The sequence below is a fragment of the Loxodonta africana genome, chromosome 18 (assembly GCF_030014295.1).
Source record: "Loxodonta africana isolate mLoxAfr1 chromosome 18, mLoxAfr1.hap2, whole genome shotgun sequence".
Taxonomy (NCBI): Eukaryota; Metazoa; Chordata; class Mammalia; order Proboscidea; family Elephantidae; genus Loxodonta; species Loxodonta africana.
This window is the reverse complement of record NC_087359.1, coordinates 59083131-59227309: the sequence shown is the minus strand read 5'-3', so window position 1 is coordinate 59227309 and position 144179 is coordinate 59083131. Positions and strand designations below refer to the sequence as shown.

The following is a 144179-nucleotide window of genomic DNA, read 5'->3' as shown; positions in this document are numbered from 1 at the left end:
TGAAGAAAGACCAATTGTTGTGTGTTGGATGGATGCTCATAAGGTTTTTTTTTCATTCTTAGAATATTTATTGACATATAAAAACTGAAAACCAAACCTGTTGTTGCTGATTCTGACTCACAGTGAAATTATGTGTTACAAAGCAGAAATGCTCCATAGGGTTTTCTTGGTTGTAATTTTTTTTTAATAATTTTTATTGTGCTTTAAGTGAAAGTTTACAAATCAAGTCAGTCTCTCACACAAAAACACATATACACCTTGCTACACAGTCCCAATTACTCTCCCCCTAATGAGACAGCCCGCTCTCTCCCTCCACTCTCTCTTTTCATGTCCATTTCGCCAGCTTCTAACCCCCTCTACCCTCTCATCTCTCCTCCAGGCGGGAGATGCCAACATAGTCTCAAGTGTCCATCTGATCCAAGAAGCTCACCCCTCACCAACATCCCTCTCCATCCCATTGTCCAGTCCAATCCATGTCTGAAGAGTTGGCTTCGGGAATGGTTCCTGTCCTGGGGCAACAGACGGTCTGGGGGCCATGACCACCAGGGTCCTTCTAGTCTCAGTCAGACCATTAAGTCTGGTCTTATGAGAATTTGGGGTCTGCATCCCACTGCTCTCCTGCTCCCTCAGGGGTTCTGTGTTGTGTTCCCTGTCAGGGCAGTCATTGGTTGTAGCCGGGCACCATCTAGTTCTTCTGGTCTCAGGATAATGTAGTCTCTGGTTCATGTGGCCCTTTCTGTCTTTTGGGCTCATAATTACCTTGTGTCCTTGGTGTTCTGCATTCTCCTTTGATCTAGGTGGGTTGAGAACAATTGATGCATCTTCGATGGCTGCTTGCTAGCGTTTAAGAGCCCAGACGCCACTCTTCAAAGTGGGATGCAGAAAGTTTTCTTAATAGATTTTATTATGCCAATTGACTTAGATGTCCCCTGAAACCATGGTCCCCAGACCCCTGCCCCTGTTATGCTGGCCTTCGAAGCATTCAGTTTATTTAGGAAGCTTCTGTTTTTGGTTTAGTCCAACTGTGCTGACCTCCCCTGTATCGTATGCTGTCTTTCCCTTCACCTAAAGTAGCTCTATCTACCATCCAATTAGTGAATACCCCCTCCCACCTCCCTCCCTCCACCATCTCGTAACCACAAAAGAATGTTTTCTTCTCAGTTAAAACTATTTCTCAAGTTCTTATAATGGTGGCCTTATATAATATTTGTCCTTTTGCAACTGACTAATTTCACTCAGCATAATGCCTTCCAGGTTCCTCCATGTTATGAAATGTTTCACAGATTCCTCACTGCTGTTTATCGATGCGTAGTATTCCGTTGTGTGAATATACCATAATTTATTTATCCATTCATCCATTGATGGGCACCTTGGTTGCTTCCATGTTTTTGCTATTGTAAACAGTGCTACAATAAACATGGGTGTGCATATATCTGTTCCTGTAAAGGCTCTTATTTCTCTAGGATATATTTCAAGGAGTGAGATTGCAGGATCGTATGGTAGTTTCATTCCTAACTTTTTAAGAAAGTGCCAAATTGATCTCCAAAGTGGTTCTACCATTTGACATTCCCACCAGCAGTGTAGAAGTGTTCCACTCTCCACAGCCTCTCCAACATTTATTATTTTGTGTTTTTTGGATTAATGCCAGCCTTGTTGGAACGAGATGAAATCTCATTGTAGTTTTGATCTGCATTTCTCTAATGGCTAACAATCATGAACATTTCCACATATATCTGTTAGCTACCTGAATGTCTTCTTTAGTGAAGTGTCTATTCATATCTTTTGCCCATTTTTAATTGGTTATTTGTCTTTTTGCAGTATCATGTAGATTTTAGAGATCAGGCGCTGATCAGAAATGTCATAGCTAAAAACTTTTTCCCAGTCTGTAGGTAGTCTTTTTACTCTTGGTGAAGTCTTTGGATGAGCATAAGTGTTTGATTTTTAGGAGCTCCCAGTTATCTAGTTTTTCTTCTAAGTTCTTTATAATGTTTTCTACACTGTTTATGCCATGTATTAGGGCTCCTAATGTTTTCCCTATTTTTTCTTCCATGATCTTTATCGTTTTAGATTTTATATTTAGGTCTTTGATCCATTTTGAGTTAGTTTTTGTGCATGGAATGAGGTATGGGTCTTGTTTCATTTTTTTGCAGATGGTTATCCAGTTATGCCAGCACCATTTGTTAAAAAGACTGTCTTTTCCCCACGTAACTGTTTTGGGGCCTTTGTCAAATATCAGCTGCTCATATGTGGATGGATTTATGTCTGGATTCTCAATTCTGTTTCATTGGTCCATGTATCTGTTGTTGTACCAGTACCAGGCTGTTTTGACTACTGTGGCGGTATAATAGGTTCTAAAATCAGGTAAAGTAAGGCCTCCCACTTTGTTCTTCTTTTCCAGTAATGCCTTATTTATCCAGGGCCTCTTTCCCTTCCATATGAAGTTGGTGATTTGTTTCTCCATCTCATTAAAGAATGTCCTTGGGATTTGGATCGGAATTGCATTAAACATATGGATCGCTTTTGGTAGAATAGACATTTTTATAATGTTAAGTCTTCCTATCCATGAGCAAGGTATGTTCTTCCACTTATGTAAGTCTCTTTTGGTTTCTTGCAGAAGTGTACTGTAGTTTTCTTTGTATAAGTCTTTTACATCTCTGGTAAGATTTATTCCTAAGTATTTGATCTTCTTGGGAGCTACTGTAAATGGCATTGATTTGGTGATTTCCTCTTCGATGTTCTTTTTGTTGGTGTAGAGGAATCCAATTGATTTTTGTATGTTTATCTTGTATCCTGATACTCTGCTGAACTCTTCTATTAGTTTCAGTAGTTTTCTGGAGGATTCCTTAGGGTTTTCTGTGTATAAGATCATGTCATCTGCAAATAGAGATACTTTTACGCCTTCCTTGCCAATCTGGATGCCGTTTATTTCTTTATCTAGCCTAATTGCTCTGGCTAGGACTTCCAGCACAATGTTGAATAAGAGTGGTGATAAAGGGCATCCTTGTCTAGTTCCCGATCTCAAAGGGAATGTTTTCAGGCTCTCTCCATGTAGGGTGATGTTAGCTGTTGGCTTTGTATAAAAAAAAAAAAAAAAAAAATGCCCTTTATTATGTTGAGAAATTTTCCTTCTGTTCCTATTTTGCTGATAGTTTTTATCATGAATGAGTGTTGAACTTCGTCAAATGCCTTTTCTGCATCAATTGATAAAATCATGTGATTCTCGTCTTTTGTTTTATTTATGTGGTGGATTACATTAATTGTTTTTCTAATGTTGAACCATCCCTGCATACCTGGTATGAATCCCACTTGGTCATGGTGAATTATTTTTTTGATATGTTGTTGAATTCTATTGGCTAGAATTTTGCTGAGGATTTTTGCATCTACATTCATGAGGGATATAGGTCTATGATTTTCTTTTCTTGTGGTGTCTTTACCTGGTTTTGATGTCAGGGTTATGCTGGCTTCATAGAATGAGTTTGGTAGTATTCCATCCTTTTCTATGCTCTGAAATACCTTTAGTAGTAGTGGTGTTAACTCTTCTCTGAGAGTTTGGTAGAGCTCTGCAGTGAAGCCGTCCGGATCAGGGCTTTTTTTTTGTTGGGAGTTTTTTGATTACCTTTTCAATCTCTTCTTTTGTTATGGGTCTATTTAGTTGTTCTACCTCTGTTTGTGTTAGTTTAGGTAGGTAGTGTGTTTCTAGGAATTCATCCATTTCTTCTAGGTTTTCAAATTTGTTTGAATATAGTTTTTCATAGTAATCTGATATGATTCTTTTAATTTCAGTTGGGTCTGTTGTAATATCGCCCATCTCATTTCTTATTTGGGTTATTTGCTTCCTCTCCCGTTTTTCTTTTGTCAGTTTGGCCAATGGTTTATCAATTTTGTTGAGGTTTCAAAAAAACCAGCTTTTGGCCTTGTTAATTCTTTCAATTGTTTTTCTGTTTTCTATTTCATTTAGTTCAGCTCTAATTTTTATTATTTGTTTTCTTCTGGTGCCCGTGGGTTTCTTTTGTTGCTCTCTTTCTATTTGTTCAAGTTGTAGGGATAGTTCTTTGATTTTGGCCCTTTCTTCCTTTTGGATGTGTGCATTTATTGATATAAATTGGCTTCTGAGCACTGCTTTTGCTGTGTCCCAAAGGTTCTGATAGGACGTGTTTTCGTTCGCATTGGCTTCTATGAATTTCTTTATTCCATCCTTAATGTCTTCTATAATCCAGTCTTTTCTGAGCAGGGTATTGTTCAGTTTCCAAGTGTTTGATTTCTTTTCCCTGCTTTTGCCGTTATTGATTTCCACATTTATGGCCTTATGGTCAGAGAAGATGTTTTGTAATATTTCAATGTTTTGGATTCTGCAGAGGCTTGCTTTATGACCTAATATGTGGCCTATTCTAGAGAATGTTCCATGTGTACTAGAAAAGAAAGTATAGTTGGTTGCTGTTGGGTTGAGTGTCCTGTATATGTCTACAAGGTCAAGTAGGTTGATTGTGGGATTTAGATCTTCCGTGTCTTTATTGAGCTTCTTTCTGGATGTCTTGTCCTTCACCGAAAGAAGTATGTTGAAGTATCCTTCTATTATTGTGGAGCTGTCTAGCTCACTTTTCAATGCTGATAGAGTTTGTCTTGTGTATCTTGCAGCCCTGTCATTGGGTGCATAAATATTTAATATGGTTGTGGCTTCTTGGTGTATTGTCCCTTTGATCATTATGTAGTGTCCTTCCTTATCCTTTCTGATGGATTTAACTTCAAAGTCTATGTTGTCAGAAATTAATATTGCCACTCCTGCTCTTTGATTGTTGTTTGCTTGATATCTTTTTTTCCATCCTTTGAGTTTTAGTTTGTTTGTGTCTCTAAGTCTGAGATGTGTCTCTTGTAGGCAGCATAGAGACAGATCTTTTTTTTTAATCCATTCTGCCACTCTCTGTCTCTTTATTGGTGCATTTAGTCCATTTACATTCAGGGTAATTATGGACAGGTATGAATTTAGTGCTATCATTTTGATGTCTTTTTTTGTGTGTTGACAGCTTCTTTTTCCCACTTGATTTTATGTGCTGAGTAGATTTTCTTTATATATTGTCCTTTCCTCATATTTGGTGTTGTTGATTTTGTTTCTGCTGAGTCTGTATTTTTCCCTTGTATTTTATTTTGATGAGTAGGATAGTTTGTCTCCTTTGTGGTCACCTTATTATTTACCCCTATTTTTCTAAATTTATAACTAACTTTTATTTCTTTGTATCGCCGTATCTTCCTCTCCATATGGAAGGTGTATGATTACATTTCTTAGTCCCTCTTTATTATTTTAATGCTGTCTTCTTTTATATAATAACATTGCCGTTACCCTGTGTTGGGCTTTTTTTTTTCTTTTAATCTTGCTTTGTTTTGTTTTTTGGATTTCCCTGTCTGGGTTGACTTCTGGTTGCTCTGCCCAGTGTTCTAGTCTTGGGTCGATACCTGATATTATTGATTTTCTAACCAAAGAACTCCCTTTAGTATTTCTTGTAGTTTTCGTTTGGTTTTTACGAATTTCCTCAACTTGTGTTTATCTGGAAATGTCTTAATTTCACCTTCATATTTAAGAGACAGTTTTGATGGATATATGATTCTTGGCAGGCAATTTTTTTCCTTCAATTTTTTTAAAATATGTCATCCCATTGCCTTCTTGCCTGCACGGTTTCTGCTGAGTAGTCCAAGCTTATTCTTATTGGCTCTCCCTTGTAGGTGACTTTTCTTTTATCCCTTGCTGCTCTTATAATTGTCTCTTTATCTTTGGTTTTGGCAAGCTTGATTATAATATGTCTTGGTGACTTTCTTTTAAGATCTCCCTTATGTGGAGTTCGATGAGCATCTTGGATAGATATCTTCTCATCTTTCGCAATATCAGGGAAGTTTTCTGCCAACAAATCCTCAACAATTTTCTCTGTATTTTCTGTTATCCCTCCCTGTTCTGGTACTCCAATCACTCATAGGTTATTTCTCTTGATAGAGTCCCACATGATTCTTAAGGTTTCTGATTTTTCTTCAAATATATTAGTGCCAAGTGATTTATCTTCGAGTTCAGAAATTCTAGCTTCTGCTTGCTCAATTCTGCTCCTCTGACTTTCTATTGAGTTGTCTAATTCTATAATTTTATTGTTAATCGTCTGAATTTCTGAATGCTGTCTGTCTATGGATTTTTCCAGCTTATTAAACTTTTTATTATGTTCCTGAATAGTCTTTCTGATTTCTTCAATTGCTTTATCTGTGTGTTCCTTGGCTTGTTCTGCGTATTGCCCCATTTCCTTCCTGATGCCTTGAAGGGTTTGGTATATTAAACTTTTGTGTTCTGCATCTGGTAATTCCAGGAATGCACTTTCATCTAAAAGATCCCTGGATTCTTTGTTTTGAGAGCCTCTTGAGGTGATCATGGCCCGTTTCTTTATGTGACTTGATATTGACTGTTGTCTCTGAGCCATCTATAAGTTATTGTATTAGTTTATGCTTGCTTACTGTGTCGTAGCTGCTTGCTTTGTTTTGTTTTGGTATACCCCTATGGGTTGCTTGAGTGAGCTAGCTTGATTATTTTCACCTTTGGAGCTCTGGTGTCCTGTCCCCAGATGGCTAGAGCTGTTATCAGGTATATCAGTCTAGGAGTCCATTCAGTTTTCTTGTATGAATTCAGCTCAGGTAGCTGATATCAAATGTGTGGTACAGGCTCAGTCCTATAGTCTTAGAGGCGCAGGCGTGATTGGCGTATATACCTGTATCTGATTGCAGCAGGGGGTCACACTCTGAACAAGGCAGGGGCCTGAGAACCGACCCCCAAGTGTCTCTGAGGAAAATGTGTCTCTGTTCCCTAGAGTGTGCTGGTGGGTGCGCTCTGCAGAGGGACCATGGGCACCCAAAGTTTTTGTTGTAAGGACTGGGAGGTACCCGTTATCCCTGGACCCCTGTCGTGGGTGGCTGGGCGACGCAGGTAGAGCCACCAGTCCTTAGGTACCTATTGTGGGTAGGTGAGGACCTTGTTTAATAGGCAAAGCAATGTCAAATGTCAAACACCCACCTCTCCAAGGCACTGCTGAATTGGTTGGAGTTTGCCAACAAGGGCCTATTCTCCCAAAGTAGGCCCACACAGGTCCATGCAGAAAGGAAAGGTGCTTAATGCCCACGGACGGTTTATGCCTGGACAGGAGCCGCTTCTGTCCTAAGCTTTCCCAGTTAATGGAGCTAGCAAATTATCTTTTCCCCCGGCTGCAAATTTTTTCCTTCCCCAAGGTCAGGAGGACGGCTCCAGGTGCTCACCAGGGTCTATCTCAGTCCTAGGGATTCAGCCGCTGAAGCTGGCTTGAGGGTGGGGGTGGGGGTGCGTTAAAATGTACTCAAGTACTTAGCTTTTGCCAAGAGCGCCGTTCTTCTCAGGTTCCAGAGGTGTGAGTGGGCTGTGTGGCTGCTGCTTCTCCCTGAGGAAACTGCAGCTGAGTGCTAGGACCAGCCCACCGCCACCGCCGAAGCTGCTCCGGGAATGGTGCCTGAGGGCTCCCCGCAATTCAGGTCCAGCAACTCCTCTCCACTTCTGAATGGTCTCTTCCTTCCCCTGCCCCTCAGTTCATTGTCTAAGCTTGCCTTTGATGCTCAGGGCTCCCAACTTGTCACAAATATACTCATTTCACTTGCTTTTTTGGGTCTTTGTTGTAAAGAGGGCTCGACAGAAGCGTCTGTCTCTTCCTCCATCTTGGCTCCACCTCTCATAAGGTTTTAAGACCGCAGACACTATACAATGAACTAGGAGGTAGAACAGAACCACTAAACATGTAATTAGGCCACTTGACTGGGATGTCCCATGAGGTCATGACCCTAAACTTCCAAACGAAGGAACCAAATCCCGTGCAGTGTTTGGTTGTACATAGCAGCCCCAGCAACTGTTTTTTTTTTTTTTTTGTAATAGATATATCTATCACACAACCTTTGCCAGTTCAACTACAGGTATACAACTTATTGACAGCAATTACCCTCAATCAACGTGATTTTTCCATCACTGTTAATTTCCCTTTCCTTCTGCTCCTGATAAGCACTAATAAACTTTTCTTGTCTTTTTACGTAAGTGAGGTCATACAATATTTGTCCTTTTGTGATTGGCTTATTTTGCTTAGCATATTTTCTTCAAGCTCTATCCACACTGTAGCATGTATCAAGACTTCATTTCTCCCACTGACTAGGTAGTGTTCCATTGTGTGTATGTATCCCATTTTGTTTATCCATTCATCTGTTGATGGGCATTTATGTTGTTTGCACCTTTTGGCTATTGTGAATAGTGCTGCAGTGAACACTGGTATATAAGTTTCTGCTTTCAAGTCTTTTGGATATATACGTACGAGTAGAATTTCTGGGTCATACGGTAGTTCTGTAGGAGCCCTAGTGGTGTAGTAGTTAAAATCTATGGCTACTAACCAAAAAGCTGAAAGTTTAAATCCACCATCTGCTGCTTGGAAACCCTATGGGGCAAATTCTACTCTGTCCTTATAAGCTGGAATTGATCCAACGGCAACTGGTTTATGGTAGTTCTATTTTCAGTTTTTTGAGGAACTGCCACACTGTTTTCCTCAATGGCTGTAACATTTTGCATTCCCACCAGCAGTGGGTAAGAGTTCCAACTTCCCACATCCTTGCCAACATTTGTTATTATTATTATTTTTTAATCTTAACCATCTAGTGGGAGTGAAACGGTATCTCATTGTGGTTTTGATTTGCATCTCTCTGATGGCTAGTGACGCTGAGTATATTTTCATGTGTCTGGTGACCATTTGAATATCCTCTTTGGTGAAATGTCTATTCAAGTCCTTTGCCCATTTAATGATTGGGTTCTTTGTCTTTTTGTTATTAAGTTGTTGAAGTTTTATCTATATTTTGGTTATTAGATTCTTGTTGGATATATGGTTTCCAAAAAGGTTCTCCCAGTCAGTAACTTTCCTTTTCAATTTTTTGGTACAGTTTTTTAAAAATTCTGCTTTAAGTGAGAGTTTACCGTTCAAGTTTGTTTCTCGTACAAAGTTGTATATACACACATGACCCTGGTTGCTCTCCCTATAATGTGACAACACACTCCTCCTTTCTACCCCGGATTTTCTGTGTCCATTCAACCAGCTCCTGTCCCTTTTTGCTTTCTCATCTCCCCTTTGGATAGGACCTGCCCATTTAGTTTCACGTAACTATTGAGCTAAGAAGCACTCTCTTCGTGAGTATCATTTTATGTCTTATAATCCAGTCTAACCTTTGTCTGAAGAGTTGCGTTCAGGAATGGTTTCAGTTCTGGGCTAACAGAGAGTCCCTCCAGTCTCAGTCAGACCACTAAGACTGGTCTTTTTACTAGAATTTGAGTTCTGCACCCTACTTTTCTCCTGCTCCATCAGGGGCTCTCTACTGTGTACCCTGCCAGGGCTATCATTTGTGGTAGCCAGGTACCATCTAGTTCTACTGGTCTCGGGCTGATGGAGTCCCCAATTTATGTGGCTCATTCTGTCTCTTGGGCTAATATTTTCCTTGTGTCTTTGGTGTTCTTCATTCTCTGTTGCCCCAGGTGGGTTGGGACCAATTGATGCATCTTAGATGGCCTTTCGCTAGCTTTTAAGATTCCAGATGCCACTCTTGATAAAGTCTTTTGATGCACAAAAATTTTTAATTTTTATGAGGTTCCATTTATTTATTTTGTCTTTTGCTGTTTTTACTTTTGTTATTATATTAGATAATCCACTGTTGAGAGCTATGCCTGACAGCATTGCCCCTGCTTGCTTTTTTAAAGAATTTTATGGTTTTAGTTTTCACACTTAGGTTGTTAATCCATTTTGAATTTGTTTTTGTATATGGTCTGAGACATGGATTCTGTTTCATTTTTCTACATGTGGAAATCCAGTTTTCCCAGCACCATTTATGGAAGAGACCCTTCTAGCCCAGTCGAATGGACTTAGCACTCTTGTCAAAAATCAGTTGACTGTAGATGTGTGGGTTTATTTCTGGACTCTCAACTCTATTCCATTGGCCTATGTGTCTATTGTTATACCAGTAACAGGCTATTTTGATGACTGTATCTGTATAGTATGTTTTAAAATCAGGAAGTGTGAGTTCTCCTACTTTTTTCTTCTCTTTCAACATTGTTTTAGTTATCTGAGGTCCCTTGCCGTTCCATACAAAGTTGAAGACTGGTTTTTCTGTTTCTGCAGAGTCACCTACTTTTTACATCATGATAAATTTGTAAGAAAAGAGAGCTGGACTGTGAACTACTGGGAAGTTGGGCATGGCCCTGCTTCAGAAAGTTTTGCCACTTTAAGGAGATCCTCCTGCCTAGGGAAGTGTATCCAGCTGTACAAAGGAGGACCAAAGAGCCAGTCTCCCCACTCAAGGACAATTACAATAAGTGTACTATTGTTACAGGCAGCGCAATCAGAAAGAAATAAGCCTGGTGAGGCAGAATTCTGCAAGAGAGCTTCTTATCGAGTTTTGGTTACTGTGGGCAACAGAATCTTAACCCTAATAATCAGGTAGGGCCCACCTCATTCAGGATATAAAGATGACTAAAAGACAGTGCTGACAAGTGTTGAAAAAACTGGCTCTCCAGAAAAAATATTCATGTTTATTATAAATTTTATGTAACTTTATTTAATTTATATGTAAGTCTTCTATAAAATTTTATAATTTATATACATAAAGGGGTGTGTAGCAGCCAGTTCACAACTAATAATATACAGTAGCTTATTGTAAATTTCATATAGGCGGTAGAGTCTCACAATGCTTTTATTGAGTTTTGCTGAATTCTTGTGTCTGTAGCCAAACTATGGTTGCAATTCAACCATGATTTGACAAAATCAGACTATGAATAAATGCTTGATTACTATCCAGTTTGGCAAAGAAGGCACTTATGTCATTAACGCACAAGTATAGTTCCAACAGGAATGTTGGTTGATACCTTCATTTACACGAAGGAGTAAGACAAAAAAGAAACAACAAAGATTTATGTTGGAACATCATGTGTTTGGCCATGACATAGTGGCCTCCTTGCTGAATCAGATGGTAGCTTTGGATACTGGATGAATATTTCCTCAAGCTTTAGTGCTAGTCATAATGTAATAGTTACAGGCAGAACATGCGCTCAAGTTTAATCTGCATTAGTAACATTTTCTGTATCATTTTCTTAAGTCAATACAGTCAATGAAACGGTATATCAAGCCCTAATTTGTAGTAGCTGCTGATTTCCATGGTGTAAATACTCCCACCGTGGCTGATTTTAAGCAAGCAACGTCGATGTCACTGAATGCGGAGTTGAAAGAGATGTACGTCATTATATAGTATGTCTGCCATACAGTTACAATAGACAGAAAAAACCTCGAGAGCACAGATGATAATAAATGCAGTAAAATAATTAGGAAGGGATGAGTTTTGAGTATTTATTACCTTTGTTTTTTAAATGTAATTTATTTCATTGTAAGTATATGTAAATTGGAGCCCTGGTGGCACAGGTGTTAAGTGCTATGGCTGCTAACCAAAAGGTTGGCAGTTCAGATCCACCAGCTGCTCCATGGAAACTCTGTGTGGCAGGTCTACTCTGTCCTATAGGGTTGCTACGAGTTGGAATTGACTCGACGGCAATGGGTTTGATTTTTTGGTTTTATATGTAATTTGGAGTCCTTGAGTGGTATAAATGGTTAATGCACTTGGCTGCTAACAGGAAGGTTGAAGGTTCAAGTCCACCAAGCAATGCCTTGGAAGAAAGGCCTGGTAGTCTACTTCCAAAAAATAGCCATTGAGAATCCTATGGACCACTGCTCTGGCAGGGACCACAACAGAGGGTCCAGGACAAAGCGGAAGAAAAACGTAGAACAAAATACAAATTCACACACACACACACAAAGACTAGGCTTGCTGATCTGACAGAGACTGCAGAAACTCTGAGTGTATGTCCCCTAAAGCACAAAACAAAAACAAAAAACTATGGAGCACACTTTTACTCTGACACGCATGGGGTCCTCCATGAGTTGGAATAGACCAGATGGCAACTGTTTTCCATATTTCATATATATATATATATATATATATACACGTATGTATGTACATGTATAACTTAATTTTTAATAAAGACTGTGTTTAATAACAGCTTGCAAATTTCTGAAAATTTAACAATTGGCTCTTGTGAGCCAGTACGAGCTGGGTTTAGCACTCCAGTGCCAAGGATTAGGTGTGTCTGGCTCAAACCAATCTTTGAAAAGAGGACTAGATCAAGTCCTCAACTTACTAGTACCTAGTGAACTTTTAAGGCCAGTTCCTCTTCCCTAAGTGATATCTTTAGTTATTGTGACTGAGGGACTAATCCTGGGCAACTGTGGATTCTCTGGACCAGTGCTTCTCAAAGTGTGGTCCCTGTACCAGCAGCATCAGCATAACCCTGACCTTGGCTGGAAACGCATATTTTAGGGCCCATTGCCAACCCACTGAATCAAAACCTCTGAGGATGGGTCCCAGCAGTCAGTTTCTGATGCATGCTCGAGTTTGATGTTCCTTTCTGAGAACTATAGTTTGAATAGTACTGTTCTGGTGTGTCCCACATTGTTCTAGTCCCCGGCTGTGAGTGGTGGGTGAAAGCTTTTTAATTCAGGACTCTTGTTACTGCACCCAGATGTGCTCAAAGTACAGTGGTTAGGAAAAGTGTCTTTATGAATGGGTCTGGATGCAAGTCTTCACTCTCATCCGATATACTTTGCAAAACAGTGCTATGGTAGGGCTGTGTCTCTCAGTCTTTCTGACCCCAGAGATCAGTGCTTATGTTCTCTCTGTGGGATTGATCGGCTTTCTCCTGTACTGTCAATATTGCAGGGGTGGTTTAAATCACTTTTAGTCAGGAGAGGGGCTTTGTCTTATCATAGAAATACCACAAATGGATGGCTTTAAAAACAGAAAGTTTATTCTCTCACAGTTTAGGAGGCTAGAAGTCTGAATTCAGGGTGCCAGCTCCAGGGGAAGACTTTCTCTCTCTGTTGGGTCCAGGGGAAGGTCCTCATCATCAATCTTCCCCTGGGTCTAGGAGCTTCTCAGCTCAGGGACCCCAGGTCCAAAGAAAGTGCTATTCTCCTGGCTCTTGTTGCTTGGTGGTACGAAATCCCTCTCCTCTCTGCTCGATTCTCTCTTTTATATCTCAAAAGATATTGACTCAAGATACAACCAAATTCCATAGATTGAGTCCTTCCTCATTAACATAACTGCCTCTAATCCTGCCTTATTAACATCATACAGGTAGGATTTACAACACGTAGAATAATCACATCAGATCACAAAATGGTGGACAACCACGTAATACTGGGAATCATGGCCTAGCCAAGTTGGCACACATTTTTGGGGGTACAATTCAACCTGTAACAGGGTTTCTGCTTGGATTGGAAGTTCAGTGTAGATGACTCATTTGTTCAATCTGGCAACATGCTTATGATGCAAAGTTAAACATCCTCTTTCCCCTGAAAACTAGTTGAAGTATCGGAAATCCTGGGTCAAATGGGCTTAAACAATAAAGAATTTTGTTATTTTCCATAACCAAAGTCCATGGGTTTTGGAGTTGGTTGGTTTAGAGGCTTGGAAATAGCATCAAGGGCCCAGATTCTTCTCATCTCCCTGCTCTACCAACCTCCATACTGGTTCATCCTCAGGCTGTTAGCAAGAAGGCTGCTATGGTTCTAGTCATCATGGCCAGAGAGTACAAAGTGCAGGGCAGTGGTTCTTACTTGGAGTCCGTGGATGAAATTGTGGGGTCCACGAACCTGAATGGGAAAAAGGATTGTATCACTAACCTCTAGCTAAAATTTGTCATTTCCTTCAATGATGAATGTAGGCAACAAACCGCAGTTAGTGTTAGTGTATTGTGGCTTTGACACCAATAGAAATCACATGGATTTTCATATAACATTACAGTTGTGAAGATATGGTAAAATATCATTTATGCCCAACCCTACTTTAAAATTACAGTAGTTATTAGACCCAACTCTACATCGTGATATTGAACGTGTTGACAAAGAATCACATATATTATTATATCATAAACTTGTTTTTAATATTTTAATAACTATGTTACATTATTTGAAAGCAATTTATTTTATGAATTTAAAAATATTATTATGAGAAGAGGCCTATAGAACTCACCTGCCTGCTGAAAGAACCCTGGCACACACACACAAAAAAGTTAAGAACCCCTGATGTAGAGGAAGAAGAGAGGCCATCTCTTCCCGTGGCTCTTTCTTTTTTTTAAATGGTACTTTAGATGAAAGTGTAAGGAGCAAATTAGTTTCTCATTAAACAATTAATACTCATATTGTTTTGTGATATTGGTTGCCAACCCTACAACATGTCAACTCTCTCCCCCTCTTGATCTTGGGTTCCCTGTTACCAGCTTTCCTGTCCCCTCCTGCCTTCTCATCCCTGCCCCTGAGCTGGTGTGCCCATTTAGTCTTGTTTTGTTTTGTGGGCCTGTCTAATCTTTGGCTGAAGCCTGAACCTCAGGAGTGACTTCAATACTGAGTTACAAGGGTGTCCAGGGGCTCTCGGGGTTTCTCCAGTCTCTATAAGAACAGTAAGTCTGGTCTTTTTTTGTGAGTTAGAATTTTGTTCTACATTTTTCTTCACCTCTGTCCAGGACCCTTTATTGTGATCCCTGTCAGAGCAGTCAGTGGTGGTAGCCAGGCACCATCTAGTTGTACTAGACTCAGTCTGGTGGAGGCTCTGGTAGTTGTGATCCATTAGTCCTTTGGACTATTGTTTCCCTTTGTGTCTTTGGTTTTCTTCATTCTCCCTTGCTCCAGATGAGTTGGGGCCAGTGGAGTATCTTAGATGGCTGCTTACAAGCTTTTAAGACCCCAGCTGTGGCTCTTTCTTAAGAGACAAAAAATCTCATACCTCGTTGGCCAGAATTAGACCACATGACATTCTTGAGCCAACCACTGTAGAGGGAAATGGAATTTCCCTTGGACCAGTTGGGCCCACCCCAGGAGTAGGAGGGTGTGGTCAGCTTTCCCTGAGACTTGGTGCTGTGTGGGGAGGTTGGTATTAAAACAAACTGGAATTCTGCTAGAAAAGATGAAAGGGAGAATGGATAGATACTGGGTAGGTAGTCCCTCAGGTGCTATGGCTCAGCAATCTGCATCGATTTCTGCCACATATTAGAAGGATAAGACTAGGATAGAAGGAACGACACGTTTTTGTGTGAGCACATCATGGAGATTAGGGGAGCAGAGAGAACTTCTTACCTCCCCAGGAAGTTTTCCAGAAGAGGCTACACATGAGTTGAGACACGGAAAATGAAGAGGCCTTATGGGCAGAAAGAAGATGCAAATCATTCCAGAATGTGGAAATAGCATGTGCAAAGGTCAGAGGCATGAAAGAACATGGTGTGTTATGGAAGCATAAGGAATTTGGTACGGGGTAAGAGAGAGAGAAGGTCAAGAAAAGATAGAAAGTGCTTGGGTGCCAACATGAGGAGCCTTGGGTACCAAGGTTGGGGTTAGAATTTTATCCTTGTGAACATAATTTCTGAAGGATATAAGCAGAGCAGTGACATGATCCTGTTTGCTTTTTGGGAAGATCATTCTGGATGCAGTGTGAAGAACAGATTGAAGAGAACAAGACCAAAAGCAAGCACACCACTTCGGAGCTTGTTGTAAATCAGGGAAGAGAAGACAGTGGTCTGAACCACAGTAGTAGCTATGGGGCTGTAGAAGAAAAGACAATACTGACAGAGCTTAGGTGGCTGATCATGGGAGTGGTGGTGAGGGAAATGGATAAGTCTCAGATGGCCCCAGTGTGTGACTTGAGCCTATGGTGAATGGTGGAACCATTCACTGAATAGGACATAGGAGGAGATGCAGTTGGGGGAGGGAAGGTCAGAGCAAATGATGAGGTCATAGATTTAGAACTGTACAGATTGTGATATAATTTTGGCTTCTTTCAGTCTTGGAATTTCCATTTCTTCTATTTTCTCTGAAAGCTCAGTCTTTCCACAACTTTTCCACAAGAACCATGAGGCTAGGTCTGAGATTTCTGTGGAAATAGGAAGGTGCAGTGGAGAAGTGATGGCAACCAGTGATATAATTTTTGGTTCACTGCTCCAAGGACTCAGTCTAAAACAATAAAAATGTTCATTCTGTCTCCTAGTACACCAGGAAATGGAAGCTTTGCAGAAGAACCAAGTTGTATTATAATTATAGGCTTTTAAATGAGTATCATGGTGACATTTAGCACCAAATAATGAGGTGTTGAAGACCTTTTTTGTTTTTTGTCTTGTTCATAGAATGAAATGAGACTTAACAGAATTTAGGGACTTTTAAATAGATTTGGAAAGTAACTTGGAGCCAAGGTGCCTACCACTTTACAGAGTAAATTATCAAGACAGTAAGTGGCTGGAACTTTAGCCTGGGGAAATGGTTAATTGCTTTGCCCTCTAGTTAATGTTTTGGTCCTATGCTTACTGTGAAGTGTACCATTCCAAGTGAGGAGCTATAAATTTCATGGTGGGTGGACCTATTCGGAGGTGGGGTGGAGGTAGGAAAGGCAAGCAATTATCAATGCCAAGGTTAACTATCGATCATGGGAAATATGTATTTTTTCCAGGCAGTGCTGTCTAACAGAACACTTTGAATGTGGCTTCTTCCTGTGTTCTCAACTCCCCCCACCCCACCACACATATGCATACATGTGTGTGCCCATCCATACATGTACATGTACATGTAAACTCGTTCAGTAAAGCCTTGGGCCAACCATTGTTTTAGGTGCGTGTATGTACACAGGAGTCCCTGGGTGGTGCAAATGGTTAAGTGTTCAACTACAAACCACCGTTAAGGTTGGCGGTTCGAACCCACCCAGAGGCACCTTGGAAATAAGGCCCTGCGGTCTGCTTCTGCAAGGTCACAACATTGAAAACCCCATAGTCACCATGAGTTGGAATCAACTCGACAGCAGTAGGCTTGGTTTTGGTTTATGTACCAAAAAGAAAAAAAAAATCACCCATTAACTGTCAAGTTGATTCCAACTCATAGCGACCCTATAGGACAGAGTAGAACTGCCACCATAGGATTTCCAAGGCTCTAAATCTTTACAGGAAACCCTGGTGGCATAGTGGTTAAGTGCTATGGCTGCTAACCAAAGGGTTGGCAGTTTGAATCTGCCAGGCAGTCCTTGGAAACTCTATGCGGCAGTTCTACTCTGTCCTATAGGGTCGCTATGAGTCGGAATTGACTCGACGGCAGTGGGCTTGGTTTTTTGGTTTTAAATCTTTACAGAAGCGGACTGCCACATCTTTCTCCTGTGGAGTGCCTGGTGGGTTGGAACCACTAACCTTTTGGTTCGCATCTGAGTACTTTAGCCATTGCACCACCAGGGCTCTGGTTTACAGATACAGGGTCCTTAGTCATAGACGCAATTTATCCAGGTCCATTAAAGAGAGGATGCTTGGCTTGAGAAAACAGATTTCCTGAGGAAGCAGAAGGTCGTATTGATTTCACTTGCCATGTACCCCACCGGGCTCTGTCCTGGGCCCCTTGCAGTCCTTTACTATTCCTTGATCTCCTGTCCTAGGCAAAACATACCAGTTATGCTGGCCTTGTCCTTAGGAGCTGACAGGCAAAGGCTGGTAGCATTCACATGACTTTGGCTGTTGGGGGCGGAGGTGATGGTGGCTGCTGCTGCTGCTGCTTTGGGTGTTACCAGGGTGGGTGGGGTGGTAGAGAGACAGGTGGGTTCTTTCACACACTGTACATTTGTGAAGGCGTTTTGTGCTTGGGAGCTGTTTGTTTCTTCGCCTTGCAAGCTGTTGGACGCCTCTGCTCAAACAGAGGCCGATCCCCCCAGCACACGGCCCTACTCAAGTGCTGCCTTAGGAATCCTGTCCTCTTCTCTCTCAAGCACACCCTTTCTCTGGCAGCAGCATGCATCTAGTTTGCCCAGATGGTTCTGACAGGGCTGACACCAGGAGTCCGTGAGGCAGAAAGGGCCTGAAGGCAAGGGGTCAAGTCAAGGGAGATCAACTCTGGGCTGGGTTGGCAGCTGGCTCAAGAGTCAGAGAACCCCTCCAGCAAGAGTGTGAGCTCTGATTCACAGCCCCAGGCCACGTGGTGCTGGCCTTGTTGGCACTACCTGTGGAGTGGGTAGGTATAGCTGGCAGGCTGGTAATTTACAGATGAACCTGGTCCAATTCAGGCATTGATAGAGACATGAGAACAGAGTTTCCCAAAGTCTATTCTGCAGAATATTGATTCCATGGAACCTAAAAAGGAAAAAAGGGTTCTGGGATTAAATAACTAGAGAAACACGGGGTTAAATAATTGGAAAAGATCTCTTCGCTGAAAAACTTCTCACACTTGCAATTTGCTAAAGAATTTTGTAAATCTTTAGGTAGGGATTTTGGAGTATATAATGTTACTCAGACATTTTGACTATGGAACTCTTTTTTGGTGTAGCATCTGTTGAGGGAATGGTTCCACAGAACACACTTTGAGAAACAGTATCTTATGTTTTTTTTTACCCCTTGCATACTGAGTTTATGTGACCAAGCTGAGTGCTTAGACCCTGGTGCCAAGATGTCACGTTTTGGATTCAGTCACTAGTAGAGCTACTCTACGCCTTTAACTTTGGTGTTTCTGGCAACACTAGTCAATGACTATTTCAGAGAGTCCTCTAAGGGGCCCAGGCATCTTCATATTAAAGCAAGACCTCAGATCATAACCTGCCTTGGTCAGGATTGCACAAGTGACTTCAGATAATGAAGTAGGAGAAGCTAAGGCGTGCCTACCTGGAGTGGTGGTAGATGCCAGTGGTGAATAACCTCAACATGGAACAATAGAGAGGGCAGAACTTGTGTGAAGATGACTCTGCAGAGGGAATAAGGCAGCATTGCAGGGCTGAATGACAGGTAGCAATATGGTGCAGTAGTAAAGAATTGGGCTCTGGAGTTGGACAGACTTCATTCAAATCCTGGTTCGATTATTCATCAAATGTGGAATTCAGGCCATTTCCTAACCATTCTAAGCTGCCATTTCCACATCTATAAAATGAGGTTAATAATAGCATTTACCTCCCAGGGTTTTTGTGAGGATTTAACGAGGCCATACATGCCAACCACTTCGCACATGATCTACTACATCATAGGAACTCAATGAATGCCTTTTTTTTTTTTAAGTTCTAATACAAGAGCAATGATCTGTCAGTTGAGAGAAGGGAACAGGGACTGAGTATGCACCAAGAGGAATGGACAGAGAAAGGGTGGATGTGGATGACAGAGCTACCTTGGTGCACCCAGGATGGGTGAGTTGAAGAAAGGAAAGAGGCAGTGATATAGAACCAGTTTTCTGCTTCTGCAACTTGGGCCAATTTGGCCTTGCTATCAATGGTCAGTGTGCTGATGAGAGAGAACCACAGATACATGTAGTAAACTCTAACCGGTGCCATTTAAAATTTAGAATCCTTGGACGTGCCAGAATGGTTCTGTAACTGGCCTGGGGGTTAGGGGGAGGGATCCCTGCCAGTGGAAGTCTGGCATCAACACATCAGAGGGAAAGAAAAGGTCATTGACATTTTGGGATGCCTGGAACCTAGTGAACCAAACAATGAGGTCACCAATTCACCCGCTGGCTGTAGAGTCCCATCTCAAGAAGTGATTCACATCCTGACAGAGAGGAGGTGGCAAGATAATGAGCAGCTGCTTCTCCTCACTGTCCTTGTATGGGGCTGCTTTCAGGCCAGACATACGCAACTGGAGGAAATAATCTAAGGGTTCAAGGTGAGGCCTAATGTGTGAAGCAGTTTGTGCCACATGAAGGGAAACAGGAAAGACAGTTGGCTCATGAGTTATTAGGGCCACATCTGGCCAGTTGTCAAAGACCATCCTCCTTGACGTAGAGGGACTTCCAGAACAATCCTACCTGGTTCTCTCAGGGATGATGTGTGAGGGGAGTGGGCTGGGAGGGCTGGTGAATACGCTTGCCAGGAGGGGTCACCACAGCCCTGAGAGGGGTTCTTTGTGGATGTGTAGGATGTGGCTCAGGCAGTGTTTAGATATACAAACCAGAAACGGCATCAGTAGCCAACTACTGTATCAGGCAAATTATGAACCTTTCCACATGCTAACTCACTGAGTCCTCACAGCATCCCTAAGTGGTGGGTTCTCTCATTAGCTCCATTTTGCAAATGTGGAAACTGAGCCAAGGAGAGATTGAGTAACTTGCTAGAGGTTACATAAGTAAGAAGTAGAAGAACCGGGAGTGGAATGAACCCAGGCAATATAGCTCCAGAGCTGGGGTGCTGAACTACATTGTGGTATCATGGGACTCAGCAGACATGGAATTCAGTGATGGGCTAGGTCACATATGTGAGGAAGGAGGATGAGTTCCTCCTTTGGCTGTGTCTAAGCTTTAGGAGGCATGGTTGTGGCAGGTGCTAGGCTCAGGAATGAGTTCAGGCCAGAACCAAATATCTGAAGTCCAATTGTCTTGCAGACTGAAGCACTCATTTCAGTGTGATTTTTGTATAAATGTGAGTACCTTTTAAACAGGGGAGGTGGGAAAGCTGCAGGAAGCCTCACTTTTGTCGCCACCTTCTCTGCCAACTCTGCCTATCCCAGTTATCTATTGCAGTAAAATGGACCATCCCAAAAATTAGTGGCTTAAAACAACAATTATTTTATTATTATCTCTTGTGGTTCTGTTATTTAACTGGGCTTGGCTAGGACTGTGGCTGTCACACCTACACTCAGCCTCTCCGTGTGGTCTGGGCTTCCTCACAGTATGGCCGCTGGGCTGCAAGCGTGAGAATTCCAAGAGAACCAGAAGGAAGCAATAACATTACTTGTGCCATGATCACAAGTCCACCTCGATTCAAGTAGAGGAAACATAGACCACATCTTTTGATAGGAGAATTGTCAATGTCACATTTTAAGAAGAGCATGTAGAATAGGAGATCTTTTTTTTTAATTTTTATTGTGCTTTAAGTGAAATTCTACAAATCAAGTGAGTCTCTCACACAAAAACCCATATACGCCTTGCTACATACTCCCAATTGCTCTCCCCCAATGAGACAGCCCGCTCCCTCCCTCCACTCTCTCTTTTCATGTCCATTTTGTCAGCTTCTAACCTCCTCTACCCTCTCATCTCCCTTCCAGGGAGGAGATGCCAACATAGTCTCATGAGTCCACCTGGTCCAAGAAGCTCACTCCTCATCAGCATCCCTCTCAAACCCATTGTTCAGTCCAATCCATGTCTGAAGAGTTGGCTTCGGGAATGGTTCCTGTCCTGGGCCAACAGAAGGTCTGGGAGCCATGACCACTGGGGTCCTTCCAGCCTTGGGCAGACCATTAAGTCTGGTCTTTTTATGAGAATTTGGGGTCTGCATCCCACTGCTCTCCTGCTCCCTCAGGGATTCTTTGTTGTGTTCCCTGTCTAGGCAGTCATTGGTTGTAGCTGGGCACCATCTAGCTCTTCTGGTCTCAGGCTGATGTAGTCTCTGGTTTATGTGGCCCTTTCTGTCTCTCAGGCTCATAATTACCTTGTGTCCTTGGCATTCTTCATTCTCCTTTCATCCAGGCAGATTCAGACCAATTGATGCATCTTAGCTGGCCGCTTGCTAACTTTTAAGACCCCAGACCCCACTCTAGAATGGGAGATCTTCTTGCAGCCATCTTCGAAAATCCAATCTGCCTCACTAACCAACCAGGAAGAACTTCCTTAAGAAAGTCTTCTTGTTTGACTCCAGGAATGAAGTTGCTAGCGCACAGAGAAGCACAGGTCTCTTGAGAAAAGGCTTGAGGTATAAGGTGAGGGAAGAGGATTCAGTGACAGCCAAGGTGGTTCTTGAACTTTGGGATTCCAGAATTGGATTAGATTCTCCTAGATGGCAATGAGAAAGAAAAATGGAGAAAGAGAGGCAGGGAGTGTAGCCTGGCATTATGGGGATTTGTTGGGTTTAGGAAAAAGCATCTAATCTTTCTCTGTGATTTTCTGGTATTCTTCCAGAACACCTACTTAAGATACTTGAAGAGGGCTTTAGGAGCTCAGGCGATAGGGAACTACACTCGGGTCAGAGGTCAGGGGGCACTGACCCTGGCACCAGGTGAGGGCAGCTTCAGCCTTCTCTCTGCATCCTATTCTACTCCAAAGCAAATGGCCATCCCTAAACATCAGGATGTGGTAGATTGGTCACCTCTCTGGTATGCCTGGGACAAGTCCACCTCCTGCTTAAACAGAAATCCTTACAAGTGCCCACCATCGCACCCATTCCTAAAAACTGAGTGACTATGAGAGTGAGTTAGGAAAAAGTGTTTTAAAAAATTAATTCTTTAGGAGGAAACAGAATGAAATCTTTAGATATATACATGATCACTCTCCCCGTGGAAAACAAGAGAGGGAGCTGTCCCTGCTCCACCCCCCTGCGAATGAGGCAGAGATTAATCTATTGAAATCAAATGTATAAATTATACATGGATGGTTACTGGCTCAGGGATGAGATGTCTGGTAGGGTGCTGATGGAAATGAAAACGAGACTTGAAAGATCAATTTTGCTTTTGAATCAGCCCCAGTCTTGATGATACCCCTGGGCCTGCCTGGCAGAAAACACTCTAACTTATCAAATTAGAAAACACCTCATCCCCAAACCTTTAGTACAGACACCTTCAAAGTAATTGCTAATGTTGAGTGATATTTGTGTGCAAGTCACCAGGAATAATAAAAAGATAATAAAAATTTGAAGGCCCATCTTTTTGCTACCTGAAACCAGACGTAAATCAAACCCACCCCTTTAAAGAGAGAGATGGGAAGTTTTATGGTTTGACTATTGCCTGCCAAGGGAAGAGGGGTGGGCTTAAGTCGGGGGGCAACTGTCACTTCCATCCCTGCTTGTTATTTGCTGTGTGATCCTCAGGCTGTCATTTAACCACTCTGGACTTATTGCTCCATTCATCTATTGGTTTATAAACTCATTTATCCATCCAATTAGCAAAAACTTTGTGAGCACCTACTATGTGACAGGCACTGTGCTACCCACCTATTTGGGGGCTCAATAAATACAATCAACCCAAAGATGAATATATCAAGTCCCTGTTCTCAAGAAGCTCAAGGTCAGAGAAACACGAACAGATAAACTGCAATACTACCTTGTGAGCATTAAACCAAAGTACACTGATTCAAGGATTTGAAAAATGAGCAGGTTTATAAAGGAACGGAGATTGTTTTGCCTGATGAAGAGGATTACTCCCTAATGATCACCTGGCTACAGCTTCACAGTGTGCCCTCAGAGAGTCTTTAAGATGACGTCTGCAAGAAAGTAGCAAGAGGAAATGAGCTTAGGCTGCAGCAGGAGCTATTTAGACAAGGTTAAAAGAACTTGACCATGCGTATCGTTAAGTGGACAAATGAGGTAGTGATGAGGTAGTGAATGGTGGCTGCATGAGGTCAAGGACCTTCTGTGTATCCCCAGGGTCTTGCATGAGGCCTGGCTCATGGAAGGTGCTCCCCAGGTTTTTCTTTAATAAATGAATAAAGAAATGGTCCATTACCTGGTCTTATTTCAGGATGCAAGAGACCCCACTCTGTTTATAAGGAGCCCTGGTGGAATAGTGGTTAAGCTCTAGGCTGCTAACTGAAAGGTTAGTAGTTCGAACCCACCAGCTGCTTCTTGGGAGAAAGATGTAGCAGTCTGTTTCCATAAAGATTAAGCCAAAACCCAAACCCATTAGGACAGAGTAGAACTGCTCCATAGGGTTTCCAAGGCTATAATGTTTACGAAAGCAGACGGCCACATCTTTCTTCCACAGAGTGGCTGGTAGGTTCAAGCTGTCAACCTTTTGTTTAGCAGCCCGGTGCTTAACAACTGCACCACCAGGCTTCTTCTGTAAAGGTTACAGCCTTGGAAGCCCTGTGGGGCAGTTCTATTCTGTCCTATAGCATCTCTACGAGTCCGAATTGACTTGATGACAATGGCAACGGGCTCTGCTTGTAAAACCAAGGTATGCCGCTTACCTGATGACCTGGCAGGGGAAAGATGTGGCCCTTCTCTGCAGGTGCTGTTATTTGCACCTATTTGAACTGATGGCTCACTCCCTTTTTAAAAAATGCATTATTTGGACTTCATTAAAATTAAAAATTCTGCTCTGAGAAAGACATCGTTTAGAGAATGAAAAGACAAGCCACACACTAGCTTGTCTTTGCAAAACACATATAGGATAAAGGGCTTGCATCCAAAATATACAAAGAATTCTTAAAACTCAACAATAAGAAAACAATCAACCCAATTACAAAGTGATTGAAAGATCTGAACAGAAACATCACCAAAGGAGATATACAGATGGAAAATAAGCTTATGAAAAATGCTCAACATTATATGTCATTAGGGAATTGCAAATCAAAACAACAATGAGATACCACACCTGCCATTGCTCCCTACGCATGGCAGCCCCACGCACAACAGAATGAAACACTTGTCTGGTCCTGCACCATTCCCATGATTCGTTGTGGATCAGACTGTTGTGACCCATAGGGTTTTCATCAGATGATTTTTAGAAGCAGATTGCCAGCCCTTTCTATTAAAAACCAAAAACTAAAGCCGTTAGAATGGCCAAAACACTGACAACACCAAATGCTGGTGAAGATGTACAGCAACAGAAACTGTCATTCATTGCTGGTGGGACTGTCAAATGGCACAGCCACTTTGGAAGACAGTCTGGCAGTTTCTTACAAAGCTAAACATATGCTTACCGTACGACCCAGCAATCGCACTCCTAGGTTATTACCCACATGAGATGAAGATTACCCACATAAAAACCTGCACATGAATGTTTATAGCAGCTTTATTTATAATAGCCCCAAATTGGAAACAACCCTTAATAGGCAAATGGATAAACAAACTGTGGTACATCCATACGATGGACTGATAAAAAGAAGTGAACCGTGAAAAGAAATGAAGGAACCTTAAGTGGATGCTGTTAAGTAAAAGAAAGAGGAACCATAGTGGTAGGTGGTTAGCTGCTTAGCTGCTAACTAAAAGATCGGCTGTTCGAATCTACCAGCCACTCCATGGGAGAAAGATGTAGCTGTCTGTGTCCATTAAGACTTATAGCTTTGGAAACTATGTTCTACTGTGTTCTACAGGGTCACTACAAGTTGGAATTGACTTGACAGCAATGGGTTTTGGTATGATTCCAACTATATGACATTCTGGAAAAGGCAAGACTATACTCATTGCCGTTGAGTCAATTCTGACTCATGGCAACTCCATGTGTCAAAGAGTAGAACTGCTCCAAAGGGATTTCTTGGCTGTGATCTTTATGGAAGCAGACCTCCAGCATCTTTCATGATGCTACTGGGTGGGTTTGAAACTCCAATCTTCAGGTTAGTAGTCGAATGCCATCTGGGACTTATAAAATAATACTGTAATGATACTGTAATGGTGGACACATGACATTATGCATTTGGCAAAACCAATAGGGACTATATAATACAAATTGAAAACCCTAATGTAAACTATGAACTTCAGTTAATAATAATGTATCAACATTCATTCATCAATTGTAACAAATATACCAGCAAATGTAAGATGTTACTAAGAGGAGACACACTGTGCAGGGGGAGGAGGTATATGGGAACTCTCTACTTCTGCACAATTTTTCTGTAAACCTGAAACCGCTCCAAAAAAAATCTACTAAAAATAATAATATACCCCCAGACTCTCTGTTAACCCAAAACTAAAACCATTCCCAAAGCCAACTCTGCAGACAAAGATTAGACTAGACTATAAGACATAAAATGATACATGTGAAGAGTATGGCTCTTAGCTCAAGTTGATACAAGAGTGTAAATGGGCAGCTCCTGTCTGGAGGTGAGATGGGAAGGCAGAAAGGGATAGGAGCTGGTTGAATTAAAAAAAAAAAAAAAAATCAAACCCAGTGCCGCAGAGTCGATTCCAACTCATAGTGACCCTATAGGACAGAGTAGAACTGCCCCATAGAGTTTCCAAGGAGTGTCTGGCAGATTCGAACCACCGACCCTTTGGTTTGCAGCCATAGCACTTAACCACTACGCCACCAGGGTTTCCAGCTGGTTGAATAGACACGAGAAATCTGTAGTGGAATGGGGAAGTATGCTGTCACATTATAGGGTCACGTAACATTATGCGTACAAATTTTTGTATGAGAAACTAATTTGAGCCGTAAACTTTCACCCAAAGCGCAATTAACAAAATGAAAAAATTAAATTTAAAAATGCACAATAAAGAATATAATACATATACTGTAAAGTGCCTAAATCTTAGGTGATCAACTCGATGAATTTTTACGTATATACACTACCACGTAACCACCACCAGACCAGGAGAGAGAACATCTCCAGAACCCCACAAGATTCCTTCATGCCCTTTCCAGCCTCTGAGAGGAAACCAGCACTCTGACTTCTCTGCCAGTTCTTTTTATAGACTCCACCTTCATATTCCCATCTTGTATGAAAAAGAAAACAAATTTAAAGGTAAATTCACCTCCATTCCAGGAAAAAAAGTAGTAACAGGTTAATTTTTTTTCTCCCTCCTGATGTTAGCAACCATAGAATCACTAAATGTAGGCACAGGAAGGGGCTTTGCACAGCTAGATCAAGGGCGCTCACCTCTTCAGGAAGTAGGACTCCTCGACCTCAAATGATTCCACAGACCCCACATGAAAAATTATTGCACTTTTTGTGTAATTTGCTTAAGAAAACAATGACCAAAATGTCTATGAATTCCATGTCTGCTTTCAAGTGAATTTTTCTTTTGTTAATAGATATTGAATCCATGTTCGTTTAAAAATAAAAAAAAAGGATGGGTGTGTGTGAGTGCTATGTTTTCCCCCACCTACAGACAGCCTAGGTGCGTGTATAGGTTTCTAACCACCAGCTGCTGTTGAGTTGATTCTAACTCATGGCAACCCTGTGTGTATCAGAGTAGAACCATGCTCTATAGGGGTCGATGGCTGATTTTTCAGGAGCAGATTACCAGACCTTTCTTCTAAGGCACCTCTCGGTGGGTTTGAACTGCCAACCTTTCAGTTAGTAGTCGAGCACTTAACCATTTGAGCCACGTGGGAACTCCTAGGCCTTAGCAATACCTACAAGACTCTTGCCTCCTACCAGTGTCTGAGATCCACAGATTGAGATGAACAGTTCATTTTAACAGTTATCGTTCAGTTGAAGAAACTGCCCTCAGAGAGAGGAGTGACTCATCCAGGGTTGCACAGTCCATCTGTGGCAGAACCAGGTTAAGACCTCCTGTCCTGCTAGTAGTTTCTCTTGTCTCTTGACCATCTCTGTTCGTAATCAGCTGATGACGAGTGCTCTTCTGAGCCTCTGTCTCCTGCTTCCTGCAAACACTTAACCAGACGTGATTACCAAGTTGGGGACTCCTCATTCACCTGTCCCATCAAGGCAGAAAGTAGGACAGACACCCAAGAGACAGGGCCTTCTGATTCCCTTGTCATTTGATCCTGAAGCTCAGTGGGGCAGTAGGGCCTGGTACAGGCCCATTCTTACCATCAAGGCTCCTGTGAACAAGGACATATGCACCTGGAGGCACAATGTTCAAAGCTGCAGACTGGGAGGCCAGTTTCAGCACAGAGGTGCTGTCAGAGGCGAGAGTGGGTGCCTTGGCTATTTTGGTGAGAGCTGACAGTGAGGAATTCTTCTCCCGCACAAGCTGTGCTGAGTCTTCTGTATTGTGGGCTGTCCTGCCCCCGCCTTTCCCTTTCCCAGGCTTGGTGGATGCTGCTGCTCCCCAACCCCCTTCCTGACACTGCTAACGACATCCAATTAATTCAGTATAATTTGGTTCATTACAAGCCCTTAGGTTGGCGACCGTGTTTTTTCAGCAAGCACAGCAGCCTTCCTGGGCTTTCTCAAAGCGACGGGGCTCTGAGTCTGAAAGGTGAGAGATGGCAGAGCCCTGCTGTATCTGGCGAGCTGGGTACCAAGGCACTGGTAGGTACTCAAGACAGGTGGGGCTGTGCTCACCCTGCAAAGCACACACTTCCTGGCACTCCCATTGTCTTAGTTAAAAATATGATGGAAATGCGGACGTGGTGAGACATCCCAGCAGGCACATCAGGCCACCCTTGGGACCTGACAATAACAGCCACCCTTGTGGGGCTAGACATGTCGGTTCTGCACCAAGTGGGCTCACACTTGATGACCGTGGGAGTCCCTACAGGGGCCTGTAGAAATGGAGGCCCCAGCTGTTGCCGAGACCCAGTGAGGGTCTGCTTTTTGGGGCCTGGTCTTCAGTATTTGTGTGGGAATGCTAAAGAGGACCAGGACCTGCCCAAACAGGGTGGGGCCGCAGAAGGAGTGCTGGGCCATAGAAAGCAGGTTGGGGCAAAGTACCAAGGAGGAGTTCTAGAATCAGGCAGGCCAGGACTGGACTCAAAGCCCAGCCCTTCCCCACTGTGTGACTGTGACTTCTCTGATCTTTATTGTCTTTGATCATGAAGAGCAAGACAATAATAACTCACCCACTGGACTGTAGGATAAAGGAGGTGATGGGAGGATCAGTGTGAGGATAAATTAAGGGAGGAGGCTCAGCAGCCCAACTGCCTGGGTTGCAATCCTGGCTCCACCACTTATTAGCTGTGTGACCTTAGGCAAGTCACTACACCTCTCTAAGCCTCAGTTTCCTCATTTGTGAAAGGGGAATAATAATAATATCTACCTCATAGGAATGTTGTGAGGATTAAATGAGGACTTAGAAGCTTCCCGGCTCCCAGAAGGTACACAATGTATGGCAGCTGCTATTGTGTGTAGAGAGCCCAGCACCCTGCCTGGAGCATCATCAAGGCTCTCAAACTCTTTAACCTACCCCTTCTCCCTGATGACTAAAATACTTCATTTATAAAACAGGGACATTAATTCCTCCCTGCCCATGGCAGCATCTTCACTGAGCCAATCTGTTGCAAAAGACCTCTTTAAAGTGCCAAAAACACAAATATGTCACTTTGAAAACTAAGGTGTGCCTGACCCAGGCCATGGTATTTTCAATGGTCTCATATGCATTTGAAAGCTAGATAATGAATAAGGAAGACCAAAGAAGAATTGATGCCTTTGAATGATGGTGTTGGTGAAGAATATTGGATATACCATGGACTGCCAGGAGAAGGAACAAGTCTGCCTCAGAAGCAGTACAGCCAGAATGCTCCTTAGAAATGAGAATGGTGAGGCTTTATCTCACATACTTTGGACATGTTATCAGGAGGGACCAGTTCTTGGAGAAGGACATCATGCTTGGTAAGGTAGAGCGAAAAAGAGAAAAACCCTGAATGAGATGGATTGACACAGTGGCTGCAACAATGAGTTCAAACATAGCAACGATTGTGAAGATGGTGCAGGACCGGGCAGTGTCTCGTTCTGTTGTACACAGGGCTGCTATTAGGCAGGGCCTACTCGACAGCATCTAACAACAACCAACAATCCCTCCCTATTACAGAGGGTTTCTGTAAGGTTCTTCTGTGAGGCATTGCTCTCTCCCACCCCAGGAGTAAATTACCCTCCCCTTGCACCCACCCTACAAATGCAGGCTGCAGACTCCCTCCAGGTCCCTCAGACACGTAAGTGTTGGTGTGTTATCCTCCTCCCCGAAGCAGGGCTTTGAGGGCTGTGGCAGCCTCATGTGGTGCCTGATGTGTGGGAGACATTCAGCGAGGGACTGCAGGGTGAAAGGTCCTGTAAGCTGGACGTGGGGGAGGACACATGTCAGAAATGAGCAATGCACTGCCAGTGTGGCTGTGAGTAGCTGACCTTTGAGTGGGGAGCAGCAGGGCTCATGCCCGCCCAGGCCCCACGCCTCCTTCTTTCCCACAAACTGAAGTTTGACCCTAGGGTTGGGATGGGCTTCTTGGTAGTGTCTGTAAGGAACGAAAAACCAATTGCCACTGAGTTGACTCCGACTTATGGCGACCCCATGTGTGTCAGAGGAGAACTGCGCTCCATAGGGTTTTCGGTGGTTGCTTTTTCAGAAGCAGATTACCACGTCTTTCTTCCGGGGTGCCGCTGGGTGACTTGAACTGCCAACCTTTCGGTTAACAGCTGGGTGTATTAACCGTTTTCACTACCCAGGGACTGCAAGGAAGGAACAGAAAGGGTGTTATGCGACCATCCCGGCCTTGCTTTTCCCCCAACTCTCTGCTTGACCCCACACTTCCTTCCAACGTTAAAATCTGCTGGGAGAGTAGCGAAAGGACAAACAGTGTATAATTCAGTGTATATGAAATCTCTGGAAGAGGCAAATCAGTGAAGACAGAAAGTAGATTAGAGGTTACCAGGGACCGGGGGAGAGAAGAAGGCGGAGTTACTGCTTAATGGGTGCTGAGTTTCTGTTTGGGGTGACTAAGAAGTTTTGGAAATAGGTGGCGGTGATGGTTGTATAACATTGTGAATGTAATTAAAGCCACTAAATTGTATACTTAAAACGGTTAAAATGGCAAATTTTATGTTATATATGTTTTACCACACACACACACATGCAGTCTGGAATGCCAGGTTGTACCCCAGACCAATTAAATCGGAATCTTTGGGGATGGGACCCAGGCAGGTGTATTTTTTTTTTTTTTTTCCAACTCCTCAGGTGATTCCAGCATGCAGGCAAGTTTAAAGAATCAGATCACTTAGGGAAAGACACGGCTTCAGAGTCTCAGGAACTGCAGGGCTGAGCGATGTGTCTCGGCAGTCCCATGATTCAGGTGTCCAGCGCGCTGTTTTAGAGGACTTAGAGAATCTCTGATACTTACTGGGCACCCACTACACACAAAGCCCTCAGCTGGGTGTTGGGGAAATGCAGCAATAGCCCACAACAAAGATCACAATAGCAACACTTAGTAAGTGCCTGTTGTGTGCAAGGCACTTAACAGACATCCACTGATCCTCACAAAAATTCACAAAATTAGTACCCCTGTGTTAGAGATAAAGAACGTAGCAGGTACTGTCAATGCCCTGCCCATGTTCACACCCAGACACCCGAGACTGCTTTCTGCAAACACCGGGGTTGTTCTTTTCTGGTCAAGACATCTGAGCTTTGTTTTTTCCTGGTCAAGGTAGCATGCTAGAACCACTTGCAGACATAGTTAGAAACATCCTCAACCAAAAATGGCTGGAGAGTTGGTGCACGAACATGCTAGTTTTCCCACCTCTGAGCTGGGACAGGTCTGAGAATGTTCTACACCGGTGATCTCAAAGTTAACTGAGCGTTAGAATCACCTGCGGAATAGGAAAGTCTTGATGCCCAGGTCACATCCCAGACCAGCTCAATCTGAAGCTCTGTGGGTAGGACTCAGGTATTGTATTTTTTCTTAAGATCCTCAGGGGATTGCAAAATTCAGCCAAGTTGAGACCAGCGCACTCCAGTGTCTCCAAGAGTTAGTTCCCCGGCAGGACCGAACTTCAGTTGCCCAGTGTGGTAACTTGCTTCTTGGTAGCATCTCTAAGGAAAAAAAACCAGTCGCCATCGAGTTGACTCCAACTTATGGTGACCCCATGTGTGTCAGAGCAGAGCTGTGCTCCACAGGGTTGATTTTTCTGAACCCTATTTTGTTTTCCTTCCTTTCCCTGTCTCACTTCCTCATTTGCCTACTGGTGCTTCCTGGGGTCATCTTGCAAATCAACCCAGATACTTGAATCCTGGCTTTAGGGTCTGCTTCTGTGGGAATCAAAGGAAGAAGAGATCTTTTTGACTTGCCAAAAAGCCTCACAGCCAGGACACGGCAGAGCCAACATTTGAATTCCTGCTTTCCACGGAGCTTTCAGTATGATAGGTAAAACAGTTATACAGAAAACTACAATATAAAACAAAAAGAAATGAAAGATCAAGTAGATCTGCAAACAAAATGCCAGTGGAACACTTTGGAAACACACACACACACACACACACGCACACACACACACACACACACAGGCACACAGACACACATGCACACAGACTCCCAGCAATTAAATGTGACTGGGAGTCAGGAAAGGCTTCGTGGAGTCAGACCATTTATGCTGGGCTAATGAAAAGGATTTCCGTTAAGTGGAGATGTAGGACAAGGTCATTGCCAATGCTGGACCAGCAGGAGCAGAGGCCCAGAGACAGAGCCCAGGGCAGGATTCACTTGAGTTAGTGGGTGGTCAGCTGGGATGTAATGTGAGCTGGGGCTACAGGAGACGGCCTGGAGGCTTGGACAGTAGCTGAAGCTCAGGAGATTCTTCTGGTCTCAAAGTCCTCAGGGTCCATTCTTGGCCTTTGCCGTTGAATCTCCCTTAAGGCACATGTATTAGTTTCCTATGACCACCATGCATAACAAAATACCAAAAACTGAATGGCTTAAAGCAACAGAAATATATTCTCTCACAGTTTTGGAGGCTAGAAGTCAAAAATCAAGGTGTTGGCAGGGCCACACTCCCTCTGAAGACTCCAGGGGAAGACCTGTCCTTGTCTCTTCCCCTTTCTGGAAGCCCCAGGTATTCTTTGGCTTGTGGCAGCATAACTCCAATCTCTACCTCTATCTTCACATGGCTGCCTTCCCTCTGTGTCTGTCTGTTTCTGTGTTTCTTTTCATCTTTTATAAGGACACCAGTCATATTTGATTAGGGCCCACCCTACTCCTTTATGGCCTCATGTTAACTAATTACATCTGCAAAAACCCTATTTCCAAATAAGTTCACTTTCACTGATACCTGGGATTAAGACTCTATGGGGGCAGTTCTACTTTGTTCTATAGGGTTGCTATGAGACTGAATTGACTGGATGGCAGGGGATTTTTTTGGTTTTAGGAGTTAGGACTATAACATATCTTTTGGGGAGGGCACAATTCAACCTCCTCTTTGGAATCTTTTTCCCTAGCTGTGAGGGCAAAGGGCCAATCCAAAGCCATGTCCTAGGATATGGGTGGGAGGAGGAGAAGAGGTCTATCAATGTCAAGTCCTGATGGTGAACCTGGACAACTTACGAAGGAGAACCATCCCATGTGACAAAGTGATAGGGGTTAGGGCTCCATCTGATCACACCCTCCTCTCTCTTCCCCACTCACCGCTCTGCCGCTCACTGCACTACTCTCCTCATGGTTTCTGCTGTGGATTGAATCGCATCCCCTAAAACATGTGTTGACTTCCTGGTCCTTGTACCTGTAGATGTGACTGTATCAGTCATACCAGTGTAGAGTGGATCTTAAACCTAATCACTTCTGAGTTATAGAAAATCCACAATAGATACACACACACACAGGGGTGGCAGATGCCATTTGAGGATTGTCTACAAGCCAAGGAATGCCAAGGAACCAAAGGATGGCCAGGGTTACTGACAAGGAAGGAATCGACACAGCCGAGATCCTGATTTGGACTTTTAGCCTCCAGAACTGTGAGAAAATACATTTCTGTTCTTTAAGGGCACCCACTTGTGGTATTTCTGTTATGGCAGCACACGGCAACAAAGACAGTTCCAAAACGCCAAGTCTGCTTCTGCCACAGGGCCTTTGCCCCTGCTCTTCCCTCTGCCTTGGAAGCCCTTTCTTCCCATCTCAGAATGGACCATTCTCTCCTATCAGACTTCAGCTCAGATGTCACTTTCTTGGAGAGACCCTCCCTTGAATACCTTCTCCCTCCTCTTTTCCCTCCCCACAAATCTCTCTCGTATTACCTCATTTTCTTTTCTTGATTGCACATAACATGTCAGAAATTCATCTCAGGTCTATTTCAGTTTCCTTCTTTATTCTGTCAGCCACCCCTTCCAAGCTCCACAGGAGTAGGTAGGGATTGCCTCTGTCATGTGTGTGATTGAACTAGGCACCCTGAGAATGAAGTGGAGCAGGGGCCGGCCACGGGAGGTGGTCTGGGTGATTTCTAGGGGCTCAGGAGGGTGGGTGAGCTGTCTTTGCTCCTGCAGGCTGTGTTTTTGATGATGAGCTGTACTCCGGCTGGTCCAAATGAGCAGCTCCTAACAGTGACCAATCAATACGGATAGAGGAGCTAAATCAGGTTAAGTCTTATCTCTCCTGAGTTGGTATCATGCCATTAAAGGCTTTAGAGCAGCCCAAGGCCAAGGGTGCTGCTTTCACCCTTCCCATCCCCCACTGCCTGCAAGGAGCCCCTCTCCTTTGTCCAGGAGGCCCACCCACCTGCATGTGTGTGGTTGGGGCTGTTGCGCTTCTTCTGGCCTTTCTCCTTCTCATCTCACGCACTAGAATGCCCTTTGCTTCTGCATTTCATTTCTGTTCCCAAGGTCTGAGGTGGTCACGCACATGCTGACATTTAAAGACTCAGCCGAGAAATCAATCAGTGTGGTCTGTCCTTCAGTGCCTTAGGAATCTGTATGGCTGAGCCAGGCCTCATCTGGCTCACTCTATCCATTTGTAATGGTAGCTGTGGGCTGCTGAAATTATACAAGGGGCCCGCTTTAGGAAACATGGGAGGCAGTACAGCAGAGTGGTGAGGAAACTCAGGAGCCAGACTGCCCAAGCTTGAACCCCACCGAGCCTTTGCCACTTTCTGACTGCCTGACCTGGGCCAAATGCTCAACCTCTCTGAATCTTGGTAAAGCTGGACAACTGTAGTATCTACACCATAGGACTATAACGATGAGAAAATGAATTAAAAAATATAAATCACTAAGAATGTTGCCTGCTACATAGTGCTATATCATTGTTAGCTATTATTATTATCTTTGGAGTCCCTGGGTTAACACATTCAGCTGATATCCGAAAGGTTGGAGATTCTAGTTTACCCAGAAGCACCTCAGAAAAAAGGCCTGGCAATCTACTTCTGACAATCAGCCAATGAAAACCCCATGGAGCATAGTTCTACCCTGACAAGACTCATGCGGTTGCCGTGAGTCGGAGTCAAATCAATGGCAACTAGTTTTCATTATTATCTTTAGCCTGGGGATAGTAGTACCCACCTCCCAAGACTGTTAGGAGGATGAAATGAATAACTCATGTCTAATCCACTTAACATGGTATAGACACTCAATAAATACTAACTCTGCCCCACAATGTGAGGAGACACAATCTGATGAATATAAGCCAAGGATAAATGTCCCATAAAATAACGATACTCATTAGGAGGAAAAGAGGATTTGATTTCTGAATTCAGATACTACCCAACTTTTCAGGAAGATGGCTGTCAAGCAGTCAGAGCAACGTAAGCCTGCTGGGAGGCCGACTGGCAGTCAGGCAGTGTGAGGCAGCTTTGTCACAAGGAGCTTGTCCAGTCTGTACTGAGATGGGGCCATCTGGGCTGGGGGTCACGGGTCCTCATGTGACTGCCAGAGCCTGATTAGTGAGCCACAGGAGGTAGAAATCCTCTCCAAGGAGCTCGGGGCCCCTGGTCTCAGATACAATGTCCTTTTATATTTAGCTGGTGTCTGAGGCCAGGACCTGATCATATGCCTGTTTGGATTGAGGGCAAAGGAGAAAGAGAGCCAGGGATGGATGGGATTAAGAATTATCCAAGTCCTATAAACATGACTGGAGACAGCTCTCAGGACTGGAATTTAACAAAAGAAAAATGCACTTAGCACCTGGAGAAACGGTGTTGGCAGGAGGGAGAGGTGAACCGAACCAGCGTTAACTGAGCTGTGCTGTGAGTTCTACATCCATTGACCACAACTGATAGGCGTCCCTGGGTGGTGCGAATGATTAAGGCGATTAAGGTTTTCAGCTTCTAACCTGGAAGGTTGAAGTTTTGAGCACCTGAGGTACCTCAGAAGAAAGGCCTGGTGATCTGCTTCTGAAAAATCAACCATTGGAAACCCTATGGAGCACAGTTCTACTCTCAGAGTTAGCTCTGCGGGAGAAAGATGTGGCAGTCTGCTCCTGTAAAGATTCATAGCCTTGGAAACCCCTGGGGGCAATTCTACCCTGTCCTGTAGAGTCACTAGGAGTCGGAATCCACTTCACGGCGTTGGGTTTAGCATGTAACAGGCTCTCATTGTGCGTTCATCTTCTGATTATAATTTAGTTTCTGGGGCCCTTGCTAGCAGGAAGAGGCATCTGGGACACAGACGCTCATGTCCCCGTCCCTGGTAAGGTCCTCTTCCATCTGAGGATAGGGTTTGGACCAGGCGATGGTGTGGGGTAGAGAAAGAGTGATTTGATAGTCAGGCTGGTTCCCCCACTCTGGAAAGTTCTTAACCTCTCTAAGCCTCAGCTTCCTTACTCATCCATAAAATGACGTCTTGTAAGATCTACCCAGAGGCAGACTATGCAAGGAACGCCCAGCCCAGTACCTGGTGCACAGTAGGGGCTCAACAGCTGAGAGATATTTTTGAATTAACTCAGTAACATTTGATTTCTCTATCAGTTTTTTGTAAACTGGCCTGTCAGCCACTGAGTAACAGCAGAGTCAAGGTGAGAATTCCATCGGGTTCTGGAGATCTAGACTCCAAGATGCTGAGCCTCTCCTGGGGAAGTCCCCGAGAGCAGTGGGCAGGTGGGGCACTACTGGCCTTGTACGAGTGTGAGCCTAGCAGACCTCAGAGCTGAACGCTGACCTGGAGGGGCAGGAGGTGAGGGTAGGGATGTGAATTTAAGGAGGAATGCTGAGGGTCTTGGCCCTTATGAGCCCCTAGTTCTGAGATGACCCCAGGAAGACAGCCAAGTTGAAGACAGGAGGCCTGGGTACTCAGAAATGGCAGGGAAGCCACAGGCTGGGACAGCCCCATTCCCACCCACTCCCTGCACATTCACACCCCCTGGGGAGCTTTGTGAAAACAGATTCCTCCTCTCATCCTTGAGAATCCTGACTGAGTAGATTTGGGATGAGGCCCATGAAATAGTATTTTTTAAAGCAGTGTGCATAGTATGCTACTATTAGTAGACAGATAGCTGCAGTTGATGATGACCTTGTGTACAGTAAAAGGAAACATTGCCCAGACTTGTGTCATCCTCACAATTGCCGGCATCTCTGTGTCCATCATTGCAGCCGTTGTAGCAATTCATCTCACTGAGGGTCTTCCACGCCCTCGCTCGTGCTCTGCTTCACCAAACATGATGTCCTCCTCTGGTGACTGATCCCTTCTGATGACATGTCCAAAGCAAGTCAGGCAATGTTCAGTTGTGATCCATAGAGTTTTCTGTGGCTAATTTTTAGAAGTAGATCACCACGCCTTTCTTCCTAGTCTGTCTTAGTTTGGAAGCCCTGCATGGGTGACCCTGCTGGTATTTGAAATACCGGTGGCATAGTTTCCAGCATCACAGCATCACGCAAGTCACCACAGTACAACAAACTGACAGTTGGCTGGTGGACACACACTCACACACAACTATAAATATATATATATATATATATATACATGTATAGTATAGGCTTAAAATATCTCTGAAAGGATATTGTATATGAGAAGAACTGAAGGTCAGGTGTGGAAGCAAGATTTATTTTTCATTTATACCCATCTTTAAGGTTAGAATTTTCTTTATCAAGTGTATGTATTCAAATAATTACATTAATTAAGGCAATTTTAAAGGTTCCAAACATATTGGGTGCAAAAGAAGAAAAAAGTAAGCACTGAAAATTTTGTTTTCTAAACTGCAAGACTTTGTTTCCCTAAAACCTGAGCAGGGATCTTGGTGCACAGTCTGACTAGACCCTCTGTTTCACCGGCTGGTGCAGAGTAGGGGCTGGCATCCCACCCTCTGTCTGCCCACCACTCTCATTACCCTGCACGCACACGTTCACTTGTAACTTATTGTTACCGACTTTGAATGGAAGCTTTCAGCTGCCCCATTCTTCCTCTTTTTGCTGAAGGGCTGTCAATGGGATGGGAATTACAACCCTAGCTGCTGTTATCAGTGTCGTCTGGCTGGCTGGCATGTTACCGGCTGTACTTCCCAGGGAATTAATCCCCTAAGTGTGGATGGCAAATGATGAAAACCTGGCACACAAATAAGAAGCCAGGCAGCACTCTGCTGACACGCCTGGGGAAGCCACCAACTTGGCCCTGTGCACCACACTCAATGCCCCCAAGCCCCAGGGCCATTTATCCACAGGGAAACAGCCAAGCTTTCTTCATCCATTCAACAAATATTTATGGAGCCAAATATGTATTCTGTGCCAGGCACTGTTCTAGATGTTTTTACATGAATTATATAACAGTCTGGGGCGGGGGGGGGGGGGTGCAAACAGTTAACGTGCTTTGTTACTAATGGAAAGATTAGAAATTGGAGTCCCCCCAGAGGTGCCTCAGAAGAAAGACTTGGCAATCTACTTCTGAAGAACCAGCCACTGAAAACCCTACGGAGCACAGTTCTAGTCTCACATACACGGTGTTACCAGGAGTCAGAATCGACTTGATGGCGACTGGTTGGTTACACTGTGTAAGACTTGTCATAGACTTATAAAAGGAAAGTATTATTGTCTTCAGTTCAAAATAAGGAAATGGTGACTCAGAGGAACTAAGAAGTTCACCCAAAGTCACACAGCTAGTAAGTGGTGGAACCTGGACTTGAAGTTGGGTTCCCTAGTAGTCTGGATTATTTAGAATTCCTTTTCTCTTTCCTTCCTGTTTTTTTTTTTAATCTTTCCTCCCTCTTTCCTCTCCTTCCTGTCTGCCTGCCTTCCTTCAACACTTATTTACAGCATGTCATATGCACCAGGCACCCAAGGCAGGCGCTGAGGATATTAGAGTGAAGAAGCTAGACCTGGTACAACTCTTTCCTGTGGCTGCTCTCTTGAATCCTATGACTCCTGGGCACCGTTTCAAATCTTTTCAACTTCCTCTCAAATGTTCTCTCTCACAGAAGGAGCCAATGCAGCACAAAGCAAAGCGCTGTGATGAGTTAAGATGAGTTAAATTCAGGCCCTGGATTCATGCCTTCTCTGACATGGCCCAGAAAGCTCTTGGTTGAAAGATGTGATTAACCGGTAAAACCATGTTACTTCCCTGCTCACAAACCTCCTGGGATCCAGGGCCCTGATGATATTTCTGTGACATGAGAAATGACAAAGACCCAAGTGGAGCTGTCCACGTGAACTGAACGATGTGGAAATGTTGGGGAGAGAATTTTAAGAATTGCTTTTCTCTGCATAATGTGGAGTTCATGAATGTGGTGGCATCAGCGGGGCATCAGGTCATGGAGGACTTTCTCCAAACTGAGAAGCGAGGCAAGGGCTTCACAGCTGAAACATCAGCTCTCCCTGGAAGAAAATGCCCTCAACACAGACACATACCCAGTACCCGTGTGTGCAATACCTACCCCCGCCCTTTATCATTGTTGCTTCTGTTTTTGCATACTCAGATAAGTTCGTGCTTATGTTATGCAAGTAAACTTGCAGCTGAGAGGTAGCAACATTTATTTTAGTGGAGGCATTTATTTTAATAGCTTTATAAATCACACCAGGATTGCATTTATAGCATCATTAAGTAGCTGAAGGGGTCACTTAAATGTTTGTTAGGCTTAGCTGCTACAGTTTATGGGGGATATTATATGCTAACAAAGGTCTATTGTAATTCTTAAGAAGGCAGAAGGATGATCCCGTCTCTCTGCTCACGGCCACACCCTGTATCCCCCGAGGATGGTAGACGGTGGAGAGAGACTTTGCTATGAGATTTCAATAGGTTAATATATGTAAAACCTGCTGTTGTTAGGTGCTGTGGACTCAGTTCCAACTCATAGCGACGGTATGTACAACAGAACGAAACATTACCCGGTCCTGCACCATCCTCATAGTTGCTGCTTTGTTTGAGCCCATTGTTGCAGCCATTGCACCAATTCATCTTGTCGAGGGTCTTCCTCTTTTTTGCTAACCCTCTAGTTTACCAAGCATGATGTCCTTCTTCAGGGACTGGCCCCTCCTGATGATGTGTCCAAAGTATGTAAGATGAAGCCTCGCCATCCTTGCTTCCAAGGAGCACTCTGGCTGTACTTCTTTCAAGACAGATTTATTTGTTCTTCTGGCAGTCCATGGCATATTCGATATTCTTTGCCAGCCCCATATACATGTCAGTAAATTTTAGCTTTGATTAGTGTATTATTTATTGCCTAGTAACAAATTACTCTAAACTTTAGCAGCTTAAAACGATAAACATTTATTATCGTACTCAGTTTCTGTGGGTTAGGAATCAGGGGCAGCTTAGCTGGGTGGTTCTGGTTCAGGGCCTAATGTTGGCTGGGGCTGCAGTTGTCTGAAGGCTTGACTGGGGCTGGAAAGTCTGCTTCCAAGATGGCTCACTCACAAGGCTATTGGCAGGAGGCCTCAGCTTCTCACCGTGTTGACCTCTCCATGGACCCTCTTGAGTATACTCATGACATGGCAGCTGGCTTTTCCTGGAGTGAACAACCTAAGAGAAAGAACAAGAAAGAAGTTGCAATGCCTTTTATGACCTGCACTTGGAAGTTACACACTATCGCCTCTGCTATATTCTACTTGTTAGAAGCTAGTCACTAAGTCTACTTGATGGCAATGGCTTTGGTTGGTTTTTTAAGTCCACGTCACACTCAAAAGGAGGGAATTAAGCTCCACCTCTTGAAGTGAAGGGTATCAAATAATTTGTAGAATTTTAAATTCATCACAATTAGCTATTATTAATTTGTATAGCAAGCTTGGAAACTATTGTGTTGTTCTCCAAGAGAATTTTTGTGTTTAAAAAATGAACAGGGCAAAGGATGAATCTCAAGTGATATTTAGGCATTTAAGGGGTTGCCTTCGAAAAGGGGGGCCTTTCAGGGTCCATTGAATAACTTCATACCTTCCAGGTCTAACATCTTCATACCAGCAGACAACTTCTGGAGCGCAGTGGTAAGAACTCAGCTGCTAGTCAAAAGGTCCGCAGTTCGAATCCACCAGCTGCTTCTTGGAAACCCTATGGGGCAGTTCTACTCTGTCCTATAGGGTCACTATGAGTTGGAATCAACTTGACTTGATGGCAACCAGTTTTGGTTAGGCTACCTCTGACCCTGGAAGTTCCACTTCCCTAGGTCTGTGAGTCCTAGGGTCACTATGAGTCCTATGAGTCCTAGGGTCACTATGAGTAGGAATGGACTCGAAGACAACAGGGTTATGGGTAGGTCTTCGAGTGGAGTCCAGTAATCTGCATTTAAAAGCTCAGCAAGTGAATCTGAATTGGTTTACTCTTTGTAACTAAACACACACACACACACACACACACACACACACACACACACTGCTCCTAATTCTGTTTTGCTTAGCTTGATCTTTCAGCTTCCTAGCTTTACTTTCAGGCTACTTTCCTGCTGTTTTGGACCTTGGGTTTTCAGCTTTGCTTATTTTCCCATTGCCAGCTCCAAGGGACCCCCCGACTCCTGATTGTGCCAGCTCTGCCCACCACCCCCCGGGGAGCTGAGAGTGTTCAGGTTTACCCAACCTTCCAGTGCGGTCTCCGTATACTCACAACTTCCATTATTTTCTACTGGATCTTATGGCCAGGTCTTTACCACCAGACCAAAATTGAAGGTGGGAACAGCTAGTCCAGTAATTCAGACACTCATTCGAGCAAAAATGATGACTTTCTTCCCCGCCTTCACCTCCACCCTCAGTGACCCAGGATCCAGATGATTGTTTTCATTCTTTGCTTCACTTTGCCTCCGGAACCCTGGCCTCTTCTTCCTGTGACTCTAGCTAAAACTTGGCCCCCGTGATAAATATTTCTTATCTAGTAGTCTCCTCCACTCATGTTCCACAGAAGGTATTTTCACAGAAGAGAATCTGTAGGTAAACGAGAATTAACTTCAATCTTGGGCAATATGGGAAAATAAAGCTGCCATGGCCAACATGTTATCTAGATTTCACTTTTGGGAAGGACCCCACTCTATTTCATCCCCCCCAGGCCCCAGCATACATAACAGTAAGGAGCAAATTACCATTTATTAAATTCTAATAAACAATAGCTTTCCTAATAAAAAACAGCTTTCCTGTTTTTCAATACCATTCTCTGTGTACGTGTGCAGCGCACAAGCCTATGCTCTGGCGCCATTAAATTAGCAGTAAGTCTTGTTTTTTCTTTTCTTGTTAGCATAGCTTGCATATTTACAGGCAGGGTTGAGTGATGCTGTAGTGACATGGTACAAAGTCAAATGCCCTTAGTAGGTTAGGGACGTGTCCTCATCCTGGAGCAATCCATCCATACAGCAGATGTGGGAGATTTGAGGGAGCTTAGCAAAGGCTTGTGCTGTTTTGAGATAGTGTCAAGTCATTTTTACGGGAGACTATGAAAGTTCAAGTAAAGAGACCTCTCACTTCGGGTGGGGAAGTTCGTGCTTTTTTATTTGGGTGTCACAAAGGCCAGGAGGCTGATAGGAGGTGGCGGCACCCAATTCCTCTGCTCTCAGCAGTTCAGGAAGAGCATCATAAATCCTGCTTGAACCCCCTGGGTTTGGACCACTCCTCCAGACCCCGGATACCCAGGCTGGGTATCTGCCTGAGCAACAAATGTTTGCCATGAAAGTTTGCCGGAATTGCCTCCTACACCAGGTAACTCTCAAGCTGATGTCTTGAAAGTAATATGAGACAGGTCTGTTGTTGTTAGCTACCATCGAGTTGGACATCAAGTCCAGCTCATGGCCACCTGCTGCACAATGGAACAAAACAAGTAGCAGAACCCAAGCCTCCACAGTCAGATGAGTGGTGGCTGGGCATAGATGCATTGTCTGAGAATCAGCTGGGTCTCCTGCATGGAAGGTGAGAATTCTCCCACTGAACTACCTCTTTGCTGTGACAGGTCTAGCTCTATCTTATCAGCAGGGGAGCATTGGATTTGTGGCCAGCTCCTAGTTAGCCAGGGTTTATTGATATTAAAATGTCCAATGGGTCTAATAGGGTCCTGGGTGGTACAAATGGCTAATATGCTCAGCTGCTAACTGAAAAGTTGGAGGTTTGAGTCTACTCAGAGGACTCAGAAGAAAGACCTGACAATCCACTTCCAAATAACCAGCAACTGAAAACTCTATGGAGCACAGTTCTGTTCTGGCACACATGGGGTTGCCATGAGTTGGAATTGACTTGAGAGCAACTGGTTGGGTTTTAATGGGTCTGGTCCAAAAAACCCAGGTCTGTTTTCGTACAGCTTCTAAGTCCACACTCTTTTCCGTAATACTGTCTTAGTTATCTAGTGCTGCTATAACAGAAATACCACATGTGGATGGCTTTAACAAAGAGAAATTTATTCCATCACATTTTAGGAGGCTAGAAGTCCAAATTCAAGTGCCAGCTCCAGGGAAAGGCTTTTTTTCTCTGTCAGCTCTGGGGAAGGTCCTTGTTGTCAATCTTCGCCTGGTCTAGGAGCTTCTCAGCAAAGGGACGCCAGGTCCTGGAGCCTCTTTCTTGGTGGTATGAGATTCCTCTGTCTCCCTGCTGGCTTCTCTCTTTTATATCTCAGAAGAGATTGACTCAAGATACGGCCTAATCCTATAGATCGACTCCTCCTCATTAACATAAGTGCCTCTAATTCTGCTTCACTAACATCAAAAAAAAAAACAAAGAAATAAAAAACCCAAACCCATTGCAAAAGAGTCAATTCCGACTCACAGCGACCCTACAGGGCAGAGCAGAACTGCACCATAGAGTTTCCAAGGAGCACCTGGCGGATTTAAACTGCTGACCTTTTGATTAGCAGCTGTAGGACTTAACCACTAAGCCACCAGGGTTTCCAACAGAAGTTAGGGTTTACAATAATCGGATAATCACATCAGGTCACAAAATGGTGGACAACCACACAATACCGGGAATCATGGCCTAGCCAAATTGACACACATTTTGGGGGGTCGCAATTCAATCTATGACAAATACTGACCGTTCTCTCCCTGGAAATCCTAAGCAGACTGGTTTCTTTCTTGTTTCCCACCTCAAAACTTTGCCCGGACTTCTGAGAAGTATGCAGATTCCCTGCCTCCATCTTGCAAACAAATGCTGCCCAAAGACGCACAAACTAGCCAGCCCGCTCCACAGGGTCTCACTTTCCCAAACCCAGTTCCATTGCACTGGCGAAGTGGTCCCGCTCCAGGCGGTCCTGTCCCCTGAGGAAGCAGTGTATTTCACTGCCTGCCCCTCTGTCCTTCCTGTCCCTGGCCAAGTGTAGCAGCCTCTGGGATAGCCTGATGACACCTAGGTTTTACCTGGCCCCCCGCTTCTCACCCCAACTCTATCGATTCAGCATCTGGGAGCTAGAAGGAACATAAGAATGAACCTGACCCAACATTTTCCCTGTGCAGACAGGTTCACGGCACTGAGGCAGGGGCAGGGGCAGGAGTGATCCATCCCCCTCCTTCGAAAACACCTGGCCTCCGTTCACCTACGGTTCAGCGGGGGCTGGCAGCTCCCTGCAGTGTAATCACCCTCAACTCATTAACTAGCTGTGCTCATTTGCATATTTAACTATCCCAGTACATAGAAAACAGAGAATATTGCATCCTCCCCTCGTGTATACAGAGGGAAATGGCAGGGATGAAGCAGACAGGAAAGTCAGCTCACACACCTCTTCCGTCCCGCATATTCACCTGTCAGAGAGGTTTTTCGTTTTGATCAGCCCATTCTTCCTTGCAGACAGAACATTGATAAACTTTATCTTATATTTCCTCCCTCCTTCTTTTCCATTTGGGAAAACCACGACGCTTCCCTGTTTCACCTCTTCTTCCTCTAGCTAGGCTTCTGGGAGGGTACCCAGTTCCCTCTGGGGGAAAAACCCACAGGCTTCTCCATCCATCAGCTTTATGCAAATGTACAAACACACCCACCCTCATTCAACATGCTCAGAAACAGGAACTGTCTATCTATAGATCAACCTGATTACAGTTCATTTCTGTACAGCTTGAGAAGCGTGAAAAGTCACAGGCTGGGGAGAAACCAGCCCCAAATCGTCACTCACGTGATCGTGACACATGTAGATCTTTTATTTCAGGAGCGCCTTGATGGGCCCTCAGGATCCACCCCATGCACTTGTTGTCAGTTTGCAAAAAAGGATGCTGCTCTAGTGATGCCTTCCAGGGCTGTGCCATCTTACTGGTGGCATTGTAGATGGGGCGGGGGAGGGGGGACACTCATCCCTGCCAGCTGCTGGGTTTGTTCCCAGGCAGCAGCTCCAAAACAATAGACCCCAGGGCAGAAATGCCAGCCCTGACACAGGGTGGCTGGGAGTGGACGCCTAGACAGTGGTCGGCTTGCTCCCAGCTTTGTCACTCACTCCGCTCACTCTGCAAGCGTGTGTTAGACCCCTACTGTGTGCACAATGCTCCACTAGTTTCAAACATGTTTATGTAACAAATACAAGTGCTTGCTGTATGCCAGTCACTGTTCTTACTGCTTTACAAATGTTAACTTTAAAAAAAATTAGGTACAATCATTATCTTCCTTTTACAGAAGAGAAAACTGAGGCACAGTGAGGTTAAGTAACTTGCCCAGCGTCACACAGTGTGGAGCCAGGATTCTAACCCAGGCAGTCTGTCTCTAGTCTGTGCTCTCAACCACTATGGTTCCTGTTTTGGCGAAGCCCTCCTTGTAACTAGAACAATGTTGGGATGCAGTAACGGCTATTTGTTGCTTGCTTCTCCTACTTTCATTCAAATTTCCTTTGCCAACAGCACCCTTATTCTGCTTTGGGGAATTCATTTCTGTCCTACGTAGTCATAGTCAGGGTGGCTTTGGCCCCATTCCCAGCTCCAGGGGTGGGTCTTCATTGCTTTAGGCCAATCGGCATATCCATCCCCAGCCACCCTGATTGGTCAGGGACAAGCACATGAACCCAGAGAGCAAATCCTAGGAATTCTGAGGGAGGCTCTCTCTTCTACATTCTGGGTGGGAATGACCAGCATGTGGAGCCTAGGAATGAACATGCGGAAGGCAGAGCAGAGAGACAAAGAGACAAATCAAATGCTTGGTGAAACTGTTTAAGCTGCTACATCAGACTTTGCCTGAAGCTAACATTGGTTGCAAACTTTTCAGTTGCTTGGGACCTAATAGGTTTTCAATAATAAACTAATCAAGCCTCTTTACTGGTTAAACCAGTTTAAATTGATTTTTCTGTCACACATAGACCAAAGACAAATTAAACATAAGAAAAACATAGTATATATGTATATAGTACATCCATACAGAAATTAGTCTTATTAGAGCAACATTTTGCAAGACAGGAGGTGGGGGGGTTTGCCCTCATTAGCCACCAGTATCTTGATTCTAAGGAGCCCTGTTGATGCAATGGTTAGGTGCTCAGCTGCTCCAAAAAGTCGGAAATTCGAGCCCACCATCCTCCAAGGGAGAAAAGGCCTGGTGATCTGCTCCTGTAAAGATTACAGCCTAGGAAATGGGATGGAGCAGTTCTACTCTGTTCTGTAAGGTTGCTTTGAATTGAGTTGCCCCGATGGCACACAACAGCATATTGAATCTAATAGGCATGATCCGTTTGGGCCTGGGAGACTATTTATAATAGTAGAAGGGTTCTTTAAGCTGGGAGTTTTTGAACGTGACAGAAGGATTTGTGAAGGTTTAAGTGAGCCCACACTCTGAAATGAGACCCAGAAATAAAGTCAGATACATATTTATAGGCTATAAATCATCAAGCCTCTCAGTGGTTACCGTAGCATGTCCCCCCTCCCTGAGGAATGGTGGTTCCCCTTGCCTGGTATGGCTGAGGGAGCAGTTCCTGGTCAGCCTGGATCCTCTTCCAGGTTTCCCCCTGACTTGCCCTGAGCAATCTGAGCTGGGGTCCAGCCTGCCTCTCCCTTCTGGATCTTTATTATCAAAGCCAAGTATTTGGTTCTTTACTTACTCAATGCTCAGACTTTAAGAAGTGAGTTGCCATCAGTCCCGGTCTGTGGAAGGCTTTGTTTCTATCTTTGCACCACCCCCAGCTGGGGCTGTGAGATTTGTAGCTCTCTGATCCTATGTTTGGCTTCATCAGCATTTTACATCCTACCCCTTCCGTGAGTCACTCCCGGCTAGGGTCCAGCCAGAAAATGGACCCTATGTAGTGCAGAATCAAGAAAGGTAACGAGGAAGTCATCCCCTCCAGAATCAGAATTTCTTACCACACGTTCAGTTCAAAACTAAACCAACAGAAATGATCCTTAATGCTTTGTTTCTTTGACCCACCATCAGGATGACTTTATAGGTCTTCAATTGCCTGGTCTTGCACCATCCCTATGATTGGTTGAACCATTTGTGATCCATAGGGTTTTCATCATCTGATCTTTGGAAGTAGATCATCAGGCCTTTCTTCCTAGTCTGTCTTAGTCTGGAAGCTCCACTGAAACCTGTTCAGCATCATAACAACATGCAGGCCACTGCCGACAGACAAGGGGTATCTGCACATGAGGTGCTCTGGCCAGGAATCCAAGCCAGGTCTCCTTCATGGAAGGCTAGAATTCTACCTCGGCGCCACCGATGCTTCATGTTCGTTCTGCATTAGGGGTCTCAAGTTGGTGGACCACGCGGGCCTGTTTTTCTTGGTCCCCACACTGTTTTAACAAGATTTTAACATGAATGTCTTCAGACAGGCATATAATATTCTTCAGTTTTCACTGCAGTAGCCATCACTCTTTGTGGTTTTAATAAGAGTTACTTCACTTATCTAAATTATTTGCCTGGCCCCTGAAGACATTTGAGTTTGTAATTCCTTGAGCAATGTCATCTTCTTCAGCAGTTTCAATTGCATGTTGCTAACTCTTTAAAGATCCAAATCTTTAGTTTCTACCCCTCTCTAATGCTCCAAAGCAGTCCTGGTGGTGCAGTGGTTAAGTGCTCAGCTACTAACTGAAAGGTCGGTGGTTCAAACCCACCAGCAGCTCTGTGGGAGAAAAGACCCGACCGTCTCCTTCTGTAAGGATTACAGCCTAGGAAACTCTATGGGGGCAGTTTTCTGTGTTATAGGGTCCCTGTGGGTCAGCACTGACTTGATGGCAACAGGAATTCTGATGCTACAGACTCTTATTTTTAACTCTCTGCTGGACGTCTCCATTTGGACATTCCATGGACTCTTTACACTCAACATGTCTGTCTACATGAACTCATCATTCTTCCCACCAGGCCTGCCCCTTTCCTGTACTCACTGTGTTGGTGAACAGCACCACCATCCCTGCAGCCTCCCAAGCTTGAGGTCAACCTGGAGTCCTTCCTTTCCCTTACCTTCCATATCTAATTGGTCATCTAAAACCATTGATTCTCCCTCCTAAATATTTTTCCAATCAACAACCTCTTCTCTGTTGTTACTGCCATTGTCTTAACTCAATTCGTCTTCTTCTCTCACCTGGGTTATTATGCATTCCGCAAATATTTATCAAGTGCCTGCTATTGTAGGGCAATATTCTAAGCATTATTGCTGTTGTGTGCCATGAAGTTGATTCTGACTCATAGTGACCCTATGTGACAGAGTAGAACTGCTCCATAGGATTTCTTAGGCTATAATCTTCACGGAAGCAGATTGCCAGTTCTTTTCTCCCTCGGAGCCTCAGGTGGGTTCAAACTGCCAAACTTTTGGTTAGCAGCTGGACACTTAATCATTGTGCCACCAGGGCTCTTTAGAGCATAAATGGGGAGGTGAAAAACAAGTAAACAAATACATACCCCAAAAAACCTTGAGGTAGTCATCAATATTGTGAAGAATGACTGGGAGGTGTGGGGGGAGGGCTACTTGAAACGGGGTAGTCAGGGAAGACTTCTTGGAGGAGGTGAATGAACTGACACCTAGATAACACTAATGAGGAAGGAGCCACATGGAGGCAAAGGTTCAGAGTTCTCCAGGCAGGGAGAAAGTAGGAACACAAGACTGAAGGCAGGAAAGAACTCAGCGTTTGAGGGACAGCAAGACAGCTATTGTGGCTGCAGCCAAGTGAGCCAAGGGAGAGGTCAGGCAGGGGGTAGGTCATACAGATCATACAGGGCCTTGCAGTCCATAGTAAGGGTCTGACATTCTTATTCTAGGTGTAATGGGAAGCCACTGGAAAGTTTTGAGCAGGCGAGTCACCCGCTCTGATTGATGTTATCAAGGGCTACTCAGGTTTCTGTGTGTAGAGTCACAGCAAGAGAGCAGAGAGATAGGCTGGGGATATAGTAGTTTGGGTTCAACCAGAAGCACACCCCGAATCAAGGATTTAAGCACAAGTAGTTTATTTGGGAGCGGATCCCAGGAAACACTAGTAGAGAAATAGGGAAGTGAGACAGGGAAGGAAGAGCATCCAGTAAAGATGTTTTATGAAATGAGTTACTACCGTGAGCAACTGGAGCTTAATTTTCCTGGGGGACAGTGTAGAACATGTGCCTTCAAGTTGTCTTCCCCAAGCGATGAGGAAGGTGAGGCGCTTACACCAACTCCCTTACGTCATTGGTTGAGAGGCTGCTGCTGGGTGGATGGTTGTTGTTGTGGACTGTAGTGTTGACTCCAACTCATAGCAATTCTATAGGGCAGAGTAGAACTGCCCCATAAGGTTTCGTAGGCTGTAACCTACATAGGAGCAGATCGCCAGGTCTTTTATCCCACGGGGCCACTGGTGAGTTCGAATCACTGACCTTTCAGTTAGCAGCCGAGAGCTTAACCACTGCACCACCAGGGCTTCAACGCTAATTTTCTAGCATGTTGTGTTGTGTGAGGAAAGCAGGATCCCACCGCCAGAGAAAGTCCTCAGGCAAAGAGATGCAGCCGGGCAGGTGTACAGTGCAGTGGTAAGGCTGAGGAGAGATGGCGAACACTGCAGAGGGCTCTGCGGTGGTCCGAGCCCACGACTGCATGCCAGGGGATAACGGAGGCAGCTTGCTGGGGAGGATAGAGGACAGGGAGCAGGGAAGAACCTGCTTGCCGCTGTGAAGGCAATAGAGCGAATCTTGCAGAAAGGAGTCTGGGAAAACTAGTGCCTCGTGGTCATCATAGCACTTCTTTGAGAAGCCATCACTTGAGAATCTCTCTGGACTCCTGGGAATGACCAAGAGGTGGGATGAGGATGTCTGTTAGGAGCTTTGTGGCTCTGAAGAAGTTGACAGGGGTGAGAACCAGAGAAACAGGATGTGCCTATTTGTGTACCTCATTTTTACCCCATTCCCCAGACCTGGGAAATGTGGTTATATTGGATTCTGTTTCTCTCTCTGATTGGCATGTATTTCCTGCTCATATCACACCTTTCCTGCCCAGTTTGCGTTTCTGAACGCTGACTCCAATTTACTTCCCCAACCTCTGTCCTTAGCTCAATCCTCTGGACTCAATGTGCTACCTCTGTTCCTGCACACACTCCCTTTATCATCTGACCCAATCATGACCTCCTGCCGCCCCGTTGCATTGTCTGCCTCATCTTGCCAGACTGGCATAACTCCCAGAAAGGCTGCCCTTGGCTTGTCCTATTTCATTTGTCTCCCTAATTTGTTGCTGACATTGACAGATAAAGACAGCCAAACCCCAAGGCATAACCAGTAGGTATGGTCCAAGCCCCACCCAGTTAATCCTGGGGATCTAGGATTGGGCTGGCCTGGGCTGTGAGCCTCTACTGCTTGGTATGGAAGTGGGGAATATCTTTTGGAACTGACATGTAGAAGAGTCATTTACCCAACTAGATAATCCCAATCTCTAGACCTGGGGCTCTCAGAATCCAATTTCTGGGGAGGGAAGAAATAATTTGACGTCAGGAAGATTAAGAGGCAACAGAGAGAAAATGTGAAGCTCCACAAAGATAAGATTTTCATATTTCGTGGTTTTGCCCAAGCAGGGCCCATGACCTGTTGTGAAAACTCCTTATTCCAAGAGGGGAGTGGCACCTGAGATTATCTTCCTATGTATTCACTGTCCCACACCTGCCACCTTGGAATGGTCTTCTGCTCAAATAAAAGAAGCCACAGTTAAAAACTCCTGCCCTTCCAGTTCATTCTCGAAAAGAAAAAAAGAACCTACTGTGAGAAGGTGTTCCATCTACTCTAAGTTGGTGAGGTAGTTGCTCGAATGCCCTTAAGGGCTGTGTGGAAATAGAACTTGGAGGCCCTTGAGAGATCCTGTGGACACAAGATGGCATCCCTAGAGTCTTGAACTTGACCATAATTTGGCAACTTTAGGCTTGCTGGTTGCCTGCCCCGTGTCAATAATGGCTGGCCTTGGGAGAAGTACCCATAGTCTTAGTGACTCCTTTTATTCTCATCTCTCTTCGAACGAGCATTTATCTAAATGCAAATGTGATTCCAAGTTTTTGATTAGGATATTATATAGTCATCCATTCTGGAAAATCCACAATTAACACATGAATTTATTTCTGACTCAACATTTCTTTGTTTGGAAAGTTCATTTGTTGTGTGATGCTCCTGATGGAAGTGAGCAGAAGGAGCCGCTCTTGACGTGTGGGGGACCTCCGCCAATTTTTCTTAGATGGAAAGGTGTTGGCTTTTTATCATCATGGGTAGGGGGCGGGAGTGGAAGAAGGAGTGTGGTGAGGGTGTGATATTCTACCCTAAAATATTTTTCTCAAACACGCTGGAAATAAATCTGACAGTATTTGTGGGATTGGGTGGAGTTTTTCTTAAAACGGCAAGGCAGGGCACAATTTATCTCAGGGTTTTAGCTGTAGTTGGTGTTTGGAAAGGCCTTCTCCTGGGTTACATATGCTACGAGACTGCTCAAAGGGCTGCCTGATTCAGAGGGGCAGTTACATGCATCCTGGCTTAACACATGCTAACTGTGTGACCTTGGGCAAGTTACTTAACCTCTCTGAACCTCCAGTTCCCCATCTAAATAATATTACCTAACCCTTTTTTTTTTTTAACCCTTAGGTGGAAACCCTGGTGGCGTAGTGGTTAAGTGCTACAGCTACTAACCAAGAGGTCAGCAGTTCAAATCCACCAGGCGCTCCTTGGAAACCCTGTGGGGCAGTTCTACTCTGTCCTGCAGGGTCACTAGGAGTCAGAATTGACTCATCGGCAGTGGGTTTCAGTGGGTAACCCTTAGCTTGTTGGGAGATTAAATTAAATGAGCTAATAATTGTAACATGTTTAGAATAGAGCCTGGCACACAAGACATTAAGTGAGTGAGGCTATTCTTTCCTGCCTCTAATAATAGAGTCTACCATCTATTGATTACCTACTGAATGCCAGGCTCTCTGCTAAGTACTTTATATACATTTATCTTATGTAATCCTCAAGGATACAAAATAGTATTAATGATCCCCATTTTACAGATGAGTAACTAATGATCGGAGAAATTAAGTAATTGCTCAAGGTCACACAGCTGAGAAATGGCAGGATTTGAATCCAGGTCTACCTCACAAGGAAGCTCACTTTCCACTATAAGATGCTGTCTTTCATGGTCATAACGTTTCAGTTGCAACTGAGGGGACCTGTGATTTCAAGCTGCTTAATGTCCATAAAAGGTGGTGGCACAGTGGTTAAGCGCTCAGCTGCTAACTGAAAAGGTCAATGGTTTGAACCCACCAGCTGCTCAACCAGAGAAAAATGTTGCAGTCTGCTTCTGTAAAGATTTACAGCCTTGGAAACCCTGTGGGGCAGTTCTACTCTGTCCTACAGGGTCACTATGAGTCGCAGTGGGTTTGGGTTTTTTTTTTTTTTTTTGGCTTAATGGGCATGAAATGCTCTCTTACCCTCAAACCGTGGAGGAAGAACCTATAGAAACTCTATTAGTGTTCTATATTCTGTGTTCTGGTGGCATTTGGGAGAAAGACTGAGGAGAGGGGCAGAGGAAAATTTTTTTGTTTTAATCAGTGGGGTGTTTGGTTGCAAGGCACAGGAACTGACTCACCAAGTTACGCAAAAAGGAAAGGATTAGGAGAACATTGACCAGGCAGGGCAGCTTACAGAATGGATGTGTGGGAACAAGAGTACTTCTGGCCCTGGACACTCTTTTAATTCAGTAATGAAGTCACACCTGAGGTTCACCCTTCAGCCAAAGATTAGACAAGCCCATAAAACAAAATGAGACCAAATGGGCATACCAGCCCAGGGGCAAGGATGAGAAGGCAGGAGGGAATAGGAAGGCTGGTAATGGGGAACCCAACTTTTAGAAGGGGAGAGTGTTGACCTATCATGGGACTGGCAACCAATGTCACAAAACAGTACGTGTATTAATTGTTTAATTAGAAACTAATTTGCTCTGTAAACCATCATCTAAATACAATTAAAAAAAAGAGTACTCCCAGCCTGGGCTGTGGGAGTCCCAGCAAGGCAGGGATAGCCCGGTGATCCCATTGCAACTGTAATGACTCGCCTGGAACTGGCTCCTTGGGTCAAGTGCTCAAGAGGACATCTGTCCAACTGAGCAACATAGGTCACATACCTGCCCCTGTATATACATGGACACATACACAGAAGAGCTGGGCTTGCACAGGGAGGTCTTCTCGGAATTACCACCCACAGAAAATGAGAGAAGCTTTATTTCCTAATAGGAATTTGGGGTACTATTAAGAAAGGAAATAGATACTTGATAGCCAAGATGATAAATTAAAAACAACTCGAACCAATTGCTGTCAAGTTGATTCCAACTCATAGTGACCCTATAGGACAGAGTAGAAAGACCCCATAGGGTTTCCAAGGAGCAGCTGGTGGATTCGAACTGCCAACCTTTAGTTTAGCAGCTGTAGCTCTCAACCGCTGTACCACCAGGGCTCCAAATGACAAGTACAGCTATGAAAAGGAGCCTTGGCGGTGAGGTGGTTAAGCTCTTGGCTGTTAACTGAAAGGTCAGTGGTTCAAATCCACCAGCCGCTCTTCAGGAGAAAGATGTGGCAGTCTGCTTCCGGAAAGATTCACAGCCTTGGAAACCTTATGGGGTTGCTATGAGTTGGGTTTTGTTTTTTTGGGGTTTTTTTTTTTGTTTGTTTGAATCTTCATAGAGCACTTACTGTGTGCTAAGAGCATTTCCTGGTTAATTCTTCTCATTTTCACAAATCCATGAGGCAGGCACTGTTATTATCACCATTTTACATATGAGAACCTGAGGGATGTGGAGGTTAACTAACGTGCCCATAGAGCTAATGAATGGTACACAGTAACATCTTTTTACAATTCTAATCCTAGAATATTAAATAGGATTGGAGACTGTTATAAAATCACAAGCAGCAAAGGTCCTAGAGGCAAGCCTTCCTCCTAGCTAGAGAGCTGACAGGGTCTGATGCTTGCTTGATAAAGACTCTGCCTTGATGTCTGATCTCTGATGTTCAATTCCATTTTCTTAATAGCTGTCAATCAATTCCCCACTGTTTCCCCAGAGGTTGGACCCAGCAGGGGTGTCGTCAGCACTTAGGAATATCATTAAGAACAATGCCTGATCAGGGCTGTTTGTTTTTCCCCACTGAGATTGCCCATCCCTCAACACAGTCTGGAATGAGCTCAGATGTCGCTCAGTGTTGAATGAATTGCTTCCCAAGTCACCGAGCTTCACCAAGGCACCCAATCCTACCAGAGCAAGCAGAAATGAGATATGATTTCAAATAATGGCTCTGGATGGCAGTCCTTCTTTTTTCAGGTACTCACTGTTTAAGCCAGTGCTGTCCAGAGGAAATATAACAGGAGCCATATGTCATTTTGAATTCTCTAGTAGCCATGTTTTTAGAAGTACAAAGTAAGCAGGTGAAATTAATTTTAAAAATATATTTTATTAAAGTCAGTAATCCAAAACATTATTTCAACATGTTATCAGTATAAAAACTTATTAACGAGACATTTTACATTTTTTTTTTTTTAATATACTAGGTCCTTGCAGTCAAGTGTATTCTGTACTTACAACACAGTTTAGTTTGGACTAGCCACATTTCAAGACTTAAATAGCCCTATACGTGAGTAGTGGCTGCCATATAGGACAGCGCAGCTCTAGGCCATAACAACACAAGCCCAATTATCCAATACAGTACTGAATGTTGTAACCAGAGCAATTAGACAAGAAAAATAAACAAAAAGCATCCAAATTAGAAAGGGAGAAGTTAAATTGTCTCTTGGCAGATGACACGAATTCATATTTAGAAAATCCTAAAGAATCCACAAAAAAAAACCTGTTAGAGCTAATGAACAGATTCAGCAAAGTTGCAGGATACAAAGTCAACACACATGTGGTGCAGTGAATTACTTAATATGGCCCTTTCAGCCATAGTCTTTGTGACTACCATACAAGGAGTGAGTGGGATTATGCAAATAAGGTGTTTATGGCCCACCAAGGGGATCGGGCAGCTTGCTAGTAATGCAAATAAAGTGCAGGGAAGCCTGTGGGGGTAGGACCATACCCATAAGGTGTGTGGGACCCTAATAAGCGGATTGGTCAGTTTTGCCATCCTGCTAGGCTTAAACAGGGACATGAAGAGAGAGAGAGGAGCTGTAACACGGAAAACAGAGAGGCAGCAGAGGCAACAGAACCATGAGACTGGCAGGAAACAGCATTTACTGGCAGAGCTAAAGAGATTTGTAACACGTGCCAGAGCAGGGCAGAGGCTGGGCAGAGCGTCTAGGGGCCAGACAGACTCCTGCCTGTGAGCACGTCCTGATGGAAAAAAGAACTGTATCCTGAGTATTTCCTGATCCTGATTTGTAGTCTGTTACTTCCCTAATAAACCCCATATTCTTGAGTATGGTAAGTGAGTTCTGTGTGGCCATTACACTGAATTATTGAATCCAACAGAGAAGTAGAGAGCACTGTGGGAGGGACAGATGGTGTCAGAATTGGTGAAAAGGTTGGAGAAAGGAGAGATGTCTGACCTCTGCCTTATAGGAATCAGCGTTGGGCTGTTGATCTTGATTCCCCTTCCCCCTTGTGAAGTTAGAGGAGGTCAGATGCCTCCACCACACCATTTTTAAAACATAAAAATCTGCTGTATTTCTGTACACCAGCAATAAGCAAACCAAAAAGAAATTAGGGAACAATTCCATTTATGACAACATCAAAAAGAATGAAATGTTTAGGAATAATAATAATAAATAATAAGTTTAACCAAGGAAGTAAAAGGCTTAGACACTGCAAATAACAAAATAAATTAAAGAAGACCTAAATAAATGGAAAACTATCCTGTGTTTATGGATTGGAAGACTTAATGCTGTTAAGATGACAACACTACCCAAAGAGATGTACAGATTCAATGCAGTCCCTATTAAAGTTCCAACAACTTTTTTTGCAAAAATGAAAAAGCCAATCCTCAAATTCATATGGAGTTTCAAGAGACCCTGAATAGGTAAAAAAACATTGAAAAGTATGAATGATTCATACTTTCCAATTTCAAAACTTATTACAAAGCTACAGTAATCAAAACGGTGTGGTACTGGCATAAGGATAATCATATAGACCAATGGAATAGAATAGATAGCCCAGAAATAAATTCTCACATATAGGGTCAATTGATTTTTGACAAGGGTACCAAGATTATTCAATGAGGAAAGAACAGTCTTTTCAACAATGATGCTGGGTTAACTGAATATTCACATGCAAAAGAATGACACTGAGCCCTTAAACCAAAACAAAAACCAAACCCGCTGCTGTTGAGTCGATTCCGACTCATAGTGACCCTACAGGACAGAGTAGAACTGCCCCACAGAGTTTGCAAGAAGTGCCTGGCGGATTCGAACTGCTGACCTTTTGATTAGCAGCTGTAGCACTAAACCACTACGCCAGCCCTTATACCATATACAAAAATCAACTCAAAATGAACCAAAGACTTAAATCTGAAAGTTAAAACAATAAAACTCTTAGAAGAAAAATTTCATGACTGGATGTAGCAATGGGTTGTTAGATCTGACACTAAAAGCACAGGCTAAAGTGGAAAAAATAGATAAATTGCACTTTATTAAAATTTAAAACTTTTGTGCATCAAAAGACACTATCAAAAGAATGAAAAGACAACCCACAAAATGAGAGAAAATATTTACATATTTTCCTTATCATATATCTGATAAAGTAGTAATTTAATACCCAGAATACATAAAGAACTCTCATAATTCGACAACAACAAAAACAAACAACCCAACTTAAAAATGGGCAAAGGACTTGAATAGACATTTCTTGAAAGAATATATAGAAATGGTGAGTAAACACATGAAAAGACACTCAATGTCATTAGTCATTGTTGTTAGTTGCTGTTGTGATAGTTACATAATATTGTGAACATACGTATGTCACTGACTTGTACAATCAACAATGGTTAATGTGGTAAATTTTGTCATACATATTTTGCCACAATAAAACAAAAGCGTCATGGCCAGGCAATTGTAAATACTATAACTTATTTCCTTTTTTCTACAATAACATTGTTAAGAGACATCCAGGACACGGATGATCCATTTTCTCTGCTTGGGTTGCTGACAACTGTCTTTGCTTTATAGGCCTAACCTGGCAAGTCTTAAGAACTTAATAAATTGTCAACTTTGTAAATGAATTCCAGAAATTAGCAGCAAACTCCCGTTGTCTGCCTCTCATCCACCCAACACACATGCCCTGATTAGTACCAGTGATGATCATGGTATTTAAATCAGTTGAATTCAGGCTCTATCTACTGAAATCTTCCAAACTCCTTAGCATACAGTTAATGTGAATGATCAGGGTGCTTACTTGTAGGTTCTAATAAATGTTTTTACATGTACAGAGTTATGGATTTTTTAAACTGACAAATATTTATTTAAAGAAGGAAAAGAAATTACAGTAAAACTTGGGAAAGCCAGAACCTGTGTAAGGCAGAAACCTGTCAGAGAAGCAAAATTCAAATATTTTCCATTAAAAGGAGAGAGAGAAAAGTGGTAAGACTGCACCCTGTTAAATGCAGAAAACTTGTGTCTTAGGCTGCATTCTCTAGAGAAGCAAAGCCAGCGAAGCGTATATAAAAAAATACGTATATATAGAGAGAGAGAGACAGAGAGAAAGAGATTTCTCTAACGAAGTGGATCATGAAGTTGTAGAGGCCGGCAAGTCCCAAGTTGGTGAGTTAAGGGTCAGGCTACAGGCTTCTCCTGACTCACGTGGCTTCAGGAGCTGACAAACCCGAGATCTACAGGTCAAACGGCAGGCCACTAGCTCACAGGCTGTGGAGACTGATGAATCCCTAGATCGGGGGCAATGAGGTAGACAGCTGGCTCAAGTCCCAAGAACAGAGGTCAGAGGATGATGAGCTGGGTGCAGGACCCAGACAAAGCAAGTGAGCCTTGCCAGAATGTCCATATATGTATTGGATATGGGCCACACCCACAAAAAACTCTCCTTACAACTGATTGGCAGATCACATCAGATCACATCATGGAGGATGACTACACCACTACATAACTGCCAAACTAGATCATTACATAACTGCCAAACCAATGAGAATCATGGTCCAACTAAGTTGACACACAACCTTAACCAGCACAACTTTTGAGACCCAGAAAAACAAGATAGTCGTCGAGTTTCGACTCTCATAGGTTTCACCATATCTTCATGCCAGGCATTGTGCTAGGACTTTCACAGACATTATCTCATTCAATAGCTATCACAGTCCTTCCAGACTGTTCTATTATTCCTATTTTCATGAATGAGGAAATTGGGGCTCAGAGGAGTAGATTACTTATTCAAGGTCACACACGGCCAGTGAGTGGGAGGGCTGGGAACTGAACCTCCTCCACCACCTTTAGCCCAAGTGCACAGTCTTTTCATTACTCTGGGCTCCCAATTTCAGGCTGTATGTCACATGCTGAGCAGGATACACAGAACTTCACAAAACATTATTTCAGCTCTCGAAGAGTTTAATCTAATTGGGGAGGGAAGACAATGATGCAAACATATATGTGGTCTTGCATTGCTGGTTAAGTGCCCCTGGAGTGCTGCTAATCTAAGCGTCATTGGAATTATTCCTTCAGAGTCAGGGCAGGGGAACTCAACAGTCTTCCAGAGAAGACTTAAACTATGCATGCAATATTGACTCAGAACTGGAGAAAGAAGAGAACCTCCTAGGTGGCAATTCCAGGCAGTGGAACTGATGCAAGTCAGGCAGGGAAGCAGCCTCGGCTTACAGTTTTCCCAGTATTGAGTGATTGTCCACCATTTTGTCATCTAATGCGATTTTCCTGTGTGCTGTAAGTTCTACCTTTATGATGTTAATGAGGCAGGATTGTTGTTGTTGTTGTTAGGTGTCACTGAGTCGGTTCTGACTCTTGGTGACCCTATACAACAAAGCAGAACTGCCCCATTAGGGTTTATCAAGGAGCCACTGATGGATTCGAACTGCCGATCTTTTGGTTAGCAGCCATAGCTCTTAACCATTGTGCCACCAGAGCTCTGAGGCAGGATTGGAGACAGTTATGCTGATGAGGCAGGACTCAATCTACAAGATTAGGTTATATTTTAAGTCAATCTCTTTTGAGATATAAAAGAGAGAAGCAAGCAGAGAGTTAAGGGGACCTCATACCACCAAAAGTAGTACCAGGAGAAGAGCACATCCTTTGGACCTGGGGTCCCAGTGCTGAGAAGCTCCTAGACCAGGGGAAGATTGATGACGAAGACCTTCCTCCAGAGCCGACACAGAGAAAGGCTTCCCCTGGAACTAGCTTCCAGAATTTGGACTTCTTCCCTCCTAGACTGTGAGAGAAGAAATTTCTCTTTGTTAAAGCCGTCCACTTGTGGTGTTTCTGTTACAGCAGCACTGGCTAACTAAGAAACTGTGTTTCATTTATTTTGAATCCCCAGAGCCCAGAACAGTGCCTGGCACATAATGCTGCTGCTGCTGCTGTTAATTGCCATTGAGTGGATTTCGACTTGCGATGACCCATGTGTTACAGAGTAGAACTGCTCCATAGGGTTTCCTTGGCTGTAATCTTAATGGAAGCACATCACCAGACATTTTCTTCCATGGTATCCCTGGGTGGGCTCGAACCACCAACTTTAGGTTAGCAGTTGTGCACAAAATAATAGATGCTTAAAAAATTTTTAATTATTGTTTTTCATTATCATCCCCCTCTCTACACCCCTCTAGTATTTGGTTTGTGCCACTCTGTATTGGTTTGGGTGTACCTGAAACAATAAAGTCAAAATATCAGTGATTTGAACAGGATAGTTTCTTGCTTTCATGTAAGAGTAGAAGCAGTCCAAACTGATATATATGGTGCCTTCATGGTGTTGGGTATCCAGGATTGTGCTAGCTAGTTGCACCATCAGCCCTAGTAAGTTGTCTTCATTTGCTTGGCTGAAGGTGGCTCACCTGTGTTCTAGCCAGCAGGAAACGGGGAAAGAGGAAAGGGCAAGTCAGGCTGCTTTCTTTCAAAGGTATACCTTGGAAGTTGCGCACATCACACTCATTTACACCCATTTTCAAGACCTGGTCATGTGGACAGGTCTAGCTACGGCGGTGACTGGGAAAGGTAGTTTTTATCTGGGCACCACATACAGCTAAGATTTCCGTGATCAGAAAAGGAGAGAAGATCTGGGGGCATGAGGGGAGGGCAAGGACAAGTAGCAGTGTCTGCCACATATTATGTGACATTTATTAGCTATATTTTAGTCTCAGCTTCCTCATTTGAAGAATAGGAATAGTAGTGTCCATCTTCCAGGGTGGTTGTGAGTACTGAATGAGATAACAGTGTCTGACATATAAGAAGATTGTCAATAAATATTAGTGTCCTTTCTTTTCCTATCCTGCCTTATTGTAGATGTCTAGACGGTTTCATATAATATGCTTGACCTACTTTTTTCTTTCCCAAGTACATTTATTATTGAATTACTTGCAATTGTCAAATCATATGTGATCATCTTCTTTCCTCTGAGAGTGTGAGTTCTTTCACAGCAGGGGCTGTACCTTGTACAGCCTTGACCTTACAGCCTACCTTGCAACTAGGTCCTCAATCAATTGTTGCTGAATGAATACATGGGCGAAGAAGTGAAGAGCTTTTTCTTTATGCTTTCACATTGTCTCTATGGAGTGGGATGACCAACAGCACAAATAAATCAGCACTATTTTTATCCATGTTGAGGTCCCACAAGATGTTGAAGGACATAAACATTCTCATCCCTGCCCACTGGTCATGCACTCGAGCAGGGGAGCAGGGAAAGTCAGATCTGGGACCAGGTGATTCTACTCCCAGGAAGTGTTCACAAGGTCAAGTGCACCATCGTCCTCTTCTTCCCCTTTCCTCGGACTCTCCTTCATAAGGAAGGCCCACCCTCTCCTCCCTAAGACTAGAAAAATTTTTTTTAAAGGTAGATTGCAAACATCTGGGAGTGAGGGAGTCGGGGAGTGGGGAGGAGAAGAGTCGTGAGAATCAACATTTTCTAAAGAGTCCTGAAACTTCACTCCCTGTACACTTTGGTCATCTGGTCTAAGTCTAGAGGTGGAAATCACACATTCACCTTGTGAAACTGGGTTACATTTTGACAACGCCAGGGCCAGCTGGCCTCTGAGAGATCTGTTGCCATGGCAAACGGTAAGGTCACCTTGTGGTTACCCGCTTGACCCAAGCTTGTTATGTCTAGACACTCACGCTGAGGGCGACATCACCCTGGAAATCAGACACCCATAGGCCCCCCCGGTTGCTAGTTTGCCATGTTTTCTTCAGCCTCCTGGACCAAGACAGGGTTTCCAGCTCTTTTTATATTCACATCCGGTATTTCCTTGCTTTCTGCTCTCCTGGGGCTGGGCTGCTTTCAGGCGGATGCTGTCCCTCCCTCCCCAAATCCAGGAGGCTCCCTGGCCTCTATGACAGCAAATCCATTGCACCACTTAGGTTTAATTAGAGCACAATGACAGATGATTAGTTTACACATCAAAGCACTGAAACATCTCAACCAATTGGCCTCATCCCAAAGCCCAGCATAGGAGCTGGCCTTGAACTCAGAGGCTCTGCCTGCCAGGTCTCAGGAGCTACTGATGAAAGCTCAGGGAGCCCCATGCAGAGGCGCACAGAAGGAGTTCTGTGTCTCAAGTGCAGAAATGGATCCCAGCTGCTCCCAGCCCTAATTGTGCTGCCTCATCTCCCTCACCTTGGCTTTCTACCTCCAAGCCCTCCCTTGGCTGCTGCTTAAAGTTCTCAATTATTTGCGGACTGATTATTCTATCTGTGGGTTCCCAAGCCCCTTGTTAATCTTCCCTTTTGACTCTATTACCCTCCAAGTGGGATTTTAACTGTTTTTTAGAACACCTACCAGGGAAGGAGAGAGAAAAGGAAATAAGTTAATCTTCCAACAAGGCCACTTGTCTACCAGCTGACTATTTTTTGTTTGAGGTTTGATGGGGGAGGAGATAGAAATGATAGGTTGCAATGAGGACATGAATTCTTTCTGGGTCTCCTTCACCCACACTCTCTCTGTTCCTTGTGGATGACCGAGAGCTAGCTGGACACACGATTGTGCTCAACATTACACTGTCTTTGCCTTTTATTACATATTTCAGGCTCTCATTGTTATGCTGGGGCCCCAGAGAGGGTGACAGGGTGTTGGGAAACATAAGCAGTTTGGCTCCTCTGACTCAAAAGATCAGTCTGTTCACGCTAATGGTTTCTCGTTTCAGTGAAAAACAACCCCCCTCCAGACCTTCAAAGTTCAGTCCACCCAGTAGTTGAACTGTTTTGACCTTTTTACTCGGTCTACATTGAGCTGATTCCAATTTATGGTGACCCCATGTATGTCAGTGTAGAGCTGTGCTCCGCAGGGTTTTCAATGGCTGATTTTTCAGAAGTAGGTCACCAGGCCTTTTTTCCGAGGTGCCTCTGGGTGGACTTGGATAGCCAACCGTTTGGTTAGTAGCTAAGTGTGTTAACTCTTTTCATCACCCCGGGACTCCTTGGTCTACATAAACCTAACCAAAGGTGTGTCCTGTTCCAAAGTCACACCATCGAGTCAGTGGCAGAGTGGAGACTGGAATCTAGGTTTTCCTTCCCAGTTCCTTAGGACATATGATCTTTCTAAGGCTGGAGGGAAAAAGGGCTGTGCTTACATAAAAATCTCCTGGAGCGCAATTGATGGTGGTGTAGTGCATTGTGGGATTTGCATTCCCTTGGGAGGGGGCTTGGGGGTGAGTGGGCATCAGCCTTGATGTTGTGATGTGGGCAGACAGATGAATCTAGCACAGGCCAGTGGGCAGGAGCTGTACTGCGTTCAGGCTGCTGTAAGCAAAGCACCTCAGAAGGAGGATGACATTGCATTATTAGCATAAACCGGGAGCCTATCGGCTGATTAGAAAGCCTTCCAAGGCACTGGGGTAATTAGCACAATTTACAGAGTAGCACTTATCAGCTTCATCGCTTAATTAACAATGTAAATATCTTTCTAAATGACATTTTATAATCATGATCCGACCCTCTAGTGTTTGCCCTGTTCCCTGCTAATTCCTTCCCAGATGTACGGATAGTTGTCTTTTCCTGGGCCTCACCTCCCGTTTCTGCATCACGTCCGACACAGCAGCTATACGCGCCCACATCCCCTCTTTCCTGTCTGAGTAGGGGTCTGTTCTGCCTTCATCTCTCCAGCCCCAAATATACAGTCTGCCAATCGAATTGCCAATTAAAAGTACTTAATTAGACGTGAAAGGGGAGTTCTGTCATGTTCTGGATTCTGAACTATTTTTTATTTATGTGCTGAGCCGGCTAAGTCATCTTAAATTAGCATCACATTTTTTCCTCTGAAGAGCATGTGAGAAACGAGGCTATTAGGAGGAGAGGTTTAACACAATATTTGTGTACAGTAGTCATGGGTGCAGAGAATCATCCCAAACGCATATGTTGCTTTGGCAAGCCGGGTTATTCTTCATATTTATTTTATTTCCTTATCATTTCTTGTTGAATTAATGTTTGCCATAGAGTATTTGGCCTGCCTAATCAAGCATATGTGCCGGGAACTTGTTTTGTTTATTTTGACTTTAAATTCACCCATCGTTTTTGAGTATCAGGGCCATAACCAGTTGCCATGGAGTAGACTCCAACTCATGGCCACCCCACGTGTGTCAGAGTAGAACTGTGCCTCCCATAGGGTTTTCACGGGCTGATTTTTCACAAGTAGATTGCCAGGCCTTTCTTCCAAGATGCCTCAAGGAGGACTCCAACCTCCAAACTTTTGGCTAGCAGCTGAGCGTGGTAACTGTTTACACCACTCCTATACTAGAAGACTTGATCCCTGTCTAAGGTCCAAATGGCATACACACAAATTCAAATCTTTTTGGAGCTCTGGGGGTAGAAAGTTCAGAAGGGATGCCCCAAAAGCTTTCTAATACTCGACGCCTGGTGATGTCAGTTGGTGAATTATTCACTTCTGGTCTTTTTGCTCCCAATAACCGCAAGGTGGCCGATGCAGTTATACACACAAGTGTGAAGGAGAAGTAAAAAAAAAAAAGGAAAGGGAATTGAATATAAACCAGTGCATATTACACTGGCAAAAATGCAAAAATGAATGTTGGAGGAATTTCCTGTGGGTTTTAATTAACCATCTTGCCCTTGTTCCCCATTATCATTGATTTGTGTGATAAGTGCCAATTATATGTGTCATAAGTATACTCCTTTTTGCTGAAGACAAGAGATCTTATGTGTGATGCAAATCAGGGCTCTCAGAATGCTAATTTTGTAATGAGCCAATGCATTCTTCAAGGAGTTTATAGTCTACAGGGGGAATAAAACATGTGCATAAATAATTATAATGCAAAGTAGGAAACTGGTGTGTCATGAGACAGTACAGAAAGAATTATGGCCCCCCAAAAAGAGAGTGGAGAAATAAATTATAGTTGGAAGATGCGGGAAGGTCTGCTTGAAGGTTGGGGAAAATTGGCATAAAAGCAAATTGTGAATATTACGTGTGGTTTCAAGATGACGGGAACAAGGAGGAAGCAAACACAGAGGTGGGATAGCATGAAAACTAAATGGGGAATAAAAAGATGTTTTTCATGGCCATTGCATGAGGAATGAGCAGGAAAGTACTGCAGATAAGGCTGTGAAGGTAGGTCAGGGCTAGATCACAAAAACCAGGTGCTATCGAGTTGACCCCAATTCGTGGTGACCCCAACTCAGGGAGACCCAAACGTGTCAGAGTAGAATTGTGCTTCATAGGATTTTCGATGGTTGATTTTTGGGAAATAGATCACCAGGCTTTTCTTCTGAGGCACCTCTGGGTGGACTTGAACCTCCAAACTTCCAGTTAGCAGCCAAGTTACGTTAACCATTTATACCACCCAGGGATGCCACAGAACCCGGAATTTGAGGCTAAAGCAGTCACGCTGCTTGCTGTAGGCCAGATGTTGGCAAACCAAACCCGTCGCTGATGAACTGATTCGGACTCATGGCGACCCAATGAACTAGATAGTAAATATCTCAGGCTCTGCAGGCCACACAGTCTCTGTCACTACTCAGTTCTGCCACCGTAGGGCAAAAACAGCCATAGACAATACATAAATGAGTGTTGTTATTTTTGTGTGCTGTCGAATCAATTCCAACTCATAGTGACCCTATAGGACAGAGTAGAACTTCTCCCTAGGGTTTCCTAGGCTGTATTCTTTATGGAGGCAGATCACAAGGTCTTTTCTCCTGTGGAGCTGCTGGTAGGTTCCACTTGCTGACCTTTTGGTTACCAGCTGAGTGCTTAACCATTGTGCCACTACAGCTCCTTTGTAAGTGAAGAGGTGTTGCTATATTCCAATAAACCTTATTTATGGACACTGAATTATAAATTTCACATAATTTTCAAGTGTCACGTAATATTCTCCTCCTTTTGATTTTACTAGTAATCCCTGTTATTGGGGAAGGCTGGGGCAGGAAGGTATAACCATCTCCTGACCTCTGGGTTTTCCTTTGTCTGTATCCCTTAACCACAAAGAGCCAAGTGCTAACTGAGCTTGGATCCAGAGGGGCAGAATGCCACAAAGTCAACTTGCCAAGTGATTATGATGGCAAGGTGTCCACGGTTGTGTTTCCATCACCGCTGTAGGCCCAGGACCAAGCTTCAGGGTGCAACACTAGGGTATTAGGGGGCCTGTGTACTTTCAAAAACTCAGCCGTTGAAAACCCTATGGAACACAGTTCTACTTCGACACACATGGGGTTCCACGAGTCGGAGTTGACTCGACTACAGCTGGTTTTTGGTACACTCTCAAATGACTCAAATACTCCTTGGTAATTCAAAAGAAAATACCTAAATCAAGAGCCTTGACAATCCATGTGTGGTCGTTGTGGTACTCAGACTGTCCTTACTTTCATGAAACCCACGCTTTAGTACATTATACACTGACATCTCTAAACTACCTTCCCTGGCTGAATTAAACCAAAAAAACAAAAACAAACCCATTGCTCTTGAGTCAATTCTGACTCATAGCGACCCTATAGTTCTTTCCATATAACAAACCCCTTGCTGTCAAGTTGATTCCGACTCATGTCAACCCTACAGGACAGAGTAGAACTGCCCCATAGGGGTTCCAAGGCTGTAAATCTTTACAGGAGCAGACTGCCACATCCTTCTCCTGTGGAATGGCTGGTGGGTTCAAACTGCCGACGTTTTGGTTAGCAGCCTAGTGTTTAACCACTGTACCACCAGGGCTCCCTTTTCATGGTATCAGTAGGCTAATAATACCTTCCATTCATCTCCTAAGTAAGGTTCTGCAGTTTCCAGCAAGTGACTTTCCTCTCCCCTGCCCCAATGCTACTCACTACACCAACAGGCCCTCCAAGGCAAAAGTGTTGAATGGCAGTGGTGGGGAGGTCTGGGCTTAGGCTGGTGGCCTGGCAGGAAGCCTCATAACCCCATTCAGGGAGGCAGGTCTGGAAGGAATGTTGAACCAGTTCTTTTCCTTTTGTAAGCTAGATCAAAGCCTGTATCTATATTCATTTCCAGGCGCACAAAGGGTTTTTTTTTTATTATTTATTTTTTTATATATTGTGCTTTAAGTAGGTTTACAAATCAAGTCAGTCTCTCATACAAAAACTTATACACACCTTGCTACATATTCCTAGCTGCTCTCCACTTAATGAGACAGCACACTCCTCCTTTCCACCCTGTATTCCCTGTGTCCATTCAACCAGCTCCTGGCCCCTCCTGCCTTCTCATCTCCCCTCCAGACAGGAGCTGGTCACATAGTCTCATGTGTCTACTTGAGCCGAGAAGCTCGCTCCTCAACTGTATCATTTTCTGTCTTATAGTCCAGTCCAATTCCTGTCTGAAGAGTTGGCTTCAGGAAAGTTTCCAGTCTTGGGCTAACAGAGGGTCCGGGGACCATGACCTCCGGGATCCCTCCAGTCTGAGTCAGAGCATTAAGTCTGGTCTGTTTACGAGAATTTGAGGTCAGCAACCCACTGCTCTCCTGCTCCATCAAGGATTCTCTGTTGTGTTCCCTGTCAGGGCAGCCATGAGTGGTAGCAGGCACCATCTAGTTCTTCCGGTCTCAGGCTGATGTAGTCTCTGCTTTAGGTGGCCCTTTCTGTCTCTTGGGCTCATACTTACCTTTGTGCAAAGGAGTTTTGAAAAAACATAAAATAAAATGTATTTATTTTTCTGAATTTGCAACAACATGTTTATACTTGAATAAAATTTATGTCATTTATCTCCTTCCCCTGCATCTTTCCTGCCCTCTCTTCTCTTATCCAGAAAAGTCTTCACTTGTGTTTTAAACAAGGGTTAACTTTAAACAATATATGACAAGGAAAAGGTTACTTTCCAAGGTTTTGAGACGAAGGGTGTGGTGAGTTGACCAAAAGGCAGCTGAAAAGCTAAGGACAGAGAATGAGTCATTGCTATGACAATGTGGGAGCCACTGAAAACCTTATGAAAATGGAAGCCAATTGTATTAGGTGAATGAGGGAACGGTGAGTGAGGAAGTGACTCTTATGATGGCTTCTTGTCATTTAGATCTCAGTTTAAATGGCACCTCTTTGTAACCATCTGGTGACTATCATACTTTCTTTTATTTCTCTGCAAAGCATTTACTTATGGCCTGATTATGGTCTTATTTCTTTACTGCCTTGTTGTTCTCTACCACTAGGGCACCATACAAAGCACAATGATCCTGTATGTTTTATTTTTGCTGTATTCCTAGAACCTAGAAGACTGCGGTGCAAACAGAGAAACTCAAGACGCTTAAGGTCTAGTTGTAGGTGGAGATGGGAAGCCTAGCCTGGATGTGTAACTGGTTTGTGTCTACACAGATTGGGCCATAAGCAGCACGGCAAGTCAGGTTCTAGACGGTAATGCTTAAAGCCCACCTTCAGGTAATAGGAGGCCATCAGGTCTCGCCCACTCCAAGTTTCCCTGTGTGCTGACGAAACCAGCTGCCATGGAGTCAACGCCAACTCATGGTGACTTTGCGTGTGTCAGAACAGAACTGTGCTTCATAGGGTTTTCAATGGCTGATTTTTTAGAAGTAGACTGCCAGGCCTTTCTTCCGAGGTACCTCTGGGTAGACTTGAACTACAACTTTTCAGTTAGCAACTGAGAAGATTAAACTTTTGCACCATTCAGGGACTTATGGGACCTGGTAGGTGTTCTATGAACATTTGTTGAATGAATTGAGAACAGTTTCCTACGATGGAGAGTGGCAAAATGGGACTTTATGTGGTTGAGAATGTGGAATAAAGGGAGGTTTTTGTTTTTAATGGAACCCCTAGCCCAGTGTTTCTCAAACCTTAATGTGCACAGGAATCACTTGGACATCTTGTTAAAATGGAGATTTGGTTTCTTCAGGTCTGGGGTGGGAGAGGCTCCCAGGTGAGGCCGATGCTGCGGGTCTATGAATCACATTTGGAGTTGCAAGGCCCATAGTCCATCTTGGTATGTTGCTTCCAATGGGCAAGTGGAGAAGGAGACAAGAAGCAGGAGAAAGGGGATAACTGTAGAAGCAAAGACTTTAAGAAAACAGGAGGGGATAGAATCTAGAACACCAGTGGAGGGACTGATGTTTTAAAGGCAGAAAGAGACTTTTCCCAAAGTAACAGGAAAGGAGAAGGGGTGAGAAGAAGAGGAAGTTCTTGCTTGATGGTGTCTACCTTTTCAATGAGGTTGTCACTGACAGTGAAGGTGGAGGTGAGGGTGGGAGTTTTGAGGCCCCATGCAGGTAGGAAAGCCAGCCTACCAGAGAAGCAGAGCCATTTTCTTCCCAGGCATCATCCAGGATGCATGTGAGGTTGAGATTGTAAATTTAAAGTGAAACCCACCAGCCCTGCTGTGTAATTGTCTCAACATTCCTCTGCTCAGGTGCAGATTGGAGAAGGAGGACCCTGTGTTCATCCAGGGTGAGTATGAGAGTGGGCCAGATGGGGCCAGGAAGTTGAGGGTATTTGTAAGGGAATGATTTTAATGATGGACCACAGGAAGTAAGGCACAGACTGTGGGAAACACTGCCTCTCAGTTCCTGTGTTCATAGAGCTCTTGTGAGGAGACAGACAGAATCACACAACAATGACTGATACAATCACCCAAGTATATATATATACTTTTTGCTGAAGACAAACATGTATGTAATGTTTCAGTTGGTTATACTTAAGGTCGCCATGAGTTGGAGCCAACGCCCTGGCAACTAATAACAGCAACATGTAAATATATAGCAGACACTGTCAGTGCCCCGCCTGTAATCTCTTGGCTTTACCGTTTCGGTATAGTGTTGCTGATTTCCGATTTATCAGTATCGTCATGTCTTTGCCTGAGAACATGGCAGCCCAGAAGTACCATGGAATTAGGACCCCTAGGAGCAGTCTTCAACTAGTAACTCACAGGAATTGGAGTATGAGTACCCAGCTCCTACCTCTCTTGGTTGGGCTAACTCAGGTGTGTGTTCCAGGCTAGTTTCCCAGCGGGATGAAGCTGAGTTGCCCACGGTGGTAACTGGCTTGGCAAGGCTCTCTTTATGAGTTGCCTTCCCTTTCCTGTCTCATTTCCCCACTCCTCCTGAGTGTTTTCTGGGATCACTTTCCAAGTAAACTACTCTCTCTGGAATCCTTGCCTCAGGGTCTGCTTCTGAGAGAATCCATACACCCCCCCCCCAAAAAAAAACCCAGTGCTCTTGAGTAAGGATTCTATATAATTACAAACTATGATGCACAGCTTGGAGACAGGTATTCACATAGCGGCATGGTGGGACCTGCCCTAGTGTGGGGTAGGAGAGGAGGCATTGGGGAAGTTGAAGAAGAAACCTGTGAGTTGGGATCTAAAGGAGCAATAGATTGGAAGGTGCCTTTGAGAGTCTGAAAGGCCACTAAGCCAGGGAGTGGGGACATGGAGTGAAGCTGGAAAGGCCAGACCCTATAGGGCCTTGTAGGACAAGGTAAGGAATTGGGCATATGTGTTCAGAGAATACTGAGAAGCAACTAAGGAATTTAAAGCCATGAAGGGGTCTCACAAGGTCAGACTTGCCTCTCAAAAAGACCACCCCCCCTCCGACTGTAGCATGGAGACAGCCTGGAACTCAGGTGTAAGGGGGATGGGGTTCAGAGGCCCTGCTATGACCCAGGGCCTTGGACGGAGTTTTGCACATGGAGCCGTCTCAACAATGTTTGCTGAAGTAGCAGGTAACTATTAACTAGGTATTTGATTGACCAGAGCACCCTATTTCCTGGCCAAGCTGAATAATGGTTTCCCGTAATTAATGCTGCCCTTTTTTTTTTTTTTTTCTGGGCTGCTTCATTTAATCTTATCAGGCCTTTCTCTTTGGGAGAACATTAAAAGGAAGATAACTCCCTTCTCCTGCCTTTTCCCCTTCACTCCTCTTCCTCTTCTCTCCCTCTCCTTCCTTTCTCTTCACCTCTCTGACTCTTCTTCCTCCAAATAACCCTATTTAATAAAGTTGATTATTTCTTACAGTCTCCATTCCTGTTAACTGTGGCATTTAATTCTTGTCTGTCAGTGGAAACAGAATTACACTCTGTGGACAAGGTAATTTTAAAATGGGTCTTTAATGGAATACCACCAAAATGCACTTTCGCTCCTTTGTTCAGATCAGCATATATACACCCAGAAAGCACTTATGCCTTATGGGGGAAAAAAAAAATTCCATTCTAAAGGCAGTTTATAGACAGCATTGTGTGTATGTGGTTACACTTTATTTACAATCTGAAATCATGATGCATAGCACCTATTTTCCAGAGATGAAAAAGTAGAGACTTGTAAGCAGAGATGTCATTCCATCTGGTCATCAATGGGGTCTCACGTGTGGTCACTGTGAATATATTAATACAGAACACACCAAGAAATAGAGAATGATATATACCAGTCAGCAAGTTTAGATTTATGGAGCTGCAGAAAGTAACACAAGACAGAAGTCCTGGAAGGCTAAAACTAGGCTCTAAATGACTTGCCAAGTGTATGTTGCCAATAGTCACAATTGTACCCTTTTCCCTCTTGTACTCCCTTTTATAAAAACCTTGAAATCCTTGCTCATCCCCTTCTCCACTCAGCAATTAAAGAAAAAAGACACTAGATGTCTGAGATTTCACATGACCTTTTATACCCGATATTTTCGTTGTCTTAAAAAGAAATCTTGAGTAGTCAGTGAGGGTTATGTTTTGCAACACCCTGGAGTAGAGAAGATTATTCTGCTGGGGTTTCCATTTTCGCCCTGGTGTCTTCTTTTGGCACATTCGCCAGTCACCCCATGCCCCTCACCCTGCGTTCTGGCAGGATTTGAGACATGCAAATTGCAAACTGGTAAATAGCAACTTTGCATATTTTGAATAAAAGGGAACAACGTGGTACCACTCATTCCGTTTACAGGGAAATCTGAGATAATGCGGAGGGGGAACAAGGGCAGACTGAGGGTCCTAAGTATTTTCTTCAAAGTGTTTATTATGCTTATTAAATCTATTGTACACTGATGAATTAATTTGAATTATTTACATGGTCAACCTTTGAGACAATAATCTGATTTAATCAGAGGATGCAAGTGTATCCTTTCTCTTTGAAATCTAAAAACAGGTTCCAACTGGAAGCATCAGGACTTCTTGTATAAAAATATTTCCCCATAAATATTGGTTACAAACTTGCAGTTGTCAAGTTAAAGGACATAATGTCAGAAATCAAGAGAACCTGGTGATGTATTTCCTAGGAAAGTCAATAATCTCCCTGTGAAAACACAACCTGGGCGGCCAACTTTTGGGTGTCAGATTTCTCAAATAAAAAGCCTTTCAATTCTGTTTATCTGTAAATAGCATGCATTGTCTGACATAAGGGTGTTCATCTGCTGAAATTTCAGGGTAAGGGAAATGACATGGTAAGAACTGTTGGGTTTTCATTAGATTATGGGTCTGGGACCATTTTAGTGAATGTTTGGGCTGGTAGGAAATCTTTAGTTTTACTTCCAAAGCTATAAGAAACTAAGGTTGCTGTCAAGTTAAAAATATCACAATTCAATTATTTTAAAACCTAGGTTTCCATGGGACTTGGAAAAATATTGAAAATTATTATCCACACCTATCCTACCCTGGGCTATTTTTTTCCCCTTGGTTTTGGATGTTTGTAAGGAAATTTTGTGAAAAGTAAAACCTCCTGTGTTTGTAAAGACAGAAGAAACGCAAATTATTCTGAAGGCGGAACCTTTCTGAGGTAAAGCGAACAGCTTGCATCTTGAATATTTTATGAGAGTTAGGTATTAGAACGCTGTTTCTGAGGCAGGAACACAATGATCTAGTAACAATAGGAAGATGGGACCCAAGAACGGATTGTGAAATTCCTTCATAATGTTAAATGATACTAAGGCTGAAAACAGGAGTAAATAATATTATTGCCCATCATTTCTAATAAAGCCTTTAAAAGCTTAATGATTTATTGATTGGATCTGCACTAATGGTATACCCTTGATTATGCGTGCGTAAATAAGAGGGCTGATTTATGAGGGTACAATCTCAGCTTTCAGAAATATTTGGTCCAAATCCACATATGGAAAATAAATTGAAAAGTTGAGGCAATTATCTAAACATTTCAGCTGATTCAGAGGAAGGCTAGTATATTAGGTGAAAAAAAAGAAAGAAAGAAAGCCAAGTGCTCTAAAGGGAGTTAGAAAAAAAAAAAAAAAAGACAGAAAAGCTTAAAAACAAACAAGCAAAAAACTTTGGTTAAGAACTATTCCCTGCTTCTCTTACCCTAAGAGGAGAAAAATGGATTCCCAGGTGCCTCCAGGGAGCAACGTTTTTAGGAAAAAAAAAAGAAGAAGAAGAAGAAGAAAGAAAGAAAATAACCTACACATGGAGTGTGTCTGTGTAAGGAAATCAGCCTTCTCATTAAAAATAAGTGAAAAAACCCAGAGAAGAGAGCCATAAACAGAAGCAATATCATCCACTAAGAACCTAACTCCTTTTTAGACATCAGCTGAGAGATCAGCAGCATCATTGAACAGAGGGTTTTTCTTAAGATAAAGACTCATCTTCATTTCTTTCAGGGTATAAAACTTGTATTTAAGTCAATTCAGAGAAGCACTTCAGCTTTAAACATTAGAGAGTAGGGAGAGCCTATTTAATAAAACAGCATTATTTCATTTTCAAAGAATGCTATACTGGCAGTAGCTCTGGGCTTAAATTCTGTATTCTTTTGCTCAATTATAATTATAGATGGGTCTGAAAGGAAGCATGTCTATTACCGTCGTATTTATTCTTTTGACAGGTGTTATGGGACTGTAATTTGATGAAATGACTCAAAATGCAGATTCCCATCCAAATATAATTCTTGTCATCAACAAGAGTGGTTTAGGAAAAGTCCTCCAGCAAGCTTTCCCACAGATCTTGAACATCCCTAATTTTTTCAGCAGCAACCCATATTCATGAGTGTAGATGAGAGCCCGCCTTTGGGGTTTATATATCCCGGTTACGGGACACTTGGTTCTAACTGAAAGCTTGGCAGTTTGAACCCACCCAGCAGTGTGACGGAAGAAAGGCCTGGTGATCTGCTTTCCTAAACATTAACCAAAACCAAACCAAACCTCTTCCGACAAGTCGATTGCAAGTCATAGCAACCCTAACAGGGTGGAGTAGAACTGCCCCATAAGGTTTCCAAGGAGAGGCTCCGACCTTTTCGTTAGCAGCTGAGCTCTTAACCACTGCGCCACCAGGGCTCCTCCGAAAACCTTAAAAACCCCAAAAACCTTACAGCCCAGAAAACCCTGTGGAGCTCAGTTCTACTCTGTAACACATGGGGTCGCTATGAGTAGAATCCATTCTATGGCAAGGAAGGGTGGGTGTTTAAGGTAAAGCTGTTAGAGTTTATTTAAAGTAAAGCTGTCAGGTGAGGGAAAAGTCTCTCTCGGTGGCCTTAATTTCAAACGCCAGACGCCTTTTTAACTGGGCGTGGTCGGATCAGGGATTGGGCATCCAGTAAATCGTGAACGTTGGGTTTATAAACAGACACAGAGTTCCGCGCGCGGCCAGCAGAGGGCACTCGGCGTACAGTCACCAGGCGGGGCGGCGCTGCGCCAGCTCCGGAGGCGCAGGCGCACTGCCGCCGCCGCGTCCGCCGCGTCCGCCGGGTCCGGGGTGGACGTTCCTCACTGGAGGCCGGTGAGCCGCGCAGCATAGGCCGAGGCCGAGGGCGGGGGCGCGGGCGGGCGCCCCGGGGCGGCGGCGGAGCGGGGCGGGCTGGGGATGCGGAGGCCTCCGGTAGGCTCGGCCTTGCATGAGCTGTGGAAGACCTCCCGGCGACCGGCGCCATTCCTTCGTCCCCCCTCGTGCCCTCCCGTTCGTCCTGGGGAGCCGAGTGAATCGGGGCGCCGCCCCCGGGCGCGCCTCACACTTGCAGGCCCCCTGGACGGGAGGGACGGGGGTGGGGACAAGCAGGAGCCCTCCCGGGCTCTCCGGGCCCTCTGCGAAGCCCGGAGGCCTGGGCCCACTAGGGAAATGCCCCTTGTCCGGCCCACACCTCCCAGGTTGTCCTCTGTTTGCCCTTAAAAAAGACGTCTCCACGGCCCCGGAGCCCCGGGTGAGCGCGCCTACCTGGAGCAACCTTAACAGTTTATGCTTGCGCATAACAGATCAAGCCATCCCCTGGCCTAAACCCCTTCGTCCTCAGGGCTAATTATTCCCCCCAGCTTTATTGTTACATAATTTTTTTTTTAATTCACGTAGCATACAATTTGCCCATTGAAATTATACAATTCAGTGCCATTTAGTACATTTGCAGAGCTGTACATCCGTCACCACAGTTTTAGAACATTTTTTTATTACCCCCAAAAGAACCCCTCACACCTTTCAGACCTTATCTCCCGACCCCCCTCCTCTCCGTAGCCCTAACAGAAACATAACAATAAACCTGCTGCCCGAGGAGTGGATTCTGACTCATAGTGATTAAAAAAAAAAAAGATTACATAGGACAAAATAGAATTGCCCCAGAGGGTTCCCAAGGCTGAAATCCTCACAGACTGCCACACCTTGCCCGTGTGGAGCCAGCTGGTGGGTTGGGACCGCAGATTTGGTGGTTAGCTGCCCAGTGCTGTAACCAGCACACCACCTAGGCGACCGTGAATCTACTTTCTGTATCTATAGATTTGCCTATTCTGGACATTTCGTATCAATGGGGTTATATAACATGTGGTCCTTTGTGACTGGCTTCTTTCACTTAGTATAATGTTTTCAAGGTTCATCCATATTGTAGCATGTATCAGAACGTCATTCCATTTTCTGGCTCAGTAACGGTCCATATACAGATGTACCACATTTTATTTATCTGTTCCATGGGTAATCTTAGCTCCTTACCAGACCTACCACAACAGCCTCATCTTCACTCTTGCCCTCCCTCTTCCTTAGCTCCAGCCACACTGTGGTCCTCATGGTCCCTTTCCCCCTTAGGTCTCCAGAGGGCTGTTGTCTGCCTTCACACATTCCCCCAACCTTCGCTCAGACAAACCCTCCTCCTTCCTCAGACCTCAGATTAAATGTCTTTCTCAAGAATCCTCTGAACATCAACTAGATGAGAGGCTCCCGTAAGCCAGTCACTCAGGAACCTGAGTTCCACTTTACAGTATTTAATTATAATTGAATAATTGGTTTTTATTATTTCCTCCTGTTAATAAGTAAGCTCCATGGCGTCAGGGACTTTCTTATTTCTTTCTGTACTCCAGTACCTAGTTCCCTATTGGTGCTCATTGACTATTTCATCACATGCACACACATACACACGTGTGCCTCCTATGCTAGGCATGGACTGGTGATACAGCCGTGAACAAAATAAAGTCCCTGGTCTCATGGAGCTTACATTTCAGTGGGGGAAGACAAACAGAAACAACTAAATACATGAAGGTGGTAAAGAGTGTTGTGGAGAAAAATAGAAGGAACTGAAGGGTTATCAGGAGCGCTGGTGGTGCAGTGGTTAAGAGCTTGACTACTTACCAAAGGGTGAGCAGTTCAGATCCAGCAGCTGCTCCTTGGAAACTGTATGGGTTGGTTCCACTCTGTTCTGTAGGGCTGCTATGAGTTGGAATTGACTTGACAGCAACAGGTTTGGTTTTTGGTATAGGGTATCAGAGAAAGCCTCCAGAGTGAGGCCTGGATACATGGAAGGAGTGAGCCATGTGGGTACTGGGGAAGAGACCAGCATGAAGGCCACAGTGAGAGGGATTATGAGAGGAAAAGGAAAAACTAGGAGTTTTCAGCTCAAGGGCCCTCTCAGAGGAGCCCTGGGTATATATAGAAAGAACTTGAGTTTTGAAGGCAGACCTGGGTTCAAAGCCCAGCAATGGCTCTTGACTAGTTATGTGTGACCTTAAGCCTCAATTTTCATCCTCTGTAAAATGGGAGTTGTTAGGCTTGTAGATTAAGTAGCCCTTATGAAATATTGAGATATAATATTATTGAGGCATAATAATGTTGACACGAGGTAGGTGTGCAATACGTGTTAGTTCCCCTCTTTCACCCTCAAACCAAGTGCTGTAGCTTGTGTGTGGGAAGCCATTAGTACAAAGGAAGTCTCACATCAGAAAGATTCAGTTCAGATTGCCAGCTGCTCTGCTCTTAGGAGACCATAGCCTATTTGCATTTTGCTTGATTTCTGGCTTTGCTTTGGCAGGGATAGCTTAGGAGTTCACTTTAAATTGGCAAAGGCTCAGAATGCTTTTGGGCTGACAACTTTGGGGGTCAGGGTGTCTCCATAGCCTGTGAGGCAACAGGTATTGTAGAAAGAACAGAGGATTCAGAGCCAAAGGACCTGAGTTTGACCTGGTTCTGCCACCTGCTGGCTTTGGGACCTCGGGAAACTGACTTTCCTCCTGGCTTTAGTTCCCCCTCTGGTAAATGGAAATCAATCAACAAACATTAATTGGGCATCTGTTATGTTCCAGGCACTGATAACTGTGGAGGGGATATGATGATTAACGCAGTATAGTCCCTGTCATCCAGAGAGGGAACACAGATAGCCAGGTCAAATAGGAAAGACTAAGATGATGTTCAAGTACCATCTAGCCCCTGTGTGAGGCACGCAAGCTTACCTGAGCTTCACAAAACCCCCGTGAGGTAAGTATTCTGTTCATGGAGGAGGAAGCAGAAGTTCAGAGGAGTTAAGCATGTTGTCCAGGTTCACACAGCTAGTGAATGGCGGAGGTAGACTCCTAGAGGTTTTTGGTCTCTAAAACCTGCTGTCTGTTCTTCCATTACGTTGTTACAAAATGATCACAGGACAGTGTGATTGTGAGAACAGCATGGGGTGGACATCTCGATGAGCAGGAGCTAGGTAAGGAATGAAGGTGAAGGTGGGTGAAGGATTCCAAGTAGAGGAAAAAGAGGTGTTGAAGAACACAGCAGGTTTTGGAAATGGTATCAACAGTAACAATGAATAGTAAGCTTGTGGTGTGTGCCAGGCGCCATGCTAAGTGGTTTAGGAGCGTTATTTAAATCTTCATAACAGTTCTGTGCAGGAAATACTGTTGTTCCTTCATTTACAGACGGGAAACAGACTTGGAGATGGGACTTCAGAAGTTTGTCCGGGGTCCTGTAACGGGCAAGTGATGGAGCCACATTTGAACACAGGCTGTCTGATTCCAAAGTCCACAAACTTGACCTCCAAATTCAGTATGTGGCTAAAATATAGGAAGCATGGGAAGGCCAGGAGTACATGAGGTTAATGAGAGTGTTGGAACAAGATTTTGGAAAGCTGCTTTTTAGGACTTGGTCATGAGTGGCACCATAGGGGCCGGGCTGGAAGAGAGAGACAGATAAGAGGTATTTGGATAGTCCCAGATATTATACAGCTTCGAGCCAAGGTAGTGCTCAAGGGGACGAAGGGGTGAGGACTTGAGAGTCACGACACTGTGGGAGAGGGACCGAGGAGGCAAGGATCACTGCCCCATTTCTAGTTTGGGAGAACATACATGTGTCAGATGGAGCCCTAGAGTCGAAGGAGCAAAACGGCTCTGTTCCTATTTTGTGACTTTCCCCATCAAGAAGAGTAATGACATATCTAAAAAATGGCCTTGTGCAAGCTTAATTTAGCTTGTATTCGTGCTCATTAGGGCATCATTTCTGATTATTTCCTGCAGTTCCATTCTTGCTCTCATTTTTAACGTGTGACTTTTTCTCACTTATTTTTAGATGCTCTGGGTCGGAGCACAGGTTAGGGAAAGGGATGGTGGGGCTCAGTTGGGGCTGTAGGCCTGTTTCTCAGCATCATTGCCAGGGGTCCATTTGGTTTCCAGGAAATTCTCTGTGGCTTTATTTCTTCTCTTTTCCTTTGTTCTGTCATATTCTCTGTTGGCTTTCCCAAGAGCCTTTTGTCCCTTCCTTTGTTGCCCCTTGTCTTTGTCTCTGTACTTGATAACAGTCTCATGACTTTGTTATTTATTTTTTTCATCTATTTACAGGAGGAAGCTGTAGATGACGTCCTTGGGTTTCTAAAAAGCATGGAGAGCAAGGCTGAAAAATAAATAGTGGATAACAGCACAGTAAGTGCTTTTCTGGTCTGCTCAAACCCTTGAATCTGGTCAACATCTTTATGAATGGCTTGGATATAGGCAGAGCAGGTGGTGTTATGAAGTAGTTCAGGGCCTGGGCTTTGGAATCAGAAATACCTAGGTTCAGTTCCTAGTCTTACCATGTGCTAGCCTTGTGACCTCTGGCAAGTTCCTCACCTCTCAGAGCCTCAGCTTCCTCATGTATAGAAGCGGGCTAATGATACTTACCCCAGCAGATTGTTGTAAGAATTAAAAAATCCATGGAAAGCTCTCAGCATGTACGTGGCACATACTAACCCCTCCGTGAGTAGTAGGTTATAAGGCTTGCCGTCAGCTTCACAGAAGGCCCTGGGCAGGGGAGCTAGGTAAGGTGTCAGGCCATTCAACTCTGTGGTCCTAGGGCTGAGTCCAGCACCGTACAGGTGCTAGTTGCTCTGAATGGCGTTGAACTGGGGTTAATCTCTCTCTTTGTACCCCATTTGTCCCTGGAATGTGAGTGTGTCTGTGCTTTTGTCATATTGAATTGAGTTGGAGAACAGGATCAGACACCCTAGAGATCGTGGCAGATTGTGACCCTGGAATGAACTAATAAAAATACAAGATGGAGAGAGAGATAAGAGTAAGTCATGGAAAAAGGGTGCCTTTTTTTTTTTTTTTTTGAGCCAAATGCCAGGGCAACATGAGGGCCCCAGCCGAGAATGCAGCCTGAGCTACATTCCTTGAATTCCCAGGTCAAAGGAGGTGATAGTGGAACTGATCAGAACACAACCAAACTGTTGTTTCCCCCTCTGGGGAAGAAGGAGATTGATAATGATGGAGGGTGTGTGTCCAGAGGAGGCTGAGTGGAAGAAGGCTGGGAGGTGATAGCACCTTCAGGATGGTTATAAAAGAGCCGACAGAGGGGTTAAGGTAGTTGACTTTGAATAATGAAAGGCTGGAGTTGGGGGTAGGTTTGGGGAGACTAAAGCCAAAGGAGAATTTTACAGTGGCAGATTTTAGCTCAGAACCAGAGAGATTTGAGATGAATGAAGATGGCCTGCCCAGAGTTGGGAAGCCAGGAGCCCCCTGCCATTAGGGAGCATGTCAAGGGAGCAAAGCTGGGTGACTTCCTGCTAGTAGTGCAGAGAAGAGATTTCTTTTACACTGGATGGGAGAAGGTGACTTTCCGCTCTTTGGTGTTCTGGTTTGTTCACTGAATACTGTCTACTTGGGACTGTTTTTCTAATTGTTCAGTCCTCACCTTTTCTGAGTGCCTACTATGAGCCACGAGAGCAGCGATGGTTCAGTGGTAGAATTCTTGCCTTCCATGCAAGAGACCCAGGTTCAATTCCCAGCCAGTGCACCTCTTGCACAGCCACCACCCATCTGTCAGTGGGGGGCTGGGCATTGCTATGATGCTGGACAGGTTTCTGCAGAGCTTCTGGACTACAATGGACTAGGAAGAAAAGCCTGGCAATCTACTCCCTAAAATCAATTGATGAAAACCTTATGAATCGTAACAGTCTAATCTGCAGGTGATCATGGGGATGGCGCAGGACCTGGGCAACGTTTCGTTCTGTTGTGGTTGAGTTGCCATAAGATGGGAGCTCACAATGGCAGTTCACAGCAACTGTGAGCCAAACCATGCTACTTAGGTGTTTTACAACTTTCTCATTCGTTATAGGCTGTGGGATGAATAAGTAGAACTTGGTTCTGTCTCAGTTGCCTGCAGGAAGGTCCTACAAGGGAGTTGGAAAGAGGCTCAGGAGATAGGGAAAGGCTTGGAGCAGTCGAGGCAGGAATGGCGGGAGGGGGGTAGTGTTTCAGCCAGAGGTGATGGCTAGGAGTTTGAGGGTGTAGAGGACCCTGCAGACGTCATCGCTCTATACAGGGTGGAAGCCCGAGACTGTCTCAGTAACGTTTGGAACCCCTGAGGGCAGGGAGAAAATGGAGCTGCTGTTTTCTCAAGGTTGAGGATTGTTCAGTATCTCAAATTTTGACGTTACTTAGTGAGCAAGAATTCATGATGGGGCCACTATGTGCCAGGCTCTGTTCTGGCCTTTGGGGGAGCAGAGATGGAAGAACGTGACACAGTCCTTGCCCTCAGGAGTTTCCTCTGGTGGAAGGACGGAGAGGCCCACGCTTAGAGCACAGAGAGATCCCTGCTAACCGAAGCAGATGCAACAAACTGTGGGCAAACAGGTAAGGGAGAGAGTCTGTTTCTCTGTGGGGCAAGGAGACTAGGAGGACTTAACCAAAAAGGAATTTATTGAAAGAATATAAGGAGCTTGCAGAATCAAGACTAGAGAACCAGGCTGGGGCATGGGCAGGAGTCTAGTTGTTCCTGGAAGGCCAGGTGGCAGGACCTACAACAACAGCTCAGAATGGGAAGAGGCTGATGAGGACACACTAGCTGGGCTCAAGGACTCAGGTGGGCAGGCGAAGGTCAAGTCCAAATGCTGGATAAGTGAGTGTTCCCAAGGCCACAGTGTTTGACTACAGTTTTAGCAGTGATGTTGTGTGGTGCCTTGCCCCTCAGACAAGAGCAAACCCACATTTTAAATTAAATTAAAATTTTTTAGTTTAGCTGCTCTAAGTAGACCCACACATGTATGCTCTACTAGTTATTACTGAGAGTGACTAAGTATTATAATTGAGCTGAAAATAATCTCCCGCCCATACTTGCTGGGTTGGTTACTAAGTATTGCCTGGGTTTTTGAGTAACGAAGTTGTGTTCTTTCCAAATGTTAATTTTGAGGACTGCAGATGCTAACCATCTGTTATATGACTAGCATTTTACAATATTTGATTAGCACTTTATATAGTTTAGGGAAGCCTGCCAGTGGAGTCTCTCTATCAGATTAGGAACTTGGTGTGTCCTCTGTGGTTGTCCTTGAAGTTTGGCCTCCATTGTATGAGTGTCCTCTCTGTTTGTTGGGCTAAAGGGTGGTTAGCCAGACTGGCGGGTTGATGATTCAGCATAGAAGGAACTTGAGGAGCCCGATCCCTGTTTATACTCTTCCTTAGAGTGGGAACCACCAGAGCCTATCATGGAAGTAGAATTTGGCGGGTTAGGGCCCGTCCATCAATTAGGACCCTTTTGGCTTCAAGTGACAAAACCATGAAACCACACTGCTTTGGCAAAAGGGAATTAATTAGCTCAGATCACTGAAAAGTCTGTGGATGGGACTGCCTTCCATTGGATGGTTTTAGGGCTCAAATGAACTCTTTGGACTTGGTTTCTCCCAGGGTCACAGCTCAGCCTTATGCTATGAGGTTTCAGTCTCAGGCTTCAAGAGGAGGCAAGATGGCTTCCCCAAGAGACTTTCAAATCCTCATGGGAAGCAGCTGGATGGAGTCTTTTCCTGTCATGCCTGTAGAGGTGATGAGATTCTCTCTGATTGGACCAGCTTAGGTCATGTGCCCATCACTGAGCCAATCTCTGTGACCAAGTGGATGCAGGACTCTGAGTGGTCAGGCCTGGGGTGGAGCCCCACCCATACCTCCTGAACTGACCAGGTGGATCCCCAGGTGCGCAGCAGGGCCTTTTACCAGAAGAGGGACTGGATAGTGGGGATTGAAAACCACCAGTCCTTCCCAGGGTCAGAGCAAGAGCCTAGAGAACCAGGAGGACTTGGCCGACGTAGCTGTGGAGACCGATGTTTATTTGTTGTTGCCAGGGGGATAATATGCAGGAAATGAGATGAGGTCTACTCTGAAACCAGCTACTTACTAAGTCGTTTCCTTTCTTAGTTTAAGGGTGTCTGATAGAGTTAATACTCTTGTGTTCTTTTTAGGAGGAGTCTTTTCTCCTTTTTATCTCTCTTTAGAATTAAGGCCAGCTAGTTTTTTTTTACTTAAGCTCTGTCTTTTAGCGCCATCACCTGGAACATAGGGAACCTCTCTCTCATAGAGGGGAAATCTGTACAGAGGAGATAATAGATTGCATTCAATTCAGTTGATCAAACAGTGCGGGAAACCTGCTGTGCGTGGGGCACTGGGACCTGGCTAAGTGCCATCACAGCAGACCGTCTGGGCAGTGTGAGGAGGGCTGTAAGAGCACCGTGACAGGGCACTGCAGCACCCCAGAGGACCGAGTGATTCCATCTGTCCCCAGGGACGGACAGTCAGGAAGGGCTCCCCAGAGGAAGTGACACTGGGTTGGATTTGCAGGGTGAATGGGGCCCTCACATGGAAGAATAGAGAAGAGATCCAGGCAGGAGCCTGCAGGGCAGTGACCACAGAGAGGCAGGTAGGTTACACAGAGAGGCAGGTGGGTTACAGGCAGGAAGACACTTAGTGAATGCTGAACAAGTCCTTGTTTTCCAGAATCTACCGTTAAAAATAAAAAAGGTCAAGTTAGAGTTGTGGCTTCTTTAGAGAGAGGCATAGAGATTAAAAATATGGGCTCTGCAGACAAAAGAGAGCATACCGTGTAATTCCATTTGTATAAAACTCTAGAAAAGGCAAACTAACCTAAAGTGACAGAAAGCTGATGAGTGGTTGCTTGGGCATGGGGTGGGGTGCAGGGGGCAGGAGGGAGGATTACAGAGCGGCACGAGGAGACTTGAGGCGGTGGATTTGTTCACTCATGACTGTGGTGATGGTGTCTCGGGTGTATGCGTATGTCAGAACTTCTCAGGTCGTACACATTAAACATGTACAGCTGATTATATGTTGACTCTACCTCAGTATGGTGGCGCAGTGGTTAAGAGCTCAGCTGCTAACCAAAAGGTTGGCGGTTTGAATCCACCAGCTACTTCTTGGAAACCCTATGGGACAGCTCTGCTCTGTCCTATAGGATCGCTATGAGTCAGAATTGACTTGACGGCAACGGTTATACCTCAATATAAGGAACCTGGTGGTGTGGTGGTTAAGCGCCTGGCTTTTAATTGAGGTTTGGTGGTTTGAACCCATCAGCAGCTCTGCAGGAAAAAAGACCTGGGGATTAAAATATTACAGCCTAGGAAACCCTATGAGGCAGTTCTACTCTGTCCTGTAGGGTCACTATGAGTCAGAATCGACTCGATGGCACACAACAGCATACCTCAAAAATGGCCCTGGAGGCAGATTAAAAAAAAAAAAAAAAAACTTTTTTTTTTTTTAATTACCTGGGTTCAAATCCCAGCTCAGCCTTTACCAGCTGTGTGACCTTGGGTAAGTTACTTGATCTCTATGTGCCTCAGTTTTCTTAGGTGTCAGTCAGGGTTAATAGTAATACCTATGAGAATAGGTTGTGTGAATTAAGTGTGTTAATTGCATGTAAAGTGAATAAAGCGGTACAAGTGCTCAGTAAATAGTATTCTTATTGATAACACACAGTCAAATGAAATTGTGTGCCCAGGCCTTGCACACCACGACAGCTCTGTGGGCAGCTTCTTCATGCAGAGCCCCCTAGACCTGGGCTTCTGAAACTTGAGCGTACACATGACTCTCCTCAGCATCTTGATAACGCAGGTTCTGTCTAGTAGGTCTGGGGTGGGGCCCGAGACTCTGCATTTCTAAAAGTTCCCAGGTGATGCTGGTGCTGTTGGCCCAGGACCACACTTTGAGTGGCGAGGCTAGACCTCGAGGCATTCTCCCTCTGCTGCCTGCTGCCCTCAGTAGTAGGTGCCTGGCTGATGTCAGAGTTGGTTTCTCAGCACTTGCCACGCAGGGTCCACCTGCTTGCCGCCCCTTCTTCTATCAGGGACGCCTCCTCACACCTAGAAGTAGGTTTCCAGAAAGAAGAAACCAGGCATGAGGTTGCCCATTGCCCTCTACACTTGCCCTTGGTCCTGGGGGCCTGCTCTAGGCTGGGCTTTCTGCAGGACTGAATACCCAGCTCCAGCCCCAGGTCTGGGCTCTGTGGGGATGGGGGGGACATGGCTTCCACACTGCCCTGCTTCACAGAGTGCTGGGACCTAGGGACCAGGGCTAAATATCGGCTTGATGTCTTAGAAGTGAAGCTGTGTGTTTTCCAGGGGTGGCGCACCTTGCAGATGGCCCCGCTTCCGGGGGCAGAGCTAGTCCAGAGGCCGCTGCAGCTCTACCGATACCTGCTGCGCTGTTGCCAGCAGCTGCCGACCAAGGGCATCCAAGAGCATTACAGACATGCTGTAAGGCAGGTGAGAGCAGGGTACCCTGGTCCAGGAGTGGGAGTGGGGCTTCCTCTGATTGAGAGCCAGGAGCAGGGCACAGGGGTAGTCTTCCAGTTGGTGGAGAGGCAGCAGTTCCATAAGAATGACAGGAACCCAATGCTGGTTGGCCTGGATCCTCTCTCCATGTTCCATCCAGGAAACAGGAAGTGTATCAGCCACATACCAGCCCTCCCAGGGCTGAAATAAGGAAGCTAAGTCAAATACAGTGTGGACAATATCACTTTGGCAAGCATGCCCGTCAACAGCACAATCTCGATCATGAGAAAACATCAGGCAAGCCCAAACTGAGGGACTGTTTACCACATCACTGTCTCTGTACTCATCAAAAATGTCAGTGTCGGGAAACAGAAAGAAAGAAGTGCTCTGGATTAAAGAGGGCTAAAGAGACATGCTTTCCCTGACCTGGAATGGATGGGGGCAGTCGTGGGTCAGTGGCAGAATTCTCACCTTCCATACAGGAGACCCGGGTTTGAGTCTCAGCCAGTGCACCTCGTGCACAGATATCACCTGTCTGTCAGTGGATCGTGTGTTGCTGTGATACCAAAAAGGTTTCAATAGACCTTCCAGACTAAGACAAACTAGGAAAAAAGGCTTGGCAGTCTACTTCTAGAAATCACCCTGTGAATCACAATGGTCTGATTGGCAACCGATCATGGGCATGGCACAAAACCAGGCAGTGTTTTGTTCTGTTGTGCATGGGCTTGTCGTGAGTCACTGGCTGACTTGACTGCAGCTGACAACAACAAAGAGACATGATGACTAAATGCAATGGGTGATTTCAGATTAAATCTTGGACCAGGGGAAAAAAAACCATAAAGGACGTTATTGGGGCAAGTCATGCAGCTGGAATATGGACTGTAGATTAGATAGTAGTATTGCATCAGTGTTAAATTTTCTGAATTTGATTACTGTGGTTATGTAAGAGAATGTCCTTGCTAGGAAATGCACACCAAAGTTTAGGGGTTGAGGACATGATGTCTGCAACTTAACTCTTAAATGCTTCCAAAAGAAATCTATACAGACACGATAGGTAGTCCCCGGGTTATGAGGGAGAGCAGTTCCTGAGCAGATCTTTAAGAATTTGGAGGTAAGTGTTAACAGGTCCCTAAGGTTCTTATTTAGCCTTACTTTAATACAAAAGACCCCTGGCGGTGCAGTGGTTAATAGCTTGGCTCCTGACCAGAGATTGGCAGCTGGAATCCACCAGCTGCTTCTTGGAAGCTCTATGGGGCAGTTCTACTCTGTCCTGTAGGGTTGCTGTGAGTTGGAATCAGCTGGACAGCAATGGGCTTGTTTCTTTTTAGTTTTTAGGGCAGAGAAGCCCTGGTGCTACAGTGGTTAAGAGCTATGGCTGCTAACCAAGAGGTCGACAGTTCAGATCCACCAGCCGCTCCTTGGAAACCCTATGGGGCCGTTCTACTCTGTCTGATAGAGTCACTATGAGTTGGAATCGACTCAGTGACAATGGGTTTGGTTTTTTGGGTTTGAGTGCCAACAGGGGTCCCTGGGTAGTGCAGATGGTTAATGCTCTCAGTTGGTAACCAAGAGCTTGGAGGTTCGAGTCCATTCAGAGATACCTTGAAAGAAAGGCCTAGTGAGCTACTTCCGAAAAATCAGCCATTGAAAACCCTGCAGAACACACTTCTGCTCTGACACACATGGGGTAGCCATGAGTCAGAATTGACTCAGTGGCAACTGTTGTTTTTTGGGTGCTGTTCTTCCCTTGTCACAACTGCCTTGCTGGCAGGAGGATGGGCTTTGCAGTCAAATGGGCTAGAATTCAAATGCCCGTGCCTTTGCCATTGCCGTTGCTTAGCAGCAAGTTATGGGTTTCTGAGCCTCGGCTTCCTGATCTCTAAGTGGGATAATCCTAACTGTGCATGGAGGCTAGGAGATACTGAGTGTCAAGTGCCCAGCAGCGTACCTGGCCCACGATAAGTGCCCTGAAGCTATGGGTCCCGCGGAGATGACTAATCATCTTTATTTATGCTTCAATTTACAGAGTTTCCAGGTTCATGCAGATGAAGACGACCCTGAGAGAATCCAGCAGATTATTAAAAGAGCCATTGAGGATGCCGACTGGATCATGAACAAAGTGAGCGCTAGGCTCCGGCCACTACCTGTGAGCTGGGGAGTTGATGGCTGTAATCTCAGCGACCACCGGGGGTCGCCCTTGCCCCACAATTGTTGGTTCCTCTGGGTTTGTCTGGTGTTTTCTCAGGAGCCGTGGTGGCACGGTGGTTGAGGGATTGGCTGCTAACCAAAAGGCGGGCAGTGGGAATCCACCAGCTGCTCCTTCGAAACCCTGTGGGGTAGTTCTACTCTGTCCTATAGGGTCATTGTGAGTCAGAATTGACTCTATAGCAATGGGGATGTTTTCTCCTGTGTGTGTGCATTGTTGGTGGGTGCTAAGGAGGCCCTCAAGCTGACTGCCCCTCTCCTCCTATAGCCAAAAGGTGATGGCAGTGCCCTTCCCAGTTACATTTGTTTTCTGCAAAGGGGACGAGGGCACCCTCAGTACTAAAGGCAAATTACTGCCAAACAGTGTTGAACGGATTGAGATGGGGCAGCAGGAAGAAGGAAGAGAACAGTCTTTGCAGAAGCGGAACTGCCAAAGCTGGCAGCAGCATTGTGATAGGTCAGAGGGGAAACGCTGACTTGGAAGGTTGTGAGCTCCTTGTCTCTGGGGTGTTCACAGTGACACAGGGTTATTGGGGGAGGAAGGGAATTTAGACGCGAATAAACCAGCTGCCATCAAGTGGACTCAGATTCGTGGTGACCCCATGTGCACCATAGGGTATTCAGTGGCTGATGTTTTTGGAAGTAGATTGCCAGACTGAGTTTTCTTTTGGGGTCCCTCTGGGTAGACTCAGACCTCCAACCTTGCAGTTAGCAGCTGAGTACCTTGACTGCGTGTACCACCCAGGGACTTAGATTAGAATTCTGATACTTGAACTTTGGCCCTGGAGTTACCTAGAGAGCTGGAGTATGCTTTCCACTCCCAGATGTTGTAAATCAGAATCTCCCAATGTTGGGTCCAGGGTTCATTTCTTTTTAAAAAGCTCAGTGACTGTACTAGATGGCCTCCTCTGCTGGGGATTCCCCACAACCCTGAGCAAGACTCAGCCTAAAGGCCCCAAAATTTTCAGTTCTAAAGTCCCCAGCCTCTTTTACCCTCCCTTCCCAATCCCATCAGTTTCCATTTCCATTAAAGAAGAAAGGGATCCAGGCTGTAACTAGAATCTTAGAGGTGTTGTTGGCCACCTCTGAGAAGCCCCCACAGGAGGGCTGCTGAGACCTAGTTGTCTGCAGTTCTCAGGATTTTCCCGTAGTCCTCCTCCCCCATTGGCTTCCCTCGTCTACTTCTAATAATCTGTCTGTTTTGCAGTATAAAAAACCAAACTAGAATCCAGGGCCTAAAATATGAAGCTGTCCTAAAGACATCTGAAGTTGAGAGGCCTCTTTTCTTCTGGAACTAACCGGTGGCAGCAGTTTTAGAATACCCACCGGCCTTGCTGGCTGAGAGAACAAGAAGTCAGAGGGAGACATTGGCCTTTGCTCAGATGGCTCTTCTCACCTTGTTCCTGATGCTGGCCTCCTGTATGTTTGCTCTGTCGGCTGCCCCTTATGACTTGGGGTTTGGGGAGAATGTGGATTTTTTGTTCTTTATCTTTTCTTTTTTTGTGTGCATGTTCCTCTTTTTGTACTTTGCCCTAAAAGTGCTTCATCTCTTCTGGAGGTCTCTTAACCATTCTCTGAGACCCGAGGCAGCCGTGTACTCAGATGGCAGGCTGAACAGAGGCAGGAACACGGGCTCCAGAACCAGACAGATCCGAATGTGAATCTCAGCTCAGCTGCTTTTCGAGATTTTTCAGGTTCAGTTCCCTCCTCTGCAAAATGGCGACTCTAGGGTTGTTGGGAGAGTTAAATGGGATTAAGTCAAAGTGCCTAACATGAGCTATGATACATGATTGTGCCAGTAGATATTCCCACGCTGCTCCCTCCTCTGCTTCTGTAGTGCTTGGGACATCTCTGCTTTAGCGCACACCACGTCAGGTCTTCGTTGATTTGTTTATTGGCTTGTCCCTGGATGCAGAGAAGACTTGTGTCCTGTCCCTCCTTGTACCCCGGAGCCCTCGCAGTTGTGTGGTGCCTGCCCAGCACCCTGCCATGTATGCCCAGGGAAGTACAAGCCCCGGTCCTTGCCTTCAAGGAGTTGACAGTGTCCCTGAAGGGGTGAAATGTGCATGAAACAAGGAAGAATGTCACAGCAGCTATAGTGGGTGCCGACATGTACAGGCTTCGAGAGTGGGAGACCTGTCTTGCCTGGTCCTTCCTGTTTTGCCACCATCTTGGAAGGAAGGAGGGGAGCCGGGAAGGCCCCTGATCATCCCAGCGAGGAAGGTTCCCAGGCTAGGATTGTTTACTTCCCTGCCTGAAAAGGCTTTGCAGGCGTCCCCAGGTGTCTGGCCGTGGTTCTACCATTGGGACCCCTTCCTAGCAGAGACTGAAGGAATTGGGGGGAGAGCGGGGTGTTGAGTCTCCTCAAGAGCCAGAGCGTTGGAGCAGCCAGAAGATGCTAGAGAAGCCATTCTGGGGCTTGGTATTCCCCGAGGTCACTCAGCCAGAGGGTTGAGCCAGTATGTGTGTATATCCTTGTGATTATGTGACTTAAAGTGATTCAGATACATATGTATGTACTCAAGTGACTAATAAATAATGAAATAAATGTATCAAGTTGTGAAATCTCTGGTCTCTTCTCGAACAATGTGCTTACTCTTTCCCTAAACGTGTGTGTCCCTACTGTGTGCTGGAGGCCCTGGGTGTTGCAGATGGTTAAGCACTTGACTACTAGCTGAGAGGTAGGCGGTTTGAATGCACCCAGAGGCACCTCAGAAGAAAGGCCTGGAGATCTACTTCTGAAAAATCAGCCACTGAAAACCCTGTGGGGTACAGTTCTACTCTGATACAAATGGGGTCGCTATGAGTTGGAATCAACTGAGTGGCAACTTTTTTTTTTTTTAAATATGTACTAACATTGTACAAGGTGCTGAGGTTTAAAGATGAATAAGAGATGAAGCTGCCCCTGAGAGGCTGATTCTTCAAGGGTTGACCAGGCACTGGTTCCACTGTAGGCAACAATCAATGAGGTCCAGTTTGGCCCACCAAGGTGCAGGCAAACTGAGGGGTTTCAGGCTAGTCCCGCAGCTGAACCGACCCCCATCTCTACCCTTGTTGTTCAGCCCCTCTGAAACCACGGGACCCACCTGCGGTTGGCAGGGGCATATCTTGATCACAGGAGTGGGGTTGGCTGTATGCCAGGCCTTTCACCAGCAGGAGAGAGGCAAGCAAAGGCTGACCAGGGTTTGGGAGAGAGTTAGTGCCCCTGACCCTTGATTGGCCTCTGAGTGGTCCCATGACCCTGAGTTCATAGAGAAGTGCTTGCCCAGGTTGTGCTGAGTTGCTAACAGTGAGGCACTGGGTGCCTGGTGCCCCTGGGAGACTGGCTCTGGCTTGAGAGTCTGCACTGTGTGTTGGCTGCTCTCCACCAGCCCCTGTGATACCAGAGAGGATAGTGAGCATGGTCACCTGAGAGGCTGCTCCTGGCAGGTGCAGATGGGGGCAGGGTAAACATGGCAGCAGCAGGGAGGCGGTCAGCATTGGAGCAGGAGCATTGTGTGGGGCCTGGGAGAGGCTCCACGTCCTCAGCAGCAGCCTTCCCAGCTCTGCCTGCAGACTTTACCCACTGAGCCACATGGATGGTGGGGGGATGGGCAGGCTATCAGTCACCTGGGGTCACAGCTCTTAAATGCTCACAGTAGAAGTTTTGTGAGTAGCTTCTAAGCAAAGGGAAGAAGGAGATGAAGGCTTCTTGACCCAAAGAGGCAGTATAGCCTGGGGAAAGGTGCTCTAGAGCCAGACAGACCTGAGCGTAAACTGCTGCTCTGTCCCTTAGTGGTAGCGTAACTTCGGGCAAGTTCCTTAACCAGCCAGCCTCACTTTGCTTGCCCATGACTGGATGCATGTCCCGTGGGCTCGGGAGATTAAGGCAGAGTGTTCCCACAGACAGGCAGTCACATGGCCTCCTTCTCCCTTGTCTTTGACTTTTCTGACCAAGACTTTTTAGGTGGGTCTTCCCTCTTCTTCCTGGTGTCCACCCTGCAAGCACATTCCTGTAGGAAAAGATCTCGTATCTGCTGCTTATACCTTGGTTGCTAGTTATTTGCGTGCCTCTCATTGTAAAGATTCCATGTTTATCTGTGCGAGGAGAGGCAGCTGCTGTTAAAGGACTTTCAGGCCTCCTTTAACAGGTCTTGTCATTTCTGCAGGCTTATTCCTGGGAGCTATGGAACTGGCAGGAGTATCTGGGGGACCCAAATGGTTAAGCACGTGGCTACTAACCAGGAAATTTCACTACTAACTACTAATTTAACGGCTGATCAGGTATAAGATTCTGTCCTTGAAGTTGGTGGTTCAAAGCCACCCGAAAGAAAGGCCTGGCAATCTGCTTCTGAAAGGCCACTGCTGTGAAAACCCTATGGAGTGCAGTTTTCTACTCTGCAACACATGGGTTGTCATGAGTTGGAATTGATTCGATAGCAACTAGTTTGGTTTTTTGCTTTGGTATGGAAGTGGCAAAGTTGCGTCTTGAGTCCTGCCACCAGCAGTTGCTCCCTAGGTCAGAGCCTGCCCTCCCCCACATGGTTTTATTTCCTTTCCCTGTACCTACCCCCATTACTGTGCAGCCCTTAGTCTCTGCACACCCTGTGCTAGACAAGAAGGAACTCACAGTCTAATGGGAAGACAGATGTGGGTGGCTGGAAGGTTGAGCCAACATGGCTCATGGGATGTTCTCATAAAGCGGATTTATTTTTTTTTCCTCCCGCTATCCCTTTATGTTTTTTCTGTAGGTTTTAGTTCTCCCCCTGACAGGCCTCAACATTTTCTGACCAATCTTAGGTTAAAAAAAAAAAAAAAAATCTGTGATTACTTTAAAGTCATAAAACAGTTTCCATTCATTAAGTAAAATGTTCAGTCCCAGGTAAAAATAAAATTTCAGAACTTGAATTAAAGTTGAGGCTTCTCTCTCTCACAGCTGGGATCTGCTACAGGTGGGGTCCCAGAGAAGGGGGACACAGGCCGTCTTTGCTAGATTGGGGTGGGGATAAGAGTGGTGGGGTGTTTCAGGTAGAGGAGTAGTGTAAACAAACGGATGAAACAGCATCAGTTGCTCCGTGTTTTCAGAACAGAATCTGTCTTAGACCTGTTGGCATAAGACCCCATGTTGCGCAGTGTGGTGGGTGGGTCGGTGGGAGGGAGAGAACAGGTGCGAAGGTAGAGGAGGTGAAGCTGCAAAATGCCACAAGCACCTTGCAGGTTTTGTCAGGGACCTTCTCCAGGAGTCTCTGAATCTTCCCTGGCCACTCATTTGCAAACCATGACTTAGGACTGGTCACTTCTACAAAGAGCCGGTCTCATCTCTTACACCTCTTGAGTACTTCCCAGATTCACTCTCCAGGGTGGCCTGTTGCCAAATTGAAGAGGCACCTGTGTTCTGGCCACATTGGACAAGCAGGAGCAGCTGAGCCCAGCGACCTCCAGATACAGACTTCCTACCAGCTATCCTTTCCTTCCTGGAGGAACATGAGAGCCCTTGTGCATGAAACACGTTGAAAAGATAACATGGATTTAAAGCTCCTGTGCTGGTGATCTTATACCAACAGGTGTAAGACATATTCTATCCTTGAAACACTCACAAATTTGTAGATGGAGTCAGTGTTGGATGAGAGGTTGCATCTTAAGTGGGCATTCAGCTTTCAGAGTCCTGGGTTATTGTAATTATGGAACTCTCTCAAAACTCCATAAGACAGTCTGTAAAACTGTAAGACAAAAATCTATAACAGCGACAGCCCTTTTTCTCTAGACTTTTATTTGTGTTCCATTTTACATATACTTAGCCCTTCAGCTGGCACCATGCTAGGCACTGGTGACACAGAGAAGAGAGAAGAAAACAGTCCTTGACCTCAAGTAGCTTATGGTCTAGTTGCAGGAGAGGGGTTGACAGTCTTATCTAGCCCAAGATTTTCTTGGGCATTAACCCTGTGTATCTTTGCGACATCTATTATTATCTCAAATTGTTCCAGTGGAGAATTAGGCTGCTATTTATTTATTTGCTGTAAAAATGAGATATTTGACTCCACTTACAAAACTACAAGTGTGTTGAGAACAGAATCTGTCTTATACCTGTTGGCCTAAGGCCATCAGCACAGAAGCTTGCTCATAGGTATGTTATTTTCATCTCTCTATGTGTCTGTTGGAAACCCTGGTGGCATAGTGGTTAAATGCTACAGCTGCTAACCAAAAGGTCAGAAGTTCAGATCCACCAGGTGCTCCTTGAAAACTATGGGGCAGTTCTACTCTGTCCTATAGGGTCGCCATGAGTCGAAATCGACTTGATGACAGTGGGTTTTTTTTTTTTTTTTGGTTTATGTGTCTGTTACAGGTTGATTTGTGTCTCCCAAAAAGATACGTTCAAGTCCTAACCCCTGGGGCCTGTGTGACCTTATTTGAAAATAGCATTTTTGCAGATGTAATTAGCTAACACGAGGTCATACTGCAGTAGAGTGGGCTGTAATCCAGAATGATTGGTGTTCTTATAAAAAGAGGAAAAGAGACAGAGACACAGATGCAGAGGGAAGATAGCTCTGTGAAGACAGAGGCAGAGATTGGAGTTACTGCTACAAACCAAAGAATGCCTGGGGACACCGGAAGTTAGACAAGGCAAGGAAGGATCTTCCCCTAGAGCCTTCAGAGAGCATGGAGCTGCCTACTCCTTCATTTTGGACTTTTTGCCTCCAGAACTGGGAGAGAATACATTTCTATTGTTTTAAGCCACCCTGTTTGTGGTACTTTGTTAAGGCAGCCCAAGGAAACTAATACAGCATCTGTCACTGCTCTCACCCGTGTTTCTGTAATCATCTCTTTATGTAAATTGTCTTACCCACCAGACGGCGAACCCCTCAATTCTCTCCAATGAGAATTGGGCTTGTGGAATAAGAGAATGAAAATACCAGGCAAACTCTGATGTTTCCTTGGGGTTGTTGCTGCTTTCTAATGAGGGGGTAGCCTTGGAGGTAGTGATTTTTTCTTGGCCAAGTGTTGTTCGGGGTGGGGTGGGGTCCTCTCCTCATCACTGATGCACCAGTGCTGATACGGAGGAGGGAAGACTTACTTACCTCATTACAGGCATGATGAACAGGCACTGATAGCTCTCATCACCTTCTTCCAGAAAGTTTATCCTGAGGCATAGAGAGGATTTCCCCCAAACCGTGTTTACCAAGAGCTGAAACCTAAACTTTCTCCCACCTTCCTGAAATGAATTTGTCCCTTTATCCATCTTGTCTCCCTAGGTGCAGGGATTAGAAACAACATAATTAGATTAGAAATTAAACCCTAATCCTTGGCAAGCAAAACAAACACTCTTTGTACCATGGCGGCAAAACCTGGCAGGGTTGATGTGAGGGAGTAATTTTGTTTACAATCGGGTGGGTAATTATAGCTCAAGGGAAAGATCAGAAGTATAAGAATAGAGTTTATGATAGTGCCTTAAGATATTAAGAGCACTGTTGTGAAGGGGGCACAAAGACTTTCCAGAAAGGCACATGGGTTTAACAATCAAAGAAGTGAGTGGGGATTATGGGATTGGAGAAAATTAAAAGAGTCTGCTCATAACTGCTTGCTAAACTACCAGCCAGTTGCCACTGAGTCAGCTCCAACACATGGTGACCCCATATATGTCAATGGCTGATTTTTCATCAGTGTATCACCAGGCCTTTCTTGCAAGGCCCCTCCGGGTGGGCTCGTTCCTCCAAGTTTTTGGTTAGCAGTTATGCACATTAGCTACCTAACCACTTTTGAGCCTCTCTGAAGAAATGAGAAGATGCTTCTAAGTGGAACAACTTTAAGTCTTTCTTTTAAAGATCTGGCGAGGGAAGGGAAAGGAGCACTTACTGAGCACCTACTCTGTGCCTGGACTGGGCCGATGATGGGAACACACAGATGGTCCGTCCATGGACTGGCAGCTCACCAGGCAGGGGCTTGGTCTTGTTAACTACTCTTGCCCTACCAGACCCCAGCACAGTGTCTGGCACATAGTAGGAGCTTAATAATATTTGCTGAATTAATTGAAGTCATGGCTTTTGCCTCCAGAACTCACTGTCTGGTGAGGCAGACAGACCTTTAATTTTATAAACGCTCTCCAGTCGTAGAAGTGCTGGGTTGCAATGGGGTCCCAAAAGATGGCACTAGGGCAGCTTTATTCAGGGCCAGTTTTCTCCCCCGGAATATTTGTACTTCCACCTGATGAAGCCCCCGACCTCCTGCTGCTGTCAATAGCAGGGAGCCATGGGCATCTCTAGGGACAGTGAAGCTCTTCCCACCAACAGCTGGAGTGCGGGTTGCCTCATTCTGAATTTTGCGCAATGAATGCGGAAGAGTAGCTTCCTCAGGCCTCTGAAATTGACTAGAGTCATAACCTTGAGATTGACTGAGCCCACCAGCCCCTGTACATGCTAATTTCAGCTACTGATCTAAAGTGGCTCCTTTAATCATCAGCCTCTCATGCTCCCATTCCCTAATGGATGTGGGTTTTCTTACCCCGACTGCTGACCTCCCTCCCACTCTGTCCATGATGTCCTCTGGTTCTCTTGTTCTATTGTAAATAAATTCTTTGCTCTCTCAACGTCACCGAACTGCACCTCCCCATCCTGGAGGTACATTCTGTGGGTATTTGCCCATGCTCTTCCTCCTGTCCGAAATGCCCTTCTTTCCTCACCTTATACACCTGGAGAACACTCCTTTCTCTACCAAGACTGAACTTAGCATTACCTCTTCTATGAAGATGTTCTCTGCTTCTCTCCAGTGGCACATCTTCCAAGATTTTTTTCATGTTAACTGCGTATAACCACACTGGATAGGCGTTTCTCAAAAGAAGATATACAAATGGCCAAGAAACCAACTATTATCTCCCTAGTGTGAGCTGGCCTCTCAGGAGGTCCTTGTGCTAGGATTAAAGGCATCAGGAAGTGGCAGCTCCACCAGCAGGCAGAGGTGTGGCTTTGGCCACAAAGCAATACAAGCCAATCAGATGACATGGCTCTTTAAAAAATGAATGTAATCTTAGACCAAATGAATGAAAGCATAGTATCAAGAAGATGGGAGGTGAAAATCCTCTTCGTATCCTGCTTTATTCAGATTAGACCTAGAGCAACAATTTTCAAGCATGTTCCATGGACTCATGGGGATCTGTAAAACTCCTTCATGGGCCCTTCAGGTCAAAACTATTTTTATAACAATGCTAAAACCTTATTTGTCTGTTCCACTGTGTGGGCATTTGCACTGATGGTACAAAAGCAATGGTAGGTAAACTGCTGGTGCCTACACATGAACCGAGGTAGGGGTAGCTATTGTATTTTTCAACACTCGTTGTACTTATGAATGTTCCTGATGAAGCAGTGAAACAACTCCTTTGAGACTCATCCAAGCTGTTGCGTGCGTCAGCAGTTCCTTTTTATTGGTGATTGGTATTCAATGTTGAAGAGTGCTGGTGGTGCAATAGTTAAGTGCTTGGCTGCTAACTGAAAGGTTGATCGTTTGAACCCACGCAGCAGCTCTGTGGGAGAAACGCCTGGTGATCTGCTCTTGTGAAGATTACAGACTAAAAATCCCTATGGGACAGTTTCACTCTGTCACATGGGGTTGCTATGAGTTGAAAATCAATTCAACAGCAACCAACAACAAGAATATTCCATGTTTGGGTCTTTAGAAGAGAACACGAAGCATCTTTGGTGCTGTTTCTTTGTGAAGGTTGCCTAACTTCAGAGCGATTGGCTCAAAGTAACAAAAAGTGTATTTTAAAAGAATTTATTCAGCAGTGTGTTCAGCTCTAGGTTATTTACCCTCAGAGAGGGTGGTCACACATAAACATATGTTGTTGTTAAGTGCCACTGAATCACTTCAGGCTCATAGCGACCCTATGTACAACGGAAAGAGACACTGCCTGGTCCTGCACCATCCTCACAATTGTTGCTATGTTTGAGCCCATTGTTGCAACCACTGCGTCAGTCCATCTCATTGAGGGCCTTCTTTTTTGCTGACCCTTTGGTGGTGCAGCGGTTAAGAGCTATGGCTGCTAATCAAAAGGTCGGCAGTTTGAATCCATCAGATCCTCTTTGGAAACCCTCTGTGGGCAGTTCTACTCTGTCCTGTACGGTCGCTATGAGTTGGAATTGATGGTACGAGGTGTTCTACCTTACCAAACATGATGTCCCTCTCCAGGGGGTGTTCCCTCCTGATAACATGTCCAAAGTACATGAGACAAAGTCTTGCCATCCTCACTTCCAAGGAACACCCTGGCTGTACTTTTTCTGAGACCGTCTTGTTTGTTCTCGTAGTCCAGTATTCTTTGCCAAGACCACAATTCAAAGACATAAGCATATAACCGCACTGAATAGGCATTTCTCAAAAGAATATATACAAATGGCCAGTAAACCAACTATTATTGGTTGGTGGGCTGGCCTCTCAGGAGGTCCTTGTGCTACGACTAAAGGCATCAGGAAATGGCAGCTGCACCAGCAGGCAGAGGTGTGGCTTTGGCCGCAAAGCAAGCCTTAACAGAATCCAAAACATTGAAATATCACAAAGCCATAATGCCATAAAAGTAGAACTCAATAACAGAAACAGCGAGGAAAAAAAAAAAAAATCAAATACATGCATACTGAACAACACTTTGCTTAAATGGGTTATAGAAGAAATCAAAGACAGAATAAAGAAATTCATAGAATCAAATGAGAATGAGAACATATCTTACCAAAACCTTCAGGACACAGCAAAAGCAGTGCTTAGAAGTCAATTTATAGTAATAAATGGACACATCCAAAAAGAACAAAGGGCTAAAATCAAAACACTAACCCTACAACTCAAACAAATAGAAAGAGGGCAGCAAAAGGAGCCCTAAGCACCAGAAGAAAGGAAATAATAAAGATTAGAGCAGGAATAAATGAAATAGAGAATAGAAAAGAAATTGAAAGAGTCAACAAGATCAAAAGTTGGTTCTTTGAAAAGATCAACAAAATTGGCAAACCACTGGCCAAAGTGACAAAAGAAAAACAGAAGAGGAATCAAATAACCCAAGTAAGAAAATGAGATAGGTGATATCACAACAGAACCAACTGAAATAAAAAGGATAGCAGAATGTTATGAAAAGTTGTACTCCAACAGATTTGAAAACCTAGAGGAAATGGATAAATTTCTACAAACACACTACCTACCTAAACTAACACAAATCAAAGTAGAAAAACTAAATAAACCCATAACAAAAGAAGAAACTGAAGAGGTAATAATGATAAAAAAAAAACCTCCCAACAACAACAACAAAAAGCCCTGGCTCACTTTGAGAAGAGTTAACACCAGTACTACTAAAGGTATTTCAGAGCTTAGAAAAAGAGGAAATACTCTTGAACTCATTCTGTGAAGCCAGCATAACCCTGATACCAAAGCCAGACAAGGACACCACACAAAAAAGAAAATTACAGACCAGTATACCTCATGAAAATAGACACAAAAATCCTCAACAAAATTTGAGGCAATAGAATTCAACAGCAAATTTAAAACAATAATAATCATGACCAAGTGGGATTTACACCAGATATGCAGGGATGGTTTAACATTAGAAAATCAATCAATGTAATCTGTCACATAAATAAGATGTAAGAAGCACATGATCTTATCAATTGACACATAAAGGCATTTGGCAAAGTCCAACACCCATTCCTGATAAAAACTCTCAGCAAGATAGGAATAGAAGGGAAATTCTTCAACATAATAAAGAGCATTTATACAAAGCCAATAGCCAACATCATCCTAAATGGGAAGAGTCTGAAAGCATTCTCCTTGAGAACAGGAACCAGACAAGGATGCCCTTTATCACCACTCTTATTCAACATTGTGCTGGAGGTCCTAGCCAGAGCAATTAGACAAGAAAAAGAAATAAAGGGCATCCAAATTGGTAAGAAAGAAGTAAAAGTATCCCTATTTGCAGATGATATGATCTTATACCTAGAAAACCCCAAAGAATCCACAAGAAAACTACTGGAACTAATAGAAGAGTTCAGCAGAGTATCAGGGTATAAGATAAACATACAAAAATCAGTTGGATTCCTCTACACCAACAAAGAGAACTTCCAAAAGGAAATCACCAAATCGGTACCATTTACAGTAGCCTCCAAGAAGATACTTAGGAGTAAATTTAACCAGGGACGTAAAAGACTTATACAAAGAAAACTGCAAGAACCAAAAGAGACCTACATAGTGGAAAAACATACCATGCTCATGGATAGGAAGACCCAGCATTGTGAAAAATGTCAATTCTACCCAAAGCAATCTACAGATACAATGCAGTCTCAATCCAAATTCCAATGACGTTTTTTGATGACGCGGAGAAACAAATCACTATCTTTGTATGGAAAGGGAAGAGGCCCTGGATAAGTAAAGCATTACTGAAGAAGAAGAACAAAGTGGGTGGCCTCACACTACCTGATTTTAGAACCTCTTATAGCACCACAGTAGTCAAAACAGCCTGGTACTGGTACAACAACAGACACATAGACCAATGGAACAGAATTGAGAACTCAGATGTAAATCCATCCACCCATGAGCAGCTGATATTTGACAAAGACCCAAAGTCCTTTAAATGGGGAAAAAGATAGTCTCTTTAACAAATGGTGCTGGCATAACTGGATATCCATCTGTAAAAAAATGAAACAGGATCCATACCTCACACCATACAAAAAAACTAACTCCAAATGGATCAAAGACCTAAATATAAAATGATAAAGATCATGGAAGAAAAAATAGGGACAATACTAGGGGCCCTAATACAAGGCATAAGTAGTATATAAACCGTAACTAACAATGCACAAACACCAGAAGAGAAAATAAATAACGGGGAGCTCCTAAAAATCAAACACACTCATCAAAAGAGTAAAAAGACAGCCTACAGACTGGGAAAATTTTTTGGCTATGACATATCTGATCGGTGTCTAATCTTTAAAATCTACAAGATACTGCAACACCTCAACAACAAAAAGACAAATAACCCAGTTAAAAAATGAGCAAAGGATATGAATAGACACTTAACCAAAGAAGACATTCAAGTGGCTAACAGACACATGAGGAAATGCTCATGATCATTAGCCATTGGAGAAATGCAAATTAAAACTACAACGAGATACTGTCTCACCCCAGTAAGGCTGGCACTAATCCAAAAAACGCAAAATAACATGTTGGAGAGGTTATGGAGAGATTGGAACTCTTATGCACTACTGGTGGGAATGTAAAATGGTACAACAACTTTGAAAAATGATATGGTGCTTCCTTAAAAAGCCAGAAGTAAAAATACCATACAATCCAGCAATCCCACTCCTAGGAATTTACCTGAGAAAAAGAAGAGCCGTCACATGAATAGATATGTGCACACCCATGTTCATTGCAGCACTATTCACAACAGCAAAAAGGTGGAAACAACCTAAATGCCCATCAACAGATGAATGCGTAAACAAATTACGGTACATACACACAATGGAATACTCTGCAATGATGAACAACAATGATGAATCTGTGAAACATTTCACAACATGGGTGAATCTGGAGGGCATTACGCTGAGTGAAATTAGTCAGTTGCAAAAGGGCGAATATTGTATGAGACCACTATTATAAGAACTCAAGAAAAGGTTTAAACACAGAAAAAAACACTATTTGATTGTTATGAGGGTAGGGAAGTAGGGGGAGGGAAAATCGCTAACTAGGTAGCAGACGAGGACCAAATTTGGTGAAATGAAGGACAACACACAATACAGGAGAAGTCAGCAAAATTGGACCAAAGCAAAAGCAAAGAAGTTTCCTGGACACGTCCAAACACGAGGGACACAGTAGCTGGGGCTGGGGCCTGGGGACCAAGTTTCGGGGACATCTAGGTCAATTGGCATAACTTAGTTTTTTTTTGTTTTCTGGGGTGAGTTTAAGAAAATGTTCTACATTCCATTTTGGTGAGTGGTGTCTGGGGTCTTAAAAGCCTGCGAGTTGCCATCTAAGATACATCAATTTGTCCCATCCCACTTGGAGCAAAGGAGAATGAAGAAAACCAAAGACACAAGGAAAACACTAGACTAAAGGACTAAAGGACCAAATGAACCAGAGACTCCACCAGCCTGAGACGAGAAGAACTAGATGGTGCCTGGCTACCACCAGTGACCACCCTGGCAAGGAACACAACAGGGAGTTCTGGACAGAGCAGGAGAAAAATGTAGAACAGAACTCAAATTTACATAAAAAGACCAGACTTAATGGTCTAACAGAGACTGGATGAACCCCCGAAACTATGGCCCCTGGATGCACTGTTAACCCAGAACTGAAACCGTTCCCAAAGCCCACTCTTCGGACAAAGATTAGACAGGAATATAAAACAAAAAATAATACATGTGAGGAATGTGCTTCTTAGTTCAATCAGATATATTAGACAAATAGGCAGCTCCTATCCAAAGAAAGAAAAAAGTGTTTTTTTTAGCAGGATGAAAAGTCAGGAAGGGACAGAAACTGGTCTAATGGACACACGGAGCCCAGGGTGGAGAGGGAGAGTGTGCTGTCACATTGCAGGGATTGCAACTAATGTCACAAAACAGTATGTGTATAAATTTTTTAATGAGAAATTAAAAAAAAAAAAAAAGGAAAGTATTTCTTGTAAAAGACTTTATTTGAAAATAGAGGAAACAGCCTTGGGACAGAACACCCAGTGGTAGGTGTCTCTGGGGTGTCCTTCCCTGGAGTTGGTTGGCTGAGCCCTCTTATCTGTCCAGCCTTGATTGGGCAGCCTGGCCTGGGGTAGTGGAAGAGATTGTCCAAAGGACGTTCCCAGCTCAAGGATTCCATTCCATGCAAGTTCTTTTCTCTGGCTGTTGACTGCCCATCCCTTATGTGAAGAAGGCAGCAGGAGTTATTGTCCTCAGTTTGTAGTGAGGGAAACAGAGGCTTGAAATAGGATGATACCTGTTGCCATTGAGTCAATTCCAATTCATGGTGACCCTGTGTGTTACAGAGTTGAACTGCTCCACAGAGTTTTCTTGGCTGTGATCTTTACAGAAGCGGATTGCCGGACCTTTCTTCTGCTGAAATGGAGTTGTTGTTGTGTGCCATCAAGTCAATTCTGAATCAGAGCGACACTGTAGGACAGAATAAAACTGCCCCATAGGGTTTTCCAGGCTGTAATCTTTACAGAAACAGGTGGCCAGGCCTCTCCTCTCACAGAGCCCCTGCTGGGGGTGGGGAGGGTTCAAATGGCCGACCTTTTGGTTAGCAGCCCAACAATTAACCATTGTGCCACCAGGGCTCCTATGAAATGGGGTACCAAAGCAAACCCAAACCTGTAGAGTCAATTCCAACTTATTGCGGTCGTATAGGACAAAATGCCCCATAGGGTTTTCAAGGCTATAAATCCTTATGGAACCAGACTGTTACATCTTTTTCCTGTGGATGGGCTGGTGGGTTCGATCCGCCGACCTTTTGGTTAGCAGCTGAGCACTTAACCAGTGCACCACCAGGGTTCCTCTGAAATGGGGTAATCTGTGGCAAATAGGAAAAGCATCTGTATTCTCTCATTTCATCATTTCCTCACCAGAAAACCAGAAAAATCTTAAGAGAGATGAAGATGGAGGAAAATTCTTTAAGCAACAATTGTGTTCAGTGTTAGGCACTTTCTATGCAATAGTTCATCTGACTGAATCTTCATCAAACCCTGTTTCGTTGTTCCCATTTCACAGAGGAGAAAAATAGAGTTCAGAGAGGTTAAATAAGTTATCCAAAGTCACACAGTGCTAGACGTGAGATTCAAACTTAGCACTTTTTAGCCTAAAGTCCATGTTTTGCCTTCTACACCATCACCTCTGGAATAGCTGCCAACCAAACAATTGCCATCAATTTGACTCCAAGTCACGGTGACCCCATGAATGTCAGAGTACAACTGTGCTCCATAGCATTTTCTTTCTTTTTTTTTAATTGTGCTTTAGGTGAAAGTTTACAGCTCAAGTTAATTTCTCATATAAAAATTCCTACACATATTGTTCTGTGACAGTAGTTGCCATCCCTATAATGTGACAGTGCACTCCCCCTTTCCACCCTGGATTTCCCGTGTCCGTCCAACCAGCTCTTGTCCCTTCGTGCCTTCTCATCTTGCCTCTAGACAGGAGCTGCCCATTTGGCCTCATGTGTCTGCTTGAACTAAGAAGCATACTCTTCATGAGTTTTATTTTATATTTTATAGTCCAGTATAATCTGTGTCTAAAGAGTGGGCTTCAGGGATAGTTTTAATTCTAGGTTAACAGAGAGTCAAGGGGCCATGGCTTGGAGGCTCCTCCAGTCTCAGTCAGACCATTAAGCCTGGTCTTTTTACATGAATTTGAGTCTGCTCCACACTTTTCTCCTGCTCCATTAGGGACTCTCTGTTGTGTTCTCTGTCAGGGTGGTCACTGGTGATAGCTGAGCACCATCTAGTTCTTCTGGTCTCAGGCTGATGGAGTTTCTGGTTTATGTGGCCCTCATGTCTCTTGGGCCAATATTTTCCTTGTGTCTTTGGTGTTCTTCATTTTCCTTTGCTCCAAGTGAGTTGGGACCAATTGATGCATCTTAGATGGCTGCTCGCAAACTTTCAAGACCCCAGACGCCACTCAACGAAGTGGGATGCAGGATGTTTTCTTAAATTGTGCTTCAGGTGAAAGTTTACAGCTCAAGTGAGTCTCTTATACAAAAACCCATACACACATTGTTATGTGACCCTAGTTGTCATCCCTATAATGTGACAGCACGTTCGTTCCCCCTTTCCACCCTGGATTTCCCTGTCCACTCAACCAGCTCCTATCCCTTTCTGTTCTCTCATCTTGCCTCCAGACAGGAGCCACCCATTTATTTTCGTGTATCTACTTAAACTAAGAGTCACACTCTTCATGAGTATCATTTTATGTCTTATAGTCCAGTCTAATCTTTGTCTGAAGAGTTGGCTTCGGGAATGGTTTTAGTTCTGGGTTAACAAAGACTCTGGGGGCCATGTTGTCTTGTGTTCTAGTCTCAATCAGAATATTAAATCTGGTCTTTTTAGTAGACTTTGAATTCTACACCATACTTTTTTCCTGCTTTGTCAGGAACTCTCTGTTGTGTTCCCTGTCAGGGTGGTCACTGGTGGTAGCCAGGCACCATCTAGCTCTTCTGGTCTCAGGCTGATGGAGTCTCTGGTTTATATGACCCTTTTTGTCTCTTGGGCTAATATTTTCCTTGTGTCTTTGGTGTTCTTCATTCTCCTTTGCTCTAGGTAGGCTGGGGCCAATTGATTCATCTCAGATGGCTGCTCGCCAGCTTTCAAGATCCCAGATGCCACTCACCGAAGTGGAATGTAGAACATTTTCTTAATAAACTTTGTTACACCAGTTGAGCTAGATGTCCCCCGAAATCATGGTCCCCAGACCCCAACCCCAGCTACTCTTCCTTCAAAGTGTTTGGTTGTGTTCAGGAAACTTCTCAGCTTTTGGTTTAGTCCAGTTGTGCTGACTTCCCCTGTATTGTGTGTTGTCCTTTCTTTCACCTAAGATGATTCTTTTCTGTTATCTAGTTAGTGAATTCCCCTCCCCTTACCTCCCCACCCTCGTAACCATCAAAGAATGTTTCCTTCTGTGTTTAATGTTTTCTTGAGTTCTTATAATAGTGGTCTCGTACAGTATTTTCCTTTTGCAATAATGCCCTCCAGATTCATCCATGTTATGAGATATTTTGCAGATTCATCATTGTTGTTTATCATTGCATAGTATTCCATTGTGTGTATGTACCATAATTTGTTTAATAATTTGTTGATGGGCACCTGGGTTGTTTCTATCTTTTTGCTATTGTGAATGGTGCTGCAATGAACATGAGTGTGCATGTATCTTTTTGTGTGATGGCTCTTATTTCTCTAGGATATATTCCCAGGAGTGGGATTGCTGGATCATATGGTAGTTCTATTTCTAACTTTAAGGAAGTGCCGCATGGATTTCCAAAGTGGTTGTACCATTTTACATTCCTATCAGCAGTGCATAAGTGTTTCAATATCTCCACAACCTCTCCAACATTTATTATTTTGTGTTTTTTTAAGTAGTGCTAGGCTTTTTGGGGTAAGATGGTATCTCATTATAGTTTCGATTTGCATTTCTCTAATGGCTAATGATCATGAGCATTTCGTCATGTATCTGTTAGCCACCTAAATGTCTTCTTTGGTGAAGTGTCTGTTCATATCCTTTGCCCATTTTTTAACTGGATTGTCTTTTTGTTGTTGAGGTTTAGCAGTATCTTGTAGGTTTTAGAGATTAGACGCTGATCAGATTTGTTGCAGCCAACAATTTTTTCCCAGTCTGTAGGTTGTCTTTTTACTCTTTTGGTGATGTCTTTTGATGAGCATAAGTGTTTGATTTTTAGGAGCTCCCAGTTCCCAAGTTTTTCTTCTGGTGTTTGTGCATTGTTAGTTATGGTTTATATTCTGTTTATGCCATATATTAGGGCTCCTAGCTCCTTAGCATTTTTAATGCCTGAGTTTTTGGAAGTAGATTGCCAGACCTTTTACTCCCAGGTGCCTTTGGGTGGACTCAAACCTCCAACCTTTCTGTTAGCAGCTGAGCACTTTAACCATTTGCACTACCCGGGGACTCCAGAATAGCTGCCATGGGAGTACTTTTGGATTTTTGGGCTCTTAGTGCCTAAGTGTGGGTTTGTGGCTGTGTTAGTCTCTGCATATAAGGACTTGCTTAGATTTAGGTCCTGGCATCTGGGCACTTCCAATTTAAGATGGACACCGTTCACTTATGGGAATCTAACTTGCTTTATGTGTATTAGCCCTGACAAAAAACCATGTCAAGCGATTATGATTATCTTAATTTTACAGACAAGAAAACTGAGGGTCAGAGAGAGTAAGTAATTTGTCCGAAGCCACACGTATCAGAGCAAGATTTGGAGAGAACCTGGGTCTGGCTGACACCAGAGCCTGTGCCCACTGCTTGATGCTGCACTGCCTACAGCACAATAAAGAAATACGGTCAAGCTGCTGCTGATACAACCATGGGATCAAACGCCATGAGGCTCTTAGAGCTGATAATTACAAATCATGTTTAATTAAAGGAAAAATGCTTATAATATGATGCTTTTGAAAATTGTACATACATCGTGGTCACAGTTATTTAACAAATAAACCATCAAACAAATTTACTTATGCAGAGAAACGGAGATCAAGGAGAGAGCCACCAAAATGTGAACAGTGGTGGTGAAATTATGGGTGATTTTTTTCTTCCTCTTATTTTTCTGGATTTATCAAATTTTCCTTCATGGAAAGAAAAATACCCTATATATTTTTGAAAGACATCCAGCTGACATGAATAAAATGAATCCGTAGATCTATATAATAACAGAAGAAAAACCCTGAGGCGTTCAGGGTTGGTGGAGAGGCTGAGAAGGAGGCTTGGGAGGCTCATGGTTGTTCCCTCTTCCAAGAGTGTAATTACCCTCTTCCGGGTTTTCAGAAGGTCCCTGGGTTGTTCAGATGGTTTGCGCTTGACTTCTAACTTAAAGGTTGGAGGTTCACATCCACCCAGTGGTGCTTTGGAAGAAAGGATCGGCAGTCTATTTCTGTAAAGATTACAGCTAAGAAGACCCTGTGGAGCAAAGCTCTGCTCTGTAACACATGAGGTCACCATGAGTCTGAATTGGCTAGACAGCAACAGGTTTGGTTTTTGGGGGGACAGGGGCTGGGTTCAGAGTCCTGCCTAGTCTTCACTGCCCAGCCTAAGCCACCCTCTGGCCATCTTTTAGCATTCACTGTGGGTAACAGGCTGGGCTGGGCAGTAGGCCAGCCTGTGTGTCTCCCCAGCTGTGCTGTAAGTTTCCCTGGGAACAGAGCCTGGCTGGGTCCTATTCATCTTTGTTCCCCCAAGGCCAAAAGTAATGCCGTGTGTTTGATAAGAACCCAATAAATGTTGATTAAAGAGAGCCGCCAAGATTGTTTTTTAGGACTTGTGATTTTACTTTGAGACCTGACTTGCCAGCCAAGTTTCTAGAACCAGATGGGAGCTGGCTCTCACAGTGCCATTAGCACATCAACATGAGTAGAGGCATCTGGAGGGCTCAGCTCTCCTAAACCAACCTTGGCATTATTTCCCTTAAAGAGTACGTAGTCTTGCTATCCTTGTGTCTTGCCATCCTTGGGAGACGTAGTCTTGCCATCCTTGTGTCTAAGGAACATTCTTCTCAGACGATGCAAAGGTCTCCATCAGCTGTTATTGCTGTTGTTAGTTACTGTTGAGTCAGGTCTGACTCATGGCATTCCCGTATACAGCAGAACAAAACTTTGCCTAGTCCTGCACCATCTTCTTGATCGTTGGTATGTTTAAGTCTATTGTTGCAGCCACTATGTATTTTGAGTGTTGTTATGATGCTGGAAGCTATGCCACTGGTATTTCAATTTCCAGCTGCGTCACCCATGATGGACAGCTTCCAGTGGAGCTTCCAGACTAACACTGACTAGGAAGAAAGGCCTGGTGATCTACTTCTGAAAATTAGCTAATGAAAACCCTATGAATTACAACAGAATCTTGCCTGATATAGTCCTGGAAGATGAGCCCCCTATGTTGGAAGGCACTCAAAATGCACAGTGGCTGCAACAGTGGACTCAAGCACACCAATGATCATGAAGATGACTCAAGATTGAGCAGTGTTTCATTCTGTTGTACTTGGGGTCAACATGAGTCAGAGTTGGCTTGACAACAAGTAACAAAAACAGCATCCACAATTAACACTGACCTCTCCTTACAGAGACTTATCATCTCCTCTGGACAATTTCTTGCATTTATTTTATTCATTACTCTACAAATATTTATTGGGCAGTTGATATGGAGCTAGGTACTAGGTAGGCACTTAATGTGTGTTATCTCAGATCCTTGCAGCAACCCTGTGAGGATTCCTTGCTGTTTCCATTTTATCAATGAGGAAAATGGAATTCCGAGAAGGAAGAACTGGCCCAAGTAGTAGAGCAAGGATTTACAGCTGGGTCTGTGTGACTCCGAAGTTTGGTCAAGCTTTGCCAACAGTGAGCATTTCCATGGAGAAAACAGCTCATGTGAAAATCTAAAGTTGAGAGAGCTGTGCATGTTTCTGGACTTAAAGGAAATCCAGGCATTTCAGAGCACAGTGGGAACAGTCATGGGAGATGACCTAGGGGAGCCCAGTCAGAGCTGTGCGGTAGACTTGGAACCTTACACAAGGACATTAGGAAGGATATGTTATGCAAAAGCAGATAGTGAATAATGATGATGATGCAATGACAACATCATTGTTGTTGTTAAGTGCCATTGAGTCAATTCTGACATAGCAACCCTCTGTCCAACAAAATGAAACACTGCCTGGTCCTGCGCCATCCTCACGATTGTTGTTATGCTTGAGCCCACAGTTGCAGCCACTGTGTCAATTCATTTTGTTGAGGGTCTTCCATTTTTTCAATGGCCCTCTACTTTATCAAGCTTGATGTCCTTCTCCAGGTACTGATGCCTCCTGATAACATGTCCAAAGTACGGGAGACGTAGTCTTGCCATCCTTGTGTCTAAGGAACATTCTGATTGTACTTCTTCCAAGAAAGATTTGTTAGCAAACATTTATGTTGTGCTTACTATGTACCACTCACTGTTCTAAACACTTTACAAATATTAACTTACCTAAAGATCCTTTATAATCCATCCTTGCTTTCTGGTACCAAGAGGCAAGACCAAGTCAAAGTTTGTCATGGAAAGTCAAGAGTCAAATGCTTAAGAGAGCAGAGACGTATCCCAAGGAGTAATCTGGAGCCTAGAATCTGTCAGAGATGGAGCCTGAAGAAGGGCACATTGGGAATAATCCAAGAAAGCCAGGTGGCTGTCACAGACAGCCTCAGGGTTTCTTGACTCAGCTTCAGTGGGCTGGCCTCAAGGGCTGGTCAATCTCCTGCTTTTGTCATGAACTTTAGGAAATAATGGAGATGACCCAGATGCTCCTATATAGTGTATGTGGACGATAGGCTACAAATACTAAACCAAGACACAAATAAGTAGGAGTGTTTCTGTGTTATGATCAAAGTCTGATTTTTAACTTGTGCCAACATTTACTGACTGGTCATGTCACATGGGTGATATCTGCTATGTGTACACCTCATAATTTGGAGCTGGGGATGGGTTTGGGGACAGATTTTATTTTTTATTGTACTTTAGACGAAGTTTTACAGAGCAAGTTAGTTTCTCATTAAGCAATTAATACACATATTGTTTTGTGACATTGGTTGTCAACCCCACTACATGTCAACACTCTCCTCTTCTCGACCCTGGGTTCCTTGTTATCAGCTTTCCTGGGGGACAGATTTTTTTTTTTTTAATTTATTTATTGTGCTTTAGGTGGAAGTTTATAGATCAAGTCAGTTGCTCACACAAAAAGCCATACGCACACTGCCGTGCACTTCCAGCTGTTCTCCCCTTAAAGAGACAGCACATTCCTCCTCTTCACCCTGTATTCCCTGTGTCCATCAACCAGCTCCTGTACCCCTCTTCCTTCTCCTCTCGCCACCAGATGGGTCGCCCGCATAGTCTCATGTGCCTACTTGAGCCACGAAGTTCACTCCTCACCAGCATCATTGTCTATCTTATAGTCCGGGCCAATCCCTGCCTGTAGAGTTGGTTTTGAGAATGGTTTCAGTCTTGGGCTATCGAAGCGTCCAGGGACCATGACCGTCAGGGTCCCTCTGGTCTCAGTCAGACCATTAAGCCTTGTCTTTTCATGAGAACTTAAGATCTGCATTCCACTGTTCTCCTGCTCCATGGGGACAGTTGTTTTTCATGCGATTCACGGTATAATGAAAAGTGCCCTGGCCCACGGTCTGAAGAGGTTGGAGTTTGTATTGTTAGTTTTGCTGCCTTCTAGCCATGTGAGCTGGCGCAAATCACTTGCCCTACTGGAATTTCCATTTTCCTTTTTATTAAAATGGGCATTATGTGGTTGTTAGGAGGATAAAGTTAAATCCCACAAGTGAGAGCACCTTGCAAACGGAGACACATTACTGAGTTGGGGTAATTGGATACTGCAGAAACTGGCTGTGCTTCAAAGCAACATGAAACAGGTGTGTCCCAGAATGCCAACTTCATAATTTGGCATAATTTGGGAAATGTACTTGGCAGATAGCTATCTGTGTGTGCTTCCAGGCCATTCTCTTCCCAGGAGGAGAGCCTGCCTAGAAAGCAAATGAGAATCAAATAGTTGCATGTGACAGATTTGTGGCAGAGTGGAGGGTTGTGACAGTTGTTTTTGCTTCCCATTGCCCTGGCCCATGGTCTGATAGTCTTTTGCCCTCTCTGATAACAGCATCCCCATCTGGCTTGGCAGGATCCAGCAACCCCCACTTTCAGTATCCACAGTTTATGTAGGATACCCTCCTGGCCCCAGAGGAGGGACATACCATACAAAATTTTGTTGAAATCTTTCACCTGCTGTTGCTTTTCTCCAGTTCTCTTTGTCCTTATGAGTTTTTAATTCATTTATTTTCAGTTTTCAAAAATTACGGTTTTGGTCAATCCAACGCATTTAGCCAAAAGTCTCCATGGACTTTTGAGATGTCTGCCAATATATTTTCTATTTGATCCAGTTGAGTTGAGTTTTCTGTCACTTGCAACCAGGATTCCTAATCTTAGGGGCAAAGGAAGGAAATGAGCATATAATCTAATGAGTGCCCTTGCCCAAATCCTCAGCCCTCTTTTTCCCTTGACCTTTTGCCTTACCCTAGTCCCCAAGGCCCAACCCTAGATCTCCCCTGTGACCATGATTCATTCTTCTACTTGGACTACCAAGCACCCCTGGGAAAAAGCATACAACATCATATGTTGGCACCACTACAAGTTTGGTGTCCAACTCAATGCTTCAAAACACTTCCACATGACTCTCCTTGATACTATCTCCCATTCTGACACTGCCCAGAGTCACCCTCACCTCCCAGCTCCCTCTACTGCAGCAAATGGTCTCACTCCTACTTCACAGAGAACATAGAGGTCCTCAGGAGAGATCTCCTTCAGCCCTCTGCTTCTCTTTTCCCAGACCTTTCTCTAACTGCACCGCTCCTTCTCTTGCCCTCTGTGGATGAAGGGCTTCTCCCCCATGCACAACTTTTCTTATCGGAGAGAGGATCTAGGCAGCCCACATACCACTCATTATATATTTGTGGAATTAATGAACAAATGTAAGATGAAATGTGGGTAGCTTGGGAAGTTTTCCAAAATATACTTGTCAAGTACAGGTGAGAGCAGATGGCTTACAGGATTGTTTTGTATCCACTGGTTGCTGAGTCAAAAATGAAGAATGAGTCTTTGGAATGAGTCATGAGAAGACATTCTTTAGCAAGCCTGGTAGTTGTAAAAATGTAAACTCAAGCTACCTAGCTGCCTTTTTTTTTTTTTTTTTGTAATTTAGTCAAATCTCTCCCTTCAAATGCTCACGCAGGCAGGGTCAGTGATGTATTTCTGCACCAAATATGGTTCATCTGTTTCCTCTTTTACATTCTGTACAATGGGGGTATCTTTTAGAAGAAAAAGTTTCCTCTAGTGCTTTGACTCCGTCACCTTTTCAGTTAAAGCCACCCTGGGACTTTTGATTGGATGATGGGTGCCCTCATGGTTCCCTGTCTCCTCCATCAAAACCTCAAAACTCTGCCCCTTCCTCTTGCTTTATAATTAAATAACCCAGAGTCGAAACTCTTTACATTCTCCTAATGTTTGAAGAAAGCTCCAGAAGGAAGGAAGGGCCCTTTCATTTGATGACTCCAGGCAGCAGGCACTATTTAACCCATAATCTCATTTCATCCTCCCAGCAAACTAGTAAAGTTGATATTCTCATCCTCATTTTTCTTTCTTTCTTTTTTTTTTAAATTGTGCATTAAGTGAAAGTTTACGATTCAAGTCAGTTTGTCATACAAAAACTTACATGCACATTGTTATGCGTCCCTAGCTGCTCCCCCCACAATGTGACAGCGTGCTCCTTCTCTCTACCCTGTACATCTTGCCTCCAGACAGGAGCTGCCCATGTAGTCTCATATGTCCACTTGAGCTCATCCTCATTTTCACAGATGAAGAAGCTAAGGTTTAAGCAACTTTAAGCAACTTGTTTAAGGTCTGTAGTTAACCAGAGGCATAACTGGAATTCAAACCCAGGTGTGTCTTGCTCCAAAGCCTGTGCTGTTTCCTGGAAACTAGCCTGTTTCAGAAGTCTTTTAGTCCATTCCTCTGCTTCCAGATGGGCTGAATTTGAGTCATTCCAGGGCAACTATCTGAATTGTCCTTAAAGCAGGATGGGAAGATAATTCATTTTAATCTGTTTCTTTTTTTGTGCTGATGACCATATGGGAAGAGGAAGAGCACTAAAAAAAAAAAAAAGAAAAACCTGAGTGAGTGAAAAAGAAAAAATCAGAGCTTGCTGTTTAGTTGGAGAGATTGGCAATTACCCAGGCAATTATGATTAAGTCCCAGATGATCTAGAATTCCAATAGGAGAATTCCAAGATTCATGTGGGCTGGAGTGATCAGAGAAGGCTTCAAGCAGACCCTGGAACTTGAGCTAGACCTTGAAGGACAGATAGAATTGGGACAGTCAGGGGAAGGAAAAGGCATTTTAGATGGAGGGATCAGCAAGAGCAAAGGCTCAGAGGCATAAATAAATGTGAGGCTGTGAATAAGACTCAAACTAGAATGATAGGGTGTGTGCAGGAGGTGGTGAGAGATAATCAACAAATCAAATCACCTAACATGCACTGAGTCTGTACTAAATGTTTTGGGGCTTTGCCAACCAAATTATTTTGGGCCTGTCCTTCCTTGGTTCCCCATTTTGTGATCCAACATCTATCAGTCATTGTCAGAAAGCTCTTTCTTATGCCTAATCCAAGTCTTTACTTGCTTCCACTGGTTTTGTCCTGAGAAGAGGCAAAAGACACAGTTTATAGAAAACCTGGTATGAAGAATATGCTGGTCTTGAAAGTATCACTGTAAATATTGTCCCTGTGAAAAGCTTTTGGCTCCTGCACGTCAAATAGCAAAGGTGTCTAGAGTGGTCCAAGTGACTAGAGGAACGTGATCCTGCCTCCAAGGAGGAAGGTCTGGTTTCTGAGGCTCCTGGGTATTTCCCCCCACCTATATCAGTTAATGAGGACAAATCTAAGGTGAGAAGGGAAGATTAAAAAAAAAAAAGGACTTCTTAAAAGAAAAATTCCTGGATTGAATTCTGGGAAGATGGCAGTGTAAACAAACCATCATTTTGAACCTCCCCCACAAGTACTGCAAGAAATACAACAAGGAAATGGTGCTTGGTTTTGAGGGACTCTGAATCAGTGAGCAGAGGAAAGCAGCAGGGGAACTGCAGACAGGCAAGAATTAACAAATCAACAGTGAGTCACATATGGAAGGAAATCACTTCTTCCACTGTCCCTGCCGTTTCCCACAGCCACATAGGCTGCTGGCTGCTGTGAACTAGGGTAGTGGCCCCAGAAAAAGAGCCTGCCTCCCTAGCCACCATAGCCCCTGCCTGTACAAAGAAATAAAACCCCAAGCTTCTGCCCTAAAATCAACAAGGCAGACCTCCCCAGGGGTCCATTTGGAGTGTGCCAGCATCACCCCACCCAGATGCTGTCGGCTGCAAGCCTACTGTGAATTGCTACAGAAGGCTTGTGCAGTGGAGTCTGCTCCCATAGTAAACATTCTACCAGCTTCCCTTCACACCCCAGAGCTCAGGCCTGTGAAGCCAACAGGACAGACCTCCCTGGGGATCAGTTTGGGTCTGTGTGCTCCCCCTTACAGTTGGTGCTGAGGACTGCTGACTGAGGCTGCTGTGTGCTAGGAAGCAAGCATCTTGAGTGGAGGCTACACCCACAGGCAGGCCTCTCTGAAGGTCCATTCGGTGTGTGACTACCCTTCCCCCAAATGGTAAGTGTCAGCTGCTGGACTGACATGAACTCCTACAGAAGATCCCCTACAGAGGAATCGAGGTGAGTCACCTAAGAGGAGACTGCTACCTCAGCCACCACAGGACCACTGGGGCTCTGAGACGAACAAGACAGATCTCTCAGAGGTCCTTCTGGGGAGAGCCAGGCCCTCTTCTTCCTGAATTGGAAGAAAGTCTGTCTTTGCTTCAACTGAATGCCAGTTCAGATATAAGCAGCCCCCACAGAAGAAGGAAGGAAACCTCTGACAAAACCAGAAGGCTACACCTAGCCCTGAAAGGGGCTCATGCGGTGTGAATTTTCTGACTAAAGATGTGATTGCACAAATAAAGAAATGAAGGGAGTAATAACCAGAGAGAGGGGACTGCATCTTCTGGTGGACAGATTGATTAGTACCTGATATCTTGCCTGAGTGGTGGTACCCACTGGTGGACAAACTGACCACAGTGTGTCCTCTAGTGTGTTTGGGAGAGATTGAAAGTTGAAAAGTGAGATCTGGAACTTTTGAATCCCAGTTAGACCAGGGAGTGAGAAGGAGCTATAACAGAGAGGGGGAGAAAAGGGTAAACAAAAGCCAGAGGCTCTGCCCACCTAGGAGTTTCTTGCAGAAAGTAGTGCAGGCAAAACCACCAAATACTGGGGAAAAGTGAGAAAGTTAACACCTTTGAAAATTCCAGTGTCCCAATAAAAAAACACAAGATATACAAAAAACAGAGAAACAATGGCTTACCCAAATAAACATAACAAAGGGAGTGAAAGTGCATCTAAGGATAACCAAATAATGCAAAAAAGTGGAAGAATATAATACAACAACATTAAACATAATTAAAGAGCTAAGGGAAAACATAGACAAAGAGCTAAAAGAAATAAGGAAAACAATATAAAAACAAAATAAAGATCTAACAAAGAGATATTGCAACTGGATGGGACAATAACTGAAATGAGAAACACAATAGAGGGACTTACCAACAGATTTAATCAGGCAGAAGAAAGAATCAGCAAATTACAGGATTTAAGACAGTTAAAATTACAGATGCTGAAGAGCAACAAGAACAAAGGCCCAAGAAGAATGAGCACAATTTAATGGAATTATGGGACAACAAGAGACCTAACATGTGCATCATCAGAATTCCAGAAGGAGATGAGAGAGAGAAAGGGACAGAAAGAATATTTGAAAAAATAATGATAGAAAATTTCCCCAGTCTAATAATGGACATGAATCTACAAATCCAAGAAGCTCAAAGAACCCCAAGCAAGATAAACCCAAAGAGATCTATACCAAGACACATCATAGTTAAAAAAAAAAAATCATAGGCTCTCAAAAATTAAAGATAAAGAGAGAATCAGGAAATCAGTAAGAGAGAAGTAGTCACATACAAAAGATCCCCCATAAGATTAAGTGTGGATTTTTCCTCAGAAACTTTGGAGGCCAGAGGCAATGAAATGATATATGTAAAGTAGTGAAAGAAAACAACAACCACAAAACTGTCAACCAAGAATACTACACCCAGTGAAATTATCCTTTGAGAATGAGGGTGAAATTAAAACATTCCCAGACAAACAGAAGCTGAGAGAGTTCATATCCAACACATCAGCCCGACAAAAAATACTAATGGGAGTTTGGTAGATGGAAGGGAAAAGACACTAGAAGGTAATTAAAAGCTATACATAAAAAGAAAGATCCCTAATAAAGGGAAATGTATGGACATGTAAAGGGCTAGCAATAAGGTGTTCATGTGTGATAATTCTAAATGTTTTAGCCTTCATGCTTTTTAATAACAAATATGTAAAAGGCAAGGATAAAATTAGGTTACAGAGCACACGAATTAGAAAGATATACGTAGTGATAACAACGACAGAAGGGAGGGAGAGAGGAATGAAATGGTATAGATACAGAATTTCTTGTATGTTGCTGAAGTTAAGTTGATACCCTAGAATGTTATAAATCTAAGCTCTTAAATGTAATTATGGTAACTACTAAGAAAATGTATTTAAAAAAAATACACAAAAGGAAAGGAGAAGGGAACCAAAAAGGCTCACTACAATAAACCAATAAAACACAAAAGGAAGCAGTAGTAAAGGACAAAGAAGGCTTAAGACATTCAGAAAATAATAAATGGCAGAAGTAAGTCACTTCTTATCAGTAATTACAGTGAATATAAATTGACTAGATGCTCAACCAAAAGGCAGAGAGTGGCAGAATGGATAAAAAACATGATCCAACTACATACTGTTTACAAGATAACACACCTTAAACCCAAGGACACAAATAGGTTGAAAGTGAAAAGACGGAAGAAAATATTCCAGGCAAATAATAACCAAAAGAGAGCTGGGGTGGCAATCTTAATATCAGACAAAGTGGACTTTAAGACAAAATCTGTCAGAGAGATAAAGATAGACATTATATAGTGATAAAAGGGTCAATTAATCATGAAGATTTAACAATCATAAATATATATGCATCCAACATTGGGGCACCTAAACGTAGAAAGAAAACACTAGTAGAATTGAAGGGAGAAATAGGTAGTACTTCTTTTTACAGTAATAGTTGAAGACTTCAGTACACTAGTTTAGTATTGGACAGAACATCCAGAAAGAAGATCAACAAGGAAACAAAGGACCTGAATGACACTGTAAACCGACTAGATTTAACAGACATATATAAAATGCTCCACCCCTAAACAGAACAATATACAGTCTACTGCAGTGTACATGGATTGTTCTCCAGGACAGACCACATTTTAGGTCACAAAGCAAGTCTTCATAAATTTTAAAGGATTGAAATCATACAAAGTATTTTCTCTGACCACAATGGAGTGAAGCTAGAAATCAATAACAGTAACAACAACAAACACTGAAAAACACACAAATATTTGGAAATTAAACAACACACTATTAAACTACCAATGGGTCAAGGAAGAAATCACAAATTTCTTAGAGTCGAATGAAAACGAAAGCACTACATACCAAGACTTATGGGGTGCGGCAAAGGCAGTATTCAGAGGGAAACTTATGGGGATAAATGCCTGCATAAAAAAAGATCTCGAATTAACAACCTAACTTGACAACTCCAGGAACTAGAAAGAGAGGAGCAAACTAAGCCTAAACCTACTAGAAGATAGGAAATTACAAAGATCAGAACATAAATAAATAAAATCAAAAACAGAAAAAGATTAGAGAATCAATAAAACCAGAAGTTGGTTCTTTGAAAAGATCAAAACAATTGATAAACCTTTAGTTAGACTGACAAAAAAGAGAAAAGATGCAAATAACGCAAATAAAAAATGAATGAGAGAATTATGACAGAATATCAGGAACTGTGTGACAACAAACTGGATAATGTAAATAAAATGGACAAATTCTTAGAAGCACACAACATACCCAGATGTTTTTAAGAGGAGATAGAAAGTCTGAACAGACCATAACAAGTAAAGCGATCGAATCGGTGATCAAAAACATCCCAACAAAAAAAACATCCCGGACCAGGTGGCTTCACTGGGGAATTCTATCAAACATTTTGAAAAGAATTGACACCAGTACTGTTTAAACTCTTCCAAAAGATAAAGAAGGAAAGAATACTTCCTAATTCATTCTATGAAGCAAACATAACTCTGACACCCAAACCAGGCAGACACCACAAGAAAACTACAGGCCAATATCTCTTATGAATAAAATGTAAAAATCCTCTACAAAATACTACTGAACAGAATCCAACAGCGTATAAAAAGAGCCATACACCATGACCAAGTGGGATTTATTCTAGGAATGCAGGGATGGTTTAACATCAGAAAATCAATGTAATACATTGTCTTGGTTATCTAGTGCTTTCGTAACTGAAATACCACAAGTGGATGGCTTTAACAAAGAGAAATTTATTTTCTCACAGTCCAAGTTCAGGGCATCGGCTCCAGGGAAAGGCTTTCTTTGTTGGCTCTGGAGGAAGCCTTGCCCTGGTCGAGGAGCTTCTCAGGTGCAGGGACCCTGCGTCCAAAGATGCACTCTGCTCCTGGTGCTGCTTTCTTGGTGGTATAATGTCCCCAACTCTTTGCTTGCTTCCCTTTCCTTTTACCTCTTGAGAGATAAAAGGTGGTGCAGGCCACATCCCAAGGAAACTCCCTTTACCTTGGGTCAGGTAGGTGACCTGAGTGAGGGTGGTGTTACAATCCCACCCTAATCCTCTGAACAAGAAATTACAATTACAAAATGGAGGACAACCATACAATACTGGGAGTCATGGCCTAACCAAATTGATACATTTTTGGGGGGACACAATTTAATCTATGACATACATCACTTCAATAGAACAAGGGAAAAGAACCACATGATCATCTCTATGGATGCAGAAAAAGCATATGATAAAATCCAACACCCTTCTTTGATGAAAACCCTAAAGAAGATTGGAATCAAAGGGAAATTCCTCAATATGATTCGGGGCATACAGAAAAGCCAATAACCAACATTATACTTCAGGGAGAAAAACTGAGAACTTTTCTCTTGAAATTGGTTGAACGTCGACCAATTCTTTTTGGTACGGTGACTGTGTATTCCTTCTGTCTTCTTTTGATGCTTCCTGCTTCTTTCAATATTTTCCCTGTAGAATCCATCAATATTGCAACTTGAAGCTTAAATTTTTTCTTCAGTTCTTTCAGCTTGACAAATGCCGAGCCTATTCTTCTCTTTTGGTTTTTTAACTCCAAGTCTTTTGCCATTATAATACTTTGTCTTCTTGAGCCACCCTTTGAAATCTTCTGTTCGTCTCTTTTACTTCATCATTTCTTCCATTTGCTTTAGCTACTGTATGTTCGAGAGCAAGTTTCAGAGTCTCTGACATCCATTTTGGTCTCTTCTTTCTTTCCTGTCTTTTTAATGACTTTTTTGCTTTCTTCATGTTTGATGTCATCCCACAACTCATCTGGTCTTTAATCATTGTTAGTGTTCAGTGCATCAAATCTATTCTTGAGATGGTCTATAAATTCAGGTGAGATATACTCAAGATCTTACTTTGGCTGTTGTGGACTTGTTTTAATTTTCTTCAGATTCAACTTGAACTTGCATATGAGCAATTGATAGTCTGTTCCCCAGTTGGCCCCTGGCCTTGTTCTGACTAATGATATTGAGCTTCTCCATTGTTTCTTTCCACAGACTTAGTCGATTTGATTCCTGTACATTTCATCCGGTGAGGTCCACGTGTATAGTCACTGTTTATGTTGCTGAAAAAAGGTATTTGCAGTGAATAAGTCGTTGGTCTTGCAAAACTCTATTATGCTTTCTCCAGCATCATTTCCATCGCCAAGGCCATATTTTCCAACTAACAATCCTTCTTTTTTGTTTCCAACTTTTGCATTCCAATCACAAGTAATTGTCAATGCATCCTGATTACATGTTTGATCAATTTCAGACTGCAGAAGTTGATAAAAATCTTCAATGTTTTCATCTTTGGCATTAGTGGTTGGTGTGTAAATTTGAATAAGAGTATTAACTGGTCTTCCTTGTAGGTGTATGGATATTATCCTATCATTGACAGCATTGTACTTCAGCATAGATCTTGAAATGTTCTTTTTGATGATGAATTCGATGCCACTCATCTTCAATTTGTCATTCCCGACATGGTAGACCATTGTTGTTGTTAGGTGCTGTCGAGTCGGTTCCGACTCATAGCGACCTTATGCACAACAGAACGAGACACTGCCCGGTCCTGCGCCATCCTTACAATTGTTGTTATGCTTGAGCTCATTGTTGCAGCCCCTGTGTCAATCTACCTCGTTGAGGGTCTTCCTCTTTTCTGCTGACCCTGTACTCTGCCAAGCATGATGTCCTTCTCCAGGGACTGATCCCTCCTGACAACATGTCCAAAGTACATAAGACGCAGTCTTGCCATCCTTGCCTCTAAGGAGCATTCTGGCCGCACTTCTTCCAAGACAGATTTGTTTGTTCTTTTGGCAGTCCATGGTATATTCAATATTCTTTGCCCACACCACAATTCAAAGGTGTCAACTCTTCTTCGGTCTTCCTTATTCATTATCCAGCTTTCACATGCATATGATGTGATTGAAAATACCATGGCTTGGGTCAGGCGCACCTTAGTCTTCAGGGTGACATCTTTGCTCTTCAACCCTTTGAAGAGGTCCTTTGCAGCAGATTTACCCAATGCAATGCGTCTTTTGATTTCTTGACTGCTGCTTCCATGGCTGTTGATTGTGGATCCAAGTAAAATGAAATCCTTGACAACTTCAATCTTTTCTCCGTTTATCATGATGTTGCTCATCGGCCCAGTTGTGAGGATTTTTGTTTTCTTTATGTTGAGGTGTAATCCATACTGAAGGCTGTGGTCTTTGATCTTCATTAGTAAGTGCTTCAAGTCCTCTTCACTTTCAGCAAGCAAGGTTGTGTCATCTGCATAACGCAGGTTGTTAATGAGTCTTCCTCCAATCCTGATGCCCCATTCTTCTTCATATACTCCAGCTTCTTGGATTATTTGTTCAGCATACAGATTAAATAGGTATGGTGAAAGAATACAACCCTGACGCACACCTTTCCTGACTTTAAACCAATCAGCATCCCCTTGTTCTGTCCAAACAACTGCCTCTTGATCTATGTAAAGGTTCCTCATGAGCACAATTAAGTGTTCTGGAATTCCCATTCTTCACAGTGTTATCCATAGTTTGTTATGATCCACACAGTCGAATGCCTTTGCATAGTCAATAAAACACAGGTAAACATCCTTCTGGTATTCTCTGCTTTCAGCCAGGATCCATCTGACATCAGCAATGATATCCCTGGTTCCACATCCTCTTCTGAAACTGGCCTGAATTTCTGGCAGTTCCCTGTTGGTATACTGCTGCAGCCGTTTTTGAATGATCTTCAGCAAAATTTTGCTTGCTTGTGATGTTAATGATATTGTTCTATAATTTCCATATGCAGTTAGATCACCTTTCTTGGGAATATGCATAAATATGGATCTCTTCCAGTCAGTTGGCCAGGAAGCTGTCTTCCATATTTCTTGGCACAGATGAGTGAGCACCTCAGGCACTGCATCTGTTTGTTGAAATATCTCAGTTGATATTCCATCAATTCCTGGAGCCTTGTTTTTTGCCAATGCCTTCAAAGCAGCCTGGACTTCTTCCGTCAGTACCATCAATATCCTAGGCATTAGTGAGCTGAAATGGACTGGTATTGGCCATTTTGAATTGGACAATCATATAGTCTACTATGCTGGGAATGACAGCTCAAAGAGGAATGGTGTTGCATTCATCGTCAAAAAGAATGTTTCAAGATCTATTCTGAAGTACAGTGCTGTCAGTGATAGGATAATATCCATATGCCTACATGCAGACCAGTTAATACAACTATTATTCAAATTTATGCACCAACCACTAGGGCCAAAGAGGAAGAAATAGAAGATTTTTATCAGCTGTTGCAGTCTGAAATTGATCGAACATGCAATCAGGATGCATTGATAATTACTGGCGATTGGAATGCGAAAGTTGGAAACAAAGAAGGACCAGTTGTTGGAAAACATGGCCTTGGTGATAGAAACAATGCCAGAGATCGAATGATAGAATTCTGCAAGACCAATGACTTCTTCATTGCAAATACCTTCTTTCACCAACACAAACGGTGACTATACACATGGACCTCGCCAGATGGAACACACAGAAATCAAATTGACTACATCTGTGGAAAGAGATGATGGAAAAGCTCAATATCGTCAGTCAGAACAAGGCCAGGGGCCAACTGTGGAACAGACCATCAATTGCTCATATGCAAGTTCAAGCTGAAACTGAAGAAAATCAGAGCAGGTCCATGAGAGCCAAAATATGACCTTGAGTCTATCCCACCTGAATTTAGAGACCATCTGAAGAATAGATTTAACGCATTGAACACTAGTGACTGAAGACCAGACGAGTTGTGGAATGACATCAAGGACATCATCCATGAAGAAAGCAAGAGGTCATTGAAAAGACAGGAAGGAAAGAAAAGACCAAGACGGATGTCAGAGGAGACTCAAACTTGCTCTTGAGTGTAAAGCAGCTAAAGCAAAAGGAAGAATGGATGAAGTAAAAGAACTGAACAGAAGATTTCAAAGGGCGGCTCGAGAAGACAAAGTATTATAATGACATGTGCAAAGAGCTGGAGATGGAAAACCAAAAGGGAAGAACATGCTCAGCATTTTTCAACCTGAAGAGCTGAAGAAAAAATTCAAGCCTCGAGTTGCAATCGTGAAGGATTCCATGGGGAAAATATTAAACGATGCAGGAAGCATCAAAAGAAGATGGAAGGAATACACAGAGTCATTATACCAAAAAGAATTAGTCAATATTCAACCATTTCAAGAGGTGTCATATGATCAGGAATCGATGGTACTGAAGGAAGAAATCCAAGCTGCTCTGAAGGCATTGGCGAAAAACAATGCTCCAGGAATTGCTGGAATATCAATTGAGATCATAGTAGACCATATGACTGTCCAATTCAAAATGGCCAATACCAGTCCACTTCAGCTCACTAATGCCTAGAATATCGATCTGTATGTGTTGCATTTCATTTTTGATGACTTCCAATTTTCCTAGATTCATACTTTGTACATTCCACATTTCAGTTATTAATGGATGTTTGCAACTGGTATTTTTTTAGAAGTAGATTACCAGGTCTTTCTTCCCAGTTGGTCTTAGTCTGGAAGATGTGCTGAAACCTGTCCACCATGGGTGAACCTGTCTGGTATTTGAAATGTCATTGGCATAGTTTCCAGCATCACAGCAATATGCAAGCCACCACAGTACAACAAACTGATAGACGAGTGGTGAAAGGGCTTAAATAAATGGAAAGATATTCCATGTTCACGGATTGGAAGACAATAGTGTTAAGATATCAGTGTTACCCAAGGTGATGTATAGATTCGATGCAATTCCAGTCAAAAGTCCCAAAACCTTCTTTACAGAAATAGAAAAACCAATCCTTAACTTTATATGAAATGGCAAGAGGCCCTGAATAGCTAAAACAATGTTGAAAGAGAAGAACACAGTAGGAGGACTCACACTTCTGATTTTAAAACATACTATACAGCTACAGTCATCAAAACAGCCTGGTACTGGTATAACATAGACACATAGACCACTGGAATAGAATTGATAGTCCAGAAATAAACCCATACATCTATGGTCAACTAATTTTTGACTTGGGTGCTAAGTCCATTCGGTGGGGATAAAAAAGGCTCTTCAATAAATGGTGCTGGGAAAATTGGATTCCCACGTGCAGAAAAATGAAACAGAATCCGTGCCTCATACCACACACAAAACAAATTCAAAATGGATTAAGGACCTAAATGTGCAAAATAAAACCATAAAATTCTTAGAAAAACAAGCAGGGGCAACACTGTCAGGCCTAGATTTCAACAATGGATTATTTAATATAATAACAAAAGCAAAGACAAAATAAATGGGACCTCATAAAAATTAAAAACTTTTGTTCATCAAAAGATTTTACAAAAAAAGTGAAAAGAAAAGCTACCTACTGGGAGGATATCTTTGGAAACCATCTATCTGGCAAGAATCTAATAACAAAAATGTATATAAAACTTTGACAATTTAACAACAAAAAGACAAAAAACCCAATCTTAAAGTGGGCAAAGGACTTGAATAGACACTTCATTAAAGAGGCCATTCAAATGGCCCCCAAACACATGAAAAGATGCTCAGCATCATTAGCCATCAAAAACCACAAAGCCTAACCTGTTGCCGTTGAGTTGATTCCAACTCATAGAGATACAAATCAAAACCACAATGGGATAGCATTTCACTCCCACTAGGATGGCTAAGATAAAACAATCAGAAAATAACAAATGTTGATGAGAATATTGGTAAATTGGAACCCTTATCCATTGCTGGTGGGAACGCAAAACGGTACAGCTGCTGTGGAAAACAATGGGTGGTTTCTCAAAAAACTAAAAGTAGAACTGCCATATGACTCAGCAATTCCACTCCTAGGTATATACCCAAAAAACTTGAAAGCAGAGACTTGTACACCAATGTTCATTACGGCAGTATTCACAATAGCCAAAAGGTGGAAACAATCTAAGTGCCTATCAACACCTGAATGGATAACAACATGTAGTACATACGCACAATGAATACTATTCAGCCAGTAGGAGAAATGAAGTCACGGTACCTGCTCCAGTATGGATGGAGCTTGAAGACATTATGTTTAGCGAAATAAGCCTATCACAAAAGGACAAATGTTGTATGACCTTGCTTATATAAAAAGACAAGAAAAGGCAAATGTATAGAGACCAGAGTTTATTAGTGGTTACTAGGGGTTTTTTTTTTTTTTTTTTTAAGGGTAGGAGTGAAGGAGAAAAGGGGGTTAACTGTGATGGAAAAATTGCATTGATTAAGGGTAGGGTTTCACAGCAGATTATTGTACAGTAATTACCACCAGTAAATTGTACACCAATAAATTGTAAAAAGTTGAATTGGCAAAAGTTGTGTGATAGATATATTTACAACAACGACAAAGGAGAAGAAAAAAAGAGTAGCTGCTGAGGCTGCTTGCATACAACCAAATACCGCATTGGATTTAGTTCCTCGTTTTGGAGGTTTAGGGTCATGGTTTCATGGGACATACCAGTTAATTGGCCTAATAATGTGTTTATTGCTTCTGTTCTGCCTCCTAGTTTGGGTGTGTAGTGCCTAGGGTCTTAAAAACTTGCAAGCGGCCATACAAGGCACAACAATCGGTCTCTATTCACCTGGAGCAACAAAAGGAGAGTCAGGAATAGGAGGAGGGTATGGAATGTCTGGCTAATTGCCTCCATGAACAACTGTCTCTTTTGCCATGAGACCAGAAGAACTAGATGGTGCCCGGTTACCGTTACTGAACACTTTGATCAAGGATTCCATACAAGAATCCTTGATCAAAAGGGAGAAATTGCAGAATAGAATTTCAAATTCTCATGGACTCTAGGCTTTCCGGAGCCGTCAACGGTGGATAAACCCCTGAAACTATTGCCTTGAGATAATCTTTAAACCTTAAACCCAAAATATCCCTTGAAATCATCTTAAAACCAAACAAAAGTTTAGCTTAACTAGTAACAAAGTTGCCTTGAGTATTATGCTCTTTTAAGAACTATCTATATGAGATCGAATTGAAAACAGCAACTCGAAAGATTAGATAGGAACTTAGAGGGCAGTGAGTTTATGTCAATGGGGGAGGGACAACTCAGAAAAGGTTGCACAATTCCAAGAATGTAATCAATGTCACTAAATTGTACATATAGAAACTGTTGAGTTAGTATATGTTTTGCTGTGTATATTCTCAACAACAACAAAATAAATAAAATTTGGAGAAAAAAAGGAAAAATGCATCTTCTTTGTCTTTGCAATAGTAGAAATTTACCGATGTTAAATAGAATATTAAGGAGCCCTGGTAACAAAGTGGTTAAAGTGCTCAGCTCCTAACCAAAGGGTAAGCAGTTCGAACCTACCAGCTGCATCACAGGAGAAAGACGTGGCAGTCTGCTTCTGAAACCCTATGCCGCAATTCTACGCTGCCATATAGGGTCACTACGAGTTGGAATCGACTTGAGGACCTTTTTTTTTTTTTTTTGGCTTAAATAGGGTATTTAAATGCAATATTTGAGAGAAAAATGGCGCACATTCTTAAAAGTGAAATGTTTTGTGCTGACTTAAAACACGACTATTAACCGTAAGGTTGGTAGTTTGAACTCAACCAGTGGTACCATGGAAAAAAGTCCTGATGATCTGCTTCCATAAAGATTACAGCCAAGAAAACCCTTTGGAGCTCAGTTCTACTCTGTAACTCATGGGGTTGCCCTGAGTCAGAACCAACTCATCAGCAACCAGTTTGTTTTTTTGGTTCTGATTGCATTAAAATTGCCCCTGTAGCAAGAGAGGACGCCCTGGTCTCATATCTTGACATTACCACTCACTAGGTGTGTGTTTAGTTGTGTGACCTTAGGCAAGACACTGCACGTGCATGAGCCCTGTTTTCCTCATCTGTAAGATGGGATGGGAGGAAGGAGGTGAAACTTTCTCCTTCAGGTTGTTACATAAACTATCACATTACAGCACAAACCGAGATCTCGGGGTGAAGAGCCCCATCTTCATCGTGTGCTCATTCTTTGCTCAGTGCTCCTGTCTTTTGTTCATCTTCTGCCTCGCCCCCTTTACTTGGTCCATGCCTTAGGCCTGCAGAGGCCCCCTTTAGAGACAGAGTTTGACCCTGGCTCAGAAGGGACTCCAGGGCAGAGCCCACAGCTACTCTCCCTCATAAGCACCTGGCGCCTGCCTCCCCGCAGGGAGAAAGGGGGAACTCCTTCTGGAGGTGAGCTGTTGGTCTCCCTTTCATCTTCCTTATCAAGCTAGGGTGATGAAATCCAGTGGCCCGAGACACATACCTCTGTTGTCAACTGCCCTTTCCACTGGAATTTAATCAGAACTCACAGACCAGCTCCTCAGGGTGTTAAGTTGGGAAGCTCAAGACATCCTAGCCTTACTTGCTTTGTGCTGCTTATCCTGATATTGCAAATGCTTTCTTTTAGATGCTTATTTCTCTGCAGGAAAGTGCTGAATATCACTGTTTATTAAGATTTCTCCGCGAAGATGTGATTGATTACATCTCTGGGGCCAGCTCCACTTTAGAGACCAATGGCGCAGCTTTTCAGCAAGGAGGTTCATTAAACAAGCTAACATATATCTTTATGGGGCCCTAAGACAAGCCTGGTTTCAGGACAAAAGAGGTAGGACTTTTCCTAGCAACGATGCCAATAGAATAAAATAAATATTTTTATCCAGGCCTCCTTCCAAAGACCTCAAGGGCTCTTCTGTTCGTGGATTCCCCTGGGGGCTGTGCCAGGCTTCAGAGTGGGACAGGGGCCAAGACTTCCTGGAACTTTTCCTGCAAATAGCTGAGAGCAGTCCTTGGCTTGGAAGGTTGTTGAGTACATTAATTTTTGAATTCATTAGTTCATGTAATTAATGTATACTTATTATATAAATTTGTTTAGTTAAGGGCAGGTAAGAGATTTGTGTTCAAAAGTCATAATGTACACGGTAAAAAGTCTTCCTCCAACCGAGTTCCCAGCCACTTGGTTTCCCTCCCTAGAGGCAAGCAACATTACCCGTTTCTTACGTCTTCTCCAATATTGTGTTTTTGTACCTGTATTTTTCCTGTGCCTTTTTTTAAACCATGCAAATGGTAGTCAATTACAAATTCTCTTCTGCTTCTTGATTTTTAAACTTAATAATATTCTTAGAATTCTTTTCCTCACAATGCAGAAAAAGCTTCCTTATTTATTTATTTATTTTTTTATGATTGCATATTAGTCCTCTGCATGGAAGTAAACTCTTCGACAATCCTCAATCGAAGGTCACCTGATTCGTTTTCATCCTTCTGTTATTATAAACACCTTACAGTAAGTAACCTTGGACAAATGTCATTTCACACGCAGGCAAGTACATCTGTAGGACAGTTCCCAGAAAGGGAGGATGTACATGCGTTTGTAATTATGAAAGATATGGCCAAATTGCCCTACATAGAAGCTGAGCCAATTTACATCTGTGCCAGTGATATATAATATGCAAGAGTGTTTTATTTTATTGAGTGCTTATTATGCTCCATGCACATTGGGTAGTTACAAAGATGGAACACCCTTCAGTGGCTTCCCTTGGCTTTCGGGGTAAAGAGTATACGCCCTACACCACCTCGTGTGACTCAGCTCGTACACTCCCTGCCAGCTCTGGAGCCTCTTCATGTGCCGCTCTCTTGCCTGACTCACTACTTCCCAGCCACATCCACCTTTTTCTACTCCCTCAAACATGCCAACCTTCCTCCCACAGCCAGGTCTTTAACATGAAGTGCCAGATGCCTAGGAGGCCTCTTTTCTAACCTCCTCACCTAATTACCACAACCAAACCCATTGCTGTTAAGTTGGTTCTGACTCACAGTGACCCTGTAGGACAGAGTAGAATTGCCTCACAGGGTTTGCAAGGTTGTAAATCTTTACAGAAGCAGACTGACACATGGTGGCTGCAAATGAGGTGCACTGGCCAGGAATTAAACCCAGGTCTCCTGCGTGGAAGGTATGAATTCTACCAAGGAACCACCAGTGCCTTACCTGCACATAGTGTACACTTTTTTCTCTCCATTGTATCCCCAGGGCCCAGCACTGTTCCTGTACCTAGTAGGCACTCAGTCAATATCGGTGTGAATTTACTCAATAAGATCAGTGACTCTTTATTAAGTGTACACTATGTGCAGGCAAGGTGCTAGTGGTTCAGTGGTAGAGTTCACGCCTTCCATGCAGGAGACCTGGGTTTGATTCCTGGCCAATGCACCTCATGTGCGGCCATCACCTGTCAGTGGAGGCTTGCATGTTGCTATGATGCTGGGCAGGTTTCAGTGGAACTTTCAGACTAAGACAGACTAGGAAGGAAGGTCTGGTGATCTACTTCCAAAAATCAGCCAATGAGAACCCTATGGATCACAATGCTCCACAACCGATCGTGGAGATGTTGCAGGACCAGGCAGCATTTCATTCCGTTGTGCATGGAGTGTCCACTGGTCAGGGGCAGACGCAACGGCAGCTAACGGCAACATGTTCAGGTACTGTTCTAGGCACTGGGGGTGCAGCAGTGAATAAAACAGGTAAAAATCCTGTTCTCATGGAGGGTACTATTCTGACAGTGGTTGAGAGAATATACATAGGTTGGTGGTTTTGAACCCATCAGTGGCTTTGAGGGAGAAAAGACCTGGTGACCTGCTCCCATAAAGATTACAGCATAGGAAACCCGTGGGTCAGTTCCACTCTGTCCTGTAGGGTTCCTGTGAGTCAGAATTGACTTGATGGCACACAACAACAATCTCATCTATTAAGTGTCAGTTGGTACTAGTTTGCCTCTTAGAACATGCCCCGATCTTTAGATTCTGGAGGTATTTGCTTGCTCTCTGTGTGATGGCTGCTGCCGCTGGTCTACACTGACTGTGTATTGGGTGATAATCTCAGCTTGAATCTAACCTGAGGCTCAGAAATATCTGAAAAACTAACAGCAAGGCTTGCCAGAACCCTACCTGCGTGAAGGCTGGAACTTCTCCAAGAGAACTTCCAAGCAGAGAAGGAGCCACGGTTGATGAACTTCACCCCCGAAGAATGACTGAGGCAGGGAAGGAGGGCAGACTCCTAATATCGCTCACTGAAATTTGTATCCCTGCCCAGCCCCCATGGGCTGCTTAGGGATACCCTCCACAGAAGAGGGTCATGCAAAGAGGGGCTCTCTTCCACGTTGCATCAGAAAACTCTGTAGCTTTAGTTCTCAAGGGCTCCAGGGCCTTAGCTATGACAGGAGATGGCAATGTCTGGTGCCCTTGAAAGCTCCTGGAAGAAGCCAGACCTCCTCAGAAGACTTATTCACGGGTGAGACTCACTGGAGGTGAGACACCCCCAGGGGACTCCCAGAGGTACTTTAGCATATGGAACAAGGCTAAGGGAATTTTGAATTTTGTGTGCACAAGCTGGTAGTTTCTTCTCTCTACTTCTCCCTGCCTCTCCTTCTGATGACTGTAATATAATGTCCATAGGTGGTTGTGATCTTTCTAGCATGGTGAGATATTTGAAGACAAGCCCAGAGGAGGTCCTTGTTAATAAGAGCTGGCTACCTATTCATCACCTACTGAGGAGTCTACTGAGGTGGCGCAAATGGTTAAGCGTTCAGCTACTAACCAAAGGTTGGCAGCTTAAATCTATTCAGACACACCACGGAAGAAAGACCTGGTGACCTGCTTCCAAACAATTACAGCCACTGAAAATCCTATAGAGCAAATCTACTCTGATACACATGGGATCACCATGAGTCAGAATCGACTTGACAGCAACTGGTTTGAAGCATGCACCGTAGTAGACAGATCCCTACTCTATTCTAACAGGAGCCTCCAGCCCTGTCCATGGGGAGTTCTTCTCATGAGGGAGAGCACACACAGGGTACAACTTTGGAATGGTTATGGTATTATAATGTATTTGCTCTCATACAGGGTACTAACTATGGCAATAGATGCCAGGTTTAGGAGCTGCTCTTTCTCTTGTTAGCCTATATTATTAACAATGATTTTTTATCCCTAGGTATACATTAGAATCATCTGGGGGAAGGGATTAAAAAAATATGATGCCTGGATCTTAATTAAGACCAACTAAACCAGAATATGTATGTAGAACCTGAGTACTGATATTTTTTTAAAGCTCCCAGGTGGATTTTTTTTCCTTTTCTCATATTTTTATTAGTATTTTCCATATTAAGATAATGGATACATAGATACTAAAGCAGACACAAACAGAGGCATATTAAAGAACACCCAGCATTTTTAAACAGCTTTGTAAATTTCCATTAGGAGGAATGAGAATTCTAGGACACTTAATTGTCCTCATGCGGAACCTGTACATAGATCAAGAGGCAGTCGTTTGGACAGAACAAGCCGATACTGAGTGGTTTAAAATCAGAAACGGTATGTGTTTGGATTGTATCCTTTCACCATACTTATTCAATCCATATGCTGTGCAAATAATCCGAGAAGCCAGATTATGTGAAGAAGAGTTTGGCATCCGGATTGTAGGAAGACTCATTAATAATCTGCAATATGCAGATAACACAGCCTTGCTTGCTGAAAGCAAAGAGGACTTGAAGCACTTACTGATGAAGATCAAAGATCACAGCCTTCAGTGTGGATTACACCTCAACATAAAGAAAACATAAACCCTCACAACTGGGTCAATAAACAACATCATCATAAACGGAGAAAAGATTGAAGTTGTCAAGGATTTCATTTTACTTGCACCCACAATCAAGCCCATGGAAGCAGCAGTCAGGAAATCAAAGAGCGCATTGCATTGGGCAAATCTGCTGCAAAAAAGACCTCTTTAAAATGTTAGAAAACAAAAATGTCACTTTGAGGACTAAGGTGTGCCTGACCCAGTCCATGGTATTTTCAATCACCTTATATGCCTGTGAAAGCTGGACAATGAATAAGGAAGACTGAAGAAGAATTAATGCCTTTGAATTAGGGTGTTGGGGAAGAATTTTGAATATACTATGGCCTTCCAGCAGAATGAACAAATCTGTCTTAGAAGAAGTACAGCCAGAATGCTCCATAGAAACGAGAATGGCAAGACTTTGTCTCACGTACTTTGGACAAGTTATCAGGAGGGATCAGTCCCTGAAGAAGGACATCATGCTTGGTAAAGTAGAGAGTCAGTGAAAAAGGAGACCCTCAATGAGATGGATTGACACAGTTACCGCAACAATGGACTCAAACATGGCAACAATTGTGAGGATGGCGAAGGACCAGGCAGTGTTACATTCTATTGTACATAGGGTTGCTATGAGTCAGAACCAACTTGATGGCACCTAACAGCAACAAAAATTTTTCAAAGATGAGATTCTCACTTTTTTTGTACTACATTTTCTCAATAGCAAACTGCTTTCAACACAAAATATTGGACTAGAAATAAATCCAAAATACCTTTTATAAATCTGCAGATAGATCTTTAAAATGGGAATTTACATAATGTTAAAACACACGCATGGGATCAAATGGACAACAGCAACTTGAAAGATGAGATAGAAACCTTAAAAAAAAAAACCAAACCCAGTGCCAGCGAGTTGATTACGACTCATAGCGACCCTATAGGACAGAGTAGAACTGCCCCATAGAGTTTCCAAGGAGTGCCTGGCAGATTTGAACTGCCGACCCTTTGGTTAGCAGCACCTAACCACTACACCACCAGGGTTCCCTACAGGAACCTTACAGGGCAGTAAATTTATGTTAGTGGCAGGGGAACAACTCAGAAAAGGAGGGTGAGAATGGTTGCACAACTTGAAGAATATAATCAGTGTCACTAAATGGTACATGTAGAAACTGTTGAATTGGTGTATGTTTTGCTGTGTATATTCTCAGCAACAACAAAATTAAAAAAAAAAAAGCACTCAATTTACCCCACTGTTTAATCTATGAGGTTATAAGAATTCTGAGAGAATTTAAAAAAAAAAAAAAAAGAATTTGACAGTGAAAATAATATTTTATCCTGAGAGAGACCTTTGGCCAAAAATATAACCATAGCCTTCTCCTTAAAAATACTGTACCCTAGTCGTCATTTTGGCTAGACAGTTCACTTAAAAAAAACTGTAATTCATTTTATCTAAGTTTCTTTAAGCCAACAAAGCAATAGAATGAAAATTCTTCTTTTCAGCAATAAGTAGAAGCATCAGTACAAGTAAAATCTCTTGAATATTAAAACACTTAAAATGATGCTGGAAATGATTGTTTTCTAAAAGAAATCCCCAAACTTTATTTCTGAACAGATCATTAATGAATCTTATTTCCAACAATCTACTTTATATTGTTATTAACATTCTATTTCATTAATATAATAATTCAATATAACTTTGGTGATTCTATTTTCACGTGCCAGTCCAAAAAAAAAAAAAAAGGTTCAGTAATGTGAGCTTCTAGTTACAAAAATTTCTATTGAAAGAATTCGGTGTATAAATTTAGTCTCCTGAGAATTGGATAAGGTTCATAAAACCACCTTCAGCATGATTACTCCTCAAAAAAGTTATCATAAAGCATTCTGAAAGTACTACAAGAATTATGAATAAAGTACTGTGTAACCTGCCATGTCAAAATTGGGTCCACCAATAGTAGAAGTCACAGTGGTGTATTGGGGCCAACTTCCACTGGCCCCCCCAGATCCGACTGTTAAATATTCAGGAACTCAGTAAGCAGCTTGCTAAACTATTGGTAGCTTGATATTTGCCACACCTGTTGCTGTGAAATTGCCTCCAACTCACGGCGACCCCACGTGTGTCAGAGTAGAACTATGATCTGTAGGGTTTCCAGTGGCCAATCTTTTGGAAGTAGACTACCAGGTCTTTCTTCCAAGTTGCCTCTGGGTGGACTTGAACCTCTATCCTTTCAGTTAGCAGCTGAGTGCTTAATCATTTACACCACCCAGGGACTCCTCTATCTGCCATAGTGAAAGCTTTCACCATGGAAATAAGCAACTGCTACAAATCAGGGCTGTCTCCACCCCAGGGCTGGTTTGCCAGCATACCACTGTTGAGGACAGTGTTTGTGATTTTATGTATACTGACTATACCATTTTGAAAAGCACTTCCTCCCAGCCTCTAACCTGCCCTACATTTTGTCTGGGTGCAAACCCAGTTCTGATTTTATGGCCACTGTACTGTTTTGTACTGAACCTACTGCATGCCCCATCAAGAGGAGAGGCATCCCTTTCTTTCAGTACCTTTGTTACTTGCAACTATCAACTTCCCCTAGTCCTTGAAGGACACCCTGCTGGCCCTTTAAGAGAGAATTTTCTTAATAACCTCTATGCCCATTGACTTTAAGCCTGAGTATTTTTTCAGGGTTCAGATACTCTTTTTCACATGTGTTAATTTTTTTCCTGCAATGAGTAAACAGAAGATGTATAAAGTATTTATCATCAAGTGTAGATTCAGGTGGGAAAAAGACACATGAATAGAGAAAATGCCTTGTAAGAAAGTCTCTAACTCCAACCATAAGGCTCACAGGTGCAGAAATGGTAAAATAACAAAAGTCTGTGTTTTTTTCTTTCCCCTCCTGTGGTAGCCAGATTAACCAGAACTCATTCCAATCACGTATTTCAATTGTCTTATTGGCATGTCTCTTACTTGCATCTCTATTTAGGAGTGGTATGAATGTTAGATGAGATTAAAAAAAAAACCCGTTGCTTATGGAGTTGACTCCAACTCATGGTGACCCCATGTGTTACAGAGTAAAACTGCTCTGTAAGGTTTTCTTGGCTGTAATCTTCATGGAAGCAGATTGCTAGGCCTTTCTTCTGTGGCATCACTGGGTGGTTTCAAATAGCCAACCTTTAGGTTAGGAGTTGAGAGCAAACTATTTGCGCCACCCAGGGACCTTTATATGAGATGTGATATGTAAAATTCTATGTTCCAGGCATGGGGTATAGGTGTGAGGTAAAGAGTCCCTGTTTCTTACATAAAGGAACTTACATAACTATTCTCATTGCTTTTTTTCGGATCTCTGATACTTAAGGCTTTCACAAAACTGCTTGTGATGCCTATCCAATACTCCTTTGCTTCTGAACCATTTTGGTTTGTTGGTTGGTTGGTTGGCTTTCATTATGTAATCTGGGAGCCAGTACATTTGCTGGGAATTTGGAATCCTTTTTTTGAACTCCCAGCAGCTCCCTGTTTGTTTTCATACAAATGAAGTTCCTGATCTCAGCAGTTAGACACTGCTGGTATCAACACCTACAGTGATGTAGGTCTGGGTGCGGCTTGCTCCTATGACTCCCGAGACAGTAGCAGAAACTGGAGTTAGGAGTCTGCTTTTTCTTCTAGCATCTTCCACATCCCAGAACCTGAATTTCCATGCTTGGGGAAGTGACTGAGAACTTGAGTATTTATAATACCAAATGACTTAAAATATCAATGACCTTCATGTTGCTGAGTCCAGTGCTCAGTATTCAGTCCCCATCTTAACTGACCCATTAGCAGTATTTGACAGAGTCAGCCTCTCCCTTCCATTTTCTTCAAACACTTTCTTTACTTGGCTTTGAGGATACCACACTCTCCTGGTTTTAGTTTCCTCCTCACCTCTGGGGAAGTGTCCAAAACCGAGCTCCTGATCTCCTCACATCTGACCTCCCTGCTTCTCTATCTCAGTAAAAGGCAGATTCACCATTCCAGTTGCTCAGATAAAAAACCTGGGAGCCACACTTGGCTCCTCTCTTTTTCTCACATCCCACATCCAATTTGTTAGCAGATTTTGTTAGTTCTTCCTGAAAGTGTGTGTATCTAGAAACTGACCACTTCTCATCACCTCTATGGCCACCATCCAGGTCCTAGGCACCATTGTCTCTTATCTAGAATATTTCAATAGCCTCCAAACTGGTCTCCCTACTTGTAGCTTTGTCCCCCTAATAGTTTATTCTTAATCACGGTGGCCACGGTGATCCTTTCAAAGTGTAAGTCAGATCATGTTGTGCCCCTATTCAAAGCCCCCTAGTGGCTCCTTGTCTTTCTTAGAGAAAAGGTCAATGTTCTTAAAATGGTCTACGAGCTATGTACAACCAAACACCTCATGGGATTTGGCCTCTTGGTTTGGAGGTTTACAGTCAATATTTCATGGAACATCCCAGTTAATTTTCCTAATACTGTTTAAAAAATTTTTTTTGTTTTGTTTTGTTTTTAGTGTTCCTGTTCTACCTCCTAGTTCATTGCGTAGTGCCTGGAATCTGAAAAGCTTGCAAGCTGCCATCCAAGGTACACCAATTGGTCTCTATTTGTCTGGAGAAACAGAGGAAGAAGGAAAGTCAGGAATAGGAGGAGGAAATGGAATGTGTGGCTAACTGTTTCTGTGAACACCTGCTTCCTTCAACATGAGACCAGAAGAACTGGATGGTGCCTGCTTCCATTACTAAATATTTTGATCAAAGATTCTATAGAAGAGTCCTGATCAAAAGGGGTAAAAATGTGGAGCAGAATGTAGAAATCTCATGGGATTCAGGTTTTGTTGAGCCATTGAGGCTTGATGAGCCCCTGAAACTATTGCCCTGAGATAATCTTTAAACCTTGAACCAAAAATATCCCCTGAAAGAGGCAGGGCAACATAGTGCCATAGACAGAAACACCATGCTGTCCATCTGCAGCAAAGACTGGAAAAACCAAGTAAAACAGATACAAACATCAATCCTGGAAACCTAAGCATCAAATGAAGGGATAAAGAACTAGATCAAGCACCAAATGGAAGAAGAAACTGATAGAGAACAGAGAACAAAGAGAGCTACAAAGTGGAGGTCCCCTGCCAGCTAACATGGCACAGATTAGCCATCTTGGAATGAAGCCACCAACTACCCCCAACAGGGACTATAGGAAAGCAACTTTGCAGAGCTCCCAACAGGAGACAGAGCACCCAGTAACCAGAGATACAGGCTTTCCCACACCTACCTTTCTGCCCTGTACGCTGCCTCAGCTGCTTTCCAACAGGCAGTCACTCTGCTGGAGAGACACTGGCTCACTGCTGCACCAGGTTGCCTTGCCCCTAGTGGCTGATTCCCTCAGTGCCATATTTGTTTTCGTTTCTTCTTTCTTTCCCATCCTTCCTTTCCTATCTCCCGCCTACCTAGCCCCATGCACTGTCCCCTTCACTTCTCGACAGGCCTTGCTGCACCACTTGGCTAGAGACCCACCAGCACACGGCCTCCCTGGGTCTGCCCTGCCCCACGCACCGGCTCCCCAGTGCCATATATTTTTTTTTTTATTAACTTTTATTAAGCTTCAAGTGAACGTTTACAAATCCAATCAGTCTGTCACATATAAGTTTACATACATCTCACTCCCTACTCCCACTTGCTCTCCCCCTCTTGAGTCAGCCCTTTCAGTCTCTCCTTTCGTGACAATTTTACAGCTTCTCTCTCTCTCTATCCTCCCATCCCCCCTCCAGACAAGAGTTGCCAACACAATCTCAAGTGTCCACCTGATATAATTAGCTCACTCTTCATCAGCGTCTCTCTCCCACCCGCTGACCAGTCCCTTTCATGTCTGATGAGTTGTCTTCGGGGATGGTTCCTGTCCTGTGCCAACAGAAGGTCTGGGGACCATGGCCGCCGGGATTCCTCTAGCCTCAGTCAGACCATTAAGTTTGGTCTTTTTATGAGAATTTGGGGTCTGTATCCCACTTATCTCCTGCTCCCTCAGGGGTCCTCTGCTGTGCTCCCTGTCAGGGCAGTCATCGATTGTGGCCGGGCACCAACTAGTTCTTCTGGTCTCAGGATGATGTAGGTCTCTGGTTCATGTGGCCCTTTCTGTCTCTTGGGCTCTTAGTTGTCGTGTGGCCTTGGTGTTCTTCATTCTCCTTTGCTCCAGGTGGGTTGAGACCAATTGATGCATCTTAGATGGCTGCTTGTTAGCATTTAAGACCCCAGATGCCACATTTCAAAGTGGGATGCAGAATGATTTCGTAATAGAATTATTTTGCCAATTGACTTAGAAGTCCCCGCAAACCATGTTCCCCAGACCCCCGCCCTTGCTCCGCTGACCTTTGAAGCATTCATTTTATCCCGGAAACTTCTTTGCTTTTGGTCCAGTCCAATTGAGCTGACCTTCCATGTATTCATATTTTTTAATTTTTCTTTATTTTTCCCTTTCTCCCTTTTCCTTCTCCTGCCAACCTAGGCAGTGCAGTGCCTCTGATTCTTCTTGAGGGGCTGGACCACGCTGCCTGATGAGAGTAACACCAGCTCACCACCACCTTGGTTCTGCTCCGCCCTCAATGGCCAGTTTCCTCAGTGCCATATGTTTTTGTTGTTGTTTTGTTTTTCTTTCTTCTCTCTCTTTCCCTTCCTTCCTTTCCTTTCTCTGGACAGCCTAGCCCTGTGTGCCACCCCTATTCCTTCTTAATGGGCCATGCTGCACCACTAGGCTAGAGAGCCACTGGCACATGATCTCCTGTGTCTGCCCCACCCCCACCTGCTGACTCCCTCCGTGCTGCCATTCTATTTAATTTTTTTCTTTGCATCTGTTTCTCTTTCTTCTTTCTCTCTCCTACTTAGTTCCACACATTGCATCCTCTCCCTTCCCTCCTGCCTCTCTGTACCGTGCACAGAGTGCTGTGCCCCCAAGGGGCACTTATGAGGTCCCTTGAACCCCTAACTCCACCTCATACCAATCCCCTGACTGCCCCACTGAGCACCGTGCCCCCAAGCAGCACTGGTGCAGACCCCGGCCCCTCCCCCATGCTGCCCCCAGCCCCACCCCACCAAGTGCTGCACCACAAAGCTGCACCGGTGTGGGCCCCAGAGCCCCGTACCTTGACCCAGGCTGCCTCCTGGCCCCACCCTACAGGCTCCGGTTCATGTCATAAATGACCCATCCCCATCCCTCCCCACTGCTGGACCTACCCTGCTACACCATAGCTGAATGACCGGCCCTGTCCACCTGGACAACGTGGTGAAAACTATTGTGCCCACAGATGAGCAAGCAACAAAACACTCACAGCCTGCCTGGCCTAGATATAACCAAATAAAACAAAATACAGGATGAAGCAAAAAAAACCTACACTCAGTAAACAAAGAAAATAATTCCTAAATGTCTGAGATGCAGCAGAAAATATCAAAACATTAAAACAAAACAAAACAAAAAAGGGACAGGATGGCCCTAGTAAGCAACTAAAATAAAACACCAGATGACCTTCCAGTAGAAGAAAAGGCACAGGAACTACCTGATAGGGAATTTGAAAGTCTAATATTCAGGGCTCTCCAACAGATTAGAAAAGGGATTAAGGAAAACACAGACAAATCTAAGGAAAAAAAATACAAAATCATGGAAAATACAGGCAAAATCAGGGAAAACACAGACAAAGCAATGGAAGAATTCAGGAAAAGAATACAAGAACAAAATGTCAAAATAAATACTTAGAAATCATACAAATCAGCAGTTAGAAATCCAAAAGATAAACAATAAGATTGCAGAAATGGACAATGCAATAGAAAGGCTTTAGGAGCAAATATAAAACGATGGAAGACAGAATTAGTGAAAGACAATACCTTGGATATAATTTTGTTTGAGGAAAAAATCAGAGAACAGAATGAAGAAAGCCTAAGAACTATGTGGGATAAAATCAAGAGCAAAATTTATGTGTGATTGGAGATCCAGAATGGGGAGAAAATGGAAAACACAGAGAGGATCATTGAAGAGTTGCTGACAGAAAACTTCCCTAATGTCATGAAAGATGAAAAGCTGACCATCCAAGAAGCTCAATGAACCTCATATAGGATAGACTTCCCCAAAAAAGTCACCAAGACTTATCATAATCACTCTCACTAAAACCAAGACAAAAAAAGAATCCTGAGAACAGCTTGAGAAAACAAAAAGTCACATACAAAAGGGAAACAATAAGACTAAGCTCTGATTACTCGGCAGAAATCATGCAGGCAAGAAGGCAATGGGATGACATATGTAAAACCTTGAAAGAAAAAAACTGCTAACCGAGAATAATATATCCTGCAAAACTCTCACTCAAATATGATGGTGAAATTTCCCGATAAACAGAAATTAAGGGAATATGTAAAAACCAAACTAAACTTATAAGTATTATTAAAGTGAGTCCATTGGTTAGAGAACCAACAATATCTGACAACAACCTGAATCTAGGACAAGGGACAGCATCAGCCAGCCCTGAAAAACTAAGTAAAACAGACACAAACGTCAGTCCTGGAAAAAAAGGGATAAAGAACTGGATCAAGCACTGAATGGAATACCAGCCTAGGTAATGAACTCTCAAGGATAAAGCAAAACTAAGAGATTTATAACAGGGAACCAGAGAGGTCAATCTGTAAATGACAACAACGTCAGAACAATAAAAGAGGGAATAAATGGTGTAGATATAGAATTTTCAAATGGAGAAGTCAAGGGAATATCAAGTAATAAAAACCTAACTTAAACTTAGAAAGATGGGGTAAATTTCAAGGTAACCACAAAGAAATTTAATAAACCTACTAATCAAAATAAAGAAGAAAAACATAAAAGTCTCAGTAAACTCATAATCTACAAAAATGAAAAGAAATTCCACAAACAAAAGGAACTCAGCACAGGAGAATAAGAGGGACAAGGAAAATGTCAGCACTACAAAAAAAAAAAAAAAAGAAAGAAAACAAACTACAAAATGACAGCAGTAAACCCACGCCTATCAATAATCACACTGAACATAAAAAAAACATAGATGGCTTAAATGCACCCATAACGATACAGAGAATGACAGAATGGATAAAAAAACAGGACCCATCAATATGCTGTCTACAAGAGACAGGCCATAGAAACAAAGACATAAATATATTAAAAATCAAAGAATTTAAAAAATATATCAAACAAACAGCAACCAAAAAAGAGCACATGTGGCAATACTAATCTCAGGTAAAATAGCCTTTAAGACAAAATCTACCGTAAAAGACAAGGAAGGACATTTTATAATGATTAAAGGGTCAATTGACCATGATGGTGTAACCATAATAATTATATACACACCCAACCACAGGGCTCCAAAACACATAAAACAAACCCTAACAGCACTAAAAATGGAAACTGACAATTCCACAATTATAGTAGGAGACTTCAACACATTGCTCTCGGTAAAGGACAGAACATTTAGAAAGAAACTCAAAGATACAGAAGATCTAAAGGCCACAGCCAACCAACTTGACCTCATAGATATATAGAACACTCCACCCAACAGCAACAAAGTATACATTCTTTTCCAACACACGTAGAACATTCTCCAGAATAGACCACGTCTTAGGCCACAAAGCAACCCTCAAAAAATCCAAAACATTGAGATAATACAAAGCATCTTCTCAGATCAAAATGCTATAAAAGTAGAAGACTAATAACAGGAAGAGCAAGAAAAAAAAAAATCAAATGCACGGAAATTGAATAACATCCTGCTTAAAAACTACTCAGTAATAGAAGAAATTAAAGATGGAATCAAAAAATTCTTAGAGTCAAATGAGAATGAAAACACATCATACCAAAACCTTTGGGACACAGCAAAAGCAGTGCTCAGAGGTCTATTTATAGCAATAGATGCACACACCAAAAAAGAAGGGATAAAATTTAAATGTTATCTTTACAACTCAAACAAATACAGAACAGCAAAAGAAGCCCCTAGCCACCAGAAGAAAGGAAATAATAAAGATTAGAGCAGAAATAAATGAAATAGAGAATAGAAAAACAATAGAAAGAATCAAAAAGACCAAAAGTTGGTTCTTTGAAAGGATCAACAAAATTGACAAACCATTGGCCAAACTGACAAAACAAAAAGAGAAGAAGAAAATACCCCAAATAAGAAATGAAATGGGGGACATTACAACAAATCCAACTAAAATAAAAAGAATCATAACAGAGTATTATGAAAAACTGTACTCCAACAAATTTGAAAACCTAGAGGAAATGGACAAAGTTCTAGACACACACTACCTACCTAAACTAACACAAACTGAAGTTGAAAATCAGAACAGACCCACAACAACAGAAGATATTGGAAAAAAAAAAGGTCCCAACAAAAGAAGTCCTGGCCTAGAAGGCTTCACTGAAGAATTCTACCAAACATTCAGAGAAGAGCTAACACCAGTACTACTCAAACTCTTTCAGAACTTAGAAAAGGAAGGGGGTACTTCTGAATTCGTTTCATAAATCCAGCATACCGTGACATCAAAACCAGGCAAAGACACCACAAAAAAATAAAATTACAGACCAATATCTCTCATGAATATAGATGCAAAACTTCTTAACAAAATTTTAGCCAGTAGAATTCAGTATTATAAAAAAAAAAAAAAATTTGCCACCACCAAGTGGGATTCATACCAGGTATGCAAGGATGATTCAACATTAGAAAATCAATCAACATAATCCACCACATAAATAAAACAAAAGAATCACATGATCATCTCAGTCAATGCAGAAAAGGCATTTGATAAGTGTAATGTCCATTCCTGATAAAAACTCTCAATAAAATAGGAATAGAAAGGAAATTCCTCTACATAATAAAATGCATCTAAACAAAACCAACAGCCAACATCATTCTCAACAAAGAGAGGCTGGAAATATTCCCTCTGAGAATGGAAAGACAAAGATGCCTTTTATCACCACTTCTATTTAACATTGTGCTGGAAAACCTAGCTAGAGCAATAAGGCAAGAAAAAGAAACAAGGGGCATCCAAGTTGGTAAGGAAGAAGTAAAACTTCCCTATTCACAGATGATATATTATACATCAAGAACCGTAAAGACTCCACAAGAAAACTACTGGAACTAATAGATTTAGCAGAGTAGCAGGACATAAGATAAACATACAAAAATCAGTTGGATTCCTATATACCAATAAAGAGAGCTATGAAATCAGGAAAGCAATACCATTTATAACAGCCCCTAGAAAAATAAAATACTTAGGAATAAATCTAACCAGAGTTGTAAAAGACCTACCTATACAAAGAAAACTACAAAACACTACTGCAAGAAGCCAAAAGAGACCTACATAAATGGAAAAACATATGATGCTCATGGTAGAGAGACTCAACATTGTGGAAATATCAATTCTACACAAAGTGATCTACAAATACAATGTAAACCCAATCCAAACACCAACAGCATTCTTTAACGAGATGGAAAAACTAGTCATTAACTTTATATGGAAAGGAAGGAGGCCTGGATAAGTAAAGCATTATTGAAGAAGAATAACAAAATAGTAGGCCTTGCACTACCTGACCTCAGAACCTACTATACAGCTACGGTAGTTAAAACAGCCTGGTACTGGTACAATGACAGATACATAGACCAATGGTACAGAATCAAGAACCCAGATGTAAATCTATTCACCTCTGGTCACCCGATCTTTGGCAAAGGCCCAAAGTCCATTAAATGAGGAAAAGACAGTCTTTTTAACAAATGGTGCTGTCACAACTGGATGTCAATCTGTAAAAAAAATGAAACAGGGCCCATACCTCACACCATACACAAAAATTAATTCAAAATGGCTCAAATATCTAAATAAAAAACCAAAAACTATAAAGATCATGGAAGAAAAAATGTGGTCAATGCTAGGGGCCCTAATATACGGCATAAATAGGATACAAACCATTACTAACAACACAAAAACACCAGAAGATAAGCTAGGTAGCTGGAATGGCCAAAAAATTAAACACCTACGCTCATCAAAAGACTTCACCAAAACAGCAAAAAGAAAACCTACAGACTGGGAAAAAATTTTGGCTATGACAAAGATCTAATTTCTAAAGTCTATAGGGAAATCCGATCCAAAGCCTCTACAAAAAAAAAAAAAAAGACAAAAAATCCAATTAAAAAACGGGCAAAGGATAGGAACAGACACCTCACCAAAGAAGACATTCAGGTGGCTAGCAGACACACAAGGAAATGCTCGAGATCAGTAGCCATTAGATAAATGCAAATCAAAACCACAATGAGATACCACCTCACCCGGACATTACTGGCATGAATCAAAAAAAAAAAAAGAACAGAAAATAACAGATGTTGGGGAGGCTGCAGGGAGATTGGGACTCTTATGCACTGCTGGTGGGAATGCAAAATGGTACAACCATTTTGGAAAACAATATGGCTATTCCTTAAAATGCTAGAAATAGAACTACCATACCTGGCTGTTTGACGTTTGACATTGCTTTGCCTATTAAACAAGGTCCTCACCTACCCACAACAGGGACCTAAGGACTGGTGGCTCCACTTGGGTCGCCCAGCCACCTGCGACAGGGTTCCAGGGATAACTGGTACCTCCCAGTCCTTACAACAAAAACTTTGGGTGCCCATGGCCCCTCTGCAGAGCCCACCACCAGCACGCTCTAGCGAACAGAGACACATTTTCCTCAGAGACACTTGGGGGTCAGTTCTCAGCCCCTGCCTTGTTCAGAGCATGACCCCCTGCTGCAATCAGATACGGGTATATATGCCAATCACGCCTGCCCCTCTAAGACTGTAGGACAGAGCCTGTACCACACACTTGATAACAGCTGCCTGGAAACCTGAGCTGAATTCATACAAGAAAACTGAATGGACTCCTAGACTGATATACCTGATAATAGCTCTAGCCAGCTGGGGGCACAACACCAGAGCTCCAAAGGCGAAAATAATCAAGCTAGCTCACTCAAGCAACCCATTTGGGCATATCAAAACAAAAGAAAGCAAGCAGCTATGACACAGTAAGCACGCATAAACTAATACAGTAACTTATAGATGGCTCGGAGACAACAGTCAATATCAAGTCACATAAAGAAACAGACCATGGTCACCTCAACGGGCTCTCAAAACAAAGAACCCCGGGATCTTCTAGATGAAAGTGCATTCCTGGAATTACCAGATGCAGAATACAGAAGTTTAATACACAGAACCCTTGAAGACATCAGGAAGGAAATGAGGCAATATGCAGAACAAGCCAAGGAACCCACAGATAAAGCAGCTGAAGAAATTAGAAAGATTATTCAGGAACATAATGAAAAGTTTAATAAGCTGGAAAAATCCATAGACAGACAGCAATCAGAAATTCAAAGAAGATTAACAATAAAATTACAGAATTAGACAACTCAATAGAAAGTCAGAGGAGCAGAATTGAGCAAGCAGAAGCTAGAATTTCTGAACTCGAAGATAAATCACTTGGCACTAATATATTTGAAGAAAAATCAGAAACCTTAAGAATCATGTAG

At 43.4% G+C, this 144179-nt stretch overlaps 1 protein-coding gene across 8 annotated transcripts; it reads left to right on the top strand.

The window, feature by feature from the left end:
* Window positions 1-74222: 74222 nt before the first annotated feature.
* On the top strand, window positions 74223-106068 carry LYRM9 (LYR motif containing 9). Of its 8 annotated transcripts, none has more exons than XR_010318403.1 (8): window positions 74226-74294; window positions 77666-77792; window positions 78581-78661; window positions 80757-80851; window positions 84613-84756; window positions 86792-86884; window positions 88178-88389; window positions 88510-89974. XR_010318403.1 is itself a non-coding variant. In XM_023556179.2 (8 exons), the coding sequence occupies exons 5-8, from the start codon at window positions 80828-80830 to the stop codon at window positions 105827-105829; spliced, it is 294 nt and encodes a 97-aa protein (XP_023411947.2). In that variant the 5' UTR covers window positions 74244-74294; window positions 77066-77237; window positions 77666-77792; window positions 78581-78661; window positions 80757-80827; the 3' UTR covers window positions 105830-106068. The 8 variants fall into 8 exon arrangements, 7 of the variants coding, with proteins under 7 accessions (XP_023411950.2, XP_023411952.2, XP_023411948.2 ...); XM_023556179.2 differs by lacking the exons at window positions 88178-88389; window positions 88510-89974 and adding exons at window positions 77066-77237; window positions 105797-106068 and having other exon boundaries at window positions 74244-74294; XM_023556180.2 differs by lacking the exons at window positions 88178-88389; window positions 88510-89974 and adding an exon at window positions 105797-106068.
* The last annotated feature ends 38111 nt before the right edge of the window (window positions 106069-144179 follow it).

Bases quoted from the DNA above. Each gene is read 5' to 3' on its own strand.
- LYRM9 (XM_023556182.2), top strand. From the start codon at position 80,828: ATGCAACAAACTGTGGGCAAACAG. The intron at 80,852-84,612 runs GTAAGGGAGAGA...TGTGTTTTCCAG, and splicing joins AACAAACTGTGGGCAAACAG to GGGTGGCGCACCTTGCAGAT. The intron at 86,885-105,796 runs GTGAGCGCTAGG...TTAATTTTACAG, and splicing joins CCGACTGGATCATGAACAAA to ACAAGAAAACTGAGGGTCAG.